At 39.1% G+C, this 144,179-nt stretch overlaps 6 protein-coding genes and 6 pseudogenes across 6 annotated transcripts; 9 read left to right on the top strand and 3 right to left on the bottom strand.

Moving 5' to 3' along the window:
* The first annotated feature begins 19,235 nt into the window (after positions 1–19,235).
* Positions 19,236–20,165, top strand: Or1o2b (olfactory receptor family 1 subfamily O member 2B). Its single transcript, NM_001000510.1, is given in 1 exon segment — positions 19,236–20,165. A coding segment is annotated over 1 exon segment (930 nt).
* Or11a10-ps1 (olfactory receptor family 11 subfamily A member 10, pseudogene 1) lies at positions 21,559–22,184 on the bottom strand (annotated as a pseudogene).
* Positions 34,292–35,922, top strand: Lmo7-ps1 (LIM domain 7, pseudogene 1; annotated as a pseudogene).
* On the top strand, positions 41,471–42,391 carry Olr1731 (olfactory receptor 1731; annotated as a pseudogene).
* Positions 56,404–57,357, bottom strand: Or5v1b (olfactory receptor family 5 subfamily V member 1B). Its single transcript, NM_001000279.1, is given in 1 exon segment — positions 56,404–57,357. A coding segment is annotated over 1 exon segment (954 nt).
* Positions 57,358–81,842: 24,485 nt separating this feature from the next.
* Positions 81,843–82,775, top strand: Or12d14 (olfactory receptor family 12 subfamily D member 14). Its single transcript, XM_087598791.1, has one exon. The coding sequence runs from the start codon at positions 81,927–81,929 to the stop codon at positions 82,773–82,775; it is 849 nt and encodes a 282-aa protein (XP_087454917.1). The 5' UTR covers positions 81,843–81,926.
* Positions 86,308–87,214, top strand: Olr1728-ps (olfactory receptor pseudogene 1728; annotated as a pseudogene).
* On the top strand, positions 91,720–92,553 carry Or12d14b (olfactory receptor family 12 subfamily D member 14B). The gene has a single exon (XM_087598790.1). The coding sequence runs from the start codon at positions 91,720–91,722 to the stop codon at positions 92,551–92,553; it is 834 nt and encodes a 277-aa protein (XP_087454916.1).
* A 10,659-nt stretch (positions 92,554–103,212) lies between these two features.
* Positions 103,213–104,142, top strand: Or1o11b (olfactory receptor family 1 subfamily O member 11B). The gene is given in 1 exon segment (NM_001000896.1): positions 103,213–104,142. A coding segment is annotated over 1 exon segment (930 nt).
* Olr1725-ps (olfactory receptor pseudogene 1725) lies at positions 105,981–106,798 on the top strand (annotated as a pseudogene).
* Or1o11c (olfactory receptor family 1 subfamily O member 11C) lies at positions 117,852–118,781 on the top strand. Its single transcript, NM_001000277.1, is given in 1 exon segment — positions 117,852–118,781. A coding segment is annotated over 1 exon segment (930 nt).
* Positions 120,218–120,828, bottom strand: Or11a4b-ps1 (olfactory receptor family 11 subfamily A member 4B, pseudogene 1; annotated as a pseudogene).

The following is a 144,179-nucleotide window of genomic DNA, read 5'->3' as shown; positions in this document are numbered from 1 at the left end:
GGAGGGCCCAGGAGCGGCAGGACCCCTGCCAGAGACACCGCCGGACCCTGAAGGAAACAGACCGGATAAACAGGTCTCTGCACCCAAATCCCGTGGGAGGGAGAGCTAAACCTTCAGAGAGGCAGACAGGCCTGGGAAACCAGAAGAGACTGCTCCCTGCACACACATCTCGGACGCCAGAGGAAAAAGCCAAAGACCATCTGGAACCCTGGTGCACTGAAGCTCCCGGAAGGGGCGGCACAGGTCTTCCTGGTTGCTGCCGCTGCAGAGAGCCCCTGGACAGCACCCCACGAGCAATCCTGAGCCTCGGGACCACAGGTAAGACCAAATTTTCTGCTGCAAGAAAGCTGCCTGGTGAACTCAAGACACAGGCCCACAGGAACAGCTGAAGACCTGTAGAGAGGAAAAACTACACGCCCGAAAGCAGAACACTCTGTCCCCATAACTGACTGAAAGAGAGGAAATCAGGTCTACAGCACTCCTGACACACAGGCTTATAGGACAGTCTAGCCACTGTCAGAAATAGCAGAACAAAGTAACACTAGAGATAATCTGATGGCGAGAGGCAAGCGCAGGAACCCAAGCAACAGAAACCAAGACTACATGCCATCATCGGAGCCCAATTCTCCCACCAAAACAAACATGGAATATCCAAACACACCAGAAAAGCAAGATCTAGTTTCAAAATCATATTTGATCATGATGCTGGAGGACTTCAAGAAAGACATGAACACACTTAGGGAAGCACAGGAAAACATTAATAAACAAGTAAAAGCCTACAGAGAGGAATCGCAAAAATCCCTGAAAGAATTCCAGGAAAACACAATCAAACAGTTGAAGGAATTAAAAATGGAAATAGAAGCAATCAAGAAAGAACACATGGAAACAACCCTGGATATAGAAAACCAAAAGAAGAGACAAGGAGCTGTAGATACAAGCTTCACCAACAGAATACAAGAGATGGAAGAGAGAATCTCAGGAGCAGAAGATTCCATAGAAATCATTGACTCAACTGTCAAAGATAATGTAAAGCGGAAAAAGCTACTGGTCCAAAACATACAGGAAATCCAGGACTCAATGAGAAGATCAAACCTAAGGATAATAGGTATAGAAGAGAGTGAAGACTCCCAGCTCAAAGGACCAGTAAATATCTTCAACAAAATCATAGAAGAAAACTTCCCTAACCTAAAAAAAGAGATACCCATAGACATACAAGAAGCCTACAGAACTCCAAATAGATTGGACCAGAAAAGAAACACCTCCCGTCACATAATTGTCAAAACACCAAACGCACAAAATAAAGAAAGAATATTAAAAGCAGTAAGGGAAAAAGGTCAAGTAACATATAAAGGGAGACCTATCAGAATCACACCAGACTTCTTGCCAGAAACTATGAAGGCCAGAAGATCCTGGACTGATGTTATACAGACCCTAAGAGAACACAAATGCCAGCCCAGATTACTGTATCCAGCAAAACTCTCAATTAACATTGATGGAGAAACCAAGATATTCCATGACAAAACCAAATTTACACAATATCTTTCTACAAATCCAGCACTACAAAGGATAATAAATGGTAAAGCCCAACATAAGGAGGCAAGCTATACCCTAGAAGAAGCAAGAAACTAATCGTCTTGGCAACAAAACAAAGAGAATGAAAGCACACAAACATAACCTCACATCCAAATATGAATATAACGGGAAGCAATAATCACTATTCCTTAATATCTCTCAATATCAATGGCCTCAACTCTCCAATAAAAAGACATAGATTAACAAACTGGATACGCAACGAGGACCCTGCATTCTGCTGCCTACAGGAAACACACCTCAGAGACAAAGACAGACACTACCTCAGAGTGAAAGGCTGGAAAACAACTTTCCAAGCAAATGGTCAGAAGAAGCAAGCTGGAGTAGCCATTCTAATATCAAATAAAATCAATTTCCAACTAAAAGTCATCAAAAAAGATAAGGAAGGACACTTCATATTCATCAAAGGAAAAATCAACCAAGATGAACTCTCAATCCTAAATATCTATGCCCCAAATACAAGGGCACCTACATACGTAAAAGAACCCTTACTAAAGCTCAAAACACACATTGCACCTCACACAATAATAGTGGGAGATTTCAACACCCCACTCTCATCAATGGACAGATCATGGAAACAGAAATTAAACAGTGATGTCGACAGACTAAGAGAAGTCATGAGCCAAATGGACTTAACGGATATTTATAGAACATTCTATCCTAAAGCAAAAGGATATACCTTCTTCTCAGCTCCTCATGGTACTTTCTCCAAAATTGACCATATAATTGGTCAAAAAACGGGCCTCAACAGGTACAGAAAGATAGAAATAATCCCATGCGTGCTATCGGACCACCACGGCCTAAAACTGGTCTTCAATAACAGTAAGGGAAGAATGCCCACATATACGTGGAAATTGAACAATGCTCTACTCAATGATAACCTGGTCAAGGAAGAAATAAAGAAAGAAATTAAAAACTTTTTAGAATTTAATGAAAATGAAGATACAACATACTCAAACTTATGGGACACAATGAAAGCTGTGCTAAGAGGAAAACTCATAGCGCTGAGTGCCTGCAGAAAGAAACAGGAAAGAGCATATGTCAGCAGCTTGACAGCACACCTAAAAGCTCTAGAACAAAAAGAAGCAAATACACCCAGGAGGAGTAGAAGGCAGGAAATAATCAAACTCAGAGCTGAAATCAACCAAGTAGAAACAAAAAGGACCATAGAAAGAATCAACAGAACCAAAAGTTGGTTCTTTGAGAAAATCAACAAGATAGATAAACCCTTAGCCAGACTAACGAGAGGACACAGAGAGTGTGTCCAAATTAACAAAATCAGAAATGAAAAGGGAGACATAACTACAGATTCGGAGGAAATTAAAAAAATCATCAGATCTTACTATAAAAACCTATATTCAACAAAATTTGAAAATCTTCAGGAAATGGACAATTTCCTAGACAGATACCAGGTATCGAAGTTAAATCAGGAACAGATAAACCAGTTAAACAACCCCATAACTCCTAAGGAAATAGAAGCAGTCATTAAAGGTCTCCCAACCAAAAAGAGCCCAGGTCCAGACGGGTTTAGTGCAGAATTCTATCAAACCTTCATAGAAGACCTCATACCAATATTATCCAAACTATTCCACAAAATTGAAACAGATGGAGCCCTACCGAATTCCTTCTACGAAGCCACAATTACTCTTATACCTAAACCACACAAAGACACAACAAAGAAAGAGAACTTCAGACCAATTTCCCTTATGAATATCGACGCAAAAATACTCAATAAAATTCTGGCAAACCGAATTCAAGAGCACATCAAAACAATCATCCACCATGATCAAGTAGGCTTCATCCCAGGCATGCAGGGATGGTTTAATATACGGAAAACCATCAACGTGATCCATTATATACACAAACTGAAAGAACAGAACCACATGATCATTTCATTAGATGCTGAGAAAGCATTTGACAAAATTCAACACCCCTTCATGATAAAAGTCCTGGAAAGAATAGGAATTCAAGGCCCATACCTAAACATAGTAAAAGCCATATACAGCAAACCAGTTGCTAACATTAAACTAAATGGAGAGAAACTTGAAGCAATCCCACTAAAATCAGGGACTAGACAAGGCTGCCCACTCTCTCCCTACTTATTCAATATAGTTCTTGAAGTTCTAGCCAGAGCAATCAGACAACAAAAGGAGATCAAGGGGATACAGATCGGAAAAGAAGAGGTCAAAATATCACTATTTGCAGATGACATGATAGTATATTTAAGTGATCCCAAAAGTTCCACCAGAGAACTACTAAAGCTGATAAACAACTTCAGCAAAGTGGCTGGGTATAAAATTAACTCAAATAAATCAGTTGCCTTCCTCTATACAAAAGAGAAACAAGCCGAGAAAGAAATTAGGGAAACGACACCCTTCATAATAGACCCAAATAATATAAAGTACCTCGGTGTGACTTTAACCAAGCAAGTAAAAGATCTGTACAATAAGAACTTCAAGACACTGAGGAAAGAAATTGAAGAAGACCTCAGAAGATGGAAAGATCTCCCATGCTCATGGATTGGCAGGATTAATGTGGTAAAAATGGCCATTTTACCAAAAGCAATCTACAGATTCAATGCAATCCCCATCAAAATACCAATCCAATTCTTCAAAGAGTTAGACAGAACAATTTGCAAATTCATCTGGAATAACAAAAAACCCAGGATAGCTAAAGCTATCCTCAACAATAAAAGGACTTCAGGGGGAATCACTATCCCTGAACTCAAGCAGTATTACAGAGCAATAGTGATAAAAACTGCATGGTATTGGTACAGAGACAGACAGATAGACCAATGGAATAGAATTGAAGACCCAGAAATGAACCCACACACCTATGGTCACTTGATTTTTGACAAAGGAGCCAAAACCATCCAATGGAAAAAAGATAGCATTTTCAGCAAATGGTGCTGGTTCAACTGGAGGGCAACATGTAGAAGAATGCAGATCGATCCATCCTTATCACCCTGTACAAAGCTTAAGTCCAAGTGGATCAAGGACCTCCACATCAAACCAGACACACTCAAACTAATAGAAGAAAAACTAGGGAAGCATCTGGAACACATGGGCACTGGAAAAAATTTCCTGAACAAAACACCAATGGCTTATGCTCTAAGATCAAGAATCGACAAATGGGATCTCATAAAACTGCAAAGCTTCTGTAAGGCAAAGGACACTGTGGTTAGGACAAAACGGCAACCAACAGATTGGGAAAAGATCTTTACCAATCCTACAACAGATAGAGGCCTTATTTCCAAAATATACAAAGAACTCAAGAAGTTAGACCGCAGGGAAACAAATAACCCTATTAAAAAATGGGGTTCAGAGCTAAACAAAGAATTCATAGCTGAGGAATGCCGAATGGCGGAGAAACACCTAAAGAAATGTTCAACATCTTTAGTCATAAGGGAAATGCAAATCAAAACAACCCTGAGATTTCACCTCACACCAGTGCGATTGGCTAAGATCAAAAACTCAGGTGACAGCAGATGCTGGCGAGGATGTGGAGAAAGAGGAACACTCCTCCATTGTTGGTGGGATTGCAGACTGGTAAAACCATTCTGGAAATCAGTCTGGAGGTGCCTCAGAAAATTGGACATTGAAGTGCCTGAGGATCCAGCTATACCTCTCTTGGGCATATACCCAAAAGATGCCTCAACATATAAAAGAGACACGTGCTCCACTATGTTCATCGCAGCCTTATTTATAATAGCCAGAAAATGGAAAGAACCCAGATGCCCTTCAACAGAGGAATGGATACAGAAAATGTGGTACATCTACACAATGGAATATTACTCAGCTATCAAAAACAACGAGTTTATGAAATTCGTAGGCAAATGGTTGGAACTGGAAAATATCATCCTGAGTGGGCTAACCCAATCACAGAAAGACATACATGGTATGCACTCATTGATAAGTGGCTATTAGCCCAAATGCTTGAATTACCCTAGATCCCTAGAACAAACGAAACTCAAGACGGATGATCAAAATGTGAATGCTTCACTCCTTCTTTAAATGAGGAAAAAGAATACCCTTGGCAGGGAAGGGAGAGGCAAAGATTAAAACAGAGACTGAAGGAACACCCATTCAGAGCCTGCCCCACATGTGGCCCATACATATACAGCCACCCAATTAGACAAGATGGATGAAGCAAAGAAGTGCAGACCGACAGGAGCCGGATGTAGATCGCTCCTGAGAGACACAGCCAGAATACAGCAAATATAGAGGCGAATGCCAGCAGCAAACCACTGAACTGAGAATAGGTCCCCTATTGAAGGAATCAGAGAAAGAACTGGAAGAGCTTGAAGGGGCTCGAGACCCCAAAAGTACAACAATGCCAAGCAACCAGAGCTTCCAGGGACTAAGCCACTACCTAAAGACTATACATGGACTGACCCTGGACTCTGACCCCATAGGTAGCAATGAATATCCTAGTAAGAGCACCAGTGGAAGGGGAAGCCCTGGGTCCTGCTAAGACTGAACCCCCAGTGAACTAGTCTATGGGGGGAGGGCGGCAATGGGGGGAGGGTTGGGAGGGGAACACCCATAAGGAAGGGGAGGGGGGAGGGGGATGTTTGCCCGGAAACCGGGAAAGGGAATAACACTCGAAATGTATATAAGAAATACTCAAGTTAATAAAAAAAAAAATCAAAAAAAAAAAAAAAAAGAAACACAGGACAACACAGGTAAGCAAGTAGAAGCCCTTAAAAGGAACAGAAATCCCTTAAAGAATAACAGGAAAACACAACCAAACAGGTGAAGGAATTGAACAAAACCATCCAGGATCTAAAAATGGAAATAGAAAAAATAAAGAAAGCACAAAGAGAGACAACCTTGGAGAGAGAAAACCTAGGAAAGAGACCAGGAGTCACAGATGCGAGCATCACCAACAGAATACCAGAGATAGAAGAGAGGACCTCAGGGGCAGAAGATACCACAGAAAACAATGACACAACCATCAAAAAAAATTGTAAAACACAAAAAGCTCCTAATGCAAAAGATCCAGAAAATCCAGGACACAATGAGAAGATCAAACCTAAGGATAATAGATACAGCAGAGATCAAAGACTCCCAACTAACAGGGCCAGTAAATATCTTCCACAAAATTATAGAAGCAAACTTCCCTAACCTAAAGAAAGAGATGCCCGTAAACATACAAGAAGCCTACAGAAATCCAAAGAGATTGGACCAGAAAAGAAATTCCTCCCATCACATAGTAGTCAAAATACCAAATGCACAAAACAAAGAAAAATATTAAAAGCAGTAAGGGAAAAAGGTCAAGTAACATATAAAGGCAGACCTATCAGAATTACACCAGACTTCTCACCAGAGACTATGAAAGCCAGAAGATCCTGGGCAGATGTCATACAGACCCTAAGAGAACACAAATGCCAGCATAGGCTACTATATCCAGCAAAACTCTCAATTAACATAGATGGAGAAACCAAGATATTCCATGACAAAACCAAATTTACGCAACATTTTTCTACAAATTCAGCCCTACAAAGGATAATAGATGGAAAACTCCAACACAAGAGGGAAACTACACAGTAGAAAAAGCAAGAAAGTAATCTCCTTGCAATGAAATAAAAGGAAGAGAGCCACACAAACATAAATCCACCTTTAACAGCAAAAATAACAGGAAAAACAATCACTATCCCTCAATATCTCTTAACATCAATGGACTCAAATCCCTAATAGACAAGAGACTAACAGAGTGGATATGTAAGGAGGACCCAGTATTTTACTGCATACAGGAAACACACCTCAGTGTTAAAGACAGGGACTGCTTCAGAGTAAAAGGCTGGAAAACAATTTTCCAAGCAAATGGTTCCAAGAAACATGCTGGAGTAGCCATTCTAATATCAAATAAAATCGACTTTCAACTAAAAGTTACCAAAGAAAGATAAGCAATGGCATTTCATATTCATCAAAAGAAAAATCCATTAAATGAACTCTCAATCCTAAATATCTATGCTCCAAATGCACAGTACCCACATTCATAAAAGAAACCTTACTAAAGCGCAAAGTACCCATTGCACTGCACAGACTATTAGTAGGAGATTTCAATACCCTACTCTCATCAATGCATAGATCATGAAAAGAGGAAATAAACCTAGACACAATGAAACCAGCAGAAGTTATGAACCAAATGGATATAACAAATATTTATAGAATATTTCATCATAAAACAAAAGAATATACCTTCTTCTAAGCACCTCATGGTACCTTCTCCAAAATTGACCATATAATCAGTCACAAAACAGGTCTCAACAGATATAAGAAGATTGAAATAATCCCATGCATCCTACTACCATGGACTAAGGCTTGTCTTCAATAACAACAAAAATGAAAGAAAGCCCACATACACATGGAAGCTTAACAATGCTCTACTCAGTGATAACTTGGTCAAAGAAGAAATAAAAAATGAGATTAAAGACATTTTAGAATAATGAAAATGAAGGCACAAGATACTCAAACTTATGGGACACAATGTAAGCAGTGCTAAGAGAAAAACTCATAGCAATGAGTGTCTCCAAAAAGAAACTGGAGATAGCATATGTTAGCTGCTTGAGAGCACACCTGAAAGCTCTAGAACAAAAAGAAGCAAATACACCCAAGAGGAGTAGAAGGCAGGAAACAATGAAACTCAGGGCTAAAATCAACCAAGTAGAAACAAAAAGAACTATACAAACAACCAACAAAAGCTGGTTCTTTGAGAAAAATCATCAAGAAAGATAAACCCTCAGCCAGACTAACCAGCAGGCACAGAGAGTGTATCCAAATTAACAAAATCAGAAGTGAAAAGGGAAACATAACAACAGAAACCGAGGAAATTAAAAAAATCATCTGGGGGCTGGGGATTTAGCTCAGTGGTAGAGCGCTTACCTAGGAAGCGCAAGGCCCTGGGTCCGAAAAAAAGAACCAAAAAAAATCATCTGATCCTAATACAAAAGCCTATATTCAACAAAACTGGAAAATCTGGATGAAATGGACAATTTTCTAGACAGATACCAGGTACCAAAGTTAAGTCAGGATCAGATAAAACATCTAAACAGTCCCATAACTCCTAAAGAAGTAGAAGCAGTTATTAAAAGTATCCCAAGCAAAAAAAGCCAGGTTTAGTTCAGAATTCTATCAGAGCTCTGTAGAAGATCTAATACCAATACTGCCCAAAATATTCCATAAAATAGAAACAGAAGGAAGCCTACCCAATTCCTTCTATGAAGCCAAAGTTACACTTATTACTAAACCACAGAAAGACCCAAAAAGGAAAGAGGACGTCAGACCCATTTCCCAATGAATATCGATGCAAAAACACTCAATAAAATTTTTGCAAGCCAAATCCAAGTACACATCAGAACGGTCATCCATCATGATCAAGTAGGCTTCATCTCACGGATGCAGGATGGTTCATTATACAGAATTCTAGCAATGTAATCCACTATGTAAACAAACAAATAAAATAAAAACCACATGACCTTATCATTAGATGCTGAGAAAGCATTTGACAAAATTCAACACCTCTTCATGATAAAAGTCTTGGAATGATCAGAAATTCAAGGCCCATACCTAAACATAGTAAAAGCAATATCCAGCAAACCAATAGCCAACATCAAACTAAACTGAGAGAAACTTGAAGCAATCCCACTAAAATCGGGAACTAGACAAGGCTGCCCACTCTTTCCCTACCTATTCAATATAGTACTCGAAGTTCTAGCCAGAGCAATCAGACAAAAGGAGGTCAAAAGGATACAAATTGGAAAGGAAGAAGTCAAAATATCACTATATGCAGATGATATGATAGTATACTTAAATGACCCCAGAAGTTCCACCAGAGAACTAATAAGCCTGATAAAGAACTTCAGCAAAGTGGCTAGGTATAAAATTGACTCAAATCATTAGCCTTCCTCTACTCAAAGGATAAACAGACTGTGAAAGAAATTAGGGAAATGACACTCTTCACAATATTCACAAATAACATAATAACTCAATGTGACTCTAACCAAGCAAATGAAAGATCTGTATGACAAGAACTTCAAGTCTCTGAAGACAGAGATTGAAGATGATCTCAGAAGATGGAAAGACCTCCCATGCCCATAGATTGCCAAGATTAATATAGTAAAAATAGCCATTTTGCCAAAAGCAAACTACAGATTCAATGCAATCCCCATCAAAATTCCAACTCAATTCTTCATAGAGTTATAAAGAGCAATTTTCAAATTCATTTGTAATAACACAAAACCCAGGATAGTGAAAACTATCCTGAACAATAAAAGAACTTCTGGGGGAATCACCATCCCTGACCTCATGCAGTATTACAGAGCAATAATGGTAAAAAGTATATGGTATTTGTACAGAGACAGGCAGGTAGATCAGCAGAATAGAATTGAAGACCCAGAAATGAACCCACACACTACAGTCACTTGATCTTTGACAAAGGAACTAAAACAATCCAATGGTAAAAATATAGCACTTTCACCAAATGGTGTTGGTTCAACTGGAGGTCAGCATGTAGAAGAATGCAAATTGATCCATTCTTCTTGACGGCTACAAAGCTTAAGTCCACATGAATCAAGGACCTTGTACTGGCTAGTTTTGTGTGTCAACTGGACACAAGCTGGAGATATCAGAGAAAAGGAGCCTCAGCTGTGGAAATGCCTCCATGAGACCCAGCTGTAAGGCATTTACAATTAGTGATCAAGGTGGGAGGACCCAGACCATTATGGATGGTGCGATCCCTGGGCTGGTGGTCTTGGGTTCTATAAGAAAGCAAGCTGAGCAAGCCAGGGGAAGCAAGTCAGTATGAAATATCCCTCCATGGCCTCTGCCTCAGCTCCTGCTCCCTGTCCTGCTTGAGTTCCAGTCCTGATTTACTTTGGTGATGAACAGCAACGTGGAAATAAGCCAAATAAACCCTTTCCTTTAAAACTTGCTTCTTGGTCACGATGTTTGTGCAGGAATAAAAACCCTGACTAAGACAGACCTCCACATAAAACCAGATACACTAAACTAATAGAAGAAAAGATCTGGGAGAGTCTCAAACGCATAGGTACTGGGGAAAATCTCCTGAACAAAAACACCAATGACTTATGCTCTAAGATCAAGAATCAACAAATGGGTCTTCATAAAAATGCAAAGCTTTCCTGGGTCCTGCTAAGACTGAACCCCCAGTGAACTAGATTGTTGGGGGGAGGGCGGCAATGGGGGGAGGATGGGGAGGAGAACACCCATAACGAAGGGGAGGGGGGAGGGGGATGTTTGCCCGGAAACCGGGAAAGGGAATAACACTCGAAATGTATATAAAAAATAATTTAAAAAAATGCAAAGCTTTTGTAAGGCAAAGGGCAATGTCATTAGGATAAAAAGGCAACCAACAGATCTTTACCAATCCTACGTCTGATAGAGGCCTAATATCCAAAATATACAAAGAACTCAAACAGTTAGACTCCATAGAGCCAAATAACCCTATTAAAAATGGGGTGTAGAGCTAAACAAAGAATTCTCAGCTGAGGAATATTGAATGGCTGAGAAGTACCTAAAGAAATGTTCAACATCCTTAGTAATCAGGGAAATGCAAGTCAAAAAACTCTGAGATTTCACCTCACACCAGTGAGAATGGCTAAGATCAAAAACTCAGGTGACAACAGATGCTGGCGAGGATGTGGAGAAAGAGGAACACTTCTCCATTATTGCTGGGATTGAAAACTGGTACAATCACTTTGAAAATCAGTCTGGAGATTCCTCAGAAAACTGGATATTGCACTACCTGAGGGCCCAGCTATACCACAACTGGACATATACCCAAATGATATTCCAACATACAACAAAGACACATGCTCATAGCAGCCTTATTTATAATAGCCAGAATCTGGAAAGAACCCAGATGCCTTTCAACAGAGTAATGGATACAGAAAATGTGGTATATCTACACAATGGGGTACTACTCAGCTATCAGAAAAAAATGACATCATGAAATTCATAGGCAAATGAATGGAACTAGAAAATATCATCCTGAGTGAGGTAACCCAATCACAAAAAAACCCACAAATGGTATGCACTCACTAATAAGTGGATAATAGCCTAAAAGCTTGAATTACCCAAGATACAATCCACAGACCACATGAAGCTCAACAAGAAGGACGTCCAAAGAGTGGATGCTTCAGTCCTCCTTAAAAGGGGAAACAAAAATACTTATAGGAAGGGATATGGAGACAATGTTGGAGCAGAGACTGAAGGAATGGCAATTCAGAGCCCGCCCCACCTGGGGATCTAGCATATATATATATATGTATATATATACATACATATATATATGTACATATACATATACATATGTATATGTATATATACATACATATATATGTACATATACATATACATATGTATATGTATACATATACATACATATATATGTATATGTATATATATGTGTGTATATATGTATATACAGCCACCAAAACTAGATAACATTGATTAAACCAAGAAGTGCATGCTGACAGGAGCCTGATATAGTCATCTCCTGAGAGGCTCAGCCAGACTGTGACAAATACAGAGGCAAATGCTAGCAACAAACCATTGAGCTGAGAATGGGGTTCCTGTTGGAGGAATTAGAGAAAGTATTGAAGGAGCCGAAGGAGCTTGCAACCCCATAAGAACAATAATACCAACCAACCAGAGCTCTCAAGGACTAATCCATCCCCAAAGGGTACCCATGGACAGACCTATGGCTCCAGCTTCATATGTAGCAGAGGATGGCCTTATTGGGCAGCAATGGGAGGAGAAGTCCTTGATCCTGCCAAGGCTAGACCCACCCCACCCCAATGTATGGGAATGTCAGGGTGGGGAAGTGGGATGGGAGGGTGGTTGGGGAGGGGGAACACCATTATAGAAGGGGGGAGATGGGATAGGAGGCTATGGATGGGAAACTGAGAAGGAGAATCACATTTGAAATGTGAATAAAAAATATTCAATAAAAAAAGAAGAAAGAAAAAATAAAGTTTGGGTTGAGAGATTCTAATGAACTGATCTCATAAGTGAGTTTATTAATAATTACAGCATTTTATATACTACCTGCAAGGAAAAAATGGGACAGAATCAAAGCTATCATACAATGGGACTATGTTACCAGAAGCTAATCAAGCAATGTTTCACAAAGAAAACCCAGGATGTCTCAAGGACATCACAAACTAGCACACAGCAGCCTTAGGATTGATAATCACAGCTCTTCATGTAAGAAAACATTAGGTTTCCAGGAACTGAAACTTTATCTCTTTCAAGGTCCCAACCCCAGCTCCAGACTGGACCTTGCCAAATCTGTCCTCGGGCAACAATTAGTGTTCCCTTATCCTTCCATCAGGGCCTCTGAGAAAGCCTTGAATTGGTCTGGCTTCCAGTGTTTTAACTCTGCACATACTTAAGTAGCTAATGCACAGCTCCCTTCCCCTTCCTTCCCCAAACCTAGTTTGTAAGTCTTTGACTCACAGTTTCCATGGACTATTGTTTCCCTAGGATGCTATATATTAGAAAAGGTTTACACAGTTTCTTCTTATTAATCTGATCAGATCAATTTGATTCTTGAATTCAATCATGTTCCTAAGAGGACAGAAAAATTATCATAATTCCTGGGACATCACAGTTCTATCAGGTTCCTGTACCCAGAGACACAGAAACAATATTCTCTCATGACCTTGGGAAAGCACCATCTCTTCTCTATATTACCAACCCCTGGGCATCTTTTTTTTTTTTTTATTAACTTGAGTATTTCTTATTTACATTTCGAATGTTATTCCCTTTCCTGGTTTCCGGGCCAACATCTCCTAGCCCCTCCCCCTCCCCTTCTATATGGGTGTTCCCCTCCACATCCTCCCATTACCGCCCTCCCCCCAACAATCACGTTCACTGGGGGTTCAGTCTTGGCAGGACCAAGGGTCCTCTTCCACTGGTGCTCTTAGTAGGCTATTCATTGCTACCTATGAGGTTGGAGCCCAGGGTCAGTCCATGTATAGTCTTTGGGTAGTGGCTTAGTCCCTGGAAGCTCTGGTTGGTTGGCATTATTGTTCATGTGGGGTCTCGAGCCCCTTCAAGCTCTTCCAGTCCTTTCTCTGATTCCTTCAACTTGGTTCCCGTTCTCAGTTCAGTGGTTTGCTGCTGGCATTCGCCTATGTATTTGCTGTATTCTGGCTGTGTCTCTCAGGAGAGATCTACATTTGGTTCCTGTCGGCCTGCACTTCTTTGCTTCATCTATCTTGTCTAATTGGGTGGCTGTATATGTATGGGCCACATGTGGGGCAGGCTCTGAATGGGTGTTCCTTAACCTCTGGGCATCTTTACTTTAGCACATGTAAATGCACATGTTGTCCTACTGGTCCCAAATAGTAAATTGTGATTCTTAGTTGATTTCAATGAATGGCACACTGTAGAGCTATTCATGAATTGTGAAAGTAATCATCAAATATGGTAAAAATTGAATGAGAAATTAGGAGAATGGAACAAGAATTCTCATTTATATAGAATTAGGTTTGCAATGCTGTCAGAATCTAAGGGTACGTGATTAATGAATGTGACACACTTCTGAATCTATATATATTTAGAAAAGTACACTTTAAAACTCCTACATCAGTTAGAGGGGATCTTTTTAGTGCCTGGAAATATCAGCACAAGTAAAGGATTCTGGTCTTCCTTAGTTAAGAAGGTAGATTAATGACTAGAAATAGACCACTAGCTATAGATATCTTTCTGTTTTCAGATTTGAATTACAGTTAATATTTTACAGCTAATTAGTAATTTTGTTTTTCAAATATCTACAGGTGTATTCTCAGTGGAAAGCTATTAGTGATTGTTGCTAATGAGTAACTTTGGGAACTGACTCTCAAAGGTCAGAAAAGTTTTTTTTCTATTAGTAACCTTTTCTGATCCCAAGAGAGGTAATACAGACTAGACGTGCAGACTCCATCATGTCTACCCTCAGATATGGTCTCAGCAATACATGCAAAGGGCAGGATGCTTTTAGGTCTAAGAACATTGGCTGGAGTGGATGTTTCTAAATTCACCACTTATCAGTGGACGTTACAGAAGTCAGAAGGTAAGTGTGAAGTGTGGTATCTTATGAAGTATGAACTCATATTTCAGACCGGAACATAGAAGGTAGGACATCATTACGTTTGCAAAATTGCATGTAAATAACGTGACCTAAAAGAAAACATCTCTCACAGTAAATTTGTTCTTATGAAGTAATGATACTATATACATATGCATACATGCATATATGATTGCCTATATGATAGACATACACACACCAAGAGAGAGAGAGAGAGAGAGAGAGAGAGAGAGAGAGAGAGAGGAGAGAGGAAAACATGTTTGAGGAAAAAAGCCAGAATTGAATAGAGTGAGTCGTTTGCAGAATTTGCAGATATTTGAAGCAATGGAAATAGAAGAGAGGTACAGAGATGAATTTAAAAGAAATTTAAATCAGCTGGAGAAATCAGCTTAGGAGACTGAGAATGAGTCAGAGAGACCACTAGAAATCAGGAGAGTACTGTAGGTACCTTGAAAGTCAGACAAAGGGTCTGAAGTATAAACAAAGGCTTTTCAATTGAGCTGTCTTTTTGAAAAAAAAATCAAATAACTTAATGGACTGAAATTGAAACCTGACATTGGTGAGAGTTATTTTGGGAAATACAAACGTAATTGCTCGCTTTAAGAGAGCCCAAGAAAGCATTGAATTAAAACTATTGGATTAGAAGGTAACTAGGAATTGAGACAGGAGCTTTTGAATAAATATGTCATAAGAAATAGAAAAATGAGTCAATAGCTCTACAAGTCAGGGTATTCGTCACATATCACTATGTAGCCCATCAGAAGCTAAGTCTTTAGATACAACCAGAGATGCTGCAGTAGTTTTCAGATAACCTCAGTACTGAGTCTCAGTTGCTCTGAGATGCAATGTATTCAATATGTTTTATATATAAATATATACAGATTCCCACATCTCCTAAGAAAGAATTTCTGGGGTGGAGTGTGACATTTGTGACTTAACAGCCTCTCCAGGTGAGTGTCAGCTTTGTGAGTCTTTGAGGTTCTCATTCTCATTTAAAAACATATTCCTGAAAAACTCATGTCTCCTCATTCTAAAACATTTATCCATTGGACCACTTCCTATTGTGAGCATAAAAAATTAATGAACATAGAAATGAAAAAAGAAAGGCAGAAAAAGGATATTGTGTCATACCTACATATGTCTTCTGTCTTTCACATACATATAGCTCATCATTTACAGTTAGTGTAACATGACCCAGCTCTGTTTTTAAAAGTTTGATTCTGAGCCTTAGATGGTCTTTACTGTATAGTATGGAAAGGCAACCAGAAACATGTAAAATTATAACATCTCATGTGCAGGAATTTACTTCCCCACATAGTTTGTGGGAAGAATGTAAGTTCCTAATGTACCACAGAGACTGGATTGTTGTTCTCTCTCTCTCTCTCTCTCTCTCTCTCTCTCTCTCTCTCTCTCTCATATTCTCCTTCAGTCCTCATTATAGTTTGGAAGGCTTTATCTACATTTACACTGTTCAAGCACATACATGTGTACATTAAAAGCTAGAATTCCAATTTGAGTAAGAATATGAGGTTTCTACTTTTCTGAGCTTGTATCACTTCATTTAATACATTTTTTTTTCTGACGACCATTCACTTCCTTGAAAATTTTATTTCACTATTCTTTATTAGTGATTAAAATCTTATTATGAACGTGTACCATATGTGCTACTATTGACAATAGATTCTTCTCTCATACAATATATCCTGACCTCAGCTTCTCCTCTCTTTAGCTTTCCTATTCCCACACACACACTGCACCCCTCTTCTAACAGATCCATTCTTTCTCAGTTTCCTGTCAGAAAGGAGCAGGCTTCCAAGTTGTAACCACACCCAATACAAGGCCAGGCAAACCCTCATATTGAGGTTGAACAAGGCAATACAATAGGAAGAAAAGAGTCCCAAGAGCAGGCAAAAGCATCAGAGACACATCAGCTCCCAATCTCAGCTAACAGCCATAACATATGCACTGATAACATGCTGTAAACCCGTGCAGGACCTGTGCTTCCTGCTTCAGGAAACCTGTGAGTCCATCTGAACCCTGCCTTAATGATTCAGTGAACCATGTTCTCCTGGTGTCCTCTACCCCCCACTCCAAAAATCTTTCCTCCCCCTCTTCCATTGTCTACTTTTCTTCGGCATGATTAGAGCTTTTTGTTCTAGAACTTTCAGGTAGGCTGTCAAGTTGCCAGTATGGGATTGCTCCAATTATTTTATTCAGGCACTTAATGATGTGAACTTCCCTCTTGGCACCATTTTCATTGTGTCTCATGGGTTTGGGTATGCTGTGAATTCATTTTCATTGAATTCTAGAAAATCTTTAATTTCTTTCTTTCTTTCTTTCTTTCTTTCTTTCTTTCTTTCTTTCTTTCTTTCCCTCTTTCTTTCTTTCTTTCTTTCTTTCTTTCTTTCTTTCTTTCTGTCATGACCCATTTTCATTCAATAGAGAGTTGATCAGGTTCCAATACTTTGTAGAGTCTCGGATTTTGGTTGTTGTTAATATCCAGCTTTAGTTCTTTGTAGTCTCATCAGATGCATGGTGTTATTTCAATTTTCATGTATATAGTGAAACTTGCTTTATGTTCTCCTTTTAAGGTATTCAACAAAAGCTTAATGATGGAGAAGAAGAAAAATTACAATGTAGTTTTGTAGTACTGGTAAAATTTGATTAAAGATGAAGAATTATCAGGCAAGAAGAACAATGGGGATAATGTTAACAAGAGCACATGATGTCAGGAGAAAGAATTAGAAAACTTTGAGTGACCAGCAGAAAGACAAGACTGCCTAGTTAGGTAGGGGTGGAATAGGTGGGCAGAGGCATACCTAGGAGTTCCTGGTAACCAGGCACAGGACAGTATATGTAATTAAGAGGAAAGAAGAGAGACTAGTGGTATTTGAGCAATAGAGTCAAGGCAAAAGTGAAATGTTTTCAGTGAATTACAGAATGAGAATACAATGAGTGTAGCCACTTATTCTCTTGATGCAATAAACTTTGGTTGAATTGATGAGAAAATGTCCAGTTAAGGTAAGACAAGGTGATCAATGGGCTGAAATGTAAAAGAATTTGTGGAGAACAGTGCTACTATAACACTGTTTATATATGTGAGAGTTAAAGACATGGATGCACCATCATGTGTTAAAGTCACAGCAGCAGGACTGGGAGAAATGTGGTTCTTTCCTGAAATGCTAAATGAACCAGAGACGGTGACACAGCCATGCCCACTCCTGCCTCCAATCACTACTAAGCAATGACCCTTTTCATAACCAGTGTTTCTGTTTTTTTTTTTAATGCCAAGAACTAGGCATACTTTGAAGAGGAGAATTAGATTCTGCTTTGCTCTATCATAGTATATCTCAATTCCTTGTGAGGGAGGCAAATACTAACTTAAACAAAATATACATGGTAACATCCTCCATATCACAAGTGTGGTAATCTAGGAAGTTGCAGGGTTCATCTGCCAATGAAAGAAGCCTAAGATTTCCTAGGAGAGAAACTGAGATGGCAAAGGTAAACACTATCGTTTGAAACAATGTATTATTTGTCAGCGTCATAACACAGCTCAATGAGGTTCTAAGATTAGGGAAACTGAGTCTGACTGTGGTGGAACTTTTGGTTCTTTTTGGACTAGGTACATACACAATGATTAGACACTAGGGGCTTAAGAAGGGTTACCAGAAGTCACACACAGAAACCTTCCCCATCTAGCTAGATGTGTTGCTCTCTGCTCAGACTCCATCACAGGGGTTCTTTAATCTTTTACTTGAACTTTGATACAAAATATATTGTTTTTACTTTACTTAGTTGGTAATACTACACAAGCAACAGAAAGTGACAGAAACAGAAAATTGGTACTGAGAAATTTGGACTTTGCTAATAACTCATTGAATGTGGGCAGTGAGCATGATGGAGTCGATGAGGCATTCCCAGATCAAAGTATTTAGGGCCATAGAAGGCACACAAAGCATATACACTACATAAAAAATACGGTATCCCAGTAACTTCTTGTGAGCCCATGAGTAATATGATTATTTTTTAAGGAACTCTCTGGGCATCACTGTGAACAACACATTAACTGAGGCTCAATAGTGATCACAGAAAAATCACCCAGGAAAACAGCAGTAGTCTGCTTAGTCTCCTAGAGGTGCAATGAGGGTGGTACACAGGAGGGACAGAAGAATTTATTGAAATCCCACTTTCAGCACAGCACTGAGTTAAGTACATAATATGCAGCCTCTGTCTTCAAATGAATCAGAGTGAAAACAGTCACAGCAAACTTTTTATTCTGTCATGTAACATGATTGTTAAATATCATACCTTTCACCCAGAGAATTCCTGGAAAACATTCAAGAAACTGACTTCATGTTTCCCTAGGGTACCATTTTTACTGAACTCCAAGTTTTTCCCTCCCTTTGCTATTCTAGTTCCTGTTGGTCAGTTTATGCCTCAGGGAGACCCATTGCCAAGGGACCAGGTCTGGGTTGATGCCAATTCTTGCCTGCAGCTACTGAATTTTCTTCACACCAATTTCATCTTGAAGCAAAAGACCAAGGATGAACTGCAGTCAGGCTCCTGGCTTTATCCTCTTGGGTCTATCCAGGGACTCAGAGAAAGGGCATCTCCTCTTTAGCATCTTTCTTGCTCTCTATTTGCTGGGAATTTTAGGGAACTTGCTCCTTCTGTTAGCTATTTGTGCTGATGTCCACCTCCACACCCCCATGTATTTCTTCCTCAGTCAGCTCTCACTCGTGGATCTTTGCTTCATCACCACCACAGCCCCCAAAATGCTACAGACTCTGTGGACTGGAGATGGATCAATCTCATTCTCTGGATGCCTGATTCAGTTTTACTTCTTTGCTGTTTTTGCGGACATGGATAACCTGCTTCTGGCAGTCATGGCTATTGACCGCTATGCTGCTATCTGCCACCCACTGCTCTACCCACTTCTCATGACTCCTCATAGATGTGGGGTTCTGGTCAGTGGGTCATGGGGAGTAACTAATTGTTTGTCTCTGACCCATACTTTGTTGCTCTCTCAGTTATATTTTCACACCAATCAAGAGATTCCTCATTTTTTCTGTGATTTTGGGCCTCTCTTATTGCTTTCCTGCTCAGATACTCACCTCAATGAAATCCTGATGATAGTTTTGGTTGGAATTTTAGGAATTGGTTCATTTCTCTGCATTGTAAGTTCTTATAGTTGTATTTTTTATGCTGTGGCTAGGGTTCCATCAGCACAGGGGAAAAGGAAAGCACTGTCCACATGCAGTTCCCACCTCTCTGTAGTCCTCCTTTTCTACAGCACAGTCTTTGCTGCCTACCTGAAGCCCCCATCTAGTTCACATTCCTCTGGGGAGGTGGTAGCTGCTGTCATGTATACCTTGGTAACTCCCACTCTGAACCCCTTCATTTATAGTCTGAGAAATAGGGATGTTAAGAGTTCGTTGAGAAGGATCCTGAACATGGAGAAGTCTCAGAACTAAGGATCAACTATCAGGAAGGATAACACCCTTGCATCATGCAAAATGAGTCAGTTAACACTGTGGCCCATGGGACAATTACATGATTGCTATGACTAATCTTCAGTATTAACTGGACTGAATTTGGAATCACCCTCAGTGCACACCTATGGGTAATTTGGAATCACCTTGAACACACATCTGGGAGTTTCTGCGAAGAGGTATCTGGAGAGATTTCACTAAGGAGGAAAGATCCACTTTGAATGTGGGAGGCACCATCCATTCCATTGAATAATATTGGAAGCATAAAGGATAAAATGAAAAACCAGGCTTAGTGTCATCATTCATCTGTTTCTTCTTGTTGTAGATATGTAGATATGCAGTGTAACCTAGGACCCCATATCCTTCTATGCTTTTCTCGTCCTGATGTATTGAATTCTTCAAAGCATGAATAAAATGAATATTTCATTCCTAAATTGCTTGGCAGCTGTTTTGCCACAAGTAACAAATAAAATGATCTCTAGAAAAAAAATACTATGTTGGGTTTGTTATCTTTTAATTTGTCTTCTTATATTCATATTCCTGATGCATGAATATTCATTGCAGTCACTACAATCGTGTGATAATTATTGAAATTCCTACCAGTGGCTTAGTAACAACAGCCCCCCCGATATCCTCAGAGGCTTTACTGCATCTCCTTCTGGAGATCTAGTGAAGTTGAGTATTTCAGTCTTTCTCTAATATCCTTCTTCCAGTTGAACCTGGATGCCACTGACAAATCATGGTAAAGGGAGATTTAGAGTTCATAGAAGTTAAATCACAAGTAAGAGATCAGGAATCTGTGAGTCTAACAATAATCCAGGCCAATAGGAGTGTGTGTGTGTGTGTGCGTGTGTGTGTGTGTGTGTGTGTAGAGTTACTTATGACACATAATTTTTTGGGAAAGCAAATTGCAAATTTGACCATCAAGTTTGCATGCTGAAACCAAACACACACAATAGGAAGAACACTTCTAATGTCATACTACAATAATAATGACGAACATTGTTCTAAATTTGTCATTGTATTGATGTTTCATTTACATAATTTTGTTTTCATTAATCATTAGCATCAGCGCTATCTATTTACAGCAACACGCTACAGAATGACAATTCAATACATGTCTTTACAGTGTGATGATCATCACAGAGCACTATTTATGTTGTATGCAGGAAACAACACACAGTAGTCTACATAATCTTCTAAACTAACATCCAGAATTTTTTTTTACTATTATCTTCCCCCTGAGCATAGTTCTTAAGACCTAAAGGGGACTTTGAGAAAAAGCATAGTTACTCTTCTCTACCCCATTGTGGGTGACTTTTCAATCAAGACACTGTCAGTCCAATAGAAAATCTTCACTGCCCTCCTTCTTTAGTCACATTTTGGTTGGTTTGCAGTAGAGAAGCCTTCTTAGTGCCTGCTGCACCTCTTTGTTCTTCAAGGTATAAATGCTAGTGTTAAAGATGGGGGTGACTACCGCATAAAGTAGAGCAATGACCTTCGAGAGAAGCTGGGAATGGACCACAGAAGGCACAGTGAACAAGACCATCGGTGTTCCATAGAATGTGGACACCACAGCCAGAGGAAAGGAGCATGTGGAGAAGGCTTTTGTCCTTCTAGTTCCATAGGGATCTCTCAGCACAGTCACCACATCTGAGCATAAAACATAAGAACCAACCAAAAATGGACAGTCATGAAGATAACAGAGAGAACAAATGTAGTCACCTGGGCCACTTTGGAATCTGAACAAGCCAGGACCACAGTAAGAGTGATCAATTATATTAGAGCCACAGAACCTCAGCTGGGTCTTCAGAACAACAACTAACCCATCTACCATAAAGCCAGACAGCCAGACTGTGAGCATCAACCCCAGGCACCATTGAAGCCTTATGAGGAGTGGGCATGATAAGGAGTGACAGATTGCTAGGCAGCCAGCAGGAAATACTCATCTCTATCTAGAGAGCTCAAGGTGATGACATGGAGCTAGCAGCCAGCCACTGTAGCTGGACTTTTGGCTACTTTTATGGGTTCCTTTTTCTCCTACTTTTCTGCACCCTTATGCCTTCCAAGCCTGTAACCCCAGATAAGAGAAAGAAAGAGGGGAGAAGGGGGTATTCATGTTGTTAGACTACTTCCTGATGATTAGGGGTATTGAGGTTCTTGGAGCAAAGTTGATCTTCACTGTGAGGATATCTAATTTCTTCTTGTCTCTCTGTGCCGGACCACTTGATGAATTGCAACAAACTACTATAGCAACCAGCAACCAGCAGCAGTAGCAGTAGCCACAGCCATTCACAGGACTCTCCCACTTATATACCCTCTCAAGAGTTCCTCGAATTCCAAATATCATATACTTGCAGAATCTACAGCTGTCATAATTGTGCCCCTGCCAGAGCACAAGGCAAATCATAGTCAGCTGCTGTAGACAATCTAAAGCAGCCCCATACCCACCGTCTAGAATTAAAATAAAATCATTTTAACTATAACACTTCTGTGTTTTTGAAAATCACCAAAGTTCTCATTACAGGTCACAGGAATGGTGTTTGCCAACAGGAAACCCTCCAGCATTCTGGTCACCACGGTGGACATGAGTCTGAAAGGCCTGGCTCACCAGAAAGAAATATACGCATATGAGAAGCCTCTGAGAACTGTCTACTGCCACTACAATGAGAATACTCCTTGAGATAATGGAGGTATAGATCATGGTGAACAGATGACTAGGAGGGACTTCAGAGAAGCCAAGGGGCACAGACTCAGTGAATTAGGTTTCCTATGGAGACATTTCTATGGAGTTATTCAACTTTCTGCTTTATAGTACCTAGACAAATTTTACTGTATCTCTGATTTTCATTGCAATCCTACAGCTGATATTGCTACAAGATGATGTAAAGAGAGTGAACAAACTAATGTTGGCTTAAATTATCTTGCATCCATCCATTTCTTCATTCTTTTATTAATATTTTTTCTTTTTTTTTCTTTTTTGCCTACCTCTATACCATGTTCAGGCCTAGTGCTTATGTAGACTAGAAAAGGGCTTCCTTCCCCTCCTGAAACTGAAATTACAGATGGCTGTGAGCCGCTGCCTGGGTGCTGACAATCAAAACTGGCTCCTCTAGAAGAACAGTCAGTGTTCTTAACTGCTGAGCCATCTCTCCAGACCCATTTCCTTAAAAAAATAAATTACTGCTTCTTCAGCTCTTATCCATTCTCAAAATTTTCCTTATATAAACTTTTTGTTTAACTAAGTTCATGGTTCTGGTACTTCAAAACCTTTTAATACAATTCTATCCAGAACTTGTATAATGTAATTCTAACTCCACAATCTGTATAGTCAACCATATTTCCCTTCCTGGGTGACTTACAACATTCTTCAAGTGCCTGCTAGATATATCCTTCAACTACAAACTGTCACTTTCCAAAACTACTGCCAGCTACTACAAGTGAACTGAAAAATTTTGGGATCTCATAATCACTGTCTCCTAGTCATCTTTGCATCAACAGCCTCTGTACTCTGTGTTACAGTCACTCAAGTTTCATCAATTCCCTTGACAATGTATTTTTTCTTTTTTGTTTTTAAATATGGTTGTAATTGAAATAGAATGACATCACTCTCCTTCATCCCCTTCCTTCATTCCAATGGTTCTCATCCAGAGAGTTGGTGACCCCTTGAAGTTGCATGTTAGATATCCTGCATGTCATATGTTTACATTATGATTCATAGCAATAGCAAAATCAGAGTTATGAAGTAGCAACAAATCTATTTTATGGTTGGCAGTCAAAAACCCACATGAGGAACTATATTACAGAGTCCCAGCTTTAGGAAGGATGAGAACCACTGCTTCAGCCCTTTCCAATTTACCCTCCCTTAAATTCCTTCCAGGTCCCTTCTTGACTCTCAACTTAATAACCATTTTTCTCTGATTATGATTGTTAAATACATATGTATGCATATATATGAATGTAAGTATATGTAAGTTTATAAATTAACATATATAATATCTTCCAAGTGCATTTTTGTTTTTTATTGTTTATATGGTTTCTGGATTGACCAACCTGCATTGGAAAACCAATGAGTGGATTTATTCCTGGAGGACTCTAATTCTTCTTCCTCCAACAGTTATCAGCTGTCCATAGTTCTTTGTCTAGTGGTGAGAACCCACACTTATTTCCCCTTGTATGTTGATATTGCCACTGTTCCTGTCTTATTTATGGAGACATTTCTAGGGGTCACATTTTCACAATGTACTACCCGGTTTTCCACCTCCTTCTGAGATGCTCCCTGAACCTTAGAGGCAGGAGCTGTAATGTAAATATATCCACTGGATCTGGGATTCCTGTGGTCAGTTGATTTCTATTCTATATTCAGATGTGATTTTCTGTAATGGTCTCTAGTGGTTAAAATATATTTGGGCCAAAGAGTGGGACTATGAGGAAGTGTGGCCTTGCTGGAGGAACTGTGTCAATGTGGGGTGGGCTTTGAGACCCTTCTTCTAGTTAAGTGTGAGACAACTATCTGCATTCAGATCAAGGTGTAGAACTCCTAGTCCTCCAGCATTATGCCTGTCTGTACACTGCCATGCTTCCTGCCATGATGAAAATGGACTAAACTTCTGACCCTGTATGCCAGCCCCAGTTAAATACTGCTCTTTATGTAAGTTGCCTTGGTCATGGTGTCTCTTCACAGCATTAGAAACCATAACTAAGTCTCCATTTGCTGTAAAAAGAGGCTTTTTTTTTTATGAAGAGTAGTGGCCACACTTATCTACAGGTATAAGGATGAGATTTTGAATGTAGTAAGGAGTTATGTTGATTTACTACAGTGGCCACAGTACATTCTTACTAAGGTCTATGACCTCACTAGCTCTGGTTAGCTGGCTAGGTTTCCAGTACAAGGTTTGACATTCCTCCTGATGAGTAGATTATAAGTCCAATTAAACAACATTTGGTTGCCACCAATATGTGAGTACCACACTTATGGCACCTTAGTCTTTCTGTTAGGCACTGTTGTGCAACAGTAAAAAGAACTGGAGGCTGGAGCTGGGGCAGGAGCAGAACAGAAAGGCCATCTGAGAACTACATGCTTGATAGGAGGTGGCCTGGGAGAAAGGCCAAGTTGGGACGATTAGCTTAAGAGATTGCCCCAGAAAATATGCTAAAACTGTATATTATACAGATGTCTCCATGTCTTAATTTTTAAACCCCAAGCATGACCCCCTCTCCTTAAAAACACCGTCAGTACAGGAATATGGAGGCTGGCTGTCTCAGCTGATGTTCGGTATGTGCTAGAATCCTGAAGAAGTAGGCTCTAGTGCCAGTGGAGGAATGGACATTTGAGCATTTCAAAACCTGCCCTGAGTAACACACTTCCTCCAACAAGGGCTTCCTCCTCCTCCTCCTCCCTCTCCTCCTCCTCCTCTTCCTTCTCCCTCCCCTCCTCCTCCTCTTCCTCCTTCCTCTCCTCCTCCTCCTCTTTCTCCTTCCTCTCCTTCTCCTCCTCCTTTTCCTCCTCCTCCCTACCTTCTATTCAAGACAGGATTTCTCTGTGTGGCCCTGGCTATCTTGGAACTTGCTCTCCACACAAGGGTGGCCTTCATTTGGGACATATACCTGCCTCTACCTCCTGAGTGCTGGGATTAAAGAGATGTAGTGCCACAACCTGGACAAGGCCTACTCTCTGAATCCTTCTCAAATAGTTCTGATACACTGGGGGTTGGGGACAAAACCAAGATAGTATGGGACAAGCGGTTCCCTCCCTTCTCTTTTGACCAGGAGCCCATGCTTGCCCTCATAGAACACTGAATAAAGCCAGCTCCAAGTTCTGGATTCCAAAGTACACAACTGGACTTAAGACCACATGTATGCACAAGGTGTTACCTGTCTTGGCCAGTGTCATGGTGAATCATCTTTGGAGTTACGCACACAGCTGTGACTATTCCATCTGCCCTGTGTTCAATGTCCTTTGCCAGTTCTGTGATTTCCTCTAGGCATTGAGACTTTCACCTTGCAATGATTATGCCAGTGAGCTTGGATCACTGGCTTCCTATTCTGCTTGGTATTTTTCTGCTTCATCTCTATTTGTTTTGCCTATGGGCATACATTTTCTATTGTGCTAAGAATGCCAATTGTGGCGGGCAGAATCAGGGACATTTCTACTTGTCTAAGGTACATATCTGTAGTCATGTTTTTAATTCCTATTGGTGTCTTTGAGTTTCTAAATCCACATTCAGAATCTCCAATTTCATTAGACTTTATTCTTAGTTTTTCATATATTTCTTCCCTCAGCCCTCAATTCAGAAATGAGAAATGAGGCCATAGACACAGTCCTAAGGAAGTTTTTTTTCTTTTAAATTATTATTATTTTATTATTTTATTTATTTACATTCTAGTTGCCCCCTCCCAACCTCCCCCACATGCTCCAGTCCTCCTTCCCAGTTTCCCATCCCATTCCTCATTCCCCTGGCTTGATAGGGTCTTCCTCCCACAAGACCTCCCCCTTCCCTGGGTCCTCAAGTCTCTGGAGGATTAAGTAAAACTCCCACTGAGGCCTGACCAGGGAGATCTCTGCTATATTTGTGCCAGGGGCCTCTGACCAGCCACTGATGGCTCAGTCTCTGGGAGCTCCCTGGGGTCTGGGTTAGTTGAGAATGTTGGTCTTCCCATGGGGTCATTTTCCCCTTCTGCTTCTTCAATCCTTTCCCTAATTCAATCATAGTGGTCCTCAACTTCAGTCCCATGGTTGGGTCTAAGTATCTGCTTTTGAGTCAGTCAGCTGTTGGTACGGCTTCTCAGAGGACAGCCATGCCAGGCTCCTGTCTGTAAGCATATCATAGCTTCAGTAACAGTGTCAGATCTAGGTGCCCCCAGGCCTGCCGTGAGATGGATTCCAAGTTGGAAAAATCACTGGGCAGCCTTTTCCTAAGTCTCTATGGTTCTTTTAGACAGAAACAATTTTGTTCAGAAATTTTGACTGTGGGTTAGTAAACCTGTCCCTCAGTTTGAGGCTCTATCTATCTACTGACGGTCGGCTCTTAGTTCCCTCTCCCTAGTGTTGGTCATTTTGGCTAAGGTCACCCCTTAGGGTCTCTCACCTCTCAGGTCTCTGTGTCTAGAGAGTCCTCCACCTCCCACTCCCCGAGGCTGCTTATTTCCATTCATTCTCTTGGCCCTCTTGTCTTCTCTGATATCCCTGTACCATCACCGATCCTGTTCCCCTTTCCTCTTCCTCTCCCCTCTGCCACCCAGGTTTCTCCCTCTCTCTGTCTCCCAGGATTATTTTATCCCTTCTTTTAAGTGGGACTGAAGCATCCTTATTTGGGCCTTTGGTTTTTCTCAAAGAAAAACTTAATTCTTTTTATATCCATTATTTCCTCTTTGGGAGCCACATCGACATGTATTCAGAAAAACAACAGAATCAATTAAAGCTAGAACAGAGCTAGTCAGATAGCTCAATGGGTAATTGCAAACCAGCCTGTCCTGCTGAGTTAAATTCCTTCAACCCACATAGTTGGAGAAGAGAGTAAGCTCTTAAAACTTGTCCCCTGACCTACACATTTTGTAGCTTAAGTACACACAAACACATACATATATACATGCACAATAAATAACTAATTTTAATTAAATATAAACAAATGAACAAAATCTTTGTTGTGAGTAGACTCTTAAATGAGGAAAAGAAGGACATTAGAGTTATGTTTGTATACTCTTCTAAATACAGTAGCTTAAAATCTCACAAGCTAGATGTGTGTGGTGTGTGGTGTGTGTGTGTGTGTGTGTGTGTGTGTGTGTGTGTGTAGGGGGGTTAATTTTCTCCAACTTTAAAGAACCCAACTTGATTCCTCTTCTCGGATATTTTTTTTTTAAATCAGAGGCATGAATGGAATTTGAAATTCCTTTATCACTTTCCTGAGCTAGGAGGATAAAGAGCCTCACATACCTCTTTGGGAAGAGAGCAACTAGACTGAAGCATGTGGGAGGCAGTGAGACCTACCACCTGAGGCTGCCATTGAGACCAGAGGAAACTCTCATTACAAGCTCTTACCTTCCCTCTTCAAAATGAATCACTGAAAACATTTTTACCATTTCCTCTTGTAATTCTATTCCTGGATGTGACTGAAAGAATTTCAAGTTAACATATCACATAGACACTTGCATATCAATCTAAAACATTACTCACATTAGGTAACTTATGGAACAAACCTAAGTGTCTGTCTACAGAAGAAAATGTTATAACACACACACACACGCACACACATACACACACACACACACACACACATTCAGTTGTAGGAAGAAAAAGGTTATGTTTTTGGCATGAAAATTTAACCATTAGCAATAAGCTCATTAAATCAATTACGAGAGAACCGACCCAGAAGTTTGGACAATCCTGAGACTGCAGGACAGTTTGCCACTTCTGCCTACCTTTTCCACATCCCTGGCCCAAGCGGAAACTGCATAGTGCCTCTGGATATAGTAATATAGGAGCATTCAACAGCAGGAACCTGCTGGGTCCAAACTGTGCCTGGAACTGAACTGAATTGGTCACTCAGCTCCCTGCACTCAAATCCCATGGGGGAGACAGCTGGACCCTCAGAAGTGTGGACACTCCTGAGAACTCAGAGAAGACTATTCTTTGCCCACATTCCTTACCCAAGAGGAAATCACCCAGTGCCATCTGTGCTCCCTGGGCACAGAGACCTAGGAGCAGTCAGGGTCAGGACTCTTCAGGTTTCTGCCAGTGCCAAGAGTTGAAAACCAGTTGCCAGCAGTGCCTACACACCTGAGAGCAGAGGTAAGATCAAGTCTTCTGTGCCAAGCAAACCACCTGGTTCAGACCACACAAAACAAGGAGCAGCTGTCTGTTCCCAGAATCAACTGAAAGAAAATAAGTCTATAGGAGTGCTGACCACACAGGCCTCCAGGAAGGTTACTGTCAGAGACAACAAGACAAGCTAACACCAGAGACAACCTGATGGCAAGAGGCAGGCACAGGAACCTAAGCAACAGAAACCAAGACACCTTGGCATCATCAGAGCCCAGCTCTTTCATCAAAGCAAATACTGGATATCCAAAAACACTGAAAAAGCAAGATTTAGATATAAAATCACATTTTATGATGATTATGGAGGACTTTAAGATGGACATAAATAACTCCCTTAAAGAAATACAGGACAGCATAAGTAAACAAGTAGAATCCCTTAAAGAGGAAACCAAAAATTCCTTAAAGAATTATAGGAAAACACAACCAAACAGGTGATAGAATTGAACAAAACTGTCCAGGATTTAAAAATGGAAATAGAAACAATAAAGAAAGCACAAAGGGAGAAAACCCTGGAGATAAAAACTTAAGAAAGAGATCAGGAGTCATAGATGCAAGCATCAACAACAGAATGCAAGAGATAGAAGAGAAAAATCTCAGGGGCAGAAGATACAATAGAAAACATTGACACAACCATCAAAGATAATGTCAGATACAAAAATCTCCTAGCCCAAAACATCCAGGAAATCCAGGCCACAATGAGAAAATCAAACCTAAGGATAATAGGCATAGAAGAGAGTGAAGACTCCCAACTTAAGGGCCAGTAAATATCTTCAAGAAAATTATAGAAGAAAACTTCCCTAACCTAAAGAAAGAGATGCTCATAAATATACAAGAAGCCTACAGAACTCCAAAGAGATTGGAGCAGAAAAGAAATTCCTCCCATCACATAATATTCAAAACACCAAATGCACAAAACAAAGAAAGAATATTAAGAGCAGTAAGGGGAAAATGTCAAGAAACATATAAAGGCAGACCTATCAGAATTACACCAGACTTCTCACCAGAGACTATGAAAGTCAGAAGATCCTGGGCAGATGTCATACAGACCCTAAGAGAACACAAACGCCAGCACAGACTACTATATCCAGTAAAACTCTCAATTAACATAGATGGAGAAACCAAGATATTCCATGACAAAACTAAATTTGCATAATATCTTTCTCCAAATCCAGTCCTACAAACACAAGGAGAGAAACTACACCCTAGAAAAAGCAAGAAAGTAATCTCCTTGCAACAAAACCAAAAGAAGAGAGACACACAAACAATTCCACCTCTAACAAGGAAAATAATAGGACGCAACAATCAGTACTCCTTACTCTTTCTTAACATCAATGGACTCAATTCTCCAATCAAAAGACATAGACTAACAGAATGGATGCATAAAGAGGACCCAGCATTTTGCTGCACACAGAAAACACACCTAAGAGACAAAGACAGACACAACCTCAGAGTAAAAGGCTGGAAAACAATTTTCCAAGCAAATGGTACAAAGAAACAAGCTGGAGCAGCTATTCTAACATTGAATAAAGTCAACTTTCAACCAAAAGTCATCAAAAATATAAGGAAGGACACTTCATACTCATCAAAGGAAAAATCCACCAAGATGAACTCTCAATTCTATATATCTATGCTCCAAACACAAGGGCACCTATGTTCATAAAAGTAACCTTGCTAAAGGTCAAAGCACACATACAATAATAGTAGGAAATTTTAACACCCCACACTTATCAATGGACAGGTGATGGAAACAGAAGCTAAATACAGACATGGAGAAACTAACAGAAGTTATGAATCTAATGGATTAACAGATATTTATAGAACATTTCAAACTGAAACAAAAGAATATAACTTCTTCTCATCACCTCATGGTACCTTCTCCAAAATTGAGCATAAAATTGGTCACAAAACAGGCCTCAACAGGTTCAAGAAGATTGAAATAATCCCATGCATCCTCTCAGATCTCCACAGACAAAGGCTGGTCTTCGATAACAACAAAAATGACAGATAGCCCATATATACATGGAAGTTGAACAATGCTCTACTCAATGATAATTTTGTCAAGGAAGCAATAAAGAAATTAAAGACTTTTTATAATTTAATGAAAATGAAGGCACAACATACCCAAACTTATGGGACACAATGAAAGTGATAAGAGGAAAATTCATATCTCTGAGTGTCTACAAAAGACACAAGAGAGCATATACTAGCAGCTTGACAGCACACCTAAAAGCTCTAGAACAAAAGAACAAATACACCTAAGAGGAGTAGATGGCAGTAAATAATCAAACTCAGGGCTGAAATCAACCAAGTAGATACAAAAAAAAACTACACAATGAATCAACAAAAACAGAAGCTGGTTCTTTGATACAATCAACATGTTAGATAAACTCTTAGCAAGACTAACCAGAGGTAATAGTGAGAACATCCAAATTAACAAAATCAGAAATGAAAAGGGAGACATAACAACAGAATCTGAGAAAATTAAAAAAAAATCATCAAATCCTACTACAAAAAACTGTATTCAACAAAACTGGAAAATCTGGATGAAATTGATAATTTTCTAGACAAATACCAGGTACCAAAGTTAAACCAGGATCAGATAAACCATTTAAACAACTCCATAACCCCTAAAGAAATAGAAGCAGTTAGTAAAAGTCTCCCAACGAAAAAGAGTCCAGGATCAGGTGGGTTTAGTACAGAATTGTATCAGACCATGATAGAAGACCTCATCCCTATACTGTCCAAACTATTCCAAAAAATAGAAACAGATGAAGTACTACCAAATTCCTTCTATGAAGTCACAATTACTCTAATACCTAAACCATAGAATGACCCAACAAAGAAAGAGAACTTAAGACCAATTTCCATTATGAATATCAAAGCAAAAATACTCAATAAAATTCTTGCAAACCATATCCAAGAACACATCAAAATGATCATCCAACTCGATCAAGTAGGGATCATCTTAGGGATGTAGGAATGGTTCAATACACAAAAATACATCAACGTAATCCACTATATCAACAAACTCAAAGAAAAAACATATGATCGTTTCATTAGATACTGAGAAAGCATTTGACAAAATTCAACACCCCTTCACTATAAAAGTCCTTGAGGGATTAGGAATTCAAGGCCCATACCTAAGCATAGTAAAAGCAAAATACAGTAAACCAGTAGCTAACATTAAACTGAATGGAGAGAAAGTTGAAGCAATCCCACTAAAATCAGGGACTAGACAAGGCTGCATACTCTCTCCCTACTTATTCAATATAGTACTCAAAATCCTAGACAGAACAATCAGACAACAAGAGGAGGTCAAAGGGATAGAAATTGGAAAGGAAGAATTCAAAATACCATTATTTGCAGATGATACGATAGTATACTTAAGTGACCCCAAAAGTTCCACTAGAGAATTACTAAGCTTGAAAAAAACTTTGCAAAGTGGCTGGGTATAAGATGCTCTTCAACAGAGGAGTGGATACAGAAAATGTGGTACATCTACACAATGGAATATTACTCAGCTATCAAAAACAATGACATTATGAAATTCATAGGCAAATGGAACTGGAAAAGATCATCCTGAGTGAGGTAACCCAATCACAGAAAAACACACATGGTATGCACTTATTGATAAGTGGATATTAGCCCAAATGCTTGAATTATCCTAGATGCACAGAACACATGAAACTCAAGAGGGATGACCAAAATGCAAATGCTTCACTCCTTCTTTAAAAGGGGAACAAGAATACCCTTGGCAGGGAATAGGGAGGCAAAGATTAAAACAGAGGCAGAAGGAACACCCATTCAGAGCCTGCCCCACATGTGGCCCATACATATACAGCCATCCAATTAGACAAGATGGATGAAGCAAAGAAGTGCAGACCGACAGGAGCCGGATGTAGATCTCTCCTGAGAGACACACCCAGAATACAGCAAATACATAGGCGAATGCCAGCAGCAAACCACTGAACTGAGAACGGGACCCCCGTTGAAGGAATCAGAGAAAGGACTGGAAGAGCTTGAAGAGACTTGAGACCCCATATGTACAACAATGCCAAGCAACCAGAGCTTCCAGGGACTAAGCCACTACCTAAAGACTATACATGGACTGACCCTGGGCTCCAACCTCATAGGTAGCAATGAATAGCCTAGTAAGGGCACCAGTGGAAGGGGAAGCCCTTGGTCCTGCCAAGACTGAACCCCCAGTCAACGTGATTGTTGGGGGGAGGGTGGTAATGGGGGGAGGATGGGGAAGGGAACACCCATATAGAAGGGGAGAGGGAGGGGTTAGGGGGAAGTTGGCCTGGAAACCGGGAAGGGGAATAACAATTGAAATGTAAATAAGAAATACTCAAGTTAATAAAGATGGAAAAAAAAAAGAATTGACAAATGGGACCTCATAAAACTGCAAAGCTTCTGTAAGTCAAAGGTCACTGTTATTAGGAGAAAATGGCAACAGATTGGGAAAAGGCCTTTACCAAATCTATATCTGATAGCAGGTTAATATCCAAAGTATACAAAGACCTCAGGAAGTTAGACTCCCGAGAGCCAAGTATCCCTAGTAAAAATGGGGTGTAGAACTAAACAAAGAATTCTCAGCTGAGGAATATTGAATGGCTGAGAAGTATCTAAAGAAATGCTCATCATCCTTTGTCATACAGGAAATGCAAATCGCAACAACCATGAGATTCTACCTCATACCAGTCAGAATGGCTAAGGTAGAAAACTCAGGTGACAGCAGATGCTGGCCAGGATGTGGAGAAAGAGGAACACTCCTCCTTTGTTGGTGGGATCGCAAGCTGGTACAACCACTTTGGAAATCAGTCTGGAGGTTCCTCAGATAATTGGGCATTGCAGTACCTGAGAATCCAGCTATACCTCTCCGGGCATATACCCAAATGATGCTCCAACATACAACAAAGACACATGCTCCATTATGTTTATAGCAGCCTTAATTTTAATAGCCACAAGGTGAAAAGAACCCAGATGGCCTCCAACAGAGGAATGGATACAGAAAATGTGGTACATCTACATAATGGAGAACTACTCAGCAGTCAAAAACAATGACTTCATGAAATTCACAGGCAAATGGATTGAACTAGAAAATATAATAGTGAGTGAGGTAACCCAATCACAGAAAGGCACACATGGTATGCACTTATTGATAAGTGGATATTAGCCCAAAAGCTCAAATTACCCAAGATACAATCCACAGACCACAGCAAGCTCAAGAAGAAGGATGACTAAAATGCAGATGCTTCACTTATTCTTAAAAGGGTGAATAAATTCAAAAGCATCAGAATCCATTTCTTTGAAAAATTTAAAAAGGCGATCACAATTTTTTGAACAAGGAAGCTCTGATTCTGTGGCTCCTGATCTTCCGGTTCCAACCCTCAGTGCCCTGAGTCGCTGGGCTTGGGATCAAGAGGAGGAGAGACCGGCAGGAGCAGTGGCAGAAAGAGCAAGATCGACTACTGCAGGAAAAATACCAAAGTGAGCAGGAGAAGCTGAGGGAAGAGTGGCAGAGAGCTCAGCAGGAGGCGGAGAAAGAGAATTCCAAGTACCTGGATGAGGAGCTGATGGTCCTAAATTCCAACAGCATTTCCCTGACCTCTCGGGAGTCTGTGACTGCCTCCTGGGAATCCAGCTGGAGTGAAGGGTCCAAGTCTCTGGACAGGGAAGGCACCCGAGCCGGAGACGAGGACCGGGGACAGCTGGAAGACGATGCTGTGTATGAGGACCAAAGTCAGAAGCTGCAGGAAAGGCTCATGCTTGAGCAAGAGAAGAAAAGGAAGGAGCAAGAAGCTCAGGAAGAGGAGTTCCGGAAGCAGCGGGAGGCTGAGGCCCAAGCTCAGGCTGAGGCAGAAGCCCAGGGCAGGGCAGAGGCCCTGGCTCGGGCAGAGGCCCAGGCCCAGGCCGAGGCTGAGGCTCGAAAACGAGCTAAAGCACAGAAGCTCCAGGCAGAGAGGGAACGAGAAACTTCGGTCAAAATATACCAGTACCGGAGGCCTATTGATTCCTACGATCTACCAAAGAGAGAAGAAGAATCTTCAGGGCTGCTTCCAATTGACAGGAGTAAATCAAGGTCTACTACAGAGTTAAATGACCCCCTCATAGAGAAGAATTGAAGCAGCAAATATTCAGATCGAATTGGGACCACTAGCTTTTCACAAAGGAGTTCTAAGAAGGATCAAGGCCCCTCGGAAGCAGAGTTGGAGAGACAGCAAATCCTTCAGGGAATGAGGAAGAAAACATCTCTCCACAATGACAACAGCTGGATCTGACAGCGCAGTGCCAGTGTAAACAAGGAGCCCATCTGCCTGACTGGGATCATGAGAAGAGGGGAGTCTCTGGACAATCTGGATTCCCAGCGGCCAGGATCTTGGAGGCAGTCCCCTTGGCACAGCCAGCCTGCAGGAGTCTATGCGTCTTCCTCTGTTCAAGACTTTAGTCGCCTGCCACCACAGCTGTTGTCCACATCAAACCGTGCCTACATGCGGAATCCATCCTCTGTGGTACCGCCTCCAGCTGGCTCAGTGAAGACCTCCCCGGGGTCTCCCTCTCCAGGCAGCCATTCTCCTTCAATGTCACAGTCAGGCTCTCAGCCAAGTAACAGGTCAGTGAGTGGGAAACGTGTGCGCTCCTACTGTAATAACATTCTGGGCAAAGGAGCCGCCGTGATCATCGAGACTCTGGGTCTTTGTTATCATTTACATTGTTTTAAGTGTGTCTCCTGTGAGCGTGACCTTGGAGGCTCTTCCTCAGGAGCCGAAGTCAGAATCCCGAAACCACCAACTGTACTGCAATGACTGCTATCTCCGATTCAAATCTGGACGGCCAGCCGCCATGTGACGTAGGCCTCCACTCAAAAGCACTGTTGCAGGTAGAAGAGGAGACGGTGGTCACTGAGGCAGAACTATAAAAAATGGTGTATGTCCATTCAGAGCCTGCCCCACATGTGGCCCATGCATATACAGCCGCCCAATTAGACAAGATGGATGAAGCAAAGAAGTGCAGGCCGACAGGAGCCGGATGTAGATCTCTCCTGAGAGACACAGCCAGAATACAGCAAATACATAGGCGAATGCCAGCAGCAAACCACTGAATTGAGAATAGGACCCCCGTTGAAGGAATCAGAGAAAGAACTGGAAGAGCTTGAAGGGGCTCGAGACCCCATATGTACAACAATGCCAAGCAACCAGAGCTTCCAGGGACCAAACCACTACCTAAAGACTATACATGGACTGACCCTGGACTCTGACCTCATAGGTAGCAATGAATAGCCTAGTAAGAGCACCAGTGGAAGGGGAAGCCCTGGGTCCTGCTAAGACTGAACCCCCAGTGAACTAGACTGTGGGGGGGAGGGCGGCAATGGGGGGAGGATGGGGAGGGGAACACCCATAAGGAAGGGGAGGGGGGAGGGGGATGTTTGACCGGAAACCGGGAAAGGGAATAACACTCGAAATGTATATAAGAAATACTCAAGTTAATAAAAAAAGAAAAAGAAAAAAATGGTGTATGTTTTCCCTCTTTTTAAAAAAAAATGAATAATCTTTGCCTCGTTAGATGACATAGGAACACTGTGGTGTTGGTAGGACCTGTATTTTTGTTGTTTCTTTATAAGAAGGTAATTATGTGGGGAGGGGGGGGAAGAGTGCAGTATTTACCTTTTGAACTCAGCATCCTAAAAGCACAAGTGGGAAACAAAACAAAACTCAAGAACTTAAAAAAATAATACTTCTCATGCTGATGATCTGATGATCTAGTTTGACTCTTAAGTGGTTTTTCGAAGAGGGTATTTTGTTTCAATTTTTTTTTTATTAACTTGAATATTTCTTATATACATTTCGAGTGTTATTTCCTTTCCCGGTTTCCGGGCAAACATCCGCCTCCCCCCTCCCCTTCTTTATGGGTGTTCCCCTCCCCATCCTCCCCCCCTTGCCGCCCTCCCCCCAACAATCTAGTTCACTGGGGGTTCAGTCTTAGCAGGACCCAGGGCTTCCCCTTCCACTGGTGCTCTTACTAGGATATTCATTGCTACCTATGAGGTTGGAGCCCAGGGTCAGTCCATGTATAGTCTTTAGGTAGTGGCTTAGTCCCTGAAATCTCTGGTTGCTTGGCATTGTTGTACATATGGGGTCTCAAGCCCCTTCAAGCTCTTCTAGTTCTTTCTCTGATTCCTTCAATGGGGGTCCTATTCTTAGTTCAGTGGTTTGCTGCTAGCATTCGCCTCTGTGTTTGCTGTATTCTGGCTGTGTCTCTCAGGAGCGATCAACATCCGGCTCCTGTCGGCCTCAATTTTTTTAAGTTCTTAAACATTATTTGAAATAGTTAATATAAATATGTAATTGTGTTTGTCTATTATAATGTATTCTAAGTTAATGTGGAATCATATGAAAAATTTTCACCTAAATCCACCCATACATTTGCTCTTTGTGGTTTTATTTACCCAGAAATAATCCAGCTGAAAAGTGATTTTGCTTGTGTAATGTTTTATTTGCTTGAGGAGGGCACTCTGTTTTCTTTACAAGGACTGTTGTGGCTAAGCAAATGCCAGTAGAAAAGCTGTTTATTTTCAATAATGAAAAATAATCGTGGTTTGTATACCGGTAATTTCCTCCAGAAACTAGTGAGCGTCTCTGTTCAGTTGCCTTTGTAAAAGGGTGAATAAAAATATTCACAGGAGAGAATATGGAGGCAACGTTTGGAGCATAGACTGAAAGAACAGCCATTCAGAGCCTGCCCCACATGTGGCCCATATATATACAGCCACCAAAACTAGATAAGGTGGATGAAGCAAAGAAGTGCAGTCTGACAGGAACCGGATGTAGATCTCTCCTGAGAGACAGAGTCAGAGCATGTCATATACAGAGGAGAATCCTAGCAGCAAACCACTGAACTGAGAACAAGACCCCTGTTGGAGGAGTTAGAGAAAGGATTCAAAGAGTTGAAGGGGCTTGCAACCCCATAAGAACAGCAGTGCCAACCAACCAGAGCTCCCACTACCACAAAGACTATACATGAATTGACCCATGGCTCTAACTGCATATGTAGCAGAGCAAGGTCTTGTTGGGCACCAATGGAAGGAGAGAAGCCCTTGGTCCTGCCAAGGTTGGACCCTCAGTGTAGGGGAATGTTGGGGGACTGGGAAGGGAGAGGATGTGGTGTGGAATACCTTTGCAGATGAAGGGGAGGGTAATACTAATTGGTAATTCCTTATATCCAGGAAACTGGGAATGTGAATAATATTTGAAACATAAATATAAGAAATATAAGAAATCCGAGAGAGAGAGAGAGAGAGAGAGAGAGAGAGAGAGAGAGAGAGAGAGAGAGCGACTTGTGGTCCCTAGATTTTATAAAGACACAGAAAATCATGTGTGCACGTATGACAAGAAATAGAAGCAAAACTCTCTAGCCTCTAGAATCAAGAGGAACCAGGAGGAATAATGGAAGAGAACACGGGGAGTTAATAGAAATATATGCATGTATAGGGTAGAGGAAGCTCAGTGGTTATCGCCTGCTTAGAAAAATGTTCCTATGTAGCTTCATACTATATCCAGTGAATAAATTCTACTTGGAAAGTATGTAAAGATAATATGTATAATATGTACCATAAGCTAGATTCCAGTGTGCCTGATTAAGTCATTAAATACAAAGATAACTTGTAGTAACTTGGACTTTAACATAGCAGATGGAAAATTGTTCAAGTGACAAATGTAAAAGTTACAACATTTGGAGGACTAACTGAAAATAAACATGAAGGGTCCTATGCTAAAAGTACTACTAAAAACTTCAAGATGGTGTCCACAAAGCAGTTGCCAAAATGGGTCTTAGCCTATGGATCTTATAGAGCAGATGCCCATGTAGCTTGTGAAAAATAGAGAACCACAGAGGAATTGACCGAAATCTTACCTTCCTCTTGTACATGGGGAAAATTTACCATGTTTATTTTCATACACATTCAACTCAGTACCAGGGGATGAGCTCCCTTGGGGTTTATATGTCTCTAGATCTGTCTCATTAAAACACTAGGAGAATTGTTGGTGGCAAAGGGGATTCTGGAGATGAAATGTATGTTAGAACAATAACATGAAATGTCCCTTCCAGTATTTTACAACCTTTGTCATTTCTGTACATAAACCTGAGAATTTTTGTCACTTGTGCTGGAAACAATTGGCAAGGTAAGAGAATGAATTAGGGGCAAACTTGGAAATTTCCTGTATTTTCTGTTCTTTAGGGGGTGATCTGTCTGCAACATTAAAAATCAATATTCTTGGTTCAGAGTTAGTTCCCTGTCTTGAGATGAACTCTTAACTGTGTTTGAGTATTGTGAAGACTGTTTTCTCTATTATGTTACCACAACTCACTTCCACCAATCATCATGATTTCTTAAACACTCTCTAAAACCAACCTGAAATTCACACATATTGAAAGTGCTGAACAGAATCGGTAGCATTGACCATTCCAATTGCTGTTTTTCTTTAACAATTTGTTAAATGCATTTTTTGGTACCTATTTTTAAACTGCTTGGTTTTCTAGCCCAAAGGTTCACAAATTAACTGGCTCAAAGGAGTTGATTTTTAACAAGAACATTTGTTGTGTTTATAAACAGAAATATGCATGATTATTAAAGAAACTGCCCTCAGTTCATTGAAGGCAACCCTTTAAAGTAAGACCCTCTGATTCTATCATTTCTCAGACTGTGTTCCAGGTATAAAGCTTAGAATATTTTGGAAACATAACAAGTTTTATATAGTTCATTAACTGTTCTTTTTTAAATGGACAAATAGTTTTGTTCATCCGGCAATGTCTCACACCTTAAGTGGTTCCTCCTTTGTAGGTGTCTGCATTTGTCTAACTCCTGTGCAGCTTGGGGAGTTCTCTCTGTGCATCCTAGCAACATGGCACTCTACACATTGATTCTCATTCTTTTTTGTACACAGAGTGAATCCAGTGCATCTTTAAATGACAGAAACCAGAAGAGCTACTTCTTATAGCCATGTCTGCTCCTACCAGTGTATCTCAGGGAGGCAAATCAGGTACTTTTCTAATATTGAGGATAAAAGCAGTTTAAAAAGTTATCTTTCTTTCAGTTAAGTTCTGAGTGTTCAATTAAATAGGAAACCTTTTTCAAACAATATATTCTGCAAAAGGTTTAACATTCATTAAAAACAATTCAATTTTGATTATGCAAGTAAAATAAATTATTCATTTATTTAGGTGAAAACAAGCCTTCATTTAATAGGAAAGAATGACAGGAATTAATTTCTCAGAGAGGAAGCAATGTTAAAATGAGATCAGATCCACCATGGAAACTTTAGAGTGGCATGATTTTCAGTAACATGATTTTGAGAAGATAAAACACAAGGAAGTTGCTTACCCATGGTCCTATGAGTGGTACAAGAAGAGAGACACTTAAACCTCTTCAATATTTGAAGAATGAGTTTAAATAGGTAACAGAGAAGTCAAGATTTCAAAGACACTAATGCCATAGGTTTTTGTAGTTCCTTCTGATGAACTGAGGGAAAAGACACACACAGATAGGCCCACAGAGCAGACATATTCAGATAAAGACTGGGAAAGACTTTCTTTAGTTTAAGAATTGCCAGGAGGGTAGAAAAGTAATAAAGTATAATTTACAATATAAAAAGTGTCTTAAGTCAGCATGGTAGCATACCTGTAACACCATAACTCAGGAAACTGAGGGAGGAGACTGAGTAATGGTGGGTACAATTTGAGACTGTCAAAGGACATCTTAGGGATCTATTTCTAAAGTTATTAATGGTTCAGATTATTGGAAGACATTAAGCCCAATATTTTCTAGAACACTGAAAATGTTATACACATATATGGTCAGACTCTTGAGATTAATATGGTTATGTTTCTTACCTCATTTGGCTCAACCACAAATAAGAAACAAATCAGTGCAAAGTTGTTTCTATACCTTATACTTTTTTAAGTTGAGGTGGAGTTGCTATGTTATGACAAGTTGTCTATTCTTTCTATTAACTCTGTGATTGAAACAAATTCATCCCTGCCTATTTTCTTCATGTTAAATCCCTTCAAGAGTGTTCTTACCCTTCAGAGTCTGTCTGCCTGGTGGGATAATTTAAAACCTGTTCCCTGTTAGAGACAACTAATGAAATGAAAAGAAAGTTGGATTATTATGTAAATACTCACAGCTAGAGAAAATGGTAGGCTGGTACCTGTTATGCTTCTCCAATAAAAAGACATTGATAATGAAAACTATAATATAGTAAAAGATGTTTGAATAGGTATACACAACAGAAATTTCGACTTAACATTTAATGGTCTGATAGGCCATATTCACAAGAACTTTGCAGGGTTTTAGAAAACTACTCTCATAAACTGTGTTTTGGTTGGCATGAAATTATTGCCTAGAAAGACTGATAGACAAGAGTGTTAGTAGTCCACAAATTATCCTATCTCTTCTTTTCAAGTGTTATTGAATCAAACATTATTCACTGAATTTCTCCTCTTGGGGGTGACAGACATTCAAGAATTAAACCCTATTCTCTTTGTCACGGTCCTTGCCATGTACTTTGTCAATGTGTTTGGGAATGGAGCCATCATGATGATCGTCATCTTAGATCCAAGACTCCACTCACCTATGTATTTTTTCCTGGGAAACCTAGCATGTCTGGATATCTGCTTCTCCACTGTAACAGTGCCAAAGATGCTTGAGAACTTCTTCTCCACAAGCAAAGCAATTTCCTTCTTGGGATGCATAACTCAGCTTCATTTCTTTCACTTCTTGGGTAGCACAGAGGCCCTGCTGCTGACAGTCATGGCATTTGACCACTTCGTGGCTATCTGCAGACCACTCCACTACCCTTCCATCATGAATCGTCATGTGTGTATCCAGGTGGCTGTCTCCATCTGGGCCATTCCTTTCCTTCATGCTCTGGTTCACTCCATATTGACATCTCGATTGAACTTCTGTGGTTCCAACCATATCCATCATTTCTTCTGTGATGTTAAGCCATTATTGGAGCTGGCCTGTGGAAACACTGAACTCAACAGGTGGCTTCTCAATACTCTCACAGGGACCGTTGCCATTGGTCTCTTCTTTCTGACATTTCTCTCCTATTTCTACATCATCTCCTATCTCTTTCTCAAGACCCATTCCTGCAGCATGTTGCACAAAGCATTGTCCACCTGTGCCTCTCACTTCATGGTTGTTATTATTTTCTATGCTCCTGTTCTTTTTATCTATATTAATCCTGATTCAGGGAGCTCACTGGAAAAGGACAGGATCATTGCTGTCATGTACACTGTGGTCACTCCTGCACTCAATCCACTTATCTATACTCTGAGGAACAAGGAAGTGAGGGGTGCTCTGAACAGGAAAATCAGAATACAGCTTTGACTTGAAGAAATCTAGTAAATTATTCTGGAATATTAAAACACCAGCAATTCAAAAGTGTGAGTTTTTTAGATTCTGCAATTGTTTCTGATATGTATAACAAAGATGGCCAGGTAAGAAAATAAATATATGAGAAAATGTGGCTCAATTGTATTTAAAATTTCAGTCTATTTATAAGGTGGAAATTGGAACAAACCAGGTACTCCCTATAAAATGCCAACTCTGAATTTGTTTGGTAAATAAGCATCGATGAAACTGACTTGGTGTCCTTTCATATATGTTTGTATGTAAAATCAATTATGTAAATTTATGGGTGCAGATAAAAGGAACTTGTCTTCCATACTGCCATTGTGACTTCAGATTTTATTTTACCTAACCTGACCAATTTTCTCTCTAAGCAACAATAGTTCCCCCAAACATACTTGTTACCAACACCCCTTTATGCAACAGTAATTATCCAAAAATGTAATGGCTCTCGCATTATTTGAAGAAACAAATTTGATTGGTTGGAAAAAAATCCCACTTACATTCAATGTCAGCTGACAATGATGGAACACTTTGGGCAGTCCCTAATTCCCACGTTCTGATTGGTTTAAATTATAACTGTAATAAACACGGCTCATCTGCTTGTATGTTTTGTGCTTATAAGTCCTACTTCATAACCTAGTTGGGGCTGCCACAAGAAACAGGGCTCCTGAGTTCTTTTCTGGTGTCCATAATCTATCAGTGACTCTACTTCTGTGGTGGGATTTATAAAAGACTTTGCCATCTCACTAGCCCACTGGTGTATTCTCTTCCTCATAGCACAGAATGGATTAAATGTAATAAAGTATGCCTGAATTGCCCATGTTTTGAATAGAGGGATATTAATTGGTATACTTATCTGTGAGGTTACTTAGTTTCAAATTTCATAATGTGATCAATAAAAATCACTTTAAGAGGCAAACAGGGAATTCAATCCAATATCTGACACATGCTATGCTTACACTTTACTACTGACGATTCTCCCTATGTCTTTTTCTGTAGTTTTTGTTGTTTTTCTTTTTTGAGAAAATTTCCAGGGTGTTCAATTTTATTGAAAATTTCCAGGGTGTCTTGGAACTGACTGTTGTGTAGGAAGGCTTGAATGTGCTGGTTTAATGATCAGCCTGTCTAGTGGCTGGGGACACTGCCCTTGTCATTGTCACAATCTATGAGCAAACAAATTAGGAATCTTGGGATTGGATAGATCCAGTTGGATAGATAGTCAAAAACCCTTATTTTTATATCTCCAAGCTTCAAGGAGTTTTCTTTGGAGGTCTTTGGATAGTTGTGGAAATTAGGGTGGGCTAGATTTACTGTGATGTGGCTTATATGTATAAATAAAGCTATATGTGTTCAGAAGAGCAGACTATGCTACAGACAAAAGCTGAATGTAGACTGGCAACAGGAGATCAACCTCTGAGAGGAGGGGAAAGAGCCCCTCTGTGGTACTGTTGTTAGTGGGGTGTGATGGTGATGATAAATAAGGCACCGAATGACTCTGAATTCCCTGATGATGCCTGTAAGGGTTCTCATGATGACCCATCACAAGTCTATCCCTTGTGAACTTGACAGAAAACAATGGATTTTAAGCCATAATATTAGCCTCGGTGCCACATATAGCTTTATTTATACATATAAGCCACATCACAGTAAATCTAGCCCACCCTAATTTCCACAACTATCCAAAGACCTCCAAAGAAAACTCCTTGAAGCTTGGAGATATAAAAATAAGGGTTTTTGACTATCTATCCAACTGGATCTATCCAATCCCAAGATTCCTAATTTGTTTGCTCATAGATTGTGACAATGACAAGGGCAGTGTCCCCAGCCACTAGACAGGCTGATCATTAAACCAGCACATTCAAGCCTTCCTACACAACAGTCAGTTCCAAGACCCCCTGGAAATTTTCAATAGCCTCTGAGATCTCACATTCATATAGAAATGTAAATATATCACTTTGGGGCCTTTGAGTTAATCACAGTTAAAGTTAACACAATCTGTAATGGTATGAATACATGATTTTCAAGGAATGACACTGTTTTGGAAGCCTTGGAAACTTTGCAAGGTAGAACATATCTTGAAGAAGTTTGTTTCTAGAGAAGTGCCTTTTATAGTGACTTGGTGTCCGTTTCTCACCTTCTTCTGTTTTTTGTTAGACTATGAAGTAAGAACCTCTTTCATCATTCTTCTTCTGTTATGATATTTGGCTTATATGGCAAAATCAAGAAATAATGTCCTAAACCTTCAGAACTTGCGAGCCAAATAGAATTCAGGTTCCTATTCCTCCTTTTCTTTCTCTTTTTCTTTCTTTTCCTGTTTCTCTTCCTGTTCTTCTCCTTCCCCTCCCCCTCCCTCCTCCCCTTCTTCTTTTTCCTCCTCCTCCTGCCTAGGATACTACTTTTGGACTGAATAATCTATCTCCAGATTTAATAATCCCTCCTAGATCATCATAGATCCTGTTCTGCATCATAGAAACTTTTGTTTTTGGGGCATGGAGGAGGAATCCTGAATCCACATGACAGTACAGAGGAAACAACTAGAAAGGGAATTGTTTTAGTAGTTCAGAATATATACTGAGCTGATAGACAGAAGTAAATAAATATTAGTTACCTTACATTATATAAAGCAAACTATGTTGCTTGTACCTAGGGACATACCATGAAAATTTATTCTCCTTCAAAATGATTTATTCCCCATTTTATCTTCAGTGAGTTGTAGCATATATAATTTGGATTGATTTATTACATGTGTGCAAGCTTCTTTATTGTGGTCACACCTTGTCCTTCAAGAAAAGAATCCTTCACAATTTCTGTTAAAATAAATAAGTCTTATCTTTTATAATCAGACCAGTAGCCTCTTCTTCTTAATGGTTTCTTAGGGGGAGGACCGACTCTTCTCCTAACTGCCTGAAAGCCAGTCTTCTGTTTGACTTCAGAAAAAGATGTAAAACTCTCAGCTCCTCATGCACCATGTCTGCCTGGGTGCTGCCATGCTCCTTCCTTGATGATAATGGACTAAATCTCTGAACCTGTAAACTGGGCCCAATTAAATGTTGTCCTTTATAAGAATTGCCTTGGTTATAGTGTCTGTTCACAGCAGTGGAAACCCTAAGACAGAATTTGGTACCAGCAACTGGGCTATTGCTGTGATAGGTCTAATCATGTTTTTTGTGGGAAGAATGTGGATTATCGGACTTTGGAATTGAAAAACAACAGAATGCTTTAAGTGGGGCTTAGTGGGCTATCCTAACTGAATATGGAAAACTTTGTTGCTGAAGTTAATTTGAACCGTGGAATCCTGGCTCTAGAAGTTTCAGAGGAGAAGAATTTCAATATGTGGCTGACAGACTGTTCTTGTGATATTTCGGTGAAGAATGTGGCTGCTTTTTGCTCTTGTCCAAAGAGACTGCCTGAAGCTAAGGTAAAGACAGTCTAGTTAATTGCATTGACAAAGGGAGTCTGAAAACAGTCTAGTTCAGACTCTGTGCCATAGTTTAGTGCCAAGATTGTTTTGACTAGGCACAGCAAGCTTAGTAAGAAAAAAGAACAAAATGTATGTTTCAAAGGATAAAATGGCACAAGGAAGTAGAATCTAGCTAAATCCCATCTCTGTACAAGGAGATAAGCAGGGAGGTAAAGGAGGTTAATGGAGTGGTGACCTCAGGGCAAGATCATATCCAGCTAAACTTACTTTTTATGCTTTTGCAGTTGAACAAATGACTTGTTTATTGTTTGTATTTGAACTTTTAATCTGGATTGACATGGAGAAGCACAACTGTGTTCCAGATTAAGACCGGAAGATACTGGCTTCTGATGTGGATCTGAGGATTAGTGGCCATGAAAAGCATAGGTCCAGGCTTCGTAGACCAACCACACCTTTAATCCCAGAACTCAGAAGACAGAATAATGCAAATCTCTGTGTTGAAGGTGAATCTATGGAGGAAATTCCATGACAAACCAAGCTTAGGCAGTGAATTAGTTGGAAAACAGAAAGCTGGTGACAATGTAATAGAGCAAGGGGCAAGTTTCGGCAGAACACAGCAGCTTCAGTCATGTGGCTCTGGCTTTAGTGTCCAGAATAGAAGGGACTTGGTTCTGGTCTGTGCCCAGGACTGAACTGAACTGGTTAAACAGCTCCCTGCACCCAAATCCCATGGGGGAGAGAGCTGGACCCTCAGAAGTGCAGACACTCCTAAGAAATCAGAGGAGACTACCCTCTGCCCACATTCCTGACCCAAGAGGGAATTGTTTAGTGCCAACTGTGCCCCCTGGGTGCAAGGACCTAGGAGCAATTAGGGGCAAGACCCTTCTGATTCCTGCCCTTGCCTAGAGCTGAAAGACATTCACCAGGAGCACCTACACACCTGAGATCAGAGCACCTGTTACCAGAAAAGGCTTAAAGAAAACAGAATAACAGTTCTACAGGAGTGCTGACACAGAGGCCTACAGGAGGGTCAAGCCACTCTCAGAAACAGCAAGACAAGCAAATACCAGAGACAACACAATGGCAAGAGGCAAGCACAGGAAACTAAGCAACAGAAACCAAGACTACTTGGCATCATCAGAACCCAGTTCTCCCACCAAAGAAAATACTGGATATCCAAACATACCAGAAAAGCAAGATTTAGATTTAAAATAATATTTTATGATAACGATGGAGGACTTTAAGAAGGACATAAATAACTTACTTAAAGAAATGCAGGACAGCACAAGTTAACAAGTAGAAACCGTTAAAGAGGAAACACAAAAATCCCTGAAAGACTAACAGGAAAACACCACCAAAAAGGCAAAGTAATTGAACAAAACCATCCAGAATTTAAAAATGGAAATAGAAACAATAAAGAAAACACAAAGGGAGACAACCCTGGAGATAGAAAAACCTAAGGAAGAGACCAGGAGTCATAGATACAAGCATCACCAACAGAATACAAGAGATAGAAGAGAAACTCTCAGGCACAGAAGATATCACAGAAAACAACCATCAAAGATGATGTAAAGTGCAAAAATTTTTAGCCCAAAACATCCAGGATATCCAGGACATATTGAGAAGATCAAACCTAAGGATAATAGGTACAGAAGAGAGTGAAGACTCACAACTTAAAGGGCCAGTAAATAGCTTCAAGAAAATTATAGAAGAAAACTTCCCTAACCTAAAGAAAGAGATGCCCATAAGCATACAAGAAGCCTACAGAACTCCAAAATAGATTGGAGCGGAAGAGAAATTCCTCCCATCACATAATAGTTAAAACACCAAATGCACAAAACAAAGAAAGAATATTAAAAGCAGTAAGAGAGAAAGGTCAAGTGACATATAAAGACAGACATATCAGAATTACACCAGACTTCTCACTAGAGACTATGAAAGCCAGAAGATCCTGGGCAGATCTCATACAGACCCTAAGAGAACATAAATGCCAACACAGGCTACTATATTCAGCAAAAATCTCAATTAATATAGATGGAGAATCCAAGATATTTCATGACAAAACCAAATTTACACAATATCTTTCTCCAAATCCAGCTCTACAAAGGATAATAGATGGAAAACTCCAACACAAGGAGAAAAACTATACTGTACAGAAAGCTAGAATAAAATCTTCCAGTGAAACCAAAAGTGAGACACATAATTCCACCTCTGACAATGAAAATAACAGGAAGCGACAATCACTATTCCTTAATATCTCCCAACACCAATGGACTCAATTCCCCAATAAAAAGATATAGACTAACAGATGGGCTATGTAATAAGGACCCAGCATTTTACTGCATACAGGAAACACACCTTAGCAACAAACCCAGACACTAACTCAGAGTAAATGGCTGAAAAACAACTTTCCAAGCCTGAAGAACAAGCTGGAGTTGCCATTCTAATATAAAAAAAAATCAACTTTCAACCAAAAGTCAAAAAACATAAGGAAGGACACTTCATATTCATCAAAGGAAAAATATACCAAGATGAACTCTCAATCCTAAATATGCTCCAAATGCAAGTGCACCTACATTCTTAAAAGAAACCTTACTAAAGCTCAAATCACACATTGCACCTCACGCAATAATAGTAGGAGATTTCAACACTCCACTCTCATCAATGGACATATCATGGAAACAGAAATTAAATAGAGACATAGTAAAACTTACAGAAGTTATGAAACAAATGGATTTAACAGATATTTCAAGAACATTTCATCCTAAAACAGAAGGATATACCTTCTTCTCTGCATCTCATGGTACCTTCTCCAAAATTGACCATAAAATTGGTCACAAAACAGGCCTCAACAGGTATAGGAAGATAGAAATAATCCCATGCATCCTATCAAATCACCACAGCCTAAGGCTGGTCTTCAATAACAACAATAATGACAGAAAGCCCACATATACATAGAAGTTGAACAACGCTCTACTCAATGACAACTTGGTCAAGGAAGAAATAAGGAAAATAAAGACTTCGTAGAATTTAATGAAAATGAAGGAACAACATATCCAAACTAATGGGACACAGTGAAAGCAGTGCTAAGAGAAAAATTCATAGCTCTGAGTGCCTGCAAGAGAGAGAGAGAGAGAGAGAGAGAGAGAGAGAGAGAGAGAGAGAGAGAGAGAGAATATGTCAGCAGCTTGACAGCACACCTAAAAGATCTAGAACAAAAGGAAATACACCCAGGAGGAGTAGAAGGCAGTTAAAAAAATCAAACTCAGGGCTGTAAACAACCAAGTAGAAAGGAAAAGGACCATACAAAGAATCAACAAAACCAGGAGCTGGTTCTTTGAGAAAATCAACAAGATAGATAAACCCTTAGCCAGATTAACCAGAGGTCACAGAGAGTGTATCCAAATTAACAAAATCAGCAATGGAAAGGGAGACATAACAACAGAATCTGGAGAAATTAAAAAAATATCAGATCCTACTACAAAAGTCTACATTCAATAAAACTTGAAATTCTAGAGGCAATAGAAGATTTTCTAGACAGATACTAGGTACCAAAGTTAAATCAGTAACAAATAAAACATCTAAACAACCCCATAACTGCTAAAGAAACAGAAGCAGTTATTAAAAGTGTCCCTACCAAAAAGAGCCCAGGTCCAGATGGGTTTAGTGCAGAATTCTATCAGACCTTCATAGAAGACCTCATACCAATACTGTCCAAACTATTCCACAAAACAGAAACAGACAGAGCACTACCAAATTCTTCTATGAAGCCACAATTATACCTAAACCACACCATGACCCAACAAAGAAAGAGAACTTCAGACTAATTTCCCTTATGAATTTTGATGCAAAAATACTCAAAAAATTCTTGCAAACCGAATCCAAGAACACATCAGAATGATCATCCATTATGATCAAGTAGGCTTCATCCCAGGGATGCAGGGATGGTTCAATATATGAAAATCCATCAACGTGATCCCCTATATAGACAAACTCAAAGATAAAAACCACATGATCATTCCATTGGATGCTGAGAAAACATTTGACAAAATTCAACGCGCCTTCATGATAAAAGTCCTGTAAAGATCAGGAATTCAATGCCCTTACCTAAACATAGTAAAAGCAATATCCAGCAAACCAGTAGCAAACATCAAACTAAATGTACAGAAACTTGAAGCAATCACACTGAAATCGGGGACTACAGGAGACTGCCCAGTCTCCCTGTACTTATTCAATATAGTACTCCAAGTCCTAGCCAGACCAATCAGACAATGAAAGGAGGTCAAAAGGTTGCTAATTGGAAAGGAAGAAGCCAACATATCACTATTTGCAGATGATATGATAGTATACTTAAGTGACCCCAAAAGTTCCACCAGAGAACTACTAAACCCCATAAACAACTTCAGCAAAGTGGCTGGGAATAAAATTAACTCAAACAAATCAGTAGCCTTCCTCTACTTCAAGGATAAAGAGGGAAATGACACCATTCACAATAGTCCCAAATAATATAAAATAGCTTGGTGCAACTTTAACCAAGCAAGTCAAAGATCTGCATGACAAGAATTTCAAGTTTCTGAAGAAAGAAATTGAAGAAAATTCATAAGACGAAAAGGTTCCCCATGCTCATGGATTGGTAGGATAAATATAGAAAAAATGGGTATTTTGCCAAAATCAATCTGCAGATTCAATGCAATCCCAAACAAATTCCAACTCAATTGTTCATCGAGATAGAATGAGCAATTTGTAAATTTATTTGAAATAACAAAAAAACCTGGGATATAGAAAACTATACTCAACAATAAAAGAGTTTCTGGGGGAATAACCATCCATGACCTCAAGCAGTATTACAGAGCAATAGTGATAAAAACTTTATGGTATTGGTACAAAGACAGTCAGGTAGATCAGTGGAATAATATTGAAGACCCAGAAATGAACCTACACACCTATGGTCACTTGATCTTTGACAAAGGAGCTAAAATCATCCAATAGGAAAAAGATACAATTTTCAAAAAATGGTGTTGGTTCAACTGGAGGTTAGTATGTAGAAGAATGCAAATCAATCCATCCTTATCACCCTGAACAAAGCTTAAGTGCAAGTGGATCTCAGATCTCTACATCAAACCAGATACACTCGAACTAATAGAAGATAAAGTGGGGAAGAGCCTCGAACACATTGGCAGTGGGGAAAATTTCCTGAACATAACACCAATGGCTTATGCTCTAACATCAAGAATAGACAAATGGGACCTCATAAAACTGCAAAGCTTATGTAAGGCAAAGGACACTCTCATTAAGACAAAACAGCAATCAACATATTTGGAAAAGGTCTTTACCAATCCTACATGTGATAGAGTGCTAATATCCAAAATATACAAAGAACTCAAGAAGTTAAACTTCAGAGAGACAAATAATCCTATTTAAAACGGGGTACAGAACTAAACAATAGTTTGAGGAATTTGAGGAATATCACAGGACTGAGAAGCTCCTAAAGAAATATTCAACAGCCTAATCATCAGGGAAATGCAAATCAAAACAACCCTGAGATTCCACCTCACACCAGACAGAATGGCTAAGGTAAAAACCTCAGGTGACAGCAGATGCTGGTGAGGATGTGGAGAAAGAGGAACACTCCTCCATTGTTGGTGTGACTGCAAAGTGGTACAACCACTTGGTAAATAGTCTGGAGGTTCCTCAGAAATTTGGACATTCTACTACCTGAGGACCCAGATATACCTCTCCTGGGCATATACCCAAAAGGTGCTCCAATATACAACAAAGACATTTGCTTCACTATATTCATAGCTACCTTATTTATAATAGCCAAAAGCTGGAAATAACCCAGATGCCCTTCAACAGAGGAATGGATTCAGAAAATGTGGTATAAGTCTAAAATGGAGTACTACTCAGCTATCAAAAACTATGCCTTCATGAGATTCATAGGCAAATGGATGGAACTAGAACTATCATCCTGAGTGAGGTAACCCAATCAGAGAAAAACACACATGGTATGCACTTACTCATAAGTGGATATTAGGCCAAAAGCTCAAATTACTCAAGGTGCAATCCATGGACAACATGAAGCTCAAGAAGAAGGATGATCAAAGTGTGGATGCTTCACACCCTGTTAAAAGGGAGAACAAAAGTATCCATAGGAGGGTATATGGTGGCAAGGTTTACAACAGAGACTGAAGGAATGGCCATTCAGTGCCTACCCTTATGTGGCCCATATATATACAGCCACCAAAGCTTTATAAGATTGATGAAGCTAAGAAGTGCATTCTGACAGGAACTGGATATAGATCTCTCCTGAGAGACACAGCCAGAACATGTCAAATACAGGAGCAAATGCTAGTAGCAAACCACTGAACTGAGAACAGGATGCCTGTTGGATGAATTAGAGAAAGGATTGAAAGTACTGAAAGGGCTTGCAACCCCATAAGAGCAACAATGCCAACCATCCAAAGCTTCCAGGGACTTCCACCACCCAAAGACTATACATGGACTGACCCATGGCTCCAACTGCATATGTAGCACAGGATGGCCTTGCTGGGCACCAGTGGAAGGAGAAGCCCTTGGTCCTGCCAAGGTTGGATCCCCAGTGTAAGGGATTGTCAGAGGGAGTGTAACAGGGGGGTGGGTGTGGAGGGGAACATGCTATAGAAGAAGGGGAGGGTGAGAGGATAGGGGGCTTATGGACAGGAACCCGGGAAAGGGAATAACATTTGAAATGTAAATAAAGAAATAGCCAATAAAAAATTAAAAGGAAAACTAATAACTTAGTTATGTTTTTTAACTCCATCAACCTGTTGATGAATGTTTAGCTAGATAATGACTCCTAATGGATATTCATGTAAACATGCAGTGTTGTACACTTCTATTTCTATTTACAATTTGAGTTTCATGTGTGAACTTGTGATGAACTTTTGAACATGTGATCACGTATTCTGAAAGACGTGTAAGTGCTGAGGGCAAAGAGAAGTGTTGGAACAAAACTGAGGAGAAGTTTTTAGACAGAACACTTTTTAGATTAGAAGGAGAATGCATAGTGAACAACTTAGAAATGATAGGTAACATTAAAAAAAAAACCTAAGAGGGGAATTTGCAGTATGCAGAGGGAAAGAGTGAAAAAGAAGAAGCTGCAGAGAGCAGAAGGACCCTGGGACAGAACAGGTCTTTTCTTCATAACAAGGAAGGCTTAGTCTGATGAAAGGAACAAAGCTTTCTCCCTACAAACTTGGGTTTAATTCATTTAGCATTAAAAGGGTAGAAGCTTTTTCTGTCTCTATCCAATAAAGATTGGAGCTCATTTTTCATCCAGAATGTATGAGTTCTTTCTGCATTGGTGCTTGGTCTTTGGCTCCAAATGTTTATGTAAGTATGAATGTGTGTGTTTAAGTATGTAATTGTGAGAATGTATGCAAAGTGACCCAACTGGTTTGAATATAAATGTATAAATATGCAAGAATGGATTTGTATATGAATTCATGTAAGTGTATGCATATTTGCTTATGTAAAAGTTTTTCATTCTGCAAGTGTTATTCTCTTCTCCTGGTTCAATAGACGTTTATTGCTCTAAACTTCCCACTAGCCTGAAAAGCAAGATGCATCTGGACAAAAGCGAAAAGGCTCTAGCAATTAATCCTTTACTTAATCTCCTGCTGTTTTAGTATGAAGTACTAAGTGCCAGAGATAGCAGTTTCTGTTCTCAGAGGAACACAAAAGGCAGACAAGCTACAGCAGCAAGGTAACTTAGATAATTAAACATTTTGTTATTATAGAGCGACCCTAAATATCTTGTAAGACAAAGTCTTACCCTCCACTGACACTCTTCCCCCTCCATTGCCTCAAAAAGACCCCACTGGGGTTGGCCCCCAAGCAATAGGGGACATGAAAAGCTTAGGTTCAGGAGATTGAGGCAAGCAGATCTCTGAGTTCAATGTCAGCTTGGGCCGAAGCAAGTTCCAGATCCAGGTGTTGTGGTACACACCTTTAATCTAGGTTACACTTTCTTCTGGCGGTCTACATAAGGGCTTTGAAAAAGGGAAGATTCACTCTTCCTTGGCTGCTTTCACTTACTTGCCAGTACATCTGTTGGATCTTATCTCTTCTAGATTCCAGCTTATCCAGCATACCAGGGGAAACAGCTAGCCTTGTGGACTGAGCAACTACTAGGTGCCCTGTCCTGCAGGGCAGTTGACCAGGGTCTGGGGTCTACTTAGGAGAGAATGGGGGACAAGGGACACAAAGAATGGACAGAAAGTCAAGAGCTCTGTTCAAGCTGACAATTTTTAATTTTTCTCAGGCAGAAGATATACTGGTAGAAGCAAAATGTGAGGAGGGGTTAGGTAACCACAAAGGAATAGGCCTGGCTTGATGACCAGAATGTTGGCTGTGTAAATTGGCCAGTGGTGGGGAACAGTACCGTGGGTTGCTTAGTGACCTGACCACCAGTGCTAAGCGACCTGACAAGCAGATTTATTCTATCTATTGAGTTTAAGCAGAGCTGCAGGTACAGGTTTAGGTATGGCTGCTTTGATGTAACATAAAGCTATTGCTTTTGATCTAACATAAGGCTAAAACACAATTGCTTTTTAACATGAAGGCTGCTTCCAACATCTTGAGGCTGCTCCCAACAACTAGGTTTTTGGACTTAGTATTCACAGCTGTTCATTGTTGGGTTAGTTTGACTACAGGCTGCAAGTCATTACAAAAAATTCCCTTAATAATAATCCATAAGATCTGTGATTATAGAGAATGCTAATATATATCCATAACCTCATGGATAGAGACCCTTTCCCTAGTCTTTTCTAGCCTATGTGCTCTAACTCCTCCCTGAGTCCATGTGGCAGGGAGAACCTGGGTACTCAGGTAGTGTCTTGTGGCCCTTGCATTCCTCTATAAGAAGGTGTAAATAGTAAACAATTCCAGATGGGGAGATCTTTTGCAAGAGGATGCAACTGAATGTCACAAGATGGCAGTTGCTTTGGCTCAGAGAGCAATCTTTCATGGCAAGTAATAAGTCATGAAGTCTCTCAAGCAAATACAGCATGAGAGATGAACCATTTCAGATGAGGAAGCCAAAATGGAGAGGACAAATAAAAAGGACAGAAACTAAAATAAGTAACTCCATTAGAGACTTAACTGCTGGGACCCTTCCAGTCTGGAGAAGGTAGTGGTAGGGTGCACAGAGTAGGACTCTGGCTGGCTTTAAAATCTCAGGGTCTCAGGATTTTCTAGGTCTCTAGTTGTACTGAAATGCTGATAACTTCTAAAACGTACTAAACTTTTCTTGCTCTTTCTGAGGGTAAAAGGCTGCAGTGGCTTAGGTGATTTACACCTGTAGCCTAATGACAGAAGATTAAGTAATGTGGTCTTTGTTCTATCTCAGCAGAAACTGCTGAGCTATAACTTTTCTGCCTGCTTAGTCAGCAGTCTCATGAAGAAAAAGGGACACTTAGAAAAGCTATTACATCGTTGATTACTATGTTATAAAAAGATTTCTATGAAAGCTATCTAAGGGGAAAAGCAGAAATATCCTAAGTGGGGAAAGGGAAATTTCTTTTAAGTGGTGAAAGGAAAAATATTACTCTCTAAACAGGGGAAGGCAAAAATTCTCTTCTTTTTCATTTCTTTGTCCTCAGTACTTATACATCTTTCAGAATACATTATCACATGTTACAAAGTTCATCACACAAAAATCAAATCATAAATTGAAATAGAAGTTTACAACAGAGAATGTTTGCACGCATATCCATTAGGAGTAATTATCTGGCTAAACATCCATCACCTGTTACAGGTTCACAGGTTCACTGAAGGTTTAAAACCGTAGCTAAGTTATTAGTGAAGTTTTGTATAGATAAATCCAGTCAATATTTTACCTTCTGTCATAACACTTATAATAATTCATTAGTTCCATTTTTATGACCTTTGGTTAAGTGTTTTACAACCACTTAGGATGTGCTCTGAGTAGGAGAAAGTCTTGTTGCTAAGAACAACTGACTGGTGACACCTGGGAGACTGGTAGAGTTCTCATTGCAGTTTTAAGTATCTAAAAAGTAGCTAATAGCAGTCCCACTATAAAAGACCTTAATAACCATTGATATCATTTTAGAAAGTCTTATGGGATTATCATTAAGACTTAAGAAGTCATCTATTTGTCTATATAGCATCACTACAAGAAGTGCATCTTCATGGATCTGCAGAGATTTGCTCCAAAGAGGTGTGCTATTACTTAGTGATTGTTATATATGTTTAATAATAACAGGAAAAGCATATTAAGAGCAGGAATCTTTCCTAAAATTAATTCCCTTGTGGCCTTGCCATATAAGGGCAAACCTGTCACAGATTATATAATAATCTGAAGCAGGCCATCTCGGGATGATCACCTGATAGTTATTAGCTTGTCCCATTATGGTTCCTGACAACTAACGAAAGCTCATATATATACACCTAGGGTTCAGTATTCCAACTCTTAATTCTATTTCCAAATATTGCAAGCAGATTTTAAGCCAAATATTAGTAGCAACAACTGGGTGGGGAAAAGATTGTTGATTACAGGTAAGCGAGGCTACATATCAGAAGAGAAAACTGGTGGCTGCCACTTTCTCCCTATGGCCTTCACAGCCTCTTTGATGTCCTTATTCCTCAGTGTATAAATTACAGGATTCATCATGGGTGTCACAACACTATACAGCACTGAGATCAACCTGTCTTTCTCTAGTGAGTAAGAAGATATGGGCCTCACATATGTGAAGATGGCACTGCCATAATAGAGAATAACAATGAGCAGGTGGGAGGCACAGGTGGAAAAGGCTTTGTGCCTCCCCTGAGAGGAGCGGATCCTCAGGATGGTGGAGATGATGTAAAGGTAGGAAAGGATGATGCACAGGAAAGGAGTCCAACCTATGACGATCCCAATGGATAGCAAAGCCAGTTCATTAAGGGCAGTATCACCACAAGACAAGATCAGCAAAGGAGGTATGTCACAGAAGAAATAATTGATCTGATTGTTACCACAGAAGGGCAGGTGGAAGGTCATTACTGTATGCAGCATGGAGTTGAGAAACCCACCTGTCCAGCATGAAGCTGCTAACCAGCTACACAGGGCCTTGTTCATAATAAATGAGTATCTTAAAGGCTTGCAGATGGCAATGTATCTGTCATATGCCATTGCTGCCAGGAGGAGGCACTCTGAGCCAACAAAGAAAATGAAAGCAAAGAGCTGGGTCACACAACCTCCATAGGAGATGGTTTTCTTCTCTTTCAGAAGATGCACCATCATCTGGGGGACATTAGTGGTAGTGTAGCAGATGTCAATAAAGGCAAGATTTCGTAGAAAATAATACATGGGTGTATGTAGGTGGGAATCAGCCATGGTCACCACAATGATAAAAACATTGCCTCCTAAAGTACATATGTAGGTCAGAAAGAAGATGGTGAAAAGTAAAAACTGCAATTCATTTAGGTGGGAGAACCCCAAGATGATGAATTCAGATGGAGTTGTTCGATTCTTTCCTTCCATGATGTCATCTGGTTTCTCTTTGTGGATTTGACAAACAGGTGCATTGATAACAGTCTGCAAAACGAGAAAGCAAGTGCTAGTATCAATAATGTCACCACCAACTACGTTGGCTACTAAACCACAAAAGAAGCACTTCTTTGAAAACACAACCCATACGTGCCACTCAAGATATATGTGCATGCTCCCAATGTTTCTCCCAGGAATCAAGTCCCTGTGGAATACACAATACTACCATGTTAAACCGAGAAAAATCAAATCAGGGCTCTATCTTCTAAGGCTGCTCTTTTGATAATGGCTAGGTCAAGCTCTTTTCTTGGTGACATGCAGACATATTGCACTGTAGACAGAATAGTTGATTGTGGCTGATAGAGTGCCAGGGCTTCAGATCCTACTGTACAGCCATCTTTGCTCCTCTTCTCCATCATTGGAGACAAACATTAAATACACATCATTCTTTTTCTTCTTAAAATTAATGTTTTCAGAAAGACTCAAGGTCACTTACCACATAGATATCTGTGCATCCATATTGGTTTCTGTACTTGCTACAAATTCCTCAAATGTAACCAGCGTAGATATCTATCAATAGATGATTGGATTTTTTTAAAATGTAGTGCATATCTTCAATGAAATTTTATGATAAGGAATCACTTAATGGTAATCCATATAAATTCATTGGCCCTGATTTAGACATAAATCAAGAATGCTGGTCTGACAGTAGATAGAACAAATAGCTTCAGTCATTTAAAGTTTTATAAAGTAATTACGGGGCTAGAGAGATGGCTCAGCAAATATAGGACCTTACAGAAAAGGCTGATGACTTGAGTTCAGTCCCTAGAACCCTCCAGGTAGGAGTCAACTCCTTCAAGTTGTCCTCTGACCCCCACATGTGCATGCCACAAGCATACATGATAATAAACAAATAATTGAATAAAAAGTAAAACCTATAGGTTATTTTTATCTCATTGTCATCCATATTTCTGATTCTACTGAACATCATTATTTGCTGTTAAAAGTTATTTTAAAAAATGTAGCAAACTTTTCCTGTTTCTGATCCTTATTAATGAATAGCATTGTTTCGTTTATTTGGGGCCTAGTACAATTCAATAGTGAGCATGCTAAATTAGACTCCATGAGTTTGGTATCTTGTCACTTGTACTTTTATAGATTTTTCAAGGGTTGATGCCTGTTCTAGTTAGGTTTTTATTGCTGTGATAAACACCATAACAAAACAACTTAATGAGGAAAGAGCTTATTTTAGCTTATTTTATAGTTCATCTCTGAGGGCAATCCAGAACACTAGGCATGAATCTGGAGATAAGAAATGAAGTAGAAGCCATGAAGAATTATTAGTTACTGGCTTCCTCCCCAGGATTTTTTCACCTTGCTTTCTTTTACAACAGAACCTACCCAGAGTTGGCACCACCTACACTGAGGTGGGCCTTACCACAACAGTCATTGATCAAACAAAATATTCTATGGACTTTCCCACAATTTGGTGGTAATATTTTCCAAATTAAGGTTTCCTCTTTACCTCTTCCCAAATGATTCTAACTTGTGTCAAGCTGGCTATTTTGGTCAGTTTTTAAGCAAGAAAATACCAATGAGGGACATACAAGAGCAATTCAAGATTCCCTGGGATTTTTCTGATAATTTTGAAGAATTTTTGACATATCTCTGCTACTCTTATTTTTTTTGTTTTCCTTTGTTTTGTTTTGTTTTTGAGACAAGGTCTCACCATGAACCTCTGGATGGCCTCACTACTTGCTCTGGAGACCAGGCTGACTTTGCATTCACAGAGATTTGCTTGCCTATGGCTCCCAATCTCTTTGATTAAAGGCATGTACCAAAACTGGCTTCAGCTACGCATTATACAAATCCAGTGGGATGCACAGCATGATCTCTCCTGTATTCTATAGTGAGTCACAGTCTCAGCAAGGTCAATCTGTCAGAAGTTAACACAGGACAAAAAGATAACTTCCCTCTCTCAAGATAATGTACAAAATTGGTGGCTGAAGTTGTAATTTGTTTTACCTAGTAAGAGCAGAATGCTGTTTAAAAATCATTTTTTCTTGTTTTTAAGGCAATTAAAGATCATGCAATTGGATAGTTTATCCATACCATCACAAACGTTGATAGTTTGTTCCTGTAACTATTAATGTGCTCTGCGCACCCTCACAGAATCAATAATTAAACCTAATTGTTACCAAAGATTTAATCTTATACTTGAACACCTATTTTTAAAAAATTAAATGCTAGTTTTTTCCATTTCTTAACCTAGTTGAACATTATTTCAAAATTTTATGTTTGTGCTACTAAAAGATACTATTCCAGAGCCTGGGCTAAGTCAATTAGTTAAAATATTTTAATTGCAAGGAGTATTATTACATAGCAATTTCATTACCAAATTACACCTTATATGTGTGTGTGATATTTATTACAAAAATTGTTTAAAAAGTTGAGATAAATAAAATAGATTCCTTTTTAATGTCATTTTAAATTAAAATACTGTATGCCTACTCACACTGTGTATTTCATTGATTTCCCTGACATATACAGTTTTCTACATTTTAATCACAAGTTTGAAAAGCCATTTGTCTGTATTTTTGATTGCTTCCTTCACTTGTAGTAGACTAATGTGAAGATTTTCAGTGGTGGAAAAGGCAAATTGGATAAAGCTTTGCATTTTCATAATATGTTTCTTTACCAGAATAAATGAATTCTCTAATACAGCATTCACATGTTCATTCCACAACCTAAGAATCTCCAAGCTCTACTCCCTGATCCACATCTTATCCAACTTCTCATCTCTGCTTCTGCTTTCAAGTTACTTTATTTTTAAATTTTACTTCTGTAGAAGTATTAAGCCAACTCTGTAAGCTCATGTTTTCTGTTAATTTTATTTAGCAAGCAAACTTTCATAACTCTCAGCCTGACACATATGGGCTAGTTTACTAAAGATGAAAACACAGAATTTGACCATGCACCAGAATGATACATTGAAGGTTATCTTGCATAAAATAATTTATAATATCTAATAATCATAATTATTGCCATAAAGGAAAAAAAGTAAGGAAGATGGCCTGGTTTGGAGACTAGTTAACAAAAACTTCCCAGAAAAGAAAATTTATTTGAGCCTCATGAATGAACATGAGTTGAGTAGATCAAGCAAGCTAGACGTAAAAAATCTCTTCATGTGAAAAATAGGACACACGAAAAGGCTCCAGGTGTAGGGGAATCATGAGACGTTAACGAAGGCAAAGATGTTGTACTTAAGGGAACAAGGGAAAGAGACTTCTTTGGGAGAGATGAAATCAAGATATCAGAGCAATAAGAAAAAGTTCAAGTGCATGAGATATCTGTTCTGACAAAGAAAACTGTTCCCAAAATGAAAACCTTGCTTATTTGTCAAAATAAGACCAGCGTGCAGACAGTGGAACCAACGGGAAAGGAGGTGAAATGAGCCCTTTGGATTTGCTCTTTGGTCATCCCGGAAAGGTCTTGGAACTTCACACTAGAGAGCTGGGTTGGAAAGACATGGAGGAGCTGGGTGACATCAGGGAATGCAATCTTTAAAATTCAAAATGAGCGAGGAATAAAGGTTTAGGGATAATAACTGACATAAATTAATGAGCCATGGGATAAGTCTCATGCTCATGGCATCTCATTCTGGCAAATGCACAAAAAAAAAAAAAAGAAATATAAATGTCATATTAGATATGCCATGTTAGAAAAGTTTTGGTGTTAAATAATTTTCTTAAAATGATACTGATTAAAAAATAGCAATATTGAGAGGCACATTTCAGTTCATCTGAAGCCACCATGCGTGTCCTGTACTCCTAGTTTAACAAATGGTCTGTGGAGTTTCTCACTGAAACAAGGACAGTAGGAAACACTCTACAGCTAGGGTGGATCATGGTTTAGTTGTGGCCATGTGCAACTGGAGGCATCTTTGAGATAACCAGGTAAATATTAAGAGAATTAGTACTTGAACTTTAGAAGAAATGTATCTCTAGAGAGATTAAATTATGATATATCAACACGCATGTGAATGGAAGCAGATGAAGAAAGAAAGGAAGGAACATGGAGATGGACGTTTTTAAGGACTCGACTAATTTGCCACACTGGTTAACTAAACAGAAAGAATGACAAGGAAAAAAATAACAAACTAAAAAAACCCAGGGAAGCTCTAAATAAGAGTTGAACTATAAAGCTAGATATAAAGAAGTTGTTTGTAAATACAAGAAGAGCCCTAGTTATCCACTCAGATGCTTCTCATAGAGAACTTTCTCTGCTGTCCCTTCATGGACAGGTCCTATGGCATCAGCAATCACAGCTCCTCCTCCCTCTTCAGTGTCTGCTCCACACTCAGAGAGCAAACGGAGGCCCTGAGGCACCTCGGTTTAGACACCTAAGCTCACACACAAGTCTCCTGTGCCCCTTTATCTTCTCTCTTTTTTTTTAAAAAAATTTTTATTAGATATATTTCTTTAGTTACATTTCAAATGTTATTCCCCTTCCCGGTTTCCTGTCTATAAGCCCCCATCCCTCCCCTCCCCATCCCCCATATGGGTATTACCCCCATACATCCCCTTTACTACCCCCCCATATTTCCCTGCACTGGGGTTTCAACCTTGGCAGGACCAAGGGCTTCCCCTTCCATTGGTGCCCTTACTAGGCTATTCCCTGCTACAAATGCAGTTGGAGCCCAGGGTCAGTCTGTGTATAGTCTTTGGGTAGTGATTTAGTCCCTGGGAGCTCTGGTTGGTTGGCATTGTTGTTTTTATGGGGTTGCAAGCTCCTTCCACTCTTTTAATCCTTCCTCTAATTCCCCACAAGAGGGTCCTGTTCTCAGTTCGGTTGTTTGCTGCTAGCATTGACCTCTGTTATTTTCTCTTTTCTCTATCTTTGTTCTAGTCCATCAGCTAAAGCAGATAGATAGATTAACAGAAACCATGAATGTTTCACCACTAGGGTTACTTGCCTTGAAAGTTTTTCCAGGACAGACTCCATAAGTCTAGACACACAACATGTATGCATCTTCTTAACCCAATTTCTGCCTGTCAATCTTTTATTTGTTCAAACCTCAATTTAAATGCTACCTTTAGCTTCTCTTATAAAAAGATGTTTCTGGAAACTCTGGGAACCTTTGTTTCAATATTAGCTATAAAACTTAAGTACAATCTGTTTTTCTGACTTTCATCACCTCTTCTGGTCATAAATCTTTTCAGAATAGATACCCTGCCTTATGTACTTTTTAGTAAAGTAATGAAATATAGTTAAAACATTCAACAATAACCCAAAACTTTTGGAACACTAGTAAAAGAAAAAAAGAAATAAAGGAAGAAAGAAAGAAAGAAAGAGAGAGAGAAGAAAAGTTCTGTTTTATATAGTCAGAATGTTAAAAAATTTGGGGAAAGTTCCTAAAAAGGATATCACTATTCTCATAGAAACCAAATGATTAAAAAAGTTACTGTTATAATGAATCACTAAGGTCACACAGTTAACAAATCCACACTAAAACCAGAAATACAATATTTCTGTTTCCAAATCTAGAACAAATTTCTGTTTTTCCTAAATTAAGTAGGATAACTCAGCACCAAACAGTCAGAGCACAATAAATCACCAATAAAAAACAAATTCTCACTCAGAGGTACAGGGAAAGTGACCTTTTATCTCCTCTTGCAAAACTAGACAATATAACACAAGAAAGAAAACAGACTTTTTTGTTGTTGTTAAGGAATCTTGCATGGTAAGAACTCAAGAATGTTTTTTAAGCACCTACAGGGAAAGTTTTTCAAAACATTTAAGAGGAAAGATTCCTCTCTGTTGGGGGCTTTCATGCCTAAGGAATCTAGTGTTTCTCTTTAAAGAATGAACTCAAGAGAACAGCCTTAGAAATGCAGAATTTTTATATAGTCCAGATCATCTGAATTGTATCTTCTGCAGAACACTGGGGGAAAAGTGTTTTGGCCATTACTTGGCACTGAAAGCACATAAAAAAATCTGTAAAATTGTCACACAACAGCCAATAATATATAGGAGATAGATATAACAATATCAGACAATTCTTGTGAGAAACTCAAAGTATCATCCTGACTGTTCTCTGCAATCCAGCCAGTAGATCCTTTATTGAATAAGGAACCAGCAGGTTAACAAAGGCCCATTACATAGAAATTAACCAAAATTAAAGACCCTCCCCCCAGTTTGCACAGTCACCCCAATCCTGCCCCTCACAGCCTGGACAGACTGTTTGAATTCTGCACCTTGGCGTCCCTCTGGTCCTTATGCCTTCCTTTCCTAGCACCAAAAGATGGAGATGGAAAAGTCTATCTCTAAGAGTAATGGAGTTATAACTGTGCAAATATTAACTACTTACTTAGCTGTGAACAAAAATACTCGAGAGAGATCACCATACAGACTCTAAGATCTGCCTTTAAGAGGCATGGGATAATATCCCTGGAGGGTCTAAGAGTGCCAAGAGCAAGCTCAGACGCTGCTGGCAAGTTCATGAGACAATACCCTCCAGACATAACAAGTTCCACATTTTAGTTTGGTTTGGCTTTTCCTATTTCATCCACAAGATGAGACCACGGCTTTATGCAGAACTGAGCTGCCCAGAATCCATCTTTCCCAGGGTGACTTCAAGGTCTCCTGACTTTTCTTTCTGAAACTGGTTTTGTGACTGTGCCCCAGTGTCTGTCTCTTCTCAGTACAGTGTGAGAAAGTGAGAAAACCATGCCAGCACTGAGTGCTGAACAACCTCCCCACACTTCCCCTTTTTCCTTCCCCAGCTGCTATTCTGATGAAAATTTAACATTCTCTGAGCTGCAAATTCCTTCTTGAAAATAAAGCTGTGGATTTGTTTATATTTAATTTGTGATTAGGATATTCATTTACAAAGAAGAAAATAAACAAAGTTTAACATATTGCCTAGAGCTTTTATGTCTCCATTTCCAGTGATGAACTCAGTATTCCAATTTTATCCCCCTGAAATAGGTAGATAAAATATCTCTTGTTTTATCCACCCTTGCTTTGGACATTTGATCCCACTGGGGATGTAGATTGGGGGACCCTGGAGCATGTGAAAATTCATCTAGTCCATGAGCTGCAAAGCTCAGTGATACCAAGCAGTAGTTCCTGGTCTGCAAAATGAGAGAAATTTCTAAAGAAAATGCAGCCCTGACACTAACATGCTCATGACCATCTGGTCTCAAACAGCATTCACTGCACAGTGAGAATGAAGGAAGCACAGTAGAGGCCACAGGTGACCCTTTCCTATTTAAGCTCATGAGGAGATACTAATGTCAAAGACCTGGAAAGATGTATCTATTTTGTCAGTTTTTCTTTACTAACATTTTATTTTCTTTTGGTGTCTCTATTGGACCAAGGTTTTGTTCATTTTTTATTAATGTTTTAGCATAGCAAGGGAATGATTTATTCATTCTTATATTTTGAGACTTATGTATCGTATTTGTTCTACTTTATCATCCCTCCTACACTCCCATCCCTCATACCCGAAGCCACGAGTTGCTGACCAATTTCCTCTCCAGCTTGTATACTTAGGTTGTGTTACCAACTCTCCCTCCTTTCCCCATCCTTTAAGAAAATGTTCTCTCTCATGGTCTCCTTTCTAGTTTCATGTCTGTGCAGAGTGTGTGTGTGTGTGCGTGCGTGTGTGTGTGTGTGTGTGTGTGTGAGAGAGAGAGAGACAGAGACAGAGACAGAAAGACAGAGAGACAGAGACAGAGACAGAAAGAGACAGTGAGAGAGAATCAAAATTATGCATATGAGACAAAACAAAACTTGTGTCTGATATCACTTAGCATGATGATTCCTGGTTCTAATCCCATTTCTTTTTTTTTTTGGATTTATTTATTCTTATTAACTTGAGTATTTCTTATATACATTTCGAGTGTTATTCCCTTTCCCGGTTTCCGGGCAAACATCCCCCTCCCCCCTCCCCTTCCTTATGGGTGTCCCCCTCCCAACCCTCCCCCCATTGCCGCCCTCCCCCCATAGACTAGTTCACTGGGGGTTCAGTCTTAGCAGGACCCAGGGCTTCCCCTTCCACTGGTGCTCTTACTAGGATATTCATTGCTACCTATGGGGTCAGAGTCCAGGGTCAGTCCATGTATAGTCTTTAGGTAGTGGCTTAGTCCCTGGAAGCTCTGGTTGCTTGGCATTGTTGTACTTTTGGGGTCTCGAGCCCCTTCAAGCTCTTCCAGTTCTTTCTCTGATTCCTTCAATAGGGGACCTATTCTCAGTTCAGTGGTTTGCTGCTGGCATTCGCCTCTGTATTTGCTGTATTCTGGCTGTGTCTCTCAGGAGCGATCTACATCCGGCTCCTGTCGGTCTGCACTTCTTTGCTTCATCCATCTTGTCTAATTGGGTGGCTGTATATGTATGGGCCACATGTGGGGCAGGCTCTGAATGGGTGTTCCTTCAGTCTCTGTTTTAATCTTTGCCTCTCCCTTCCCTGCCAAGGGTATTCTTTTTCCTCATTTAAAGAAGGAGTGAAGCATTCACATTTTGATCATCCATCTTGAGTTTCGTTTGTTCTAGGGATCTAGGGTAATTCAAGCATTTGGGCTAATAGCCACTTATCAATGAGTGCATACCATGTATGTCTTTCTGTGATTGGGTTAGCTCACTCAGGATGATATTTTCCAGTTCCAACCATTTGCCTACGAATTTCATAAACTCGTTGTTTTTGATAGCTGAGTAATATTCCATTGTGTAGATGTACCACATTTTCTGTATCCATTCCTCTGTTGAAGGGCATCTGGGTTCTTTCCGTTTTCTGGCTATTATAAATAAGGCTGCGATGAACATAGTGGAGCACGTGTCTCTTTTATATGTTGAGGCATCTTTTGGGTATATGCCCAAGAGAGGTATAGCTGGATCCTCAGGCACTTCAATGTCCAATTTTCTGAGGCACCTCCAGACTGATTTCCAGAATGGTTTTACCAGTCTGCAATCCCACCAACAATGGAGGAGTGTTCCTCTTTCTCCACATCCTCGCCAGCATCTGCTGTCACCTGAGTTTTTGATCTTAGCCAATCGCACTGGTGTGAGGTGAAATCTCAGGGTTGTTTTGATTTGCATTTCCCTTATGACTAAAGATGTTGAACATTTCTTTAGGTGTTTCTCAGCCATTCGGCATTCCTCAGCTGTGAATTCTTTGTGTAGCTCTGAACCCCATTTTTTAATAGGGTTATTTGTTTCCCTGCGGTCTAACTTCTTGAGTTCTTTGTATATTTTGGATATAAGGCCTCTATCTGTTGTAGGATTGGTAAAGATCTTTTCCCAATCTGTTGGTTGCCGTTTTGTCCTAACCACAGTGTCCTTTGCCTTACAGAAGCTTTGCAGTTTTATGAGATCCCATTTGTCGATTCTTGATCTTAGAGCATAAGCCATTGGTGTTTTGTTCAGGAAATTTTTTCCAGTGCCCATGTGTTCCAGATGTTTCCCTAGTTTTTCTTCTATTAGTTTGAGTGTGTCTGGTTTGATGTGGAGGTCCTTGATCCACTTTGACTTAAGCTTTGTACAGGGTGATAAGGATGGATCGATCTGCATTCTTCTACATGTTGCCCTCCAGTTGAACCAGCACCATTTGCTGAAAATGCTATCTTTTTTCTATTGGATGGTTTTGGCTCCTTTGTCAAAAATCAAGTGACCATAGGTGTGTGGGTTCATTTCTGGGTCTTCAATTCTATTCCATTGGTCTATCTGTCTGTCTCTGTACCAATACCATGCAGTTTTTATCACTATTGCTCTGTAATACTGCTTGAGTTCAGGGATAGTGATTCCCCCTGAAGTCCTTTTATTGTTGAGGATAGCTTTAGCTATCCTGGGTTTTTTGTTATTCCAGATGAATTTGCAAATTGTTCTGTCTAACTCTTTGAAGAATTGGATTGGTATTTTGATGGGGATTGCGTTGAATCTGTAGATTGCTTTTGGTAAAATGGCCATTTTTACTATATTAATCCTGCCAATCCATGAGCATGGGAGATCTTTCCATCTTCTGAGGTCTTCTTCAATTTCTTTCCTCAGTGTCTTGAAGTTCTTATTGTACAGATCTTTTACTTGCTTGGTTAAAGTCACACCGAGGTACTTTATATTATTTGGGTCTATTATGAAGGGTGTCGTTTCCCTAATTTCTTTCTCGGCTTGTTTCTCTTTTGTATAGAGGAAGGCAACTGATTTATTTGAGTTAATTTTATACCCAGCCACTTTGCTGAAGTTGTTTATCAGCTTTAGTAGTTCTCTGGTGGAACTTTTGGGATCACTTAAATATACTATCATGTCATCTGCAAATAGTGATATTTTGACCTCTTCTTTTCCGATCTGTATCCCTTTGATCTCCTTTTGTTGTCTGATTGCTCTGGCTTGAACTTCAAGAACTATATTGAATAAGTAGGGAGAGAGTGGGCAGCCTTGTCTAGTCCCTGATTTTAGTGGGATTGCTTCAAGTTTCTCTCCATTTAGTTTAATGTTAGCAACTGGTTTGCTGTATATGGCTTTTACTATGTTTAGGTATGGGCCTTGAATTCCTATTCTTTCCAGGACTTTTATCATGAAGGGGTGTTGAATTTTGTCAAATGCTTTCTCAGCATCTAATGAAATGATCATGTGGTTCTGTTCTTTCAGTTTGTTTATATAATGGATCACGTTGATGGTTTTCCGTATATTAAACCATCCCTGCATGCCTGGGATGAAGCCTACTTGATCATGGTGGATGATTGTTTTGATGTGCTCTTGAATTCGGTTTGCCAGAATTTTATTGAGTATTTTTGCGTCGATATTCATAAGGGAAATTGGTCTGAAGTTCTCTTTCTTTGTTGTGTCTTTGTGTGGTTTAGGTATAAGAGTAATTGTGGCTTCGTAGAAGGAATTCGGTAGGGCTCCATCTGTTTCAATTTTGTGGAATAGTTTGGATAATATTGGTATGAGGTCTTCTATGAAGGTTTGATAGAATTCTGCACTAAACCCGTCTGGACCTGGACTCTTTTTGGTTGGGAGACCTTTAATGACTGCTTCTATTTCCTTAGGAGTTATGGGGTTGTTTAACTGGTTTATCTGTTCCTGATTTAACTTCGATACCTGGTATCTGTCTAGGAAATTGTCCATTTCCTGAAGATTTTCAAATTTTGTTGAATATAGGTTTTTATAGTAAGATCTGATGATTTTTTGAATTTCCTCTGAATCTGTAGTTATGTCTCCCTTTTCATTTCTGATTTTGTTAATTTGGACGCACTCTCTGTGTCCTCTTGTTAGTCTGGCTAAGGGTTTATCTATCTTGTTGATTTTCTCAAAGAACCAACTTTTGGTTCTGTTGATTCTTTCTATGGTCCTTTTTGTTTCTACTTGGTTGATTTCAGCTCTGAGTTTGATTATTTCCTGCCTTCTGCTCCTCCTGGGTGTATTTGCTTCTTTTTGTTCTAGAGCTTTTAGGTGTGCTGTCAAGCTGCTGACATATGCTCTTTCCTGTTTCTTTCTGCAGGCACTCAGTGCTGTGAGTTTTCCTCTTAGCACAGCTTTCATTGTGTCCCATAAGTTTGAGTATGTTGTATCTTCATTTTCATTAAATTCTAAAAAGTTTTTAATTTCTTTCTTTATTTCTTCCTTGACCAGGTTATCATTGAGTAGAGCATTGTTCAATTTCCACGTATATGTGGGCATTCTTCCCTTATTGTTATTGAAGACCAGTTTTAGGCCGTGGTGGTCCGATAGCACGCATGGGATTATTTCTATCTTTCTGTACCTGTTGAGGCCCGTTTTTTGACCAATTATATGGTCAATTTTGGAGAAAGTACCATGAGGAGCTGAGAAGAAGGTATATCCTTTTGCTTTAGGATAGAATGTTCTATTAATATCCGTTAAGTCCATTTGGCTCATGACTTCTCTTAGTCTGTCGACATCACTGTTTAATTTCTGTTTCCATGATCTGTCCATTGATGAGAGTGGTGTGTTGAAATCTCCCACTATTATTGTGTGAGGTGCAATGTGTGTTTTGAGCTTTAGTAAGGTTTCTTTTATGTATGTAGGTGCCCTTGTATTTGGGGCATAGATATTTAGGATTGAGAGTTCATCTTGGTGGATTTTTTCTTTGATGAATATGAAGTGTCCTTCCTTATCTTTTTTGATGACTTTTAGTTGGAAATTGATTTTATTTGATATTAGAATGGCTACTCCAGCTTGCTTCTTCTGACCATTTGCTTGGAAAGTTGTTTTCCAGCCTTTCACTCTGAGGTAGTGTCTGTCTTTGTCTCTGAGGTGTGTTTCCTGTAGGCAGCAGAATGCAGGGTCCTCGTTGCGTATCCAGTTTGTTAATCTATGTCTTTTTATTGGAGAGTTGAGGCCATTGATATTGAGAGATATTAAGGAATAGTGATTATTGTTTCCCTTTATATTCATATTTGGATGTGAGTTTATGTTTGTGTGCTTTCATTCTCTTTGTTTTGTTGCCAAGACGATTAGTTTCTTGCTTCTTCTAGGGTATAGCTTGCCTCCTTATGTTGGGCTTTACCATTTATTATCCTTTGTAGTACTGGATTTGTAGAAAGATATTGTGTAAATTTGGTTTTGTCATGGAATATCTTGGTTTCTCCATCAATGTTAATTGAGAGTTTTGCTGGATACAGTAACCTGGGCTGGCATTTGTGTTCTCTTAGGGTCTGTATGACATCAGTCCAGGATCTTCTGGCCTTCATAGTTTCTGGCGAGAAGTCTGGTGTGATTCTGATAGGTCTCCCTTTATATGTTACTTGACCTTTTTCCCTTACTGCTTTTAATATTCTTTCTTTATTTTGTGGGTTTGGTGTTTTGACAATTATGTGACGGGAGGTGTTTCTTTTCTGGTCCAATCTATTTGGAGTTCTGTAGGCTTCTTGTATGTCTATGGGTATCTCTTTTTTTAGGTTAGGGAAGTTTTCTTCTATGATTTTGTTGAAGATATTTACTGGTCCTTTGAGCTGGGAGTCTTCACTCTCTTCTATACCTATTATCCTTAGGTTTGATCTTCTCATTGAGTCCTCGATTTCCTGTATGTTTTGGACCAGTAGCTTTTTCCGCTTGACATTATCTTTGACAGTTGAGTCAATGATTTCTATGGAATCTTCTGCTCCTGAGATTCTCTCTTCCATCTCTTGTATTCTGTTGGTGAAGCTTGTATCTACAGCTCCTTGTCTCTTCTTTTGGTTTTCTATGTCCAGGGTTGTTTCCATGTGTTCTTTCTTGATTGCTTCTATTTCCATTTTTAATTCCTTCAACTGTTTGATTGTGTTTTCCTGGAATTCTTTCAGGGATTTTTGCGATTCCTCTCTGTAGGCTTCTACTTGTTTATTAATGTTTTCCTGTGTTTCCCTAAGTGTGTTCATGTCTTCCTTGAAGTCCTCCAGCATCATGATCAAATATGATTTTGAAACTAGATCTTGCTTTTCTGGTGTGTTTGGATATTCCATGTTTGTTTTGGTGGGAGAATTGGGCTCCGATGATGGCATGTAGTCTTGGTTTCTGTTGCTTGGGTTCCTGCGCTTGCCTCTCGCCATCAGATCATCTCTAGTGTTACTTTGTTCTGCTATTTCTGACAGTGGCTAGATTGTCCTATAAGCCTGTGTGTCAGGAGTGCTGTAGACCTGTTTTCCTCTCTTTCAGTCAGTTATGGGGACAGAGTGTTCTGCTTTCGGGCGTGTAGTTTTTCCTCTCTACAGGTCTTCAGCTGTTCCTGTGGGCCTGTGTCTTGAGTTCACCAGGCAGCTTTCTTGCAGCAGAAAATTTGGTCTTACCTGTGGTACTGAGGCTCAAGTTCGCTCGTGGGGTGCTGCCCAGGGGCTCTCTGCAGCGGCAGCAACCAGGAAGACCTGTGCCGCCCCTTCCGGGAGCTTCAGTGCACCAGGGTTCCAGATGGTCTTTGGCTTTTTCCTCTGGCGTCCGAGATGTGTGTGCAGGGAGCAGTCTCTTCTGGTTTCCCAGGCTTGTCTGCCTCTCTGAAGGTTTAGCTCTCCCTCCCACGGGATTTGGGTGCAGAGAACTGTTTATCCGGTCTGTTTCTTTCAGGTTCCGGCGGTGTCTCATGCAGGTGTCCTGCCGCTCCTGGGCCCTCCCCCACGGGAGCCCAGAGGCCTTATACAGTTTTCTCTTGGGCCAGGGATGTGGGCAGGGGTGAGCAGTGTTGGTGGTCTCTTCCGCTCTGCAGCCTCAGGAGTGCCCACCTGACCAGGCGGTTGGGTCTCTCTCTCACCGGGTCTGGGAGCAGAGAGCTGCTGCGGGCCGGGATCCGCGGGTCTCTAATCCCATTTCTAATTGATAAAATTGTATTTCAAGTAAAAATTCTTCTGTGTGTATGTACAACACTAACACTGCTTGTTCATCTGTTGGTGGAATCTAAGCTGGTTCTATTTCATAGCATTTTAAAAAGTGTAGCAAAAGACAAACTAACAAATTGTCTAAGTATGTGGCATGATACCTAAAATTCTTCTAACATATGCCTAAGAGATGTATGCTTGGGTCATGGAGCAGTTCTAGTTTCAGTTTTTGAGAGTGTTCCAAAACAACTTCTGTAGTGTCTGCACTAGTTTACAATAGCACCACAGCATTGGTGGTCATGTTTTATGAAAGCCATTCTGATTGGGGCAAAACGGAATCACAGAACAATTTCTAACCGGTCATTCCCCAGGACTCAGATGTGAAACGCTGTTTCGACTATCATTGCCCAATTTTTTTTCTTTAACTAGAGAAAAAAGCTTTAATACATAGGCGAATGCCAGCAGTAAACCACTGAACTGAGAACAGGAGACCCGTTGAAGGAATCAGAGAAAGGACTGGAAGAGCTTGAGGGGGCTCAAGACCCCATATGAACAACAATGCCAACCAACAAGAGCTTCCAGGGACTAAGCCACTACCCAAAGACTATACGTGGACTGACCTTGGGCTCCAACCTCATAGGTAGCAATGAATAGCCTAGTAAGAGCACCAGTGGGAGGGGAAGCCCTTGGTCCTGCCAAGATTGAACCCCCAGCGAACGTGATTGTTGGGGGAAGGGTGGTAATGGGGGGAGGATGGGGAGGGGAAGCCCATATAGAAGGGGAGGGGGAGGGGCTAGGGGGATGTTGGCCCGGAAACCGGGAAGGGGAATAACAATCGAAATGTAAATAAGAAATACTCAAGTTAATAAAGATTAAAAAATATTTAAAAAAACATAAGCAAAGATTAAAAAACTATAAGAATGAGGGTATTTTTAAAATGTGTGGTGACAAGTAGAGACTCTTTTGTCATGTGGAGGTATTTACTTGACAAAGATGATTACCGATGGCTCCCTGTACATATCTTTATTTTATTTTAATTTAAGTTATTTTATTTTATTACATTCCAGTTGTTGCCCCTCTTCTGTCTCCGGCCCCACAAACATTTTCTCATCCTATTCCTCCTCCCCCATGCCTCTGAGAGAGTGCTCCCCTGACCAGACCTCCCTCTTCCCTGGGACCTCAAGTCTTCTCTCACTGAGGCCAGAACAGGCAGACCTCTTCTACATATCAGGGGCCTCTGACATGCTGTCTGAGCTCAGTCTCTGGGAGCTTCCTGGAATCTGGGTTAGTAGAGACTGCTGGTCTTCCCTTGGGGTTGCTCTCCTTTCAGTTTCTTCAACCATAGCAGTCCCTGATGTCAGGCCAATGGTTGTGTGTAAGTATTTTATGTCTTCTTTTAAGAACTTCCTCTTTGGCTCACTAACTTGATTCTTGATTGCACAAATGGAAGGTTAGTGTTTAACACTGGAGTTCCTTATATATGCTATATACCATTCTTTGTGTAATAACAAGGCTTTAGGCTTAGAGCTCATTAACTCTTCCTGAGTCAGAGAGAAAGAAAATGGATAAAGGGAAAGCCATGCGTGCATGCAACTACACCCCCCCTCCCAAGCATACACAAACACCACACACTCAGTCAGGCCTGACCATTGGTTTAATCAATTTCACAAGTGCACAGGCAGCTTATATACATACACATATATTATGTATGTATATACTCACATATATCAGACACACACATATCTATATCTATATCTATATCTATATCTATATCTATATCTATATCTATATCTATATCTATATCTATATCTATATCTATATCTATATCTATATCTATATCTATATCTATATCTATATCTATATCTATATCTATCTATATAAACAAACACATATGAAAATGCATATGAAAATGAACATTTGGTGGGTGGAGCAGAGCCCCAACAGACAAACTTTTTTAGCTTTTTAGACAAAAAGTTTTTTTTTTTTTATTAACTTGAGTATTTCTTACATACATATCGAGTGTTATTCCCTTTCCCGGTTTCCGGGCAAACATCCCCCTCCCCCCTCCCCTTCCTTATGGGTGTCCCCCTCCCAACCCTCCCCCCATTGCCGCCCTCCCCCCATAGACTAGTTCACTGGGGGTTCAGTCTTAGCAGGACCCAGGGCTTCCCCTTCCACTGGTGCTCTTACTAGGATATTCATTGCTACCTATGGGGTCAGAGTCCAGGGTCAGTCCATGTATAGTCTTTAGGTAGTGGCTTAGTCCCTGGAAGCTCTGGTTGCTTGGCATTGTTGTACTTTTGGGGTCTCGAGCCCCTTCAAGCTCTTCCAGTTCTTTCTCTGATTCCTTCAATAGGGGACCTATTCTCAGTTCAGTGGTTTGCTGCTGGCATTCGCCTCTGTATTTGCTGTATTCTGGCTGTGTCTCTCAGGAGCGATCTACATCCGGCTCCTGTCGGTCTGCACTTCTTTGCTTCATCCATCTTGTCTAATTGGGTGGCTGTATATGTATGGGCCACATGTGGGGCAGGCTCTGAATGGGTGTTCCTTCAGTCTCTGTTTTAATCTTTGCCTCTCCCTTCCCTGCCAAGGGTATTCTTTTTCCTCATTTAAAGAAGGAGTGAAGCATTCACATTTTGATCATCCGTCTTGAGTTTCGTTTGTTCTAGGGATCTAGGGTAATTCAAGCATTTGGGCTAATAGCCACTTGTCAATGAGTGCATACCATGTATGTCTTTCTGTGATTGGGTTAGCTCACTCAGGATGATATTTTCCAGTTCCAACCATTTGCCTACGAATTTCATAAACTCGTTGTTTTTGATAGCTGAGTAATATTCCATTGTGTAGATGTACCACATTTTCTGTATCCATTCCTCTGTTGAAGGGCATCTGGGTTCTTTCCATTTTCTGGCTATTATAAATAAGGCTGCGATGAACATAGTGGAGCACGTGTCTCTTTTATATGTTGAGGCATCTTTTGGGTATATGCCCAAGAGAGGTATAGCTGGATCCTCAGGCACTTCAATGTCCAATTTTCTGAGGAACCTCCAGACTGATTTCCAGAATGGTTTTACCAGTCTGCAATCCCACCAACAATGGAGGAGTGTTCCTCTTTCTCCACATCCTCACCAGCATCTGCTGTCACCTGAGTTTTTGATCTTGCCAATCGCACTGGTGTGAGGTGAAATCTCAGGGTTGTTTTGATTTGCATTTCCCTTATGACTAAAGATGTTGAACATTTCTTTAGGTGTTTCTCAGCCATTCGGCATTCCTTAGCTGTGAATTCTTTGTTTAGCTCTGAACCCCATTTTTTAATAGGGTTATTTGTTTCCCTGCGGTCTAACTTCTTGAGTTCTTTGTATATTTTGGATATAAGGCCTCTATCTGTTGTAGGATTGGTAAAGATCTTTTCCCAATCTGTTGGTTGCCGTTTTGTCCTAACCACAGTGTCCTTTGCCTTACAGAAGCTTTGCAGTTTTATGAGATCCCATTTGTCGATTCTTGATCTTAGAGCATAAGCCATTGGTGTTTTGTTCAGGAAATTTTTTCCAGTGCCCATGTGTTCCAGATGCTTCCCTAGTTTTTCTTCTATTAGTTTGAGTGTGTCTGGTTTGATGTGGAGGTCCTTGATCCACTTGGACTTAAGCTTTGTACAGGGTGATAAGCATGGATCGATCTGCATTCTTCTACATGTTGCCCTCCAGTTGAACCAGCACCATTTGCTGAAAATGCTATCTTTTTTCCATTGGATGGTTTTGGCTCCTTTGTCAAAAATCAAGTGACCATAGGTGTGTGGGTTCATTTCTGGATCTTCAATTCTATTCCATTGGTCTATCTGTCTGTCTCTGTACCAATACCATGCAGTTTTTATCACTATTGCTCTGTAATACTGCTTGAGTTCAGGGATAGTGATTCCCCCTGAAGTCCTTTTATTGTTGAGGATAGCTTTAGCTATCGTGGGTTTTTTGTTATTCCAGATGAATTTGCAAATTGTTCTGTCTAACTCTTTGAAGAATTGGATTGGTATTTTGATGGGGATTGCATTGAATCTGTAGATTGCTGACAAAAAGTTCTTTATAAAATTACCTCACAGATAAAATTACGCAAATGGGAGTTACAGAAGAATGTCCACAGTAAGCTTAAAGCAGTGCTCCATTCTATAAGCTCATTATAAGTTCAAAGAATAGCTGAATACTCCATTGTGTAGATGTACCACATTTTCTGTATCCATTCCACTGTTGAAGGGCATCTGGGATCTTTCCAGCTTCTGTCTATTATAAATAAGGCTGCTATGAATATAGTGGAGTATGAGTCTTTGTTGTATGTTGGAGCATTTTTTGGGGATATGCCCAGGAGAAGTATAGCTGGATCCTCTGGTAATGGAATGTCCAATTTTCTGAGGAACCTCCAGACTGATTTCCAGACTGGTTGTACCCGTTTGCAATCCCACCAACAATGAAGGAGTGTTCCTCTTTCTTTACATCCTCACCAGCATCTGCTGTCACCTGAGTTTTTGATTTTGGCCATTCTGACTGATGTGAGGTGGAATCTCAGGCTTGTTTTTATTTGCATTTCCCTAATGACTAAGAATGTTGAACATTTCTTTAGGTGTTTCTCAGCCATTCTACATTCCTCAGTTGAGAACTCTTCATTTAACGCTGCACCCCATTTTTTTTTTTTTTTTTTTTTTGGTTCTTTTTTTCCGGAGCTGGGGACCGAACCCAGGGCCTTGCGCTTCCTAGATCAGCGCTCTACCACTGAGCTAAATCCCCAGCCCCATGCACCCCATTTTTTAAATAGGGTTATTTGGCTCTCTGGAGTCTAACTTCTTGAATTCTTGGTATATTTTGGGTATGAGCTCTCTATCAGATGTAGGATTGGTAAAGATCTTTTCTCAATCTGTTGGTTGTCATTTTGTCCTAATGACAGTGTCCTTTACCTTACAGAAGCTTTGCAGTTTTATGAGGTCCCATTTGCTAATTCTTGATCTTAGAGCATAAGCCATCGGTGTTCTGTTCAGGATTTTTTCCCCAGTGCCCACGTGATCAAGACTCTTCCTCCACTTTTCCTTCTATTAGTTTGAGTGTATCTGGTTTGATGTGGAGATCCTTGATCCACTTGGACTTGTGCTTTGTACAGGGTGATAAGAATGGATCGATTTGCATTCTTCTACATGCTGATCTCCAGTTGAACCAGCAGTATTTGTTGAAACTGCTATCTTTTTTCTACTGGATGTTTTTAGCTCCTTTGTCAAAGATCAAGTGACCATAGGTTTGTAGATTCATTTCTGAGTCTTCAATTCTATTCCACTGATCTACCTGCCTGTCTCTGTAACAATACCATACAGTTTTATGGTGTTTATACTGTAATACTGCTTGAGGTCAGGGATGGTGAGTCCCCCAGAAGTTATTTTGTTGAGTATAATTTTTTCTATCCTGGGTTTGTTATTCCAAATGAATTTGCAAATTGCTCCTTCTATCTCTATGAAGAATTGGGTTGGAATTTTGATGGAGATTGCATTGAATCTGTAGATTGCTTTTGGCAAAATGGCCATTTTTACTACATTAATCCTGTCAATCCATGAGCATGGGAGGTCTTTCCATCTTCTGAGGTCTTCTTCTATTTCTTTCTTCAGAATCTTGAAGTTCTTGTCATACAGATCTTTCATTTGCTTGGTTAGAGTCACAACAAGGTATTTTATGTTATTTGGGACCATTGTTGAAGCCAAGAAGTGCATGCTGACAGGAGCCTGATATATCTGTCTCCTGAGAGGCTCTGCCAGAACATGACAAATACAGAGGCTAATGCTGAGGAGCAAACCATTGAACTGAGAAGGGGTCCTCGTTGGAGGAAAAGGATTGAAAGAGCTGAAGGGCCTTGCAACACCAGAAGAACAACACCAACCAACTAGAGCTCCCAGGGAGTAAACCCCTACTCAAAGAGTACACACAGACAGACCCATTGCTCCAGCTGCATATGTAGCAGAGCATGGCCTTGTTGGGCACCAGTGGGAGAAGTCCTTGGTCCTGCCAAGGTTGGATGCCCCAATGTAGGGGAATACTAGAATGGGGATGCGGGGAGTGGGGATGGTTGGGGAGGGGAAACATCCTCATAGAAGAGGGGTTAGGGGGCTGGGATAGGGGGGTTATGGATGGGAAACTGGGAAAGAGAAAACATTTGAAATGTAAATAAAAATATCCAATAAAATAAAAAAGTAAATATCATCCTGAATGAGGCAACCAAATCACAAAGAAACAAAACAAAATGACACAAAAAGACAAAAACAAACAAAAAACCACAGTGGTGTGCACTCACTGATAAGTAGATATTAGACCAAAAGCTCGGATTACCCACAATACAAACTGCAAACCACATGAAGTTCAAAAAGATTAAAGTGCAGTTGCTTTAGTCCTTCCTAGAAGAGGGAACAAAAAAGGAGATATGGAGACAAAGTGTGGAGTTGAGACCTGAAGGAACGGCCATTCATGGACTGCCCTACTTGGGGATACAACCTATATTCATAGAGCCACCAAACCCAGTCACCATTGGGGATGCCAAGAGGTGCATGCTGACAGGGGCCTGATATAGCTGTCTCCTGAGAGGCTCTGCTAGTGCATGAAAAATACAGAGGCAAATGCTCACAGTCAACCATTGAACTGAGAACAGGATCCCCATTGGAGGAGTTAGAGAAAGGATTGAGGGAGCTGAAGGCTTTTGCAACCCCACAAGAACAACAATAGCAATCAACCAGAGCTCCCAGTGACTAAACCACCATCCAAAGAGTACAGATGAATAGACTCATGGCTCCAGCTGCATATATAGCAGATGATGGCTTTCTTGGGCACCAATGGAAGGAGAAGCTTTTTGTCTGGCCAAGGCTCACCTCCCACTTGCACCCAGTGCAGGGGAATGTCAGGATGGGGAGGCAGGAAGGAAAGGGTGGATGGGTAGGAGAACACCCTCATAGAAGAAGGGGGTTGGAGGATGGCATAGGAGGTTAATAGAAGGGAAACTGGGAAAGAGGGTAACATTTGAGATGTAAATAAATAAAAATATCCAATAAAGAAAAGAAACTTAAAAAATGAAACCCTAGCCATTAGCAATAAACATATTAAATCAAGGCAGTGGCAGTTGTGTTTTCTAGATTGTATCTGCAATTTTATAATAACACAGAAAATCATAATGTATATCTTACATGAAATAGAAGCAAAACTATCTAGACTCTAGACTCTATAGACATCAGGGGGAATAATGGATGAAGGCACACGGAAGAAAGGGTAGAACCACTGGAACATATAGGATAAGGAAGTAAAAGGGATATCATCTACTTAACTGAAAAGGTTTTTGTATATCCTAATACCATGTTCAGTGAATAAATGCCATTGACAAAGAATGTATAGAAAATAATCCATGGGTTAAAGAGAACTCCAAATTAGAGTCCAGTGTGTCTGCTTGAGTCATTGAATACACAGATAATCTGTAACAACTTTGACTGTAACATAGCAAATGAGAGATTGTTCATGTAAGAAATATAAAAGTTGCAACATTTTGATGACTAGGTGAAAATAAATGTGAAGGGTCCTATGCTAAAAGTACTACTAAAAACTTCAAGATGGTGTCCACCAAGCAATAGCCAAGCCTGGAGCTCGTTTTGCGGGGGGGGGGGGGGAAGTCTTGTTTATTTTCATATCCATTCAACTCAGTACCAGGGGATGTGCCCCCTTGGGGTTTTTATATCTTCAAATCTGTCTCATTAAAAAAATGAGGAGAATTGTTGGTGGCAAAGGGAATTCTGGAAATACAATGTAGGGCAAAACAATAACATAAACTGTCACTTCCAATATTTTACAACTTACGCAATTTTTGAACGCAAACCTTAGAATCTTTGTCACTTGTGTTCTGAAAAATCAGCCAGGTAAGAGAATGCATTCGGCTTAGTCTTAGAAATGTCATATACTCTCTGTTCTTTAGGGAGTAGTTTGTTTGCTTGCAACATTAAACATCATCGATTCTGAGTGTTCATAGTTGGTTCCCTGTCTTTAGATGGACTCCTCACTCTATGTGAGTATGGTGAATTTTATTTGGCTTCTGAGTTGTATTGCCTCATCTCAATTCATTATCACGGTTACTTAAACACTCTCTGACATCACTAAATACTTAAAGTGCTGAGCAGAATTAGTATCATTGATATTTCCAATTGCTATTTTGCTTTAAAAATTGGTAAATGCATTTTTGATATATATATCTATTTAAAACTGCTTTGTTTTCTCATCCAAAGATTCATAAATTAACTGTCTCAAGGTATAGAATTTTTAGCAAGAAAGTCTGTTTTGTTTATAAACAGACAAGATCTGCATGATTCTTTAAGAGACTTCCCTGAGTTGTTTGAAGGCAATCATTCACCGAAGGACCCTAGTGATTACATAATTTCTCAGACTGTCTTCCAGATATTAAGCTTAGAATCATTTAGAACTCTTAACAGGTTTTTCTAGTACAGCAATTTTGTTTTTGTAAGATGGATAAATTGTCTTCTTAAACCAGTGACAACTCACACTTGAGTCGTTTCTCTCTTGTGGGACTCTCCCTGGTGTCAGTCTTTAACTCCAGCGCAGTTCAGAGTGTTCTCTCAGTGACTTCTAGCAACCTGGGTTCTCCACACACGATTCTCATTCTTCTCTTATGTACACAGAGCCAATCCAGTGAATCTGTAAATGAAAGAAACCAGAAGAACTACTTCTCACAGCTATGTCTGCTCCTACACGTGTATCTCAGGGAACAGACTCAGGTATTTTCCTAATATTGAGGATAAAGGCTATTTTAAAAGTTCCCTTTAGTATGTTTTGAGTGTATAATTAAATAGGAAACCTTTTCCAAACAACATATTATTCAAAGTCTTTAACATTCATTAAAAACATTTCTATTTTGATTATGCAAGTAAAATGAAACTTACTCATTCTTTTAGGAGAAATCAAGATTTCATTTGACAGAAAAATGCTAGGAATTAATTTCATAAAGAGAAAAGCATCTAAAATGGGGGAGAGATGAACTATCTTGGAAACATTAGAGTAGGATAATTTAAGCGAACCTGACTTAGGGGAAGATAAAAACACAAGAGAATTATTTACTATGGTTCCATTAGTGGTGCTAGAAGAGAGGCAAGTAAACCTCGACATTTGAAGAACAAGTATAAATAGGTAACAGAGAAACCAAGATTTTAAAGAGACTAAAGCCATAGGCATATGTAGTTCCTTATAATGAAATGGGTCCACAGAGCAAAGAATTTCTTATTGCAATGCTCTGGGAATTGCAAAAGGCCTTCTTTATTCTCACCCAGGAGAATAAAAATGATATAAAATATAGTTTATAATGCAAAAAGTATCTTGGGTGAGCGTGGCTGTATGACTATTATGTAGGCACTCTAAGGAGAGATGTTTGAGTTATGGCGGGTATGCTTGGAGACTGTTAAAGAACATTGTAGGGATCTACTTTTGAAGTGCTCAATGATTCACATTAATGGAAGACAGTAAGCCCATTATTTGGTATCACACTGTAAAATGTTGTGCACACATCTGGTCAGACTATTGAGATTAATGTGGTCATGTTTCTTATCTGGCGTAATCATGAATATGAACCAATCAACTCAAATATGCTTCTACACTTTATCCATTATTAAGATGAATAGAGTTGCTATGTTATGATAAAGCTGTCTATACTTTCTACTAACCCTGTGATTGAAAGAAATTCATCCCTGTCTATTTTTCCACATTAAAACTCTTCAAGAGTATTCCTATTTCTCAGAGACTCTCTGCCTCGTGGGATATTTTAAAAGCTGCTCCGTGTTAGAGACAACTAAAGAGATGAAAAGACAATTGGATCAAAAAATAAATATGGTTAGATAAAATGGATTATAGCTGTTGTTCATCTCCAATAAAAGACATTAATACTAAAAAATGTAATAAATGAAGGTGTTTGAATAGGAATCCAGAACAGACATTTAGACTTAATATTTAATTGATAGGTAAATACAAAACATCTTCAACAGAACTTTGCAGAGTTATAGAAAACTACTCACAAACTGTGGTAGTGTTGGCAAAAATATTATTGACTAGAAAGACTGATGGACAGGAAGGTTAGTGTCCCACAAACTATCCTATCTTTTCTTTTTAAGTGTCATTGAATCAAACATTAGTCACTGAATTTCTACTCTTGGGGGTGACAGACATACAAGAACTGAACCCTATTCTCTTTGTCACGGTCCTTGCCATGTACTTTGTCAATGTGTTTGGGAATGGAGCCATCATGATGATCGTCATCTTAGATCCAAGACTCCACTCACCTATGTACTTCTTCCTGGGAAACCTAGCATGTCTAGATATCTGCTTCTCCACTGTAACAGTGCCAAAGATGCTTGAGAACTTCTTCTCCACAAGCAAAGCAATTTCCTTCTTGGGATGCATAACTCAGCTTCATTTCTTTCACTTCCTGGGATGCACAGAGGCCTTGCTGCTGACAATCATGGCATTTGACCGCTTTGTGGCTATCTGCAGACCACTCCACTACCCTTCCATCATGAATCGTCAGGTGTGTATCCAGGTGGCTGTCTCCATCTGGGCCATTCCTTTCCTTCATGCTCTGGTTCACTCCATATTGACATCTCAATTGAACTTTTGTGGTTCCAACCATATCCATCATTTCTTCTGTGATGTTAAGCCATTATTGGAGCTGGCCTGTGGAAACACTGAACTCAACAGGTGGCTGCTCAATATTCTTGCAGGAACCATTGGCATTGGCCTCTTCTTTCTGACTTTTCTCTCCTACTTCTACATCGTCACCTATCTCTTTCTCAAGACCCGTTCTTGCAGCATGCTCCACAAAGCACTCTCCACTTGTGCCTCTCACTTCATGGTTGTCATTATTTTTTATGCTCCTGTTCTCTTCATCTATATCAATCCCAATTCAGGGAGCTCCCTGGAAAAGGACAGGATCATTGCTGTCATGTACACTGTGGTCACTCCTGCACTCAATCCACTTATCTATACTCTGAGGAACAAGGAAGTGAGAGGTGCTCTGAATAGAAAAATCAGAATACAGCTTTTACTTGAAGAAATCTAGTGAGTTATTCTGGAATATTAAAACATAAGCAATTAATTTAAAAACTGAAGTTTGAAATTAGTTCATTTTGAATTTATTAATGGTATAAGGAAGATGACCAGGTAAGAGAATAAATATATGAGAAAATATAGCTTAATTGTATTTAAAATTTCAGTCTATACATAAGATGGAAATTGGAACAAACCAGGTACTCCCTACAAAATGCCAACTTTGAATTTTTTTGGTAGATTAGCATTGATGAAACTAACATGGTATTCTTTTATATATGTTTGTATGTAAAATCAAGTATGCAAGTTGCTGAGAGCAGATAAAAGGAGCTTGTCTTCCATACTGCCATTTTGACTTCAGATTTTATTTTACTTAACTTGACCATTTCTCTATCTAAGAAACAATTGATCCCAAAAACATGCCTGTTACCAATACTCCTATAAGCAACAATGATTGTGCAAAATAATGCCCCTAAAATATTTGTGAAATGAATTTGATGTTTTTTTGGTGTAGGAGAAAAACCCATTTATCTTCAATGTCAGCTGACAATGATGCAACACTTCACATAGTCCCCATAATCCCCGAGTTCTGATTTGTACAAATTATAACTGTAATAAACATGGCTCATCTGCTTGCAGGTCTAATGCTTATAAATTTAGCTTCATCCTGTATTTGGGGCTTCCAGAAGAAACAAAGCCCCTGAGTCCTTGACGGGTGACCCTGATTGATCAGTGACTCTGCTTATGTGGTGGGAATAATAAGAGATTTTAGAGTTTTGTAAGCCCATTGTTGTATTGTCTCCCCTTTCTCTTGGCACACAACAAATGATGTGTAACAAAATATGCCTGTATTTATCATGTTTTTATTAGATGGATATTAATATGTATACCAGCTGGTTTTGTGTGTCAACTTGACACAAGTTGGAGTTATCACAGAGAAAGAAGCCTCCCTTGAGAAAATGCCTCTATGAGATCCAGCTGTAAGGCATTTTCTCAATTAGTGATCAAGTGGATAGGCTCTAGCCCATTGTGGGTGGTGCTGTGCCTGGCCTGGTAGTCCTGGGTTTTATAAGAAAGCAAGCTGAGCAATTCAGGGGAAGCAAACCAGTAAGCAGCATTCATCCATGACTTCTGTATCCACTCCTTCCTCCAAGTTGCTACCCTGTGAGAGTTCCTGTCCTGACTTCCTTTGATGATGAACAGCAATTTGGAAGTGTAAGCTGAATAAACCCTTTCTCCACAACTTCTTTCTTGGTCATGATGTTTTGTGCCAGATTAGAAACCCTGACTAAGACAATAGGTATAAGGCAACTTCGTTTCAAACTCCATAATATGATCAATAAAATCACTTTGTGAGGCAGACTGGGAATGAACCCAATATTATCTCACCCAAACTGTGCCTGAACTTTACTACTGAATTATTTCCCTAGCCTTTTTCTGTTGTTTGTTTGTTTTTTTCCTTCTTTAGACAGAGTTTATTGAAAATTTCCAGGCTGGCCTGAAACTGAATGTTGTTTAAGAAGGCCTTTAATGTGCTGGTTTCCTGGTCAACCTCTCAAATGGCTGGGGATACAGTCCTTGTATCTTGGACCTATCTATGACCAAGAAAATGAGAATTCTCATGATGGATAGATCCAAATGGATAAATAGGCAAAGCCCTTAAATTTTTACCTCTCCCAGCTTCAAGGTTTTCTCTTTGGAGGTCTTGGGAGTCTCCACTCATTAAATGATACCCCTGAAAGTCAGGGTGGTCCATGATTACTCTAATGTGGCTTAGAGTCACAAATAAAGTTATACGTGGTTGGAAGTGCAGACTATGCTGCAGAGGGAAGCTGAAGTTAGATTGGCAACATCAGATCAAACTCTGGGAGGAGGAGAAAGAGACCCTGTGTGGTACTGTTAGTGGGTTGTGTAGGGTGAAAATAGAAACAGGTACTGAGTGACTTTGAATTCTCTAGTGATGCCTGAAAGACTTCTCAAGATGAACAATCACAAGTCCATCCCTTGTCAACTTGACACAAAACACAGCAATTAAGCCGTACTATTCTACCACAGCCCCTGAAATCTCACACTCATGTAATAATGCAAAAGTACCACTTCGGTGCCTTTGAGGGAATCAGTGCCTTTGAGGGAAGCAGTCTGCACTGGCATGGATACATGATTTTCAAGGAATGGTATTGTTTGTGGAGGCTGTGGGAACTTTTAGCAGTAGACCTTTGCTCGAAGAAGTTTGTTTCTTGAGATGTGTGTTTGATAGTCACTTGAACTGCCTTTCTCACCATCTTCTGCTCTTGTGGGCCATGAAGTAAGGAACCTCTTCCATCACTCTCCTCCTGTTATGATATTTGTCTGAAACAACAGGACTAAGTAAGTGTCCTGAACCCTCATCTTCTTCATTTCTCCTCCTCCTTTTTCTCTGCCTCCTTTTTCCTCCTCTTCCTTTCTGTTTCTCTTCCTTTTCTTCTCCTCCTTCTCCTTGTCCTCTTCATCATCCTTCACCTCCTCCTCTTTCTTCTGCCTAGGATACTATCTACCTTCCAGTGTCTCCACACTGAAAATCCCCTAGATCATCACAGACCCTTGTCAACATCATACAAACCTATGTACCTGGGGCTTGAAATAAGGAATCCTAAATCCACATGCCAGTAAAGAGGAAAGAGTTAGGAAAAGAGTTGTTTAAATATTTTAGAATATTCAGTGAGCTGATAGAAGTAAATAAATATTAATTGGCCTACATTATCTAAAGTAAATTATGTTGCTGGTAGCTAGGAACATACCATGAAAATCTATGCTTCTTAACAATGATTCATTCCTCATCTGATCTAAACACAGAAAATATGCACCTTCAGTAAGTTATAGCATATCTCATTTAGATTGATTTAGTACACTTGTGCAAGCTTCTCTGTTCTAGTCACACCTTGTCCTTGAAGAAAATAATCCTTCACAGTTTCTGTTAAAATAACTCTTACCTTTTATGATCTGGACCAGTAGCCACTTCTTGATGATTTCTTAAGGGGAGGACCAGGGATGAAAATAATAAAAAAGACAAGAAAATTTTGGTTGAGAGATTTCATGAGCTAATGGCTCATGAAAAGTAAACTTACTAAGACTTACAGCAAATTGCCTGTCAGTTTGTACCCAAAGAGTAGTCTGTGTATATTTATTATGTGCCTTCTATCCCTGCTTCCAGTTGAGAACTCTGATCCCATGTCGAGGCTGGACCCCGGCACATGTCTACTGAATGGACTCTTGCTGCATATAAAAATTAGCTTTTGTGCATTGCTTTAATTCAGTTTTAATTTTCTTTTCCTTTATTGGAATAGGTGATAATGAAATATACAATATAAAAATAAGTACTGAATTGGTTTTTAGCATAGAAAGGAAATTCATACCTCATGGTAACACATTATTGATCCTGACTTATGAATTGACCTCACTACATCCATTAGGTTTGTAAATGATACCAATTATAATTTTAGGAATGACTGTCTTTATGGTTTATCCTACTCTAAAGATCAAGAAGATATGTGGCTAACTTTACTGCAATGACTGAAATTTTTCTCATGGGGTTTTCCAGAAAGCCTGAGGTAGAAATAATTTTGTCAGCTGTAGACTTGGTGATATCAATCTACACTAATCAATAATGGAATAATATCTCCATTATTGCTGTTACTTCTCTGTCTCTGTTCACTTAAGCATTTCCTCTTGACACATCTGTTTTGCTTGGATCTCTCCTACATTTCTCTGATAGTGCCAAAGTCTATCAGCAGCTCTTTCGTGCACAGTGCCTACATATCCCTGTAGAGTGCACACTGCAGGGTTTTGCATTCACAATCTGTAGTTATACTGCCATGACCATGATCACACTCATGTCCTAAGACTGTTTTGTGATTGTTAGTTACAAACACATCGTAAGTGTCAACATATATATGCATGGGAGTTAGCTGTCTTGGGCAGTGTTATGTGGAATCATCTTTGGAGTTATGCACACAGATGTGACCGTTCCATCTGTTCTGTGGGCCCAGTGTCATACACCAATTCTGTGATTTCCTCTAGCTCTTGAAACTCGCTTGTTCCAATGATTATGCCAGTGAGCTTGGATCACTGGCTTCCTTCTCTCTCTGGCCCTACTCTGCTTCATCTCTATTTTTTTTTTGTTTATGAGTGTGTATTCTCCACTGTGCTAATGATGGCACAATGAGGGCCAGACTTGTCTATGCCACATATCTGTAGGCATTTTGTTTATTCCTCCTAGTGTATTTGAGTTTCTAAACCCATATTCAAAATCTCCAACTTCATTAGACTTTATTCTTAGTTTGTTTTCCCTCAATACTCAATCCAGAAATAAACAGCCTGAAAAATGAGGACATAGTCACAGTTTCAAAGAAGATTTTTCAAAGAAAAACTCATCTCTTTTTTATATCCAGTATTTTCTCTTTGGGAGCCATATCGATAGGTATTGGGGAAAAGAACAGAGTCAACGAATCACTAAAAGTTAGAACAGAGCTAGTCAGATAGCTCAGTTGGTAAAGAAACATGAAACCAAGCCTGAGAAGTTGAGTTAAATCCTTGATACCCACATGGTAGGTGAAGAGAAACAACATTTGAAACTTGTCCCCTATCCTACACATGTCGTAGCTCATGTACACCCAAATACACCCACCCACCCACCCACCCACCCACACACACACACACACACACACAGACACACACACACACACTCACACACACATATGCAAAGTAGATTTAATGAAATATAAACAAACACAACCATTGTTTTGTGAGTAGTCTCTTTAAATGAAGAAAAGAAGGTGACTAGAGTTATATTTGTATACTCTTCTACAGAGAGTAGTTTCCAGTCTTATAAGCTAGATGTGGTGGTGGGGAAGTAATTTTCTCCAAATTTAAAGAACCCAATTTGGTTTTCCTCCTTGGATCCTTTTTTAAAAGCAGAGGCATGAAAATTAGTCAATTTGCAATTACTTCATCACTTTTTCCTGAGTCAGGAGGACAAAGAGACCTCACACGTCCTTGAGGATGGAACATCTAGACTAAAGCATAATTGAGAGGCAATGGGACCTACCACCTGAGGCTGCTATTGAGGCCAGAGCCAACTATGAGTATGGACTCCTACCTTCTCATCTCCAACACTCATCACTGAGTAAACTGCAAATATTTTTATGTTGTTACGCCAGCAATTCTACTCCTGGATATGACTGAAAGAATCCCAAGTCAACATATCATGTATACACCTGCACATCAATTTAAAAACAGTAGTCACAATGGGTAAGTTGTGGAACAAACCTAGGTGTCTCTCTACAGAGGAATGGATGAAGAACATCTCTCTCTCTCTCTCTCTCTCTCTCTCTCTCTCTCTCTCTCCATGTGTGTCTGCCTTTCTATCCTCTTTCTCTCTCATTCATACATTTTCAGTTATAGGAAAAACAAAGTTATGTTCTTGGCATGAAAACCTAACAACAATAAACATATTAAATCAATTAAGACAGTGGTAATTGTGTTTCCTAGATTGTATCTACATTTTTATAAAAATGCAGAAAATCATTATGTATATATGACACGAAATAGAAGCAAAACTAGCTAGACTCTACAGTCTATACACATCAGGGAGAATAATGGATGAAGGCACAGGGAAGAAAGGGTAGAACCACTGGAACACATAGGGTAAGGAAGTCAAAGGGATATTATCTACTTAACTCAAAAGGTCTTTGTATATCCTAATACCATGTTCAGTGAATAAATGCCATTAACAAAGAATGTATAGAAAATATCCATGGGTTAAAAAGAACTCTAAATTAGAGCCCGTTGTGTCTGCTTGAGTCATTGAATACAAAGGTAACTTGAATACACAGATAATTTGTAACAACTTTGTAACATAGCAAATGAAAGATTGTTCATGTAAGAAATATAAAAGTTGCAACATTTTGATGACTAAGTGAAAATAAATGTGAATGATCTTATGCTAAAAGTACTACTAAAAACTACAAGATGGTGTCCACAAAGTAAAAGGCAAGCTGGGGGCTTAGCTTATGAATCTCATAGGGCAGGTGCCCACCCATGTAGCTTTTGAAAAATGAAGAACCACAGAGGAATTACCCAAAACTATACTCTCCTTTTGCAAGGGGGGGGAAGTACCTTGTTTATACCAGTTCAACTCAGTACCAGGGGATGTGCCCCCTTGGGGTTTCTACGTATGTCTACAGATCTGACTCATTAAAACGTCAGGAGAATTCTTGCTGTCAAAGTGTTTCTAGAAATGAAATGTAGGCCACAGTCACAGCACAATCTGTCACTTCCAATATTTTATAACCTGTGTAATTTATGTAGATAAACCTCAGAATCTTTGTCACTTGTGATGTGAATAATCAGCCAGGTAAGAATATTCATTAGGACTAAACTTCGAAATTTTGTGTTATTTCTGTTCATTTGCAGTTTGTCTATCATTTTTCAACATTAAGCATCAATACTCCGTGTTTAGAGTTGGTTTCATGTCTTGATATGGACTTTTTACAGTGTGTGAAAATCGTGAAGGATGTTTGGTTTCTGCATTGAATTACCACATTTCATCTCAATTCACGACCATGTTTAATGAAACACCCTCCAGCGGCAACCTGAAACTCTCAAATATTGAAAGTGATGAACAGAATCAGTAGCATTCATATGTCTAATAGCTCAATTTCTTTAAAAATTAGGTAATTGTGCTTTTTGATATATATATATTTTAGAATTTCTTTGCTTTCTGGTCCAAAGACTCATAGATAACCTGGCCCAGAGGAGTTGAATTTTTCTCAAGAATGTCTGGTGTGTTTACGAGCAGATAAACATTTCATAATTATTAAAGAAACTGCCCTGAGTTCTTTGAAGGCAACCCTTTACAGAAAGACTCTAGAGATTAGATTATTTCTCAGTGATAAAACTTAGAATCCTTCTGGATACTTACATGGATCCCCACCCCCCAGTTCATTAATCCTGTTTTTTAAAATGAACAAATGGTTTATTTAACCCAGCAACATCTCACACCTTGAGTGGTTCATCTTTTGTAGTAATTTCCCTGGTATGTGCTTTTGTCTAACTCCATTGTGGTTTCTCTATTCTCTCTGTGCCTCCCAACAACACAGGCTCTCCACACACTGATTCTCATTCTTCTTTTATACACACAGAGTGAATCCAGCACATCTTTAAATGAAAGGAACCAGAAGAACTACTTCTCACAGCTATGTCTATTCCTACCAGTGTATTTCAGACAGGCAATTCAGGTACTTTCCTAATACTGGCGATAAAAGCGATTTTAAATTTGCCTTTCTTTTATTAAGTTCTGAGTGAACAATCAAATAGAAGACTTTTTTTGGTCAATGTACTTCTCTAAAGTTTAACGTTCATTAAAAACAATTCAATTTTGATTATACAAGTAAAATGTAAATTACTCATTTTTTAAAAGAAAATAAGACTTCATTTAATAGGCATGAATGTCAGGAATTAGTTTCATAGAAAAGAGTCTTAAGGTGGGGAGAGCTGAACCATCCTGTAACTTTAGAGTAGGATGATTTAAGGCAGCCTGATTTGGGGAAGATACAACACAAGAGAGTTTCTTACCAAAATTTTATTCATAGTGCTAGAAGAGAGACAAATAAACATCAATATTTGAAGAATGAGCTTAAATAGGTAACAGAGAAGTCAAGATTTCTCAAAGAGACTAAAGACACAGGTACTTGTAGTTCCTCTTGATGAAATGAGGGAAGCGAATGTTAGGTTCATGTAGAATAGATTTTCTTATACAAATACTCTTGGAACTAGGACTTAGAAAAGCCTTTCTTTGGTCTAAGAATATCCAGGGGTTAGAAATTTCATAAAGTATAATTTATATTGCAAAAAGTGTTTTGGGTTAGGACACAGTATGACTGTCAACCCAACACTCCTGAACCCAAGAGAGAGATGGGTCCATTTTGATACTGTCAAAGAACATCTTAGAGATCTATTTCTAATGCTATCAATGTTCACATTATTGGAAGACACTAATTATTGCTACAACTCTGAAAAAATGTGTGCACACATCTGGTCAGACTCTCACGATTAGTATGGTTATGGTTCTTACCACATCTGGATCAATCACAAATAAGAAACAAATCAGTGAAAAGATGTTTCTATACATTGTACATTCTTAAGATGAGGTGGAGTTTCTATGCTATGATAAATCTGTCTATACTTTCCATTAACTCTGTGATTGAAAGAAATTTATTTTTGCCTAATTCTTTCAAGTTAAAACATTTCATGAGTGTTTCCACTTTTCAGAGGCTGTTTGCCTAATGGGATATTTTACAAGTTGTTTCTTGTTAGAGACAACTAAAAAGGTGAAAAGACAGTTGAATCAAAATGTAAATATTCACAGCTAGAAATATGGTAGAATGGTACCTGTTCTGGATCTCCATTAAAAATACAAAATTAATGAAAACTATAGGGAGCTGGAGAGATGGCTCAGTGGTTCAAAGCACTGGTTGCTCTTTCAGAGGATCCAGGTTCAATTCCCAGTACCCACATGACAGGTCACAATTATGTAACTCCAATTCCAGGGGATGAGGCATCCTCACACCAAAGCACATACAATTAAATAAATAAAACAGAAAACGATAATAAATTAAAAAATGTTTGAATAGGAATTCACAACACAAATTTAGACTTAATATTTAATAGTATGATAGGTACATACATAAGATCTTCAACAGAACTTTTCAGGATTATAGGAAACTTCTCACAAACAGTATCTTGTCAAGAAAATTATTGTCTTTAAAAATGATGTCTTTAAAGAAGGTTGGTATTCCAAAAACTATCATATCTTTTCTTTTTAAGTATTATTGAATCAAACATTAGTCACAGAATTTCTCCTCTCGGGGGTGACAGACATACAAGAACTGAACTCTATTCTCTTTGTCACGGTCCTTGCCATGTACTTTGTAAATGTGTTTGGGAATGGAGCCATCATGATGATCGTCAGCTTAGATCCAAGACTCCACTCACCTATGTACTTCTTCTTGGGAAACCTAGCATGTCTAGATATCTGCTTCTCCACTGTAACAGTGCCAAAGATGCTTGAGAACTTCTTCTCCACAAGCAAAGCAATTTCCTTCTTGGGATGCATAACTCAGCTTTATTTCTTCCACTTCCTGGGTAGCACAGAGGCTTTACTGCTGACAATCATGGCATTTGACCGCTTCGTGGCTATCTGCAGACCACTCCACTACCCTTCCATCATGAATCGTCAGGTGTGTATCCAGATGGCTGTCTTCATCTGGGCCATTCCTTTTCTTCATGCTCTAGTTCACTCCATATTGACGTCTCAATTGAACTTCTGTGGTTCCAACCATATCCATCATTTCTTCTGTGATGTTAAGCCATTATTGGAGCTGGCCTGTGGAAACACTGAACTCAACAGGTGGCTGCTCAATACATTCACAGGGACATTTGCCATTGGCCTCTTCTTTCTGACTTTTCTCTCCTATTTCTACATCATTACCTATCTGTTTCTCAAAACCCGTTCTTGTAGCATGTTGCACAAAGCATTGTCCACTTGTGCCTCTCACTTCATGGTTGTCATTATTTTCTATGCTCCTGTTCTTTTCATTTATATCAATCCTGATTCAGGGAGCTCCCTGGAAAAGGACAGGATCATTGCTGTCATGTACACTGTGGTCACTCCTGCACTCAATCCACTTATCTACACTCTGAGGAACAAGGAAGTGAGGGGTGCTCTGAATAGGAAAATCAGAATACATCTTTGACTCAATCTAATAACTTATCCTTGAATATTAAAACACAATTAATGTGAATACTGTTGTATGAAGTTTGTTGATTCTTCAATCGTGTATTATAACAAACATGACCAAATAAGAGAATAAATATATGAGAAAATGTGGCTCAATTTCATTTAAATTTGTAAGCTCTATATAATATAGAAATTGGAACAAACCAGGTATACCCTATAAAATGTCAACTCTGAATTTATTTGGCAGATGACCATTGATGAATCTAACTTGGCATCCTTTCATATAAATTTGCATGTAAAATTAAGAATGGAAATTGCTAGGAGCAGATAAAAGAACTTATATTAAGTAATGTCATTTGGACTTCAGACTCTATTTTATCTAAGCTTACAAACTGCCTTACTAAGCAACAATAGTTCTTCAAACATACCTCTTACCAACTCCCTATCCAAGCAACAATAATTATTCCAACTAAAATGTCCCTAACAAGAGAAAGAACAAGTGAATTTGATAGTCTGGGCAAACTCATTTACATTCAATATCATCTGAAAATGATGGAACCCTTGGCAAAGTATATATATATATATATATATATATACCTGTAATGTGGCCCAGATGCTTTCAGGTTTTATGCTTGTATTCTGCTTCAGCCCTACTTGGGACTGCCAGAAGAAAAAAGGCTCTAGAGTCATTGTCTGGTGGCACAGATTGATCAGGAACTCTGTGTCGTGAACAATGAAAGATTCATGAGCTCTCTTGTGCATTCCCTCCTGTTCCTCATAGTGCACAATGGATGACATGTAGCAAAATATACCCATGAATTGTTCATATTTTGAATAGATGGATATTAATAAATTCACTTTAAGATGCAGTAGTGGGAATTGAACACAATATTTCACACATTTGATGCTTATGCTTTAGGCCTCATTTTTTCCAAGATAGAGTTTTTCAAAAAAATTCAGGCTGATCTAGCACAACATATTGCTCAGGAAGGCTTTTACTGTGCTGGATTCCTGGTCAACATCTCAAGCGACTGGAGACACAGACCTTGTCATTGTACCCATCTGTGGTTAAGGAACTTATAACACTTGGAAATTGATAGACCCAATTGGATAGATAGGCAAAAAAGCCTTCATTTTACCTAATTAAATGCAAGGCTTTTCTTTTGGATGTCTTTAGATGATAGATTCAGTAAATGATTGCTGTGAAAATTAGAGTGAGCCAAGGAAACTATGATGTGTTTTAGACTCGGGGATACGTGGCTGGCAATGCAGAGTATGCTGCTGATGGACATTGAAGGTAGAATGGCAACAGCAGATCAATCTCTGGGAGTAGAGAAAGAAAAACTGTGTGCTACTGTTAGTAGGTTGTGAAGGGTGAAGCCAGAGACAGGCACTGAGTTATTCCACATTCCCTGGTGGTGCTTGTAAGATTTGTCAAGATGAACCATCACAAGTCCACCTCTTGTCAACGTGACACAACATACAGCATTTTAAACCATAGCATCCCACCATCGCTCCTGAAATGTCATATACATGTAATAATGCAAAGGAAGCACTTTGGTGCCTTTGAGGGGATCCCAGTTCAAGTCTAAGCAGTCTACACTGACATGGATACATGATTTTCAATAATGGCACTGCGAAGGCTGTGGAAACTCAGGGAGGTAGAATATGACTTACAGAAGTTTGCTTTTAGATATGTGCCTTTGATAGTCACTTGAGCTCCATTTTCACTTCCTTATGTTCTTTGTGGACCATAAGGTAAGAAGCTCTTCTGTCACTCTCCTTCTCTTATGATATTGCCTGTAACAACAGGACCGAGAAACAATGTCCTGAACCCTCAAAAAATGTGAACATCTTCTTCTTGTTCTCTTCTTCCTCCATCTCCTCCTCCTTCTCTTCTTCTTTCTCCTGATTTTCTTAACCTGCATAGGATACTAACTTACTGTCATTTTCTCCAGGCTCAATAATTCCCCTAGATCACCACAGACCCTGTTCAGCATCATCTTAACAGATCTGTTTGGGCACATGAGAGGAAGAATCCTGTATCCAAATGCCAGTGGAGAAGAAAGGAGTAGACAACAGATTGTTTTAAAATTTCAGACTATTCAAAAGCTGACAGATATAAGTAAATAAATTTTAAAGTTTCCAGGTTTTATTTTTTAATGTAATATACAGAGCCAAAAAGACAATTTCTCTCTCAACTTATGGGAGGTAGTTCATTCAAATATATTTGAATTTGACAACATGCTGTCACAATACTAAGAAATGTTATTTAAACGTTAATTTTTCACAGGCAATGGTGGCACATGTCTTTAATCCCAACACTTGGGAGGCAGAGGCAGGCAGATCCCTGTGAGTACAAGGCCAGCCTGGTCTACAGAGCTAGTACTAGGACAACCAAAGCTACACACATTTTAATTATTCTACACTCTCTAATGCTAATTATGTTGCTTGAGCTGGTGCATACCATGACAATCTCATTCCCTTCACAATGATTCACTCCCCATCTTATTTATACATACAGAATAAGGAACTACAGTGAGTCATAATACATATTATTTAGATTGATTTATTATGGATGTAGAAGCTTCTCTGTCATGGACACACCTTGTCCTTGAAGAAAAAGAGTCCTTCACACATTCTGTTAAAATAACTCTTGCCTTATATGACTAGGACCAGTAGGCCATTCTTCAGTGATGGTTTCCTAAAGGGGAGGACGAGGGATGAAAAAATATAGAAGAAAATAAGTTGAGATGGAGATATTTTTCATGAACTGATGGCTCAAGATAAGTAAGTTTGTTAGGAATGGTAGCATTTTGTACACAGCAGGCAAGGCAAAAAATGGGATGGAGTCAGTTGAAAGATATTACAGAATGGAACAAAATCAGTCAGAAGTTAATCAAGCATTGTTGCTCAAGGAAAACCCAGGATGTCTCAAGGATATCATAAAGAAGCACATAGCAGCCTTGGGATTGATAACCACAGTTCCTCAAGGGAGAAAATGGCAGATTTCCAGGAACTTAAACTTTGACTCCTTCAAGCTCATGACCTTAACTCTAGACTGTACGTTGCCAAATCTGTGCTTGGGCAGTAATCAGTGTTCTCTTGTCCATCAGAGTCTCTGAGAAAACCTTGGAATGCCCTGACTTCCAATGTTTCAAACTCTATATAATTCAGTAGAGTATGCACAGCTCATTTCCCCTCCTTCCCTAAAGCTAATATCTAAGTCTCTGACTCACAGCAATCTCATGGATCATTATTTACCTAGGATGCCTCTTATACCATTCCATTAGACACATTTTCTTTCTGTTAATCTGATCAATTTTGGTTCTTAAACTTGCTCATTTTCCTAAAAGGACAGAAGAAATAGATAATTACTGGAACTTTACAGTTCTAGCAGGTACCTGTATGTACCCAGAAGACAAACAAACTTTATTCTCTTATGATCTTGGGAGTGCACAGGATCTTTGCTATATTACCAACCTCTGGACATCTTTATTAGAGAGAAAAATAGATTTTTAATAATTTCACACATTGTCTTGGTGGTCCCAAATAGTTAAATATGATTCCAAACTGACTTCAATGAATGTTACACTGTAGAATTCATGAATTGTGACATTGTTCAGAAAATATGTTAAAAATTGAATGAGAAATAATTAGGAGAATGTACTCTCATTTAGATAGAATTGGTTTCAAGTGCTATCAGAATCTAAGGGTAGATGATTAATGAGTATGACACACCTTTTAATCTATATTTATTTTTAATAGTACAATTTAAAACTCTTACATCAGTTAGAGTGGTTATTTTTTAGAGGCCAAGGAATATTATGGATCCATGTAAACTATTCAAGTTTTCTTTAGTTAAGGTAGATCAATGACTAGAAATAAACCATGAGTTTTAAATATCTTTCTGTTTTCATATCTGAATTGTGGTTAATATTTTAAAGCCGATTGGTGATTTTATTTTTCAAATATATCTACAGGCAAATTCTCAATGGAAATTTATTACAGATCTGTCACTGATGAGTAGCTTTGGGATCTGAATCTCCAAGGTCAAGAGATAATTTTTTCTGTAGGCAAACCTCTTCTCATCCCAAGAGAGGTAATACAGACTAGATAGACTTCCAGACTCCATCTTCTCCACTCTCATATACAGTCTCAGCAATGAGTGCAAAGGACAGGATACTTGTAGGTCTATGACCATTGGGCAACGTGGATGTTTCTAAGTTCTTCACTCATCAGTGGACATAAAGAGGTCAGAAGGTAAGTGGGAAATGTGGCATTTTATGGAGTATGAGCTTCTATTTCAAACTAGGATATACAAGATGTATTATAGGACATTGTTCCACTTGTATATTAGTTTCCAAAGCTGCATGTAAATAACTCCACCTAAGAGAACACATGAGAGATCACTAGGAATCAGGAGAGTATTTAGTTATGTTGAAGGTTAGACAAATAAAGGGTTTGAAGTAAAAACTAAGGATTTTGAATTGAGTTTTTTTTGGAAAGTCAAATAATAACTTAAGGATTGAAATGTAAACCTGACATTGATGTGGGTTTTGGCAATTGAAGCATAAGTGCTTACTTTAAGAGAATTCAAGAAATCATAGAATTAAAACTTTTGGATTAGCAAGTAAGAAAGAATTGAGACAGGAGCTTTTGGATAAATACATCATAAGAAATAGAAAAATGAGACAATAACTCTAGAAACCAAGGAATCATCATATATTACTATGTAGCCCATCTGAAACTAAGTCTTTAGAGACAACCACAGATGCAGAGGTAGTTGTCAGATAACCTCAGTGCTGAGGTTGCTCTGAGATCTAGTGGGATGTATATATTTTATAGATAAATATGTTTGATATGAATACAATAGCATTGAGAGTATTTAACATGGGGATTGATAGTGTGAGAGGCATATCATTGGCTGATGATGGGAAGGATTGTTTCTAAGAAAGAGTGTGGGAGTCTATGTAACCTTGTATGAAAGCAGCCTTCCAATTCTCAGTACAAAGACGGAAAAGTGATATTGCAGGTATGATTGACAGAACACTGCATATTTTTTATTTGGGTGCTGCTAATTGCAGCATCAGTTGATGGAAACACAGATTCTCGTGTGTCACCCCACTCTCTTAAGTAAGAACCTCTGCAGTGGCGTGTGACACCTGTGACTTAACAGCATCTCCAGGTGAGATGTGACACTTTGAAGTTCTCATTCTCAATTAAAAACATATTCCTAGAAACTCATGTCTCCTCGTTCTAAACCAATTATACACTAGCACAACTGCATATGTGAGCATCCAGATGTTAATTAACATGTAAATGGAAAATAAAAGAAAAGAGGATATTGTGCCATACCTACGTGGATCTTCTATCATTCATATACAACTCATCATTTACAGTTAGTGCAACATGACCTAGCTGGGTTTTGAAGTTTACTTGTGAGCTTCTTATTTGTTCTTTACAGCATGAAAAGACAACTAGAAACAACTAAAATTATAAAATCTCACCACATGTGGGGATTTAACTCCGCACATCTCTCTCTCTCTCTCTCTCTCTCTCTCTCTCTCTCTCTCTCTTCCCCCCCCTTCTCCCTCTCTATCCTCCTTTGTTCTCCTTTATACTTCTTTTTTTATTTTTTTTTATTTTTTTTAAAGATTTATTTATTTATTATATATAAGTACACTGTAGCTGTCTTCAGATACACCGGAAGAGGGCATCAGATCTCTTTACAGATGGTTGTGAGCCACCATGTGGTTGCTGGGAATTGAACTCAGGACCTCTGGAAGAGCAGTCGGGTGCTCTTAACCACTGAGCCATCTCTCCAGCCCCTCCTTTATACTTCTTGTTGGTGCTTTTTTTTTTTATTAACTTGAGTATTTCTTATTTACATTTCGAGTGTTATTCCCTTTCCCGGTTTCCCGGCCAACATCCCCCTAACCCCTCCCCCTCCCCTTCTTTATGGGTGTTCCCTTCCCCATCCTCCCCCCATTGCCGCCTCCTTTATACTTCTTAAGACTTTATATACATTCACACCAATTCAAACACACATATGTACTTATAATTTGAGAGAAAATATGAGATTTTTTTCCTTTTCAGAGTTTGTATCACTTCATTTAATACAATTATTTTCAAGATCATTCAGTTTCTTGAAAATTTTATCTCATTGTTCTTTACCAGTGATTAAACTCTTATTATGTACATGTACCATATTTGTCTTTATTGAAAACATATCCTTCTTTCATATGATACATCCTGACTTCACTTTTTCTTCCCTACAGCTTCCTTTCCCATGTCCCCCCACTACACCCATTTCCCACCAGTTCCATTCTTTCTCTGTTTCCCTTCAGAAAGGAGTAGATCTCCAAGATAAAAAAAGCAACCACACACAACAAAACAAGATACAAAAAGAGAAGGCAAAACCCCTCATATCAAATTTGGACAAGGCAATCCATTAGGTGAAAAGTGTTCCAAGAGCAGGAAAAAAAGCATCAGAGACACACATGCTACCATTGTTAGGAATCCCACAAAACCACCAAGCTAATAGCCATAACAGAGGCATGAAGGACTTGATGGAGAATACTGCAAGTCCTGTGCTTGATGTTTCATTCTCTGTGATCCCGTATGAACACTTAGTTGTTTCAGTGGGCCATTATGTTCTGGTGTCCTACATGACCTCTCACTCCTAAAATCTTTCCTCTCTCCTCTTTCAACTGTCTACTTCTCTTTGTTATGATAGAGCTTTCTTGTGCTATCACTTTTGGGTTGGCTGTCATGTTTCTAGTATGAAATCACTCTACTTATTTTATGTAGGGACTTAATGAAGTCAACTTTCCTCTTGGTAACACTTTCATTGTGTCCCATAAGTTTGGATGTGCTGTGTATTAATTTTCATTGAATTATAGAAAGCCTTTTCTTCCTTCCTTCCTTCCTTCCTTCCTTCCTTCCTTCCTTCCTTCCTTCCTTCTGTTTTGACCTGTTTTTTATTCAGCAGAACTCAGTTTCCATGAACTTGTAGGCTCCATTTTGTTTTTGTTATTGTTGATTTCTAGTTTCATTCCTTGGGGGGTTGATCAGATGCAGTGAGTTATTTCAATTTTCTTGTATGTAGTGAGACCTGCTTTATGTCACCTTCTAAAATGATATTTTATTGTAATATAGGTATGTCTGTATTTGTATACACACATGTATGTCAGTGCTCACAGAGAACAGAAAGGAGATTGGAGAGCTTGAAACTAGAACTACAGATGCTTGTGTGTCACTTGACATGGATGTGGGGAGCCAAATTCAGGTCTTCTGGAAAAGCAGCAACACTCCTAAGTATTGTGACATCTCCTTGCCCTAAACACAGATGTCTAAGTTATAACACAAGAATATAATTTCCTTGTTATCTAAAAGTTACATATGCAGATATCCTGATTGTTGACATGAAGTTGATCAACAAGAATACTTCCAGCATTCTTGCTAGTAGGAGTAATAGAAAAAGTAGTAGTAGTAGTAGTAGTAGTAGTATTAGTAGTAGTAGTAGTAATAGTAGTAGTAGTAGTAGTATTAGTAGTAGTAGTAGTAGTATAGTCGTGTATTAGAGTAACATGATGAACTCCTTCCTAGATCTACATTGTCCATTCATTCTTCTCATAAAAGAAAGACTAAAAACCAAATTAAGTAGAAAATACAATGAAGAAAAATACTGCTGAGGTCTGAGAATAAGGAAAATAATAAAAAGAAGGCAAGAAAGGGAGAAAATATAAAATTCAAAAAGTGATAGATTGCCCTGTCAGCTAGTTTCATACTAGTGCATGATATATTTTTCTCCACAATTTTAAGATATTATTTTTTCTACTCTCATACAATAATACTGATCTCATTTTCCCCTCCCTTTAGCTTTCCTTTCCAATGTACCCCCACTACACCCCTCTCCCATAAGATCCATTCCTTCTCAGTTTCCCTTCAGAAAGGAGCAGGCCTTCAAGATAAAAACTACACACAACAAAACAAGATACAAAATAATCTTTCTTCTTCAAACTCTTGATCAAAATATACTATATGAAAACAATATCATATAAGTTTAATTTAACATGTGTCTCTGAGGGAGAGTGATTGTCTAGAATACCAAACAAATACCATACAGGTCCATTGACAATGTTTAAATTTCACACAAAGCGAGGAATTGCAATGTTTTTAACAGAGAACTTTATATCATTTAAGAACATTTACTCTGACAGTCTTTAGAAGAACAAACTTAAGGGGAACCATGGAGAATCTGAATCAAACTGACAACTGTGGGGACTTCAAAAATGGATTAAGACAGGACTGTCATTGCTGATGGTGGAAGCAATACAGGCATGAAGACTGTTATTTTATGATCATAACAATTTCATTATCACTCAAAACTGCAAAATGTCTTACATGAATAAAGATTTCAAGTAGGATTTCCTAAAACAAAAAAAAATAATCTTTCATTTCATTGGTGGGATGTCAAATCTATTAAGGAACTTTTTCTTATTCTGACTGTCTTTGTCCCGGTCATAGTGAGGCAACATCCAGAATACTAACGTATCCTGAAGCCCAGTAATTATCCTCACAAAAAGGCATGTATTCTTTGTCCTTTTAAACAGAAATTATGGTCTCCACCCTCAGGAAAATTACTTTAAATCAGAAGAAAAAATTTACATGTTACAATATTAATGTGAACACTAGATCATCCAATCTGAAAAGAGATAAGATATATAAGGTAAAGTACTCACTACCAGTTTAATGGTGGATAAGAAGATAAAATTATAACCTAGTCTTGAAGCCTGGGTAAAATTTGATTAAAGAGGAAGAATTATCAGGCTAGAGGAACTATGGTAATTACTGTTAACAAGAGCACATGATGTCAGAAGTTAGAATTAGAAAATCTATGGGTTACCAGCCAGAAAGGCAAGACTTCCTAGCTAGGGGTGGAACAGGTGAGCAGAGGCAAACCTAGGAGTTCCCAGTAACCAGGCACAGTATATGTAATTAATAGGAAAGAAGAGGAACTAGACATATAGACACAAGTAAAGACAAAACTAAAATGTTTGCAGCTTGAATTATAGTAATCAGAGTATAATGAGTCTAACCAGTTATTCTCTTGTTGCAATGAGATTTGATTGAATTGATGAGAAAATGTCCAGTTAAGGTAAGGAAGAAAAGGCGATCAAGGGGCTGAAATGTAGATGAGTTTGTGGAGAACAATGTTATAACACCATTCACATATGTGGGAATGAAAGACATGATGTGTTAAAGTCACACTAGGAGGGCAATGTCTGGAGGAAATGTAGTTCTTTCCTGAGATTTTAAAATGAACCACAAAATGGGAAAATACAGTGCCCACTTCTGCTTCCATTCTCTGCTAGGCAATTATCCATTTCATAACAAGTATTTGCTCTTTTTTAATGCCAAGAATAGGCATATTTTAAAGAGGAAAATCAGATTCTGCTCTGTTCTATCTATGTCTCATTTCCTTGTGAAGGAGGCAAATACTAAATATTTAAACAAAAAATATATGGTAACATCCTCTATATGACCATTGTGGTGATCTATGATGGTGCGAGGTAGTCTGCCAATCAAAGAAGCATAAGACTTCCTAGGAGAGAAACTGAGTTGGCAAGGATAAACCCTATGGTTTGAAACCATGTATTATCATTCAGAGCCATGCCACAGGTCACTGAGGTATTGAGATTAGGGAAACTCACTGTGGTGGAACTTTTGGTGGTATTTTGGATTATGTGAATCCATAATGATTAGACACTAATGGCTTAAGAAGAGTTACCAGAAGTCTCAGACACACACATCCCACATAATCCTGTGTGTTGCTCTCTCCTGTCTCAGAGTCCATCTGATGGGGTTCTTTATCTTTTACTTGAATCTTGATCCGAAGTGAATCTTTTTGCATTAATGAGTTTGTAATATTATGCTGGCAACAGAAGTTGACTAACACAGAAAATTGGTACTGAGAAATGGGAATGTTGGCTACCAAAAACTCATTGTATGTGGAGAGTGAGCCATGACTGAGATGATGAGGCATCCCCAGGTCAAAAGATTAGAGCCTTGTATACTCAAGGACTTATAAGATTTCATAAAAATTCTGGTTTCTAAGTAACTTCTTGTAAAGAAAGAAGTAACATGATTCTTTTTTTGAAGGAACTCCCATAGAGGCACTGTGAACAATACATTAGACGAGTCAACAGTGGTTATACTAGGTCACCCAGGAAAACAGCAATACTGTACTTTGCTGAATTTGCAAACAGAGGGGTGACTCTATGGAACAACTGGAATATTTATTGAAATCCAATGGTGAGCAAAGCAGGAAGCTACATATTAACATACAGCGTATGCCTTCAAAGGACTCACAGTAAAAGATTAACAGGAAAAGTTGTTATTCAATCCCAAACACAATGATTAAGTAGCATGAGTTCCACTTAGAGAATTCCAGAAAAAACACTCAACAAATTGTCTTTTGTTTCCCCAGGGGGCCAGTTTTAATGAACTCCAAGTCTTGTACCTCCCTTTGCTATTCTAGTTTCTATTGCTCAATTTATGCCATGAGGAGACCCATTGCCAAGGGACCAGGTCTGGGTTGATGCCAATTCTTGACTGTAGCTAGCAAATTGTCTTCACACCAACTTCATCTTGAAAAACAAGATCCAGAATGAACTGCACTCAGGCTCCTGGCTTTATCCTCTTGGGACTGTCCAGGGACCCAGAGAAATGGCAGCTCTTCTTTAGCATCTTCCTTGCTTTCTACTTGCTGGGCCTTTCAGGGAACCTGCTCCTTCTGTTAGCTATTGGTGCTGATGTCCACCTCCACACCCCCATGTATTTCTTCCTCAGTCAGCTCTCACTTGTGGATCTTTGCTTCATCACCACCACAGTCCCCAAAATGCTACAGACTCTGTGGACTGGAGATGGATCAATCTCATTCTCTGGATGCCTGACTCAGTTTTACTTCTTTGCTGTTTTTGCTGACATGGATAACCTGCTTCTTGCAGTCATGGCTATTGACCGCTATGCTGCTATCTGCCACCCACTGCTCTACCCACTTCTCATGACTCCTTGTAGGTGTGAAGTTCTTGCTTGTGGGTCATGGGGAGTAGCTCATTTTGTGTCTTTGTTCTATACCTTAGTGCTCTCTCAGTTATATTTTCAAACCAATGAAGGGATACCTCATTTTTTCTGTGATATTGGGCCTCTCTTATTGCTTTCCTGCTCAGAAACACATCTCAAAGATGGCCTGATAATGGCTTTGTCTGTAGTTTTGGGAATCAGTGCACTTTTCTGCATTATAAGTTCTTATTGTTGTATTTTTTATGCTGTGGCTAGAGTTCCATCAGCAGAGGGGAAAAGGAAAGCCTTGGCCACATGCAGTTCCCACCTATCCGTAGTCCTCCTTTTTTATAGCACAATCTTTGCCACCTACCTGAAACCTCCATCTACTTCTCACTCCTCTGGGGAGGTGGTAGCTGCTGTTATGTATACCTTGGTAACTCCCACTCTGAACCCCTTCATTTATAGTCTGAGAAATAAGGATGTTAAGAGTTCCTTGAGAAGGATCTTGAACATAGAGAAGTCTCAGGACTAAGGATCATCCTTCAGGAAGAATCACCACACATATCACTACCACACATGCAAAGTGAGTCAATTAGCACCATGTCTCATGGGAGAATTATGTGATTTTTTTGACTTGTTTTCAGCATTAACTCAACTGAATTTGGAGTTACCCTGAATACACTATTTTGGGCCTTTCAGTGAGCATGTCTCTGCAGAGATGTCAGTGAGGAGGAAAGACCAATTGTGAATGTGGGTGGCACCATCAATTCCACAGATCGATCCTAGTCTGATAAACAGAAAGAGGAAAAAAGCAAACTTACTATTATTATTCATTTGTTTTTGCTTGTTGAACAGACATGTAATGTGACTTGTGACCTCATCTGCCTACCTTTTCTCATCCTGATGTATTGTATTCTTCAAACCATGAATAAAATGAAACTCTTGTTCTTAAATTGCTTCTCAGGTATTTTGCTAAAGCAACAGGAAAGGTAAAAAAAAAATACGGGAAATAAAACATATACAATGATCTGTTGGAAATCTTATTATGTTTGGTTTGATGTTATTTGATTTTTCTTCTTATACTCATATTCCTGATGCATGAATATCCATTGAAATCTCTAAAATCATTGGATAATTTTAAGATTTCCTACCAGTTGTTTGGTAACACCAGCTTCTTGATATCTGTATAAGTTTTACTCTCTCACCTGTTCTGGAGATCTAGTGAATTTAAGTGTTTCTGTCTTTTTCAAATATGCTTACTCTTGATGAATGTAGATGATAACTCATGCTTAATATAGTTTAATGTTCACAGAAATTAATACACAAGTAAGAGGTTAGGAGGCTGATGAGTCTGACAATAACCCAATTGAATAGGAACGGGAAGAGAAAGAATATAATTTTATTCTATATTTTAATGAAGAATATGCTACAGGATTTCTTTTAAAAAATTAATTAGTGTTGTTACTGTGTGGGTATATATGTGTGTAAAGTTACTTGTGACATATCATTTTGTTGGATAACAAATTGCAATTTGGGTCATAAAGTTTGCATGCTCAAACGAAATACTCCCAATAGGAAAGAACTCTTTAAATGTCAGACTACAATAAAATATATGAGCATCGTTGCAAATATGTGTTTGTATTTGTACATTGTTTCTATAATTTTCTTTACATTATTTATAAGCAGCAGTACTATATACAGAAACAGGTTACAGAGTAACAATTCATTATATGTCTTCACTGTATGATGTTCAAAGCAGTGCACTGTTTATGCTGTATGCAGTCAACAAACCACAATAATTCACATAACCTTTTAAACTAGCTTGTGAAAATTGTTTACCTATCATCCCCCTCCATAGAATAGTTCAGCAGAACTAAAGTGGTATTCTGAGAAGGAACAAAGTCACTCCATCTCCATCCATTGTGCGAGACTTATTAATAAATTCACCAACAATCAAATAGAAAATTTTCACTGCCCTCTTTCCTTGGTCCTATTTCAGTTGATTTGCAGTAGAGAAGCCTTCTTAGTGCCTGCTATACATCTTGAATCCTCAAAGCATAGATACAAGGGTTGAAGGTAGAGGTGACTATTGTGAAGAGCAGGGCAATGACTTTGGAGAGGAGCTTGAAAGGGACAACAGAGGTTGCCGGGTACAAGACCATGAGTGTTCCATAAAATGTGGACACCACAGCCAGGTGAGAGGAGCATGTAGAGAAACCCTTGGTCCTTCTGAACTCAGAGGAATTCTCAGTACCATCACCACAGTCTGAGCAAAGGAAATCAGATCTAGCCCAAAGGGAACAGTCAGGAACAAAACAAAGAGAACAAAAGTAGACATCTGGACCAGTCCATTATCAGAGCAAGCCAGGAATGTTTGGGAATGGAGCCATCATGATGATCGTCAGCTTAGATCCAAGACTCCACTCACCTATGTACTTCTTCCTGGGAAACCTAGCATGTCTAGATATCTCCTTCTCCACTGTAACAGTGCCAAAGATGCTTGAGAACTTCTTCTCCATAAGCAAAGCAATTTCCTTCTTGGGATGCATAACTCAGCTTTATTTCTTCCACTTCCTGGGTAGCACAGAGGCCTTACTGCTGACAATCATGGCGTTTGACCACTTCGTGGCTATCTGCAGACCACTCCACTACCCTTCCATCATGAATCATCAGGTATGTATCCAGAGGGCTGTCTTCATCTGGGCCACTCCTTTTCTCCATGCTCTGGTTCACTCCAGATTGACGTCTCGATTAAACTTTTGTAGTTCCAACAATGTCCATCATTTCTTCTGTGATGTTAAGCCATTATTGGAACTGGCCTGTGGAAACACTGAACTCAACAGGTGGCTGCTCAGTACATTCACAGGGACATTTGCCATTGGCCTTTTCTTTCTGACATTTCTCCCCTATTTCTACATCATCACCTATCTCTTTATCAAAACCCGTTCTTGTAGCATGTTGCACAAAGCATTGACACTTGTGCCTCTCACTACATGGTTGTCATTATTTTCTATGCTCCTGTTCTCTTCATCTATATCAATCCTGATTCAGGGAGTTCTCTGGAAAAGGACAGGATCATTGCCGTCATGTACACTGTGGTCACTCCTGCACTCACTCCAGTTATCTACACTATGAGGAACAAGGAAGGGAGGGGTGCTCTGAATAGGAAAATCAGAATACAGCTTTGACTCAAAGCAATCTAGTAAGTTATCCTTGAATATTAAAACACAATTAATGTGAATACTGATGTGTGAAATTTTTGATTCTATAATTGTGTATTGTAACAAAAATGACCAAATAAGAGAATAAATATGTGAGAAAATGTGACTCAAATTTATTTAAATTTATAATCTCTATATAATATGGAAATTAGAACAAACCAGGTATACCCTATAAAATGTCAACTCTGAATTTATTTGGCAGATGACCATTGATGAATCTAACTTGGCATCCTTTCATATATGTTTCATGTAAAATTAAGAATGCAAAATACTAGGAGCAGATAAAAGAACTTATATTAAATACTGCCATTTGGACTTCACACTTCATTTTATCTAAGCTTACCAACTGCCTTTCTAAGCAACAATTGTTCTTCAAACATACCTGTTACCAAGTCCCTATCTAAGCAACAATAATTATCCCAAATAAAATGTCCCTAACAAGAGAAAGAACAAGTGAATTTGATAGTCTGGGCAAACCCACTTACATTCAATATCATCTGACAATAATGGAACCCTTGGGAAAGTCTCTAATCCTTGAGTTCTGAATGAGTATATATTCTCTCTCTCTCTCTCTCTCTATATATATATATATATATATATATATATATATATGTATATATATATATATTTGTAATGTGGCCCGGATGCTTCAGGTTTTATGTTTATATTCTGCTTCAACCCCTACTTGAGACTGCCAGAAGAAAAAAGGATCTAGTCTTTGTCTGGTAGCACAGATTGATCAGGAACAATGTGTTGTGAACCATGAAAGATTCATGAGCTCCCTTGTGTATTTCCTCCTGTCCCTCATAGTGCACAATGGATGAAGTGTAGCAAAATATACCCATGAATTGTCCATATTTTGAATAGATGGATATTAATAGGTACATTTATCTGTAAAGACCCATTAGTAATAGGATTCATAAATTCACTTTAAGAGACAGTAGTGAGAATTGAACACAATATCTCACACATTTGATGCTTACGCTTTAGGCCTCATTTTTTTCAAGATAGAGTTTTAAAAAATTTTCAGGTTCATCTGGCACTACATATTGCTCAGGAAGGCTTTTACTGTGCTGGATTCCTCTCAACATCTTAAGTGGCTGGAGACACAGCCCATATCATTGGACCCATCTGTGGTTAAGGAAAATATAATTCTTGGAAATTGGATAGATAGGCAAAAAAGCCTTCATTTTACCTATTTAAAGTGAAAGAATTTCCCTTTGGATGTTTTTAGATGATAGATTCAGTAAATGATTACTGTGAAAATTAGAGTGAGCCAAAGAAACTATCTATGATGTGGTTTAGACTCACAGATAAAGCTATATGAGGCTGGCAGTGCAGACTATGCTGCTGATGGACACTGAAGGTAGACTGGCAACAGCAGATCAAATACTGGGAGGAGAGAAAGAAAAGCTGTGTGCTACTGTTAGTGGGTTGTGAAGGGTGAAGACAGAGACAGGCACTGAGTTACCCCACATTCCCTGGTGGTGCTTGTAAGATTTGTCAAGGTGAACCGTCACAAGTCCATCCCTTGTCAACGTGACACAACACACAGCATTTTAAACCATAGCATCCCACCATTGCCCCTGAAATTGTCAGATCCATGTAATAATGCAAAGGCAGCCCTTTGGTGCCTTTGAGGGGATCCCAGTTCAAGTCTAAGCAGTCTACACTGACATGGATACATGATTTTCAATAATGGCACTGCGAAGGCTGTGGAAACTCAGGGAGGTAGAATATGACTTACAGACGTTTGCTTTTAGATATGTGCCTTTGATAGTCACTTGAGCTCCATTTTCACTTCCTTATGTTCTTTGTGGACCATAAGGTAAGAAGCTCTTCTGTCACTCTCCTCCTCTTATGATATTGCCTGTAACAACAGGACCGAGAAACAATGTCCTGAACCCTCAAAAAATGTGAACATCTTCTTGTTCTCTTCTTCCTCCATCTCCTCCTCCTTCTCTTCTTCTTTCTCCTGATTTTCTTAACCTGCATAGGATACTAACTTACTGTCATTTTCTCCAGGCTCAATAATTCCCCTAGATCACCACAGACCCTGTTCAGCATCATCTTAACAGATCTGTCTGGGCACATGAGAGGAAGAATCCTGAATCCAAATGACAGTGGAGAAGGAAGAACTAGACAATGGATTTTTTTTTAAATTTCAGACTATTCAAAAGCTGACAGATATAAGTAAATAATTTTTTAAGGTTTTCAGCTTTTATTTTTTAATGTAATATACCGAGCCAAAAAGATAATTTCTCTCTCAACTTACGGGAGGTAGTTCATTCAAATATATTTGGACTTGACAGCTTGCTGTCACAATACCAAGAAATGTTATTTAAACGTTAATTTTTCACAGGTGATGGTGGCACATGCATTTAATCCCAACACTTGGGAGGCAGAGGCAGGCAGATCCCTGTGAGTACAAGGCCAGCCTGGTCTACAGAGCTAGTACTAGGACAACCAAAGCTACACACATTTTAATTATTCTACACTCTCTAATGCTAATTATGTTGCATGCAGCTAGGGGCATACCATGAAAATCTCATTCCCTTCACAATGATTCACTCCCCATCTTATCTATACATACAGAATAAGGAACTACAATAAGTTATAATAAATATTATTTAGATTGATTTATTATGGATGTAAAAGCTTTTCTGTCATGGATACACCTTGTCCTTGAAGAAAAGAGTCCTTCGCAGATTCTGTTAAAATAACTCTTGCCTTATATGACTTGGACCAGTAGGCCATTCTTCAGTGATGGTTTCCTAAAGGGGAGGACTAGGGATGAAAAAATATAGAAGAAAATAAGTTGAGATGGAGATATTTTTCATGAGCTGATGGCTCAAGATAAGTAAGTTTGTTAGGAATGGTAGCATTTTTGTACACAGCAGGCAAGGCAAAAAATGGGATGGAGTCAGTTGAAAGATATTACAGAATGGAACAAAATCAGTCAGAAGTTAATCAAGCATTGTTGCTCAAGGAAAACCCAGGATGTCTCAAGGATATCATAAAGAAGCACATAGCAGCCTTGGGATTGATAACCACAGTTCCTCAAGGGAGAAAATGGCAGATTTCCAGGAACTTAAACTTTGACTCCTTCAAGCTCATGACCTTAACTCTAGACTGTACGTTGCCAAATCTGTGCTTGGGCAGTAATCAGTTTTCCCTTGTCCATCAGGGTCTCTGAGAAAACCTTGGAATGCTCTGACTTCCAATGTTTCAAACTCTATATAATTCAGTAGAGTATGCACAGCTCATTTCCCCTCCTTCCCTAAAGCTAATATCTAAGTCTCTGACTCACAGCAATCCCATGGATCATTGTTTACCTAGGATGCCTCTTATACCATTCCATTAGATAAAATTTACACATTTTCTTTCTGTTAATCTGATCAATTTTGGTTCTTAAACTTGCTCATTTTCCTAAAAGGACAGAAGAAATAGATAATTACTTGAACTTTACAGTTCTAGCAGGTACCTGTATGTACCCAGAAGACAAACAAACTTTATTCTCTTATGATCTTGGGAGTGCACGGGATCTTTGCTATATTACCAATCTCTGGACATCTTTATTAGAGAGAAAAATAGATTTTTAATAATTTCACACATTGTCTTGGTGGTCCCAAATAGTTAAATATGATTCCAAACTGACTTCAATGAATGTTACACTGTAGAATTCCTGAATTGTGACATTGTTTAGCAAATTTGTTAAAAATTGAATGAGAAATAATTAGGAGAACGTAATCTCATTTAGATAGAATTAGGTTTCAAATGCTGTCAGAATCTAAGGGTAGATGATTAATGAGTATGACACACCTTTGAATCTATATTTATTTTTAATAGTACAATCTAAAACTCTTACATCATTTAGAGTGGTTATTTTTAGAGGCCAAGGAATATTATGGATCCATGTAAACTATTCAAGTTTTCTTTAGTTAAGGTAGATCAATGACTAGAAATAAACCATGAGTTTTAAATACCTGTCTGTTTTCATATCTGAATTATGGTTAATATTTTTTTATTAACTTGAGTATTTCTTATTTACATTTCCAGTGTTATTCCCTTTCCCGGTTTCTGGGCAAACATCCCCCTAATCCCTCCCCCTCCCCTTCTTTATGGGTGTTCCTCTCCCCATCCTCCCCCCATTGCCGCCCTCCCCCCAACAATCTAGTTAACTGGGGGTTCAGTCTTTGCAGGACCCAGGGCTTCCCCTTCCACTAGTGATCTTACTAGAATATTCATTACTACCTATGAGGTCAGAGTCCAGGGTCAGTCCATGCACAGTCTTTAGTTAGTGGCTTAGTCCCTAGAAGCTCTGGTTGCTTGGCATAGTTGTTCATAAGGGGTCTCGAGCCCCTTCAAGCTCTTCGAGTTCTTTCTCTGATTCCTTCAACGGGGGTCCCATTCTCAGTTCAGTGGTTTGCTGCTGGCATTCGTCTCTGTATTTGCTGTATTCTGGCTGTGTCTCTCAGGAGCGATCTACATCCGGCTCCTGTCGGTCTGCACTTCTTTGCTTCATCCATCTTATCTAATTGGGTGGCTGTATATGTATGGGCCACATGTGGGGCAGGCTCTGAATGGGTGTTCCTTCTGTGTCTGTTTTAATCTTTGCCTCTCTATTCCCTGCCAAGGGTATTCTTGTTCCCCTTTTAAAGAAGGCGTGAAGCATTCACATTTTGATCATCCGTCTTGAGTTTCATTTGTTCTAGGCATCTAGGGTAATTCAAGCATTTGGGCCACTTATCAATGAGTGCATACCATGTGTGTTTTTCTGTGATTGGGTTACCTCACTCAGGATGATATTTTCCAGTTCCAACCATTTGCCTACGAATTTCATAAAGTCATTGTTTTTGATAGCTGAGTAATATTCCATTGTGTAGATGTACCACATTTTCTGTATGGTTAATATTTTAAAGCCAATTGGTGAATTTATTTTTCAAATATATCTACAGGCAAATTCTCAATGGAAATTTATTACAGATATGTCACTAATGAGTAGCTTTGGGATCTGAATCTCCAAGGTCAAGAGATAATTTTTTCTGTAGGCAAACCTCTTCTCATCCCAAGAGAGGTAATACAGACTAGATAGACTTCCAGATTCCATCTTCTCCACTCTCATATACAGTCTCAGCAATGAGTGCAAAGGACAGGATACTTGTAGGTCTATGACCATTGGGCAACGTGGATGTTTCTAAGTTCTTCACTCATCAATGGACATAAAGAGGTCAGAAGGTAAGTGTGAAATGTGGCATTTTATGGAGTATGAGCTCATATTTCAAACTAGGGTATATGAGATGGCTTATAGGACATTGTTCCACTTGTATATTAGTTTCCAAAGCTGCATGTAAATAACTCCACCTAAGAGAACACATGAGAGATCACTAGAAATCAGGAGAGTATTTAGTTATGTTTAAGGTTAGACAGATAAAGGGTTTGAAGTAAAAACTAAGGATTTTGGATTGAGCTTTTTTTGAAAGTCAAATAATAACTTAAGGACTGAAATGTAAACCTGACATTGATGTGGGTTTTGGCAATTATAGCATAAGTGCTTACTTTAAGAGAATTCAAGAAATCATAGAATTAAAACTTTTGGATTAACAAGTAAGTAAGAATTGAGACAGGAGCTTTTGGATAAATACATCATAAGAAATAGAAAAATGAGACAATAACTCTAGAAACCAAGGAATCATCATATATTACTATGTAGCCCATCTGAAACTAAGTCTTTAGAGACAACCACAGATGCGGAGGTAGTTGTCAGATAACCTCAGTGCTGAGGTTGCTCTGAGATCCAGTGGGATGTATATATTTTATAGATAAATATGTTTGATATGAATACAATAGCATTGAGAGTATTTAACATGGGGATTGATAGTGTGAGAGGCATATCATTGGCTGATGATGGGAAGGATTGTTTCTAAGAAAGTGTGTGGGAGTCTATGTAACCTTGTATGAAAGCAGCCTTCCAATTCTCAGTACAAAGACGGAAAAGTGATATTGCAGGTATGATTGACAGAACACTGCATATTTTTTATTTGGGTGCTGCTAATTGCAGCATCAGTTGATGGAAACACAGATTCTCGTGTGTCACCCCACTCTCTTAAGTAAGAACCTCTGCAGTGGCGTGTGACACCTGTGACTTAACAGCATCTCCAGGTGAGATGTGACACTTTGAAGTTCTCAATCTCAATTAAAAACATATTCCTAGAAACTCATGTCTCCTCGTTCTAAACCAATTATACACTGGCACAACTGCATATGTGAGCATCCAGATGTTAATTAACATGTAAATGGAAAATAAAAGAATAAAAGGATATTGTGCCATACCTACGTGGATCTTCTATCATTCATATACAACTCATCATTTACAGTTAGTGCAACATGACCTAGCTGGTTTGAAGTTTACTTGTGAGCTTCTTATTTGTTCTTTACAGCATGAATAGACAACTAGAAACAACTAAAATTATAAAATCTCACCACATGTGGGGATTTAACTCTGCACATCTCTCTCTCTCTCTCTCTCTCTCTCTCTCTCTCTCTCTCTCTCTCTCTCTCCTTCTCCCTCTCTATCCTCCTTTGTTCTCCTTTATACTTCTTGTTGGTGCCTTTTTTTAAATACTAACTTGAGTATTTCTTATTTACATTTCGAGTGTCATTCCCTTTCCCAGTTTCCGGGCCAACATCCCCCTAACCCCTCCCCCTCCCCTTCTTTATGGGTGTTCATCTCCCCATCCTCCCCCCATTGCCGCCTCCTTTATACTTCTTAAGACTTTATATACATTCACACCAATTCAAACACACATATATGTACGTTATAATTTGAGAGAAAATATGAGATTTTTTTGCTTTTCGGAGTTTGTATCACTTCATTTAATACAAATATTTTCAAGATCATTCAGTTTCTTGAAAATTTTATCTCATTGTTCTTTACCAGTGATTAAAATCTTATTATGTACATGTACCATATTTGTTTTTATTGAAAACATATCCTTCTCTCATATGATACATCCTGACTTCACTTTTTCTTCCCTACAGCTTCCTTTCCCATGTCCCCCCACCACACCCATTTCCTACCAGTTCCATTCTTTCTCTGTTTCCCTTCAGAAAGGAGTAGATCTCCAAGATAAAAAAAGCAACCACACACAACAAAACAAGATACAAAAAGAGAAGGCAAAACCCCTCATATCAAATGTGGACAAGGCAATCCATTAGGTGAAAAGTGTTCCAAGAGCAGGTAAAAAGCATCAGAGACACACCTGCTACCATTGTTAGGAATCCCACAAAACCACCAAGCTAATAGCCATAACATAGGCATGAAGGACTTGGTGGAGAATACTGCAAGTCCTGTGCTTGATGTTTCATTCTCTGTGATCCCGTATGAACACTTAGTTGATTCAGTGGGCCATTATGTTCTGGTGTCCTACATGACCTCTCACTCCTAAAATCTTTCCTCTCTCCTCTTTCAACTGTCTACTTCTCTTTGTTATGATAGAGCTTTCTTGTGCTATCACTTTTAAGTGGGCTGTCAAGTTTCTAGTATGAGATCACTCTAATTATTTTATGTAGGGACTTAATGAACTTTCCTCTTGGTAACACTTTCAATGTGTCCCATAAGTTTGGATGTGCTGTGTATTCATTTTCATTGAATTATAGAAAGCCTTTTTTTACTTCCTTCCTTCCTTCCTTCCTTCCTTCCTTCCTTCCTCCCTTCCTTCCTTCCTTCCTTCCTTCCTTCCTTCCTTCCTTCCTTCCTTCTGTTTTGACCCATTTTTTATTCAGCAGAATTCAGTTTCCATGAGCTTGTAGACTCCATTTCGTTTTTGTTATTGTTGATATCCAGCTTCAATCCTTGGGGGGTTGATCAGATGCAGTGAGTTATTTCAATTTTCTTGTATCTAGTGAGACCTGCTTTATGTCACCTTCTAAAATGATATTTTATTGTAATATAGGTATGTCTGTATTTGTATACACACATGTGTGTCAGTGCTCACAGAGAACAGAAAGGAGATTGGAGAGCTTGAAACTAGAACTACAGATGCTTGTGTGTCACTTGACATGGATGTGGGGAGCCAAATTCAGGTCTTCTGGAAAAGCAGCAACACTCCTAAGTATTGTGACATCTCCTTGCCCTAAACACAGATGTCTAAGTTATAACACAAGAATATAATTTCCTTGTTATCTAAAAGTTACATATGCAGATATCCTGATTGTTGGCATGAAGTTGATCAACAAGAATACTTCCAGCATTCTTGCTAGTAGGAGTAGTAGAAAAAGTAGTAGTAGTAGTAGTAGTAGTAGTAGTAGTAGTAGTAGTAGTAGTAGTAGTATAGTCGTGTATTAGAGTAACATGATGAAGTCCTTCCTAGATCTACATTGTCCATTCATTCTTCTCATAAAAGAAAGACTAAAAAACCAAATTAAGTAGAAAATACAATGAAGAAAAATACTGCTGAGGTCTGAGAATAAGGAAAATAATAAAAAGAAGGCAAGAAAGGGAGAAAATATAAAATTCAACAAGAGATGGATTGCCCTGTCAGCTAACTTCATACTAGTGCATGATATATTTTTCTCCACAATTTTAAGATATTATTTTATTCTACTCTCATACATTAATACTGATCTCATTTTCCCCTCCCTTTAGCTTTCCTTTCCAATGTACCCCCACTACACCCCTCTCCCATCAGGTCCATTCCTTCTCAGTTTCCCTTCAGAAAGGAGCAGGCCTTCAAGACAGAAACTACACACAACAAAACAAGATACAAAATAATCTTTCATTTCATTGGTGGGATGTCAAATCTATTAAAGAATGACTCTGGAACAGAGTCAAACTTTTTCTTATTCTGACTGTCTTTGTCCAGATCATAGTGAGGCAACATCCAGAATACTAACTTATCCTGAAGACCAGTAATTATCCTCACAGAAGGCATGTATTCTTTGTCCTTTTTAACAGAAATTATGGTCTCCACCCTCAGGAAAATTACTTTAAATCAGAAGAAAAAATTTATATGTTACAATATTAATGTGAACACTAGATCATCCAATCTGAAAAGAGATAAGATATATAAGGTAAAGTACTCACTACCAGTTTAATGGTGGATAAGAAGATAAAATTATAACATAGTCTTGAAGGCTGGGTAAAATTTGATTAAAGAGGAAGATTTATCAGGCTAGAGGAACTATGGTAATTACTGTTAACAAAAGCACATGATGTCAGGAGTTAGAATTAGAAAATCTATGGGTGACCAGCCAGAAAGGCAAGACTGCCTAGCTAGGGGTGGAACAGGGAGCAGAGGCAAACCTAGGAGTTCCCAGTAACCAGGCACAGTATATGTAATTAATAGGAAAGAAGAGGAACTAGACATATAGACACGAGTAAAGACAAAACTAAAATGTTTGCAGCTTGAATTATAGTAATCAGAGTATAATGAGTCTAACCAGTTATTCTCTTGCTGCAATGAGATTTGATTGAATTGATGAGAAAATGTCCAGTTAAGGTAAGGAAGAAAAGGCGATCAAGGGGCTGAAATGTAGATGAGTTTGTGGAGAACAATGTTATAACACCATTTACATATGTGGGGATGAAAGATATGATGTGTTCAAGTCACACTAGGAGGGCAATGTCTGGAGGAAATGTAGTTCTTTCCTGAAATTTTAAAATGAACCACAAAATGGGAAAATACAGTGCCCACTTCTGCTTCCATTCTCTGCTAGGCAATTATCCATTTCATAACAAGTATTTGCTTTTTTTTTAATGCCAAGAATAGGCATATTTTGAAGAGGAAAATCAGATTCTGCTCTGTTCTATCTATGTCTCATTTCCTTGTGAAGGAGGCAAATACTAAATATTTAAACAAAAAATATATGGTAACATCCTCTATATGACAATTGTGGTGATCTATGATGGTGCGAGGCAGTTCTGCCAATCAAAGAAGCATAAGACTTCCTAGGAGAGAAACTGTGTTGGCATGGACAAACCCTATGGTTTGAAACCATGTATTATCATTCAGAGCCATGCCACAGGTCTTTGAGGTATTGAGATTAGAGAAACTCACTGTGGTGGAACTTTTGGTTGCATTTTGGATTATGTGAATCCATAATGATTAGAAACTAGTGGCTTAAGAATAGTTACCAGAAGTCACAGACACACACTTCCCACATAGTACTGTGTGTTGCTCTCTGCTGTCTTAGATTTTATCAGGAGGGGTCCTTCTATCTTTTACCAGACCTTTGATCTGAAGTGAATCTTTTTCCATTAATGAGTTTGTAATATTATGCTGGCAAAAGAAGCTGACTGACACAGAAAATTGGTACTGAGAAATGTAAATGTTGAATGCCAAAAACTCATTGAATGTGGAGAGTGAGCCATGACTGAGTTGATGAGGCATCCCCAGGTCAAAAGACTAGAGCCTTGTATACTCAAGGACTTATAAGATTTCATAAAAATTCTGGTTTCTAAGTAACTTCTTGTAAACAAAGAAGTAATATGATTTTATTATTTGAAGGAACTTCCTTGGCAGCACTGTGAACAAGGCATTCATTGAGGCAAGAGTAGTTACAGTAGATCACCCAGTAAACAGCAGTAGTGTACTTTGTCTGGTGGATCTGAAACCAGAAAGGTGATTCTATGAATGTTCAAGAATATTTATTGAAATCCAATGATAAGCAAATCACCACACTACCTACTAAGATACAGCCTCAACCTTCAAATAAATTACAGTTAAACAGATCCATAGGAAGGCGTTATTCAATCAAGTAACACAGTGATTAAATAGCATAGGTTCCACTTAGAGAATTCCAGAAAAACACTCAACAAATTGTCTTTTGTCTCCCTAGGGGGCCATTTTTAATGAACTCTAAGTCTCGTACCTCCTTTTGCTATTCTAGTTTCTATTGCTCAATTTATGCCATGAGGGAGACCCATTGCCAAGGGACCAGGTCTGGGTTGACGCCAATTCTTGCCTCCAGCTAGTGAATTGTCTTCACACCAATTTAATCTTGAAGCAAAAGACCCATTATGAACTGCACCCACGCTCCTGGCTTTATTCTCTTGGGACTATCCAGGGACCCAGAGAAATGGCAGCTCTTCTTTAGCATCTTCCTTGCTCTCTACTTGCTGGGCCTTTTAGGGAACCTGCTCCTTCTGTTAGCTATTGGTGCTGATATCCACCTCCACACCCCCATGTATTTCTTCCTCAGTCAGCTCTCACTTGTGGATCTTTGCTTCATCACCACCACAGCCCCCAAAATGCTGCAGGCTCTGTGGACTGGAGATGGATCCATTTCATTCTCTGGATGCCTGACTCAGTTTTACTTCTTTGCTCTTTTTGCTGACATGGATAACCTGCTTCTGGCAGTCATGGCTATTGACCGCTATGCTGCTATCTGCCACCCACTGCTCTACCCACTTCTCATGACTCCTTGTAGATGTGAAGTTCTTGCCAGTGGGTCATGGGGAGTAGCTCATTGCGTGTCGTTGTTCTATACTTTATTGCTCTCTCAGTTATATTTTCAAACCAATGAAGGGATACCTCATTTTTTCTGTGATTCTAGGCCTCTCTTAATACTTTCCTGCTCTGACAATCATCTCAATGAGGGCCTGATGATGGGTTTGTCTGCAGTAATGGGAATCAGTGCACTTTTCTGCATTTTAAGTTCTTATGCTTCTATTTTTCATGCTGTGGCTAGAGTTCCATCAGCACAGGGGAAAAGGAAAGCCTTAGCCACATGTAGTTCCCACTTCTCTGTAGTCCTCCTTTTCTACAGCACAGTCTTTGCCACCTACCTGAAGCCCCCATCTACTTCTCACTCCTCTGGGGAGGTGGTAGCTGCTGTTTTGTATACCTTGGTAACTCCCACTCTGAACCCGTTCATTTATAGTCTGAGAAATAGGGATGTTAAGAGTTCCTTGAGAAGGATCCTGAACATAGAGAAGTCTCAGGACTAAGGATCATCCTTCAGGAAGAATCATCACACACATCAATCCCACGCATGCAAAGTGAGCCAACTACCACCATGGCTCATGGGAGAATTATATGATTATTGTGGCTAATCTTCAGCATTAACTGGAGTGAATTTGGAATCACCCTGATCATACTACTTTGGGCATTTCTGTGAGTGTGTCTCTGCAGAGATTTCACTGAGGAGGAAGATCCATTGTGAATGTGGGTGGCACCATCCACATTCCATAGAATCATCCTTGCCTGATAAACAGAAAGAGGAAAAAAAACCCAAACTTTCTATTATTATTCATCTGTTTTTGCATGTTGAACAGACATGTAGTATGACTTGTGATCTCACTTGATTGCTGTGCTTTTCTCATCCTGATGTATCGTATTCTTCAAACCATGAAGAAAATGAAACTTTTGTTCTTACATTGCTTCTCAGGTACTTTGCTAAAGCAACAGAACAGGTAAAAAAATACAATGATCTGTTGGAAATTATATTATGTTGGGTTTGATATTCTTAGATTTTTCTTCTTATACTCATATTCCTGATGCATGAATATCCATTGAAATCTCTAAAACCATTGGATAATTGTTAGATTTCCTACCAGTTGTTTAGTAACTAAAGCCTCTTGATATCTGTATAGGATTTACTCTCTCTCCTGTTCTGGAGATCTAGAGTATTTAAGTGTTTCTGTCCTTTTTTAATATGCTTACTCTTGCTGAACGTAGATGATAAATCATGCTAAATATAGTTTAACATTCACAGAAATTAATACGCAAGTAAGAGGTTAGGAGGCTGATGAGTCTGACAATAACCCAAGTGAATAGGAACAGGAAGAGAAAGAATATAATTTTATTCTATCTTTAAATGGAGAGTATAGTACAGGATTTCTTTTAAAATAATTAATTATTGTTATTACTGTGTGGGTATATATGTGTGTAAACTTACTTGTGACATATCATTTTGTTGGATAACAAATTGCAATTTGCATCATCAAGTTTGCATGCTCGAACCAAATACACCCAATAAGAAAGAACTGTTTAAATGTCATACTTCAATAAAATAAATGAACATTTTTCCAGGTATGTGTTTGTATTTGTACATTGTTTCTATAATTTTCTTTACATTGGTTATTAGCAGCAGTACTATATACAGTAACAGGTTACAGTGACAATTCAGTACATGTCTTCACTGTATGATGCTCAGACAAGAGCACTGTTTATGCTGTATGCAGTCAACAACCCACAATAATTCACAAAATCCTTTAAATTCACGTGAGAAAAGTCTTTAACTATTATCCCCCTCCATAAAATAATTCAGCAGATTTAAAGTAGAATTCGGAGAAAGAACATAGTTACTCTATCTCCAGTCCGTTGTGCGAGACTTATTAATAAATTCACAGACAATCAAATAGAAAATCTTCACTGCCCTCTTCTTTGGTCCCATTTCACTTGGGTTGCAGTACAGAAGCCTTCTTATTGCCTGCTGTACCTCCTGAATCCCCAAGGCATAGATACCAGGGTTGAAGGTGTCAGTGACTTTTGTGAAGAGCAGGGCAATGACTTTGGAGAGGAGCTGGAAATGGACAGCAGAAGGCCCAGGGTACAAGACCATGAGTGTTCCGTAGAATGTAGACACCACATCCAGGTGAGAGGAGCATGTGGAGAAACTCTTTAACCTTCTGGACTCAGAGGGAACTCTCAGTACAGTCACCACAATCTGAGCATAAGAGTCAGAACCAGCCCAAAGGGGAAAGTCAGGAAGACAACAAAGAGAACAAAAGTAGTCACCTGGACCAGTCCAGTATCTGAGCAAGCCAGGACCATCAAGGGTGAGAAATCACAGTAAAAGTAATCAACTAGGTTGGGGACACAGAACCTCAGCTGGGCCATCAGAGCAACAACTAATCCATCTACCATGAAGCCAGACAGTCAGAATGTGAGTACCAACACCAGTTACCATCGAGGCTTGATCAGGAATCTGTGGAGTAGCAGGGGTATTGGTGGCAAGTGGAAGGGTTTGATCAGGACAAACACAATAGGACAAGCTAGGGAAAGAATCCTGAGGGTCGGGTCCCAAGCTCTGCCCCTCCTTTCCAAGGTTGTTTCCTACTGGACCCCTGAAATCACTGGGACCTGTTTGGGTAACAGCCAGAGGGACCACCATCAGAAGCAGGAGAGTGCCCTTTTCTGATGTGACCATCCTTTCTGTAAGTGCTGATTGGATTATGTAGATACTCATCACCCAAGTGTAACAAAAACTGAGGAAATGTCATCAGTATCCATGTAAAAGTATCAGGCAAAGTTTAAGTTACAGAGAAGTGAAATCTCTGAGGAAGTCGGGGACTCTCCAGTGCTGTTTTTCCTCTTTTTGACTCTCACTCACCAAGTAGGGTATAATGTGGAACCTCGGTTTTGCCCTGATTCCTGTTCTCCTATACTGAATACTTAATGTCATGTTTTCTAGAACCCTGTATGCTCTCCACACAAACAAATAAACATTTTTTGTTTGTTCTATGTGTACTGATTTTTTGTTTATATTGTATGTCTGCTCCAAGTGAGTGCCTGGTGCCAGCAGAGTGTAGAAGAGGGCATCTGGTCAATGGGAACTGGAGTTAGAAACCCTATTTATTGTCATGTGAGTGCTGGAAATAAAACCTAGGTCCTCTGGCAGACTCCATGGATAATTTTTATTGGTTAGGTTTGACAATAATTATCACATTTGGATGTTAGAAGTGTTAAGGCCAAGTTTGGCGATGCACACTTGTAAACCCAGTCTCAGAAAGGAGCAGCCATATTGGGCTTTGGAAGGAATTCAAGGGTTTTCAGCTAGGGAATCCAGTACTGACATAAAGAGGAAAGGAAGAAAGATAGGGAATAAAAGAGGGAGAATAGGAAGGGACTGAGGGAAGGAGGAAGGGAGGAAGAGGGAAGGGGAAGGAGAGAGGGATGAAGGGAGGGGAAGAATAAGGGAGGGGTAGGAAAAGGGGAAGGGAGATGGAGAGTGAGAGAGAGGGAGAGAGGGATAAGGAGGAAAGTGAGAGGGAGAGGGAAAGAGACAGAGAGAGGAAGAGGGAGAGGGAAAGGGAGAGGGGGAGAAAGTTATGGAAGGGAGAAAGTTCTGTGTATGACTTTGACTAATGGAGAAATGGAAACCTTGTTGATTCCACAGGGTGGGCACAGTTCTGAAAGGTAGAAAACAAGGATAACATCAAAACAAAAATACTGAGATAAAGTCAAATGAATCGATTGACATTAGAGGTTTGATGAATTGACCTAAAATATATTGTTACTCAACTTACACTCTGAAATATTAGTAAACTAAAATGAGTATCATATATGATAAGAACCATATATTATATTATATTACATGAACAGTACACATTATATAAATGTTTTATATTATATGAATATTATATAAATAATATATAAAATTATATATTTTAATTATATAAATACTGTTATTAATTTTGTCATTATTACATATAAATTATATGAATATTATATAACTTTTGGTAAAAATAAAATTAATGAATAATAATTTCACTGTTTAAATAGGCACACTTTACACTAATGCTGTCTCTACATAAGCATCAGTCCCCACAGGTAAGTTAGGAAAGCACTCACCCCAATTGCTCAATCTCCATGTTGTTTTGCCTTATTTTGTGTTTAGAGAAAGGGTATCATGGTCCTAACTTTCCTGGACTCAATTTGTAGTTAAGGCTGGCCTTGAACTCACAGTGATCCTCCTGATTCTGCCTCATGAGTGCTGGGATCAAAGGTGTTCACTACCCATGCCTGGCTCAGTCCCCATATTTGATCATAAATGGTTCACAGTGTCTGTAGAGCTCAGCTTAAAGGTCATCATTTTAATTTTCAATTTATTACTCTAATTTTCGTGCCTTTTAATTCACTACATGTTGGATTCCTTCGTCTTTGATATTACATGCTTTTCTCCCTTGTAATTGGCAAAGGTTTTACCAAAGTTTTATTATTTTTAACATCAATGGAATGACTAGAATGAACAGAAAATAAATAAGTGGTTTATTATGGGAAATGAAATTTGGACAGAATAATTCCTTGGAGAGAAAACCCCATGAGGATAGTGCCCAAGATGTTACTGCCCAATATGCTGCTAGGGAAGTATGAGAGGGTTCATTCTGATATTCCCTTTGTCAGAACACAATTTAAAATCTGCTGAGATTCATAGCGTTGAGTGCCTGCAGAAAGAAACAGGAAAGAGCATATGTCACCAGCTTGACAGCACACCTAAAAGCTCTAGAACAAAAAGAAGCAAATACACCCAGGAGGAGTAGAAGGCAGGAAATAATCAAACTCAGAGCTGAAATCAACCAAGTAGAAACAAAAAGGACCATAGAAAGAATCAACAGAACCAAAAGTTGGTTCTTTGAGAAAATCAACAAGATAGATAAACCGTTAGCCAGACTAACGAGAGGACACAGAGAGTGTGTCCAAATTAACAAAATCAGAAATGAAAAGGGAGACATAACTACAGATTCAGAGGAAATTAAAAAACTCATCAGATCTTACTATAAAAACCTATATTCAACAAAACTTGAAAATCTGCAGGAAATGCACAATTTCCTAGACAGATACCAGGTACTGAAGTTAAATCAGGAACAGATAAACCAGTTAAACAACCCCATAACTCCTAAGGAAATAGAAGCAGTCATTAAAGGTCTCCCAACCAAAAGGAGCCCAAGTCCAGACGGGTTTAGTGCAGAATTCTATCAAACCTTCATAGAAGACCTCATACCAATATTATCCAAACTATTCCACAAAATTGAAACAGATGGAGCACTACCGAATTCCTTCTATGAAGCCAAAATTACTCTTATACCTAAACCACACAAAGACCCAACAAAGAAAGAGAACTTCAGACCAATTTCCCTTATAAATATCGACGCAAAAATACTCAATAAAATTCTGCCAAACCGAATCCAAGAGCACATCAAAACAATCATCCACCATGATCAAGTAGGCTTCATCCCAGGCATGCAGGGATGGTTTAATATATGGAAAATCATCAACGTGATCCATTATATAGACAAACTGAAAGAACAAAACCACATGATCATTTCATTAGATGCTGAGAAAGCATTTGACAAAATTCAACGCCCCTTCATGATAAAAGTCCTGGAAAGAATAGGAATTCAAGGCCCATACCTAAACATAGTAAAAGCCATATACAGCAAACCAATAGATAACATTAAACTAAATGGAGAGAAACTTGAAGCAATCCCACTAAAATCAGGGACTAGACAAGGCTGCTCACTCTCTCCCTACTTATTCAATATAGTTCTTGAAGTTCTAGCCAGAGCAATCAGACAACAAAAGGAGATCAAAGGGATACAGATCGGAAAAGAAGAGGTCAAAATATCACTATTTGAGGATGATATGATAGTATATTTAAGTGATCCCAAAAGTTCCACCAGAGAACTACTAAAGCTGATAAACAACTTCAGCAAAGTGGCTGGGTATAAAATTAACTCAAATAAATCAGTAGCCTTCCTCTACACAAAAGAGAAACAAACTGAGAAAGAAATTAGGGAAACGACACCCTTCATAATAGACCCAAATAATATAAAGTACCTCGGTGTGACTTTAACCAAGCAAGTAAAAGATTTGTACAATAAGAACTTCAAGACTCTGAAGAAAGAAATTGAAGAAGACCTCAGAAGATGGAAAGATCTCCCATGCTCATGGATTGGCAGGATTAATATAGTAAAAATGGCCATTTTACCAAAAGCAATCTACAGATTCAATGCAATCCCCATCAAAATACGAATCCATTTCTTCAAAGAGTTAGACAGAACAATTTGCAAATTCATCTGGAATAACTAAAATCCAAGGATAGCTAAAACTATCCTCAACAATAAAAGGACTTCAGGGGGAATCACTATCCCTGAACTCAAGCAGTATTACAGAGCAATAGTGATAAAAACTGCATGGTATTGGTACAGAGACAGACAGATAGACCAATGGAACAGAATTGAAGACCCAGAAATGAACCCACACACCTATGGTCACTTGATTTTTGACAAAGGAGCCAAAACCATCCAATGGAAAAAAGATAGCATTTTCAGCAAATGGTGCTGGTTCAACTGGAGGGCAACATGTAGAAGAATGCAGATCGATCCATGCTTATCACCGTGTACAAAGCTGAAGTCCAAGTGGATCAAGGACCTCCACATCAAACCAGATACACTCAAACTAATAGAAGAAAAACTAGGGAAGCATCTGGAACACATGGGCACTGGAAAAAATTTCTTGAACAAAACACCAATGGCTTATGCTCTAAGATCAAGAATCGACAAATGGGATCTCATAAAACTGCAAAGCTTCTGTAAGGCAAAGGACACTGTGGTTAGGACAAAACGGCAACCAACAGATTGGGAAAAGATCTTTACCAATCCTACAACAGATAGAGGCCTTATATCCAAAATATACAAAGAACTCAAGAAGTTAGACCGCAGGGAGACAAATAACCCTATTAAAAAATGGGGTTCAGAGCTAAACAAAGAATTCACAGCTGAGGAATGCCGAATGGCTGAGAAACACCTAAAGAAATGTTCAACATCTTTAGTCATAAGGGAAATGCAAATCAAAACAACCCTGAGATTTCACCTCACGCCAGTGAGAATGGCTAAGATCAAAAACTCAGGTGACAGCAAATGCTGGCGAGGATGTGGAGAAAGAGGAACACTCCTCCATTGTTGGTGGGGTTGCAGACTGGTACAACCATTCTGGAAATCAGTCTGGAGGTTCCTCAGAAAATTGGACATTGAACTGCCTGAGGATCCAGCTATACCTCTCTTGGGCATATACCCACAAGATGCCCCAACATATAAAAAAGACACGTGCTCCACTATGTTCATCGCAGCCTTATTTATAATAGCCAGAAGCTGGAAAGAACCCAGATGCCCTTCAACAGAGGAATGGATACAGAAAATGTGGTACATCTACACAATGGAATATTACTCAGCTATCAAAAACAATGACTTTATGAAATTCGTAGGCAAATGGTTGGAACTGGAAAATATCATCCTGAGTGAGGTAACCCAATCACAGAAAAACACACATGGTATGCACTCATTGATAAATGGCTATTAGCCCAAATGCTTGAATTACCCTAGATGCCTAGAACAAATGAAACTCAAGATGGATGATCAAAATGTGAATGCTTCACTCCTTCTTTAAAAGGGGAACAAGAATACCCTTGGCAGGGAATAGAGAGGCAAAGATTAAAACAGAGACTGAAGGAACACCCATTCAGAGCCTGCCCCACATGTGGCCCATACATATACAGCCATCCAATTAGACAAGATGGATGAAACTAATTGCTATTGAACACACAAAGAAAATCTGCTGAGATTAAGTATTATCATCATAAGTATGTTCTTATATCCATTCTAAAGTATGTACTGCGGCTTAGACTAATAGGAAAATGTACTATTGGCAGAAAATTTCTCTCATTCCCCCTATTTCTACCTCTCTCTCTTTCCTTCCCTCCATTCTCCCATACCTCACTCCCTTACTTCCTTAGACATGGTTTCCTATTGTGCAAACTAGTGTGAAAATCTCTATGTAGCCCAAGTGAAACCTTTGAACTCTTTATTAAAAAATATTAATTGTTATTTACTTTACATCACTATCACTGTTTCCCCTCTTTCCTTTCTTCCTAGTCCCTCCCTCTACCCTACCCTCACTTTCTCTTCAGAAAAAGGGAGGCCTCCAGTGGATATGAACCTGCCTAGGCATTTCAAGTTGCAGTGAAGGCTAAGCACATCTTCTCCTACTAAAGCAGCCCATTGGGGGGGGAAACCGAATCAAAGGCAGGCAACAGAGTCAGAAACAGTTCCTGCTCCCCCTGTTAGTTGCCACACAGGAAGACCAAGCTGAGCAACTGTTACATATATGCAGAAGGCCTAGTTTCTCCACCTCCTGAGACCTTGGTCTATGTGGGATATACCTTCACAGGGACTTTTAGGGTCTTCCCCCCTCCATCTCATGAAAGGAAGTTCAGACCAGAGCAATGGGTGAGTGAGAGTAACTAGGGCCCTGAGTGCGGTTTCTGAAAATTACATCATAGACACAGTAGGTTCACTGTACAAGTGACTCTTGAAAATCTTTTATTTTACTAATTTTTTTTGGATGATATTTTGGCCTACATTCTTGGTATGTTTGGGATTTTTCAGATCTAATGATAGGCTGTTGGGTCAAGCATATGATATGTTGTAAACCTATGGCAGGGTGTGTATGTGTGTATCTTGAGTGAATCTGCTGATGGAGGTGGGAGCATGTCTTCGTGCAAGGATAAGAGAGGAGATAAGGAGAGCAAAGAATTAGAGGATTAATTTCTCAATACCTGTCACAGTCAGTGTTCATCAGAGAAGCAGGTTGGGTTCCAGTGTTGGCAAAAAGTTAGGTTGTCTTTGGGGTTAAATTAACTACATGACTCTGTAGTAGGGTTGTTAGTGGAAGAGGGAGGATCATATTATCAGAAAAAATGAAAACAATTTGTGAACTATAGTAGTATATACTTCTTACAGCATTTCAAGCCCAAGTCCTGGGCCATGTGTGTCAGTTAATATGATTCATGATTCTTGGAGTGTGCCACTATCAATAGTTACATTTCCAACATGTCTCCTACACATGTGTTCATGGCAGGCATTTCCTTTGTTGACTCACTGATAATGTAATGAAATTTCCATAGTGCTTCTGACACTAACTAGTCTGAATATATCATGTAGGACAACAAAATGCCAAACTAACTATCGCTCAATTGCTATTGTCATTTACTCAATCTAGAACATACATCACTTGTGTTTAGGCATGTTTTTTCTATGTATTTTTGATCTTTAAGTTTAGCATCACAGAATAAAGTGGATAACGTGTAGATGCAAACTGAGGTAAAAGTGATCTCATGAGATTTCTAAGCAGGTACTCAATAGGTAATATTAGGCTCTTTGTGAGCTCTGTAAATGCACAGAGGTCAGGTAAAAATGATAGGTATTGTTTTTTGGATGCTTGGGTTACAGTATTCAGAAAAAAAACTATAAAGCATTTTTGTTACTTCCTAGAACTTGCATTTAAGTTGAAGATATGCAATAAGGATCAATACACCAAATTGATATAGAGTCTATTGATAAGAACAGAGCAGGGAAGAGCAATAATTAGTGTGTGTGTGTGTGTGTGTGTGTGTGTGTGTGTGTGTGTATGTGTGTGTGTTTTACATGAAATAGAAAAACAAAGAGTATAAGACAAAAAGGAAGGAATTAGCCATGTAGGTTTATCAAGTGTCAGAATATTCACCATAGTGGAGAACTGGTGCTGACTTGGAGGTCAGTGTGGTTGAGACAAGAAGTTGAAGAGCAGAGAGAAATGTACAAGGAAAGAGGGGGAAGCTGGTGCAGGGTCTTCTAGGTCACCACAGTATGTTTAACTTTCTTCTTCTTTTTTTATATTAATTATTTTATTTATTTACATTCCAAATATGGTTCCCCTCCATGTGTTCTTTACCCCTACCAACTTACACATTTCTATTGAGAGGGTGATCCCCAACCTTCAAACCCACCTATTGACTCACACCTCACACTGCTAGAATGCCCCTTTCTTGGGGCCTCAAGTCTCAACAAGACTAGGTAACTCCTCTCCCACTGAGGCAGATAAGAAAGGCTTCTGCTACATATTAACTGGGAACCAGAGCAGCCTATGTATGTACATTGCTTGGTGACTCAGTCTTTGGGACCTCTGAGGGGTCCTGGTTAGTTGCTACTGTTGTTCTTCCTATGAGGCTGAAATCCCTTTTATCTCCTTCAGTCATTCCCTTAACTCTTCTATAGGATTTCCACACCTCATAACTTGGTCCAATGGTTGACCATGAGTATCTGCACCTGTCTCAGTCGGCTGTTGGTAGAGCCTTGCAGAGGACACCAATGCTAGTCTCCTGTCTACCAGTACAACAAGGTATTAGTAATGCTGTCAGTGTTTAGTGCTTGCCCATGTGATGGATCCCACGTTGGGTCAATCACTGGATGGGCTTTCCTTCGGTCTCTTCTCTATTTTTTGTCTCTGCATTTCATTGAGACAGGAACAATACTGAGTCAAAAGCTTTAAGTTGGATGGGTGGCTCATGCCTCAAATAGGGGCTATGTCTATCTACTACAGGTAGTCTCTTTTAGTTCCATCTCCCCACTGTTGTGTATTTTGGCTAAGGTTTTCCCCATTGGGTCATGGGAGCCTCTCATACCTGTTGTCTGGGACTTTCCAGAGGTACACCCTGCCCAAGCCCACAATGCTGCATTCTTTTATTCATTTTTCTGACCCTCTGGACTTCTCTCCTATCTCTCCCATACTTGATTCTGCTCCACCTTTTTCTTCCCCAATTCCTCTCCTATCCAGAACCCTCCCTCCCTTTGCCCCTCATGATTATTTTGTTCCAGCTTATAAGTGGGATTGAAATATCCATATTTGGACCTTCCTTTTTGTTAAGCTTCAAATGGTCAGTGAATTTTATCATGGGCATTCTGAACTATATCAGTAATACCCACTTATCCGTGAGTACATACCATGTCTGCCTTTTTTGTGTTAGTGCTACCTCAATCAGGACAGTGTTTTCTAGTTCCATTCATTTCCTTGTAAAATTCATAACGTTTTAATAGCTGAGTAGTATTCCATTGTGCAAGTAAACCATATTTTTTCTATCTTTGACTGAATGATATCTACGTTGTTTTTAGTTTCTGGCTATTATAAATAAGGCTGCCATGAACATAGAGGAGCACATGTCCTTGTGATATGGTTCAGCATCTTTTGGGTTTATGCTCAGGAGTGCCATAGCTGGGTCATCAGGTAGAACTATTTCCAATTTTCTGAGGGGCCTCCAGGTTGATTTCTAGAGTGGGTGTACCCCTACCACTTTGTACTTCCATCAACGATGGAGGAGTGCTCCTCTTTCTCATCATAGCAGCGTGTAGTGTTACTTGATTTTTTTTACCTCAATGTTGTTTTGATTTTAATTTTTCTGGTGACTGAGGAAGCTGAACATTTCTGTAAGTGCATCTTGATCATTTGAAATTCCTCTGTTGAGAAATCTGTTCAGCTCTATACCCAATGATTCAATTGGATTATTTGTTTTTATTTTTTGAGTCTAACTTCTTGAGTTATTTATATATTTTGGATATTAGCCCTTTATCAGATAAGGGTTAGTAAATTTCTTTCCCAATTTGAAGGTTGCCATTTTGTCCTATTGACATTGTCCTTTGATTAACAGAAGCTTTGCAGTTTCATGAGTTCCCACTTGTCAACTGTTGCTCTTAGAGCATGAGACATTGGTGCTGTTTTCAGGAAATCTCCCCCTGTGGCAATATGTTTGAGGCTATTTCCTACTTTCCCTTCTGTTAGATTCAGTGTATCTAGTTTTATGTTGAGGTCCTTGATTCACATGGACTTGATATTTGTACAAGGTGATAAATATGGATCAGTTTGATTCTTCAACATGCAGATTGCCAGTTAGACCAGCATAATTTGTTGAACATGTTTTCTTTTTTCTACTGTATGTGTTCGGCTTCTTTGTCACAAATCAAGTGTCCATAGGTGTGTGGGTATATTTCTGGGTCTTTAACTCTATTTCATTGATTGATCTGTCTGTTTCTGTACTATAACGAGTGGTTTTTCTCACTATTGCTCTGTAGTACAGCTTGAAGTCAGAGATGGTGATTCCCCCAGAAGTTCTTTTATTGTTGAGAATTGGTACTGCTATCCTGGGTTTTGTTATTTCAGATGATGTTGAGAGTTGCACTTTCTATGTCTGTGTAGAATTGAGTTGGACTATTGATGGAGATTGCATTGAATCTGTAGATTGCTTCTGGTAAGACGTCCATTTTAACTATGTTAATCCTACTGCTCCATGAGCATGGGAGATCTTTCCATCTTCTGAGGAAGACCTCCTGGGAGACAGGGAGGCTGTGTCCTGATCATAGCAGAATTCCTGGGAGACAGACGAGCTGTGGGCTATGGGATTGAGGCAGGCTTGCCCAATCTGCCTTGCACAGAGTTGCAGACTGGAAGGAAAATGAGGCTTTGGCTGCTCTGCTCCACAGGTCCCACATTGGCTGAGCTCCATGGAGATACTAGCTGGGACAGGTATTGGTTCATGGGTTTCACCTGTGTCCCTGCTTATGGCAGACCTTCTGGGACAGTTAGTGAGATGTAGGAGAGGGGCAGGTGCACATGATCTGGAGGTGGAGCTGCAGACTGCAAAGAATACAGGGCTGCAGAAGAGAAGATTGGTCCTGCATAAGCTGGAATATGTGGGAGTCTCAGCTGGGCCAGGTATTGTGGTGGGTTTTCACCTGTGTTCCTGTTTTTTGGCAGACATCCTGGAAGACAGGTAGTCTCTTTCCCTGGTTAAGGCAGACTTCCTGGGAGACAGGCATGCTCTGAGGTATGGGAGAGAAGCATGTGTGCCTGATCTGCCCTGGATGGAGTTGTTTGACTCTCAAACAATAAGGATGCATTGGAGGGCTTAATCCATTAGACACAGGTAACAGTAATTCAAGATGGGTTTTAAGAGCTGTATTACTTAGACATGAATGGAAATGATATCATCTTAAGACTCCAGATGTATGTTATAATTACTAGTATATACATTAGGAACATTGTTTTTCTATCAGTCACTTATTCCACTAAGTGGCTAAAAAGAAAGACCATATTAATTCCACCCTACTTTTGTATGGTGTAGAAATTGCAAAGATTAGAAAATAAATATATACCATAATTTTAAAAAATGACTCCCATGATTGTATGCTCTGGCCAAGGAGACAAATGTGAACCTATACTTAGAATAACTGAGTGTAGAATTGGTGAATTTTCTACTTCATGACCTTCTATGGTTCATTGTTTCCTTAGGAGGCCTCCTATGCTATACATTAGAAAAGATTTACATTTTCTTTTTTTTTTTATTAACTTGAGTATTTCTTATATACATTTCGAGTGTTATTCCCTTTCCCGGTTTCCGGGCAAACATCCCCCTCCCCCAATCCTTATGGGTGTTTCCCTCCCCACCCTCCCCCCATTGCCACCCTCCCCCCAACAGTCTAGTTCACTGGGGGTTCAGTCTTAGCAGGACCCAGGGCTTCCCCTTCCACTGGTGCTCTTACTAGGATATTAATTGCTATCTATGTGGTCAGAGTCTAGGGTCACTCCATGTATAGTCTTTAGGTATTGGCTTAGTCCCTGGAAGCTCTGGTTGCTTGGCATTGTTGTACATATGGGGTCTCGAGCCCCTTCAAGCTCTTCCAGTTCTTTCTCTGATTTCTTCAACGGGGGTCCTATTCTCAGTTCAGTGGTTTGCTGCTGGCATTCGCCTCTGTATTTGCTGTATTCTGGCTGTGTCTCTCAGGAGCGATCTACATCTGGCTCCTGTCGGTCTGCACTTCTTTGCTTCATCCATCTTGTCTACATTTTCTTTTTCTTAATCTGATCAGACCAATTTTATTCTCGAGTTCAGTCATGTTCCTAAGAGGAAGGAAGAAATAAGATAATTACTGGAACTTCACAGTGTTGGCAGGTGCCTGTATGTGACAGAGACACAGAAACATTATTGTCTCATGTTCCTGAGAATAGACCAGCTCTTCTCCATATTACCAACTTCTGGCCATTTTTATTAGAGACAAAATGGACTGTTACTAATTTCACATATTGTCTTGTTGGTCTTAAATAGCTAAATATTTCCCAGATGACTTCAATGTATGGCATACTGCAAAACTATTTATGAGTTGTGAAAATATTAATCAAAGATGATAAAAACTGAATGAGAAAGAATTAGGAGAATGGAACAAGAATTCTCATTTAGGTAGAATTAGGTTTGCAATGCTGTCAGAATCTTATGGTAGATGATTACTAACAAATAGGACATGTTTTAATCTATACCTATTTATAAATGTGCAATTAAAAACTCACACATCAATTAGAGTGGATTTCATTAGAGACCAGGAAATATTATGACCCATGTACACTATTCAGGTTTTCCTTAGTTAAGAAGGTACATCAATAACTAGAAATAAACCATGAGTTGTAAATAGCTTTCTGCTTTCACATCTGAATTTCGGCCAAGATATCTGACTGTTTAGTGATATTATTCTTAAACATATTTTCAGGAAAAATTCTTAATGGAAAGTTATTATATACTTGTCACTAATGCATAACTTTGGGAACTGAGTCTCTAAGGTCAAGAAAGGTTTTTATTTTTTCTGTAGGCAATCCTTTTCTGATCCCAAGAGAGTTAATACAGATTAGACTTCCAGACTCCATCATCTCCACTCTCATATACAGTCTCAGCAATGAGTGCAAAGGGCAGGATGCTTTTAGGTCTAAGACCACTGGGCAAAGTGGATGTTTCTAAATTCAACACTCATTAGTGGACATTAGAGAGGTCAGAAGGTAAGTGTGAAATGTGCTATTTTATGGAATATGAGCTCATATTTCAGAGTAGATCATAGTAGATATAGTATAGGACACCATTCCATTTGTATGTTAGTTTCCAAAGCTGCATATAAATAACCCCACCTAAAAGAATGTTTCACAGTAAAATGTTTCTATGATGAAATAATGTTATATATATGTATATATATGTGATGCACTCATACATACATATATATATATATATATAGACAGACAGACAGACAGACACACACACACACACACACACATACACACACACGTTTGAGGAAAATAAGCCGGAAATGAAAATTCAAACAGATTGTTTCGTTTACATGTATTTGAAGCCTGGAACATTAACTAGAAGAGAGGTACAAAAGATGAGTTTAAAAGTAATTTGAAACAAGAGGAGAAACCAGATTAGGAGACTGAAGATGTGTCAGAGAGATCACTAGAAACCAGGAGAGTATTGGAGGCACCTTAAAAGTCAGACAAAAGATTTGAAGAGAAAATGAAAGATTTTCAATTGAGCTGTCCTTTTGAAAAATCAAGTCATAATTTGAGGAATGAAATTTAAACTGATATTGGTGAGAGTTACTATGGGAAATATATGTGCTTGCTATATGTGGATTCAAGAAATCATGGAATTAAAGTCATTGAATTAAAAAAGAACTAAGGATTGAGATGGGAATTTTTGCATGAATATATAATAAGAAATAGAAAAAGTAGACAATCACTGTACAGGCCAAGGGATTCCTCATGAAGTAGCCCAGCTTTAGCTATGTCTTTTAGATGCAGCCATTGATGCTCAACTAGTTTTTAGATAACCTCAGTAATGAGTCTCAGTTGCTCTGAGATCCAAATATGATCAACACATTTTATAGATAAATGGATTTGAGATGAATACAGTAGCAGTAGGAATATTTAACATGGGGATTGACAGCATGAGAAGCATGCCCTTGCCTGACATCCAGAAGGACTGTGTAAAAGAAAGAGTGTAAGAGTAGAAATAAACTTGTATGGGAAGAATCTCCTAATTCCATGCACAAAATGTAAATGGGACAGATGGAAAAGTGATTTTGCAGGTATGATTGACAGAACACTCTGCTAGTTTTTTATTCAGTGTAGTTAATTATTAGTATCAGTTTGTTGTAAACACAGATTCTTATATCTCAACCAAGTCTCTTAAGTCAGGAATTCTGGGACAGAGTGTAACATTTGTGATTTAAAGCATCTCCAGTTGAGGATGCAGTATGACACCTGTGACTTAACAGTATCTCCAATGAGTGTTAGCTTTCTGAAACTTTTCAGTTCTCATTCTTATTTAAAACATATTACCATAAAACTGAGGTCTCCTTATTCTAAAACATTTATCAATTAGGACATCTACAAATTGTGAGCAGCCAGAAATTAGTGAACATATAAATAATGAAAAGGGAAAAATTGTATTATGTCATACCTACTTGAATCTTTCCTCTTTCACATATAGCTCATTGTTTAGAGTTAGCATACAGAGACCCAGATGTTTTAAAAGTTTAATTATGAGCACCTCATGTGACATTTATTGTAAAGTATGAAAAGACAACCAGAAACAACTGCAATTATAACATCTCCCAAGTAGGCTTTAACTCTCCACACAATTTCAGTGATGAATGTGTGATGCTATTGCACCACAACGGCAAGTTAGTGATCTTTCTCTCTCTCTCTCTCTCTCTCTCTCTCTCTCTCTCTCTCTCTCTCTCTCTCTCTCTGTCCAACTTTGGTTTCCTTCATAGTTAATGCTTCATTTATATTTACTCCTCTTCAAACACTTACATATGGACATCATATCCTAGAATCTACATTTGAGAGAAAATACTGAGGTTTCTGCTTTTCTGAGTTGTCTCACTTTCAAGATCATTCACTTCCTTGAAAACTATACCTCAGTTTTTAAAAGTGAGTAAAATTTCATTATATACATGTGTCATATTTATTTTTATAGAAAAGAGATTCTTCTCTCATACAATATATCCTGATCTCAGTTTTTCCACCCTTCACTTTTCCCACCTTCCCCTACTACACTCCTCTCCCACCAGATCCATTCCTTCTCAGTATCCCTTCAAAAGGGGTCAGGACTCCAAGATACACACAAATAAAGGTATAAGACAAGGCAAAACTCCTCATATCAAGGCAATTTATTTGGAGGAAAAGTGTACTAGAGTATAGAGAAAAGCATCAGGGACACACTTTTTTTTTATTAACTTGAGTATTTCTTATATACATTTCGAGTGTTCTTCCCTTTCCCGGTTTCCGGGCAAACATCCCCCTCCCCCCTCCCCTTCCTTATGGGTGTTCCCCTCCCAACCCTCCCCCCATTGCCGCCCTCCCCCCATAGACTAGTTCACTGGGGGTTCAGTCTTAGCAGGACCCAGGGCTTCCCCTTCCACTGGTGCTCTTACTAGGATATGCATTGCTACCTATGGGGTCAGAGTCCAGGGTCAGTCCATGTATAGTCTTTAGGTAGTGGCTTAGTCCCTGGAAGCTCTGGTTGCTTGGCATTGTTGTACTTTTGGGGTCTCGGGCCCCTTCAAGCTCTTCCAGTTCTTTCTCTGAATCCTTCAATAGGGGACCTATTCTCAGTTCAGTGGTTTGCTGCTGGCATTCGCCTCTGTATTTGCTGTATTCTGGCTGTGTCTCTCAGGAGCGATCTACATCCGGCTCCTGTCGGTCTGCACTTCTTTGCTTCATCCATCTTGTCTAATTGGGTGGCTGTATATGTATGGGCCACATGTGGGGCAGGCTCTGAATGGGTGTTCCTTAAGTCTCTGTTTTAATCTTTGCCTCTCCCTTCCCTGCCAAGGGTATTCTTTTTCCTCATTTAAAGAAGGAGTGAAGCATTCACATTTTGATCATCCGTCTTGAGTTTGGTTTGTTCTAGGGATCTAGGGTAATTCAAGCATTTGGGCTAATAGCCACTTATCAATGAGTGCATACCATGTATGTCTTTCTGTGATTGGGTTAGCTCACTCAGGATGATATTTTCCAGTTCCAACCATTTGCCTACGAATTTCATAAACTCGTTGTTTTTGATAGCTGAGTAATATTCCATTGTGTAGATGTACCACATTTTCTGTAACCATTCCTCTGTTGAAGGGCATCTGGGTTCTTTCCATTTTCTGGCTATTATAAATAAGGCTGTGATGAACATAGTGGAGCACGTGTCTCTTTTATATGTTGAGGCATCTTTTGGGTATATGCCCAAGAGAGGTATAGCTGGATCCTCAGGCAGTTCAATGTCCAATTTTCTGAGGAACCTCCAGACTGATTTCCAGAATGGTTTTACCAGTCTGCAATCCCACCAACAATGGAGGAGTGTTCCTCTTTCTCCACATCCTCGCCAGCATCTGCTGTCACCTGAGTTTTTTATCTTAGCCATTCTCACTGGTGTGAGGTGAAATCTCAGGGTTGTTTTGATTTGCATTTCCCTTATGACTAAAGATGTTGAACATTTCTTTAGGTGTTTCTCAGCCATTCGGCATTCCTCAGCTGTGAATTCTTTGTTTAGCTCGGTTTCTTTTTTTTTTTTTTTTCCGGAGCTGGGGACGGAACCCAGGGCCTTGCGCTTGCTAGGTAAGCGCTCTACCACTGAGCTAAATCCCCAACCTGCATCAGGGACACACTTATTCCTAGAGTTAGGAGTCCCACCAATCCCCATGCTAACAGCCATAACATCTACACTAGGACATGATACAGACCAATGCAGGTCCTGTTTCAGTCTCCATGAGCCCATATAAACCATTCTTTATTGATTCAGTGGGCCATGTTCTCCTACAGTCCTACATCCCCTCACTTCTGAAATCTTTCCTCGTCCTCTTCCACTGTCTACTTCTCTTGACATGATTAAAGCTTTCTTGTTTTAGAGCTTTCAGGTGGGCTGTCAAGTTGCTAGTATGAGATCACAACAATTATTTTATGCAGGTGCTTAATGATGCCAACTTTCCTCTTTGTACCACTTACATTGTGACCTATAAGTTTGGATATGTTGTGTATTCATTTTCATTGAATTCCAGAAAGTCTTTAATTTATTTCTGTCTTGGCCCATTTTTCATTTAGTAGAGAGTTGTTAAGTTTCCATAAGCAGGTAGGTGCTCTCTTGTTTTTGTTTTTGTTGATATTCAGCTTGAATATATGGTGGACTGATCAGTTGCCAGGAGTATTTTCTTTTTTTTTCTTCTTTTTTTTTCTGGAGCTGAGGACCAAACCCAGGGCCTTGCACTTGGTAGGCAAGTGCTCTACCACTGAGCTAAATCCCCAACCCCATCCAGGAGTATTTTCAATTTTTTTTGTGTATAGTGAGAGTTGCTTTATGACATCTTTTAAATGATATTTATTGTAAAATACATGCACATATGTTTGTGTTTGTATGCGAACATGTGTGTGTCAGTGCTCACAGAGACCAGAAGAGGGATAGGAGAGGTTGGAACTAGATTTGCAGGTGTTTGTGTGTCACTTGACATAGATGTGTGCAGCCAAACTCAGGTCTTCTGGAAAGATAGCAACACTCAAGTATTGTGCCATCTCTCTAGCATCAAACACAGATCTTTAAGTTATATCACACAATTATAAACTTTTCTTACTATGTACAAGGATGACCTGATTGTTGGCATGCACTTGATGAACAAGAATAATTTTAGTATTGTTAGTAGTAGTATTAATAGTAGTAGTAGTAGTAGTAGTAGTAGTAGTAGTAGTAGTAGTAGTAGTAGTAGAGTCCTATGTATTATGGTAACATGATGGACGCCTTCAAGGATCTCCATTGTACACCAATCTTCCCATAAGAGAAAGAATGAAAACATAAGTAGAAAAATACAATGAAGTACAATACTTCTGAGGTCTGAATAGAGGGGGAATCATTGAAAGAAAGAATGGAAGGAAGAAAAGATGTATATAAAATTGGATGATGTTGGATTGTCCTCTCTGTCAGCTTACTTCTTTTTTGTGTGTGTGTTTTATGATTTTTATTTTCTATTTACTATAACCAGTATCAGAAAATAACGAATGATTACTAAATGCCTGAGTAAGTAAGCACTCCCCTCTAAAAATAGTATTTTTCTATAATTTATGGCCTCCCTAGCATTTCACATCTATGATGAAGCATAAGTGATTTAACATTACAACAAGACTGATATTACAGTAGAAAACTATGCAACCTTGGCTTATGAACTCAGAACTATTCTACTGGCTTTTCCTCCAAAGGGATACTGTAAAGATGTGTAAAAAGCTGCAAATGCCTTCTGTCTTTCAAGAGTCAGTCCAAACCCAGCTTGTTGGAAGGAAGGCCTTTGGAAATTCCCTTGATGATCATACCATTTTTCTAAAGAAATTTTATCCCCCCTTTTGATTGACTGCTTACACATAGTTTATTATAAATATTTTCATACCCTTAAAAACTTTCTCCAATTAAGACATTCAAGAGATTTGTTTAATAAAAATTTTATTTTAATCTAGGCCAGGATTTACCCACACAATGATCTGGAGTAGCTGATCAACATGAAATGGACCCTATGCCCTGTTTCTTCTCTCTCTTTCTCTCTCTGTCTCTCTCTCTGCTCTGTCTCTGTCGCCCTGTGTGTGTGTACTTTTTGCCTTTTTTTGTTTTGATTCATGTTTTTGTCATGATTATATATTTTTAAAGAGATACAGAAAGAGTTTGAAGCTGTGTGGGATGGGGAGGTAGGGAGGATCTGGGAGAATTAGGGGAAAGAAAAGGATATAATCAAAATACATTGTATGAAAATAGTTTTAAAACCAATAAGCAAAAATGTTTAAGATCATTGTATATACAAATGTTATATTAATATAGATAAATAATATAGATTTCACTCACTGTCCCCATACTAACCTGAAAGCTGACAACTAGAGATGTTACACAGGGAAAAGATGAGTCTCACCTTTTTTACTATCCCCCCATGATTTCCTTTGTCTTGGTTCCATATATTGAAAAGACCATTCCCTGCACAGAATTGCTTTTGAATCCTTAAGAGCAATCAGTTGGTCATGTCTGTGTATGTCTGAGTTCTGAATTCTACCTCATCCACCTTCTCCTGGGCTCCAACCTCATAGGTAGCAATGAATAGCCTAGTAAGAGCACCAGTGGAGGGGGAAGCCCTTGGTCCTGCCAAGACTGAACCCCCAGTGAACGTGATTGTGGGGGGGAGGACGGTAATGGGAGGAGGATGTGGAGGGGAACACCCATAGAAAAGGGAGGAGGAGGGGTTAGGGGAATGTTGGCCTGGAAACCGGGAAAGGGAATAAAAATTGAAATGTAAATAAGAAATACCCAAGTTAATAAAGATGGAGAAAAAAAACCCAAAAACCAAACCAAACCAAAACAAAACAAAAAACCAAACAAAACCCAAGGAGGGGAAGGCAATTCAATTTTTAAAGATAATTAAATCCATGTAGACTAGTAGGAAAAAAAATCACTGATTTTATTTGCAGGTGACATAATCTACACAGTAAACCTACAGAATGTGTAGCCAAGAAATAATATTATTTCAACAATGTGGTAGAATATTAAGCACATATTCAAAGATTTTATTTCTACATATTAACGATGAACACACAGAAACCAAGTTTTAAAATATAGTAAAATATTTGAGTGCTTAAAATGAAATACAGAACTATATGTTTATGAAGGCCTGTGTAGTGTTCAAATATTCAAAAGTATAAAGTGTCATTCAAATAAAACAAGGGGTATCAAAATAAAAGAGAACACAAGCATGTTCACGCAGTGCAAGCTGCAGCACAAGGTACAACTGCGACAAAGACACAGTCATGATCCATCAGTGTCACAGGAAGAGAGAGACTGTATATACACAAAGGATTATGCTACTGGATTTGCATGATACTTTGAAGAATTTAGAATTCTTTATAAGTTTCTGAAAAAAATAAATTGAGATGAATCTGCCTATTTAATTTCAAGAACTGTTGTGTGAGTTGGAGGGACAGTGGCTAAGAGTGCTTTCTGCTTTTGAAGAATTTGGTTCCTAGCACCAACATCAGACAGCTCACAACCACCTTTAATTCTTCCCCTGAGGGATGAAACAACTTCTCCTGACCTCCACATGCATCCTCTCACACATGGCATGTGATCACACAAACACACACAGATAAAAAACAAATGAACCTTACAGAACTATTATGTAGCTAGAGTAATTGGGACTGATATTAGTAGAAGGATAACCAGCTTACTTCTTTTTTTCATCTTTTATTGCATATTTTTCCATTACAAATGTCATCCCCTTTCTCAGTTTCCTGAAACCCATTATCCCATCTTCCTTCCCCCTGCTTTTATAAGGGTGCACCCCATTCACCCACAAACATCATCCCACTTCCCTGCCCTGGTAATCCTCTCCACTGGTGCATTGAGCTTTGACAGGTCCAAAGGCCTGTCCTCCCATTGATGGCTCATAAGGCCATCAACTGCTCCATATGTGGCTGGAGCCATAGGTCCATTCTTTAGTACTCTGGGTATGGTGGTTTAGTCCCTGGGAGGTCTGGGTGTTTGGTTGGTTGATATTGTTGTTATTCTTATGGTGTTGCAAACCCCTTCAGCTCCTTCAGTCCTTTCTCTAACTCCTTCATTTGAGATCCCATTCTCACTTGGCTGCAACCATTCACCTCTGTATTTGTCAGGCTCTCCCAGAGCCTCTTAGGAGACAGCTATCAGGATGGACTTCTTCCTATCCTCAATATTGTTTGGATTTGGTGGATGTATATGGGATGCATTCTCAGGTGGGGCAGCCTCTGAATGGCCTTTCCTTCAGTGTCCACACTTTTTCTCCATATTTTCTCCTGTGAGTATTTTTGTTCCCCCTTCTCAGTTTTTATCATCATTTCTCTGTAATACAGCTGGAGTTTAGGAGTGGTGATTTCTCCAGAAGTTCTTTTATTGTTGAGAATAATTTTCAATATCCTGGGTTTTTTGTTATTTCAAATTGCTTTTTTTTATCTCTGTGAAGAATTGAGTTGGGATTTGGTTGAGGATTGAATTGAATCTATAGGTTGTTTTTGAAAAGATGGTTATTTTTACTATATTAATCCTGCCAATACATGTGTATTTCCAACTTCTGAGATCTTCTTCAATTTCTTTCTTCAGAGACTTGATGTTCTTGACATACAGATCTTTCATTTTTGGTTAGTCACACGAAGGTAATTTATATAATGTTTGAATATTGTGAATGGTTACCCTAATTTCTTTCTCACCCTGTTTATCTTTGAGTAGAGGAAGGCTACTGATTTGTTTGAGTTAATTTTATATCAACCACGTTGCTGAAATTGTTTATCAGCTGTAGGAGTTTTCTGGTAGAATTTTGGGGTCTTTAAAGTATACTATCATATCATCTGTAACTAGTGATAGTTTGACTTTTTCCTCTCCAATTTGTATCACTTTGACCTCTTTTTGTTGTCTATTTTCTCTGGCTATGACTTTGAGTACTATATCAAATAGGTAGGTAGAGAGTGGGCAGCCTTGTCTAGTCTTTGATTTTAGTGGGATTGCTTCAAGTTTCTTCCCATTTAGTTTGATGTTTGCTATTGGTTACCTGCATATTGCTTTTACTATGTTTAGGTATGGGCCTTGAATTCCTGATCTTTCCAAAACTTTTACCATGAAGGGATGTTTATTTTTGTCAAATGCTTTCTCAGCATCTAATGAGATGACCATGTGGTTTCTGTGGCACAGAATCAGTCCTGGACAAAGACAGAAACAATAAGGATCCCATCCCAAACTGTTCCTCAGTTCTTGTGTCCTGAATGCTCTGAGTAGGTCCTCAGAGCAGAAGTGGTGGTCTTCTCTGTGCTCTCAGGTGTGTCAACACTCATGGGAGACCAGTTCTCTCCTGTCAGAATCTGGGTACCTGTCAGCTTACTTCTTTCTAGTCTAGAATATATTTTTTGTCCATATGTTTAAGATATTTCTTTTTTCATTTCCATGGTGGATTTTCAAAGCCATTGTATTTTTTGGAACAAAGTCATGTTTTTTATTCTGACTCCCCTTGACCAGGCATAGGGAGACAACTTCCAAAGTACCATCTTATCAGTAATGATTTTTAAAAAAGATGTACTCCTTGGCCTTTCAAATAGAAATTATAGCCTCTAATATAAGGAAATTCCATCTAACCATGAACAAACTTCTATAACACAAAACCTGAAAATTAGACATAAAATTAGACAGAAAATATCAACATAAGCATCAGATCATCCTGTGTATATATTTAATAAGAGATAAGACAATAAAAGGTAAATTATTCAATAATAATTTAATGGTGGGGAAGAAGACAAAACTATAAGAAAATCTAGAAACATTGATAAAATATGAATAAAGATGAAGAATTATCAGATGAGAAGAGCAATGGAGGTTAAACTTAATGAGAGCACATGATGTCAGAAGTTAGAAATTGAAAAACTATGGATGACAAGCCTGAAAGACCAGACTAAAAGCTAGGGGTGGAACAAGTGGGTAGAGGCACATCTCTGAGTTCCAGGTAACTAGTCACAGTAAGTATATGTAATTAATAGGAAAGAAGACACATCAGTGGTGTTTAATTAAGAGTCAAGACAAAACCAAACTGTTAGCAGTGAATTATAGTAATTAGTGTACAAAGAGCATAGCCAGTTATACGGTTAATGCAATGAGCTTTGATTGAATGGATGAGAAAATGTACAGTTAAGGTACGAAAAGAAAAAGTGATCAAGGGGTTGAGATGAAGATTTTGTGGAGAACAATGTTATAGAGCTGTTTACATATGAGGGAATGAAAGACATGGATTCATCATGTGTTCAAGTCACATCAGCAAGCAATGCCTGGAGCAAAGTTGTTTCTTTCCTGATATACTGAAATGTACCACAAAAGGGGACAATACAGAACCCACTTCTGCCTCCAGTCATGCTAGGCAATTATCCATCTCATAACAAGTGTTTGCTGTTTTTTTATGCCAAGCCCTAGGCAAACTTTGAAGAGGAAATCAGATTCTGTTTTGCTCTATCATAATACATCTCATTTCCTTGTGAAGGAGGCAAAAAACTAGCTTAAAACTTTCCTAAGTATTATGTATTGTGTGTATGTATGTATGTATGTATGTATATATGTATATATGTATGTATGTATGTATGTATGTATGTATGCATGTGTGTATGTATTGTATAACATCCTCCATATCACAAGTGTGGTAATCTAGGAAGGTGGAAGGTAGATCTGCCAGTCAAACAAGTTTAAGACTTCCTAGGAGAGTAACTGAGATGGTATGAATAAACCCTACGATTTGAAACCATGTATTATCTCTCACTCATATCACAGTTCAGTGAGCTACTTTGATGGTGGAAACTGAGTTTGACTGTGGTGGAACTTTTGGATCTTTTGGATTAGCTAAACATCTGAGATTAGACACTGGTGGTTTAAGAATTACCAGAAGTCACAGACACACACTTCCCATATTGTCCTGTCTGTTGGTTGTTCTCTGCTGTTTCAGACTTCATCAAAGGGGGTTCTTCTGTCTTACACTTGATCATTGGTGCAAAAATATTTTTATTTATTTTTTTATTTCTTAGTCTTTTCTATTATGCTAGCAAATGAAACTGACAAAGATAGGAAATTAGTAAGGGGAAGTGTATATGTTGCTGATAATTTTTTGAATGTGGGCAGTGAGGAACAATGGACTTTATGAGGTATATCCAGATCAGCCTTACATGCCACACAAAGACTTATACAGTTTCATAACATTATGTTTATCCATGCAACATTTTTAAAAAAATAAGTAAAATGATTTTATTTTTTGAAGCAACTCACTTGGCAGCCCTGTGAACCAACACATTCAGTGAGGCAACAGTGGTCACAGTAAAACATCCAGGCAAACAGAAATACTCTACTTAGTCTTCTGGAGATGCAACTAGAGTGG

This window comes from Rattus norvegicus, chromosome 20, assembly GCF_021556685.1.
Source record: "Rattus norvegicus strain SHRSP/BbbUtx chromosome 20, alternate assembly SHRSP_T2T, whole genome shotgun sequence".
Classification (NCBI taxonomy): Eukaryota; Metazoa; Chordata; class Mammalia; order Rodentia; family Muridae; genus Rattus; species Rattus norvegicus.
Note: the sequence above shows the minus strand (reverse complement) of the source record. Positions and strands in the feature narration are given on the sequence as shown.

Bases quoted from the DNA above. Each gene is read 5' to 3' on its own strand.
- Or12d14 (XM_087598791.1), top strand. From the start codon at position 81,927: ATGTACTTTGTCAATGTGTTTGGGAATGGAGCCATCATGATGATCGTC.
- Or12d14b (XM_087598790.1), top strand. From the start codon at position 91,720: ATGTACTTTGTAAATGTGTTTGGGAATGGAGCCATCATGATGATCGTC.